The sequence below is a fragment of the Salvelinus alpinus genome, chromosome 9, assembly GCF_045679555.1.
Source record: "Salvelinus alpinus chromosome 9, SLU_Salpinus.1, whole genome shotgun sequence".
Lineage (NCBI taxonomy): Eukaryota > Metazoa > Chordata > Actinopteri > Salmoniformes > Salmonidae > Salvelinus > Salvelinus alpinus.
Genome location: NC_092094.1, coordinates 45,188,967 through 45,333,145, shown reverse-complemented (window position 1 = coordinate 45,333,145; position 144,179 = coordinate 45,188,967). Strand labels below are relative to the sequence as shown.

Genomic DNA, 144,179 nt, shown 5'->3' with positions numbered 1-144,179 from the left:
TCTCAAAAAATGGAAGGCAGTTAGCCTGGGTACCAGTCTCTTTAGCTAATCCACTCCCTGTACTCCATGTCGTCTGCCAAATACTTTTTGGCAATGACAAGGAGCGGCAAGGAGTGGAATGTTAGCTAAGGAGACTGGTACTCAGACTAGAAGGAAGTCAGGAGGAGGCAAGATCAGGTGGGACCATTCTAGCCAATGAGAGAGAGGAGAGATACATGTGGGAAAACAGCAGTGGTGGAAAAAGTACTAAAGTCTTATACTTGAGTAAAAGTAAAAGATACCTTAAAAGAAAATGACTCAAGTAAAAGTGAAAGTCACTCAGTAAAATACTACTAAGTCTAAAAGTATTTGGTTTTAAATATACTTAAGTATCAAAAGTAAATGTAGTTGCTAAAATATACCTAAGTATCAAAAGTAAATGTAGTTGCTAAAATATACCTAAGTATCAAAAGTAAAAGTACAAATAATTAAAAATTCCTTATATTAAGCAAACCAGACGGTACAATTCTCTTCTTTTTTATTTTATTTACGGATAGCCAGGGTCACACTCCAACACTCAGACATAATTTAAAAACAAAGCATTTGTGTTTAGTGAGTCTGCCAGATCAGATGCAGTAGGGATGATCATGGATGTTCTCTTGATAAGTGTGCGAACTGGACTATTTTCTGTCCTGCTAAGCATTCAATATGTAACGAGTACTTTTGGGTGTCAGGGGATGGAGGTATGGAGTAAAAAGTACAATATTTTCTTTAGGAATGTAGTGAAGTAGAAGTAAAAATTGTCAAAAAGATAAATAGTGAAGTACAGACACCCCAAAATAACTACTTAAGTAATACTTGAAAGTATTTGTACTTAAGTACTTTACACCACTGAACAACTCCAATATAAAGTGTTTTTTTCTCAAAGTTGCCGGGTTGTCACATGTCCTATTTATCAGTACACTCGTAACAACCTAAGCACTATGAAACGTCTATTCAATGAAATAAGCCACACGTAGGACATAAGGCATTACAATTTTTGTTAACCAAATTCGACACTCATTGACCTCCATACAAAAACTCCTCGGTTAGTGAGCAAAAAAAATAAAAAAATCCCCCAAAAAACACCACCTGCTGGAGAAGACAGATTTTGTTCCCAGTTACTGTATCCCTCTCGCTTCCTTTCTAGTTTGACGCACACATTTCAGTTAATTACTATAGTTCCCGCCTTAGGCCAATCAGTGTAATTTTGTAAATGCCGGATCTGTATGGCAAGATGCATCATTCACCCAAGTTCCTTCAAAATTGGGCCAGTGCTGTCTGAGATATCGTGTGTGACTAACGAACGGACGGACGAGCGGAGATTTCATCGTGGGGGACAACAAACCACACAACTTTATGCATAAGAACTACTTTTGACAATTTCCACAGAAAATTGTACAAAAACACATTTACTTGAACAGGGCAGAAGCAAAGTTTGGTAACAGAATGACGCCTTGTGCTGTTTGTGCCGTCATTCCGTTACCAAACTTTGCATCTGCCCTGTTCTTCAAGTAAATGTGTTTTTGTACAATATTCTGTGGAAATTGTTAAAAGTAGTCATTGTGCATGTAGTTGTATAGTTTGTTTACCTTTGCAATCATTGGTTTTTGTTTGACATACATTTTAAAGTGACAAATCTGTGTCTCAGAGTCACTGTTACCGTGGAATTGCCTGAATCTACCCCGTATGAATACCAAGAGAATGAAAGAGAAAGAATGAGGGAGAACCCAGAGGAACATGGACGGAGAAACTGCTGCCAGTTCTCAGCTAAAGTTCCAGCGTAAACCCTCTCTCTTGTTGAAGTTGAATGCTAATTCTGTGTAATAGGTGCATAAACACTCTTCACAAAATCAAAATGGGCTGAGTTTTGGTGTGTTTACCCTCTACTACATCCCTGTCCTGCGGGGTCTTGTAGTACCTTCTATTACATCCCTGTCCTGGGGGGGGGTCATAGAGAGGTGACGGTGGTCTTCTAGGGCTATTGTTTTAGTGGTGTTCGTGGACTCACCTGGGCAGCGGGCAGCGTCCACTCAGCCTCTCATCGTCCACGTAGCGCCTCAACACGTCCTGGGACCTCTTGAGGAGCACGGAGAGGGCCATGCGAGAGATGTAGCCCTCCTGGGGCGTGGACACCTTGTTGCTGAAGGAGAACTGGAGCAGCGTCTCAAAACACACCTTGGAGAACTCCTCCCGCATCCGCACGTCTATCTCTGCCTCTGTGGATGGTAGGAAAGACATGCTGAGAGGGGATGTAGTAGAACAGATCAGTGCTACACAGTAGAGCTCATCTTCTTATTTTCTTTAGGTGATGCTAGATATTTGCTATTGTTATTAATTAAAGAAAAATCTAATCCTGTTGCCAGCAGAATAAAAAGGCATTTGAAAAAAAAAAAGGAAAAAAAAGGTAATCTTCGGTGGGAAAATCACGAGGTATTGGGAATAAGAGTGGGTGTTTCTGACCCAGTGTTGTTTTCTTACCTGTGAATGAGGAGGACTGTGAGTGAATGGATCCTTTATTGAGCATGGTCATAATCTGACCAACAAAGTCTTTGGGGATAAAGTTGGCAAACGGTAAAATCTCTGTGCTGATCAGCTGCACCACCTACAGAACACACAGAGAGGACACAAACAGACCTCCGTGACGGGCAGGTAATAAAGGCAGTCATCTAATTCGAAAGGTTGTTTGAAGTGAAGTCAGGTTTCACCTCAACGTCAATGGCTTCATTCTTCTGGAACTCCTGGATGGACACATTGTCTGGAGGTGTGCTGTCAAACAACAGAAACAGAAATGCAGTGAATCAGCTACTGCTTTACTGCTAATCAAGCCCCATTCCTCCATGCATTGTCTATACTGAATCAATGACCGTTTCCAAAACTGAGGATTATGCAGGTGCATCAAAATGTCAGTCTGTCAGACTTGCTTTAAAGGCGCAATATGGAGAAATCACGCCACCATTTCCTGGTTGCTAAAATTATGTAGCGTTTGCCTAATTTCAGTTTATGTGACAAAACAAGCAAGTGTAGAGTATCATTGTACAATCTAAACCGCTGTGAAATATATTTTCAACATCCCAAAATATCGTATCTTCAGCTGTTTGAAGCTGGTGTACAACACCAATACTAAAACGACTCGGAAGCGGAAACTTAAGAATGGGAAGCATTGAAAGCAAGTCTGGTTTGTTCTATGAGAATAACAGATCTATAAACTTTCATTTCTATGTGAATTTGATCAGGTTGCCCAGAAAGCTACATACTGGACCTTTAAAAAAAAATCTTTGAATAAGAAAATACCAATACACAACACAAGCTTTTTAAAAGGTAAAAGGCAGTGCCTCATATATGAACTGCCTGAGAAAAGGGGGTACCTACCTTTTGGTGAAGAGGAAATCTTCGAAGGCGTTGGCCAGCTCTGGCCACATGGTTTCAAACATCCCAGAGGAGGCATGCTGGCGGGCCACGGGCAGCCCGATGGACAACACCTTGAGCAGGGATGACACGGCCAGCTTCCACGTGCTCTCTGACGGACACGCATACTTCAGGCCCAGGGGCATCCGCAGGGTCTATGGAGGATGGAGAGAAACGACGGGGTTAGAGCACAAATGGGAGTCTTCAATGTAGGGACTAGCCTGGTTGCCAGGTCTGTTGGTGCATTAGCCAACACCTAGCCTCGATTTCTAGGCTATGTCCTCAGGATCCAAGGAGAGAGCAGGTAGGGGGGGGGGGATTAAGATCACTAAGGTTAATATTTAGATGCAGTGTGATTGAATATGCTACACATTATCTCAGAGTCTCTATGACAAGAGGGGGAGGGGCGATGGTAACAATGGGAGTCTCCAACATATGGACATGACTGGTGCCAGATCTGCTAGTGCAGTTGAACAATTACACTGACAGACTCAGAGGAACACTGCGGGGGGGGGACAATTCCTGATGGTGTTGTGTGTGACTCAGTAATGACACAGAGACCTAGAGTGTAACATCAATCACAGACGCAACTAAACAACTGGAGCTGTTGAGGCATTGATGTTTTCTTTCTTTCTTTCTTTTTTTTTTTTACATGGAAAAATAAGTAACGCTACAGAAACAGACCGTCTTTGTGACAAACGGCTCCCTTTTTCCATACACAATGGGCTTCCCCAAGGTTTTATGGCTGTGACCTTTCTCAGGAGAGAGAGAGGAGGATGGGGGTTGGTTTGAACATATCCATAGGGAAACTCTTAATGAGTTCTTGGCAGAGTACTCTTCCAGTTTTGGGAAATGCTTTAATAAGAAGATACTGGAAGAGAGTGGTCAGATGGTCCCACACACATGCATCAGGCCTCAATGAGAAAGAACTTGGTATGCCATTGACCCACAGGAAACAGAGGAACACTTGACAGCTTTGTGAAGGGATGTTTCCCCACGACACAGAGCAGCTCGTTTATGACAGAAACACTAGTGACTGGAGTATGATGATGGGACTCCAATAGGAGATATAGAATATATTCAGAATGGTGTAGACATTTCACATTAGGGAGTAGCTCCACAACCACGACTAGGAGTTCCAGTTTCCGAGCTACTCCTTTTACATGAACACTTATAAACAAAGTAATACGTCTTGATGGTAATGTTGGAGACAGTACCTTGATGATGTTCTGAAGGACTTTCTCGTTGATGACAGCTTTGTGACAGGCTGTTTTGTGGTACTGGTCCACCACCACCTCCAAGGACCTTTCGGCAAAGGGCACGTAGTTTAAGGCAACCCATTCCGCCTGTAGAGAAAGACAGAGAAGGAACGAGAGAGCGAGAAAGAGAGAGTGGGATTAACTAAAGCTGAAAACATCCCTCTACGTAAATACTAAGAGGACCAAAGCACCATAAAACTTGAAATAGAAAAACATCTACAAAAATGGACGACACCCAAACACAGTCAGTAAGATAAGTGATATAAGGATGAGATTGACAGGTAGGTAGTAGGGACAGATGGAGACATAACCACTTGTTAGTGGCAGACAGAACAAAGACGGGTAGGTAACATGGAGTGTGTGATGTAGATGAGGCTTTTCACCCACTGCATGGTAAGACCTCATCTACTGTAGTAGCGATGGGACCATTGAGCAGTAGTACACAGCTGAATACAGTTGAGTAAGAGTACTAAAGGGGGCTGAAGAAGGGAGGTGGTAACTCACCGGTGCAAACAGTTGGATCTAAAGGTTGATCCAGATGGATAGTACGACACAAAAACAGAACAATGAGAAGATGAGAATTAACTTGTTTGCTGGTGCCTGGCGTTCTTATACCAACTTGTCGCCACTGTGGCAATCATGTTTGTTAATGGTTTGATTGAACAACAGACGGACTAAGTGACAGTATAAATGACTGACAGGTTAACTGACAGACTCTGAGCTTTTCCTTCCGAGTGAGTGCGTAGCGTAGCGTTAATTAGCATAGCTGATTCAGCCACCACCATGAAAACAAAACTCATCAATATAAAAAAGGAACTGGTACACCAGTTGACAGTATTTCTTTGTAGTCAGTATTTCTTTGTAAGTGTGAGTTATAAAACCACTGAGTAAGATCCTAGCTTTTTATTAAAGAATAGGTCAGCAACAGGCGGCCTGCGAGTATTTTTTTTGTACCCCCAAAGTTTTTTGTAAAAAAATCTATAATAATAATAATTTTAAAAAGTATTTGCCCCCCTTCTAAGCGAATGTTATCAGATATTCAACCAAAACGTAATATTAGATAAAGGGAACCTGAGCAGACAAATATCACAACAATTACATACTTTATTTCATAAACAAAGTTATGCAAACCCAATGCCCCTGTGTGAAAAGGTATTTGCCCCCTTACACTCAATAACTGGTTGTGCCACTTTTAGATGCAATGACTCCAACCAAACGCTTCCTGTAGTTCTTGATCAGTCTCTCACGTTGCTGTGGTGGAATTGTGGCCCACTCTTCCATGCAGAACTGCTGTAACTCAGCGACATCTTTGGGTTTTCAGGCATGAACTGCTCGTTTCAAGTCCTACCACAACATCTCAATTGGGAATAGGTCTGGACTTTGACCAGACCATTCCAAAATGTCAAATGTGTTGCTTTTTAGCCATTTTCATGTAGACTTGATTGTGTGTTTTTGATCATTGTCTTGCCGAATGACACAGCTACGCTTCAGCTCAAGGGCTGGCCTGACATTCTCCTGTAGAATTCTCTGATACAGAGCAGAATTCATGGTTCCTTCTATTAAGGCAATTTGTCCAGGTCCTGTGGCAGCAAAGCTTTCCCAAATCATCACACTACCACCACCATGCTTGACAGTTGGTATGAGGTTGTTACTGTGGAATGCAGTGTTTGGTTTTTGCCAGGCATAAATGGGACCCATGTCATCCAAAAAGTTATAATTTTGAATCATCTGTCCATAGAACATTCTTCCAAGAGTCTTGATGATCATCCAGGCAAACTTGAGTATAACTTTTTGGACGAAAATTCCTGGCAAAAACCAAACACCTCATACCAGCGGGAAAGCATGGTTGTGGGAATGTGATGGTTTGGGGAGGCTTTGCTGCCTCAGGACCTGGACAACTTGCCTTAATAGAAGGAACCATGAATTCTGCTCTGCACCAGAACATTTCTAAAGGAGAATGTCAGGCCATTTTTTGCTATTTGTAAAGTCAGGTTCCCTTAATCTAATATTTGGTTTTGGTTGAAGATCTGATAACATTCACTATCAAAAATACCCCCCCCCAAAAAAATTGGCAATATCAGAAACAGGGCAAATACATTTTCCTTGCACTGTGTATTCAGGATTTTAGTTCTTGGTCAAAAAAAGACTGTAAAATCAACAGGAATTCAGCTTAAAATGTGTTAATCAAAAACAGGAAGTATGAATCTAGTTGCCTAACCCTGTTATAAAGATCCCCTTCTGTTTTGAACTTAGTATGAACAAAGAAGGCATCACCAACTAGCCTACAAAAAAACAGGGGTTGTACGAGATAAGTGAATCAATAAAACGTAGACTTCATGGGGTCTCATTTGTCCTTCATTTTGAGAAAATGAAAGAATCATGAACTTGGTCTGTGACCTGCCGAAAACCGGAAAAAAGTAACCTAGCGGCCAGCGTGCTGCCGGCCCGAAGGGCCAGCGTGCTGCCGGCCCCAAGGGCCAGCGTGCTGCCGGCCCCAAGGGCCAGCGTGCTGCCGGCCCCAAGGGCCAGCGTGCTGCCGGCCCCAAGGGCCAGAGTGCTGCCGGCCCCAAGGGCCAGAGTGCTGCCGGCCCCAAGGGCCAGAGTGCTGCCGGCCCAAAGGGCCAGAGTGCTGCCGGCCCAAAGGGCCAGAGTGCTGCCGGCCCAAAGGGCCAGAGTGCTGCCGGCCCAAAGGGCCAGAGTGCTGCCGGCCCAAAGGGCTAGAGTGCTGCCGGCCCAAAGGGCTAGCGTGGCGTGCTGCCGGCCCGAAGGGCTAGAGTGCTGCCGGCCCGAAGTGCTAGCGTGCTGCCGGCCCGAAGGGCTAGCGTGCTGCCGGACCGAAGGGCTAGCGTGCTGCCGGACCGAAGGGCTAGCGTGCTGCCGGACCGAAGGGCTAGCGTGGCGTGCTGCCGGACCGAAGGGCTAGCGTGGCGTGCTGCCGGACCGAAGGGCTAGCGTGGCGTGCTGCCGGACCGAAGGGCTAGCGTGGCGTGCTGCCGGACCGAAGGGCTAGCGTGGCGTGCTGCCGGACCGAAGGGCTAGCGTGGCATGCTGCCGGCCCGAAGGGCTAGAGCGCTGCGCTGCCGGACCGAAGGGCTAGCGTGGCATGCTGCCGGACCGAAGGGCTAGCGTGGCATGCTGCCGGCCCGAAGGGCTAGAGCGCTGCGCTGCCGGACCGAAGGGCTAGCGTGGCGTGCTGCCGGACCGAAGGGCTAGCGTGGCGTGCTGCCGGACCGAAGGGCTAGAGCGCTGCGCTGCCGGACCGAAGGGCTAGAGCGCTGCGCTGCCGGACCGAAGGGCTAGAGCGCTGTGCTGCCGGACCGAAGGGCTAGCGTGGCATGCTGCCGGCCCGAAGGGCTAGAGCGCTGCGCTGCCGGACCGAAGGGCTAGCGTGGCGTGCTGCCGGACCGAAGGGCTAGCGTGCTGCCGGCCCGAAGGGCTAGCGTGGCATGCTGCCGGCCCGAAGGGCTAGAGCGCTGCGCTGCCGGACCGAAGGGCTAGCGTGGCGTGCTGCCGGACCGAAGGGCTAGCGTGGCGTGCTGCCGGACCGAAGGGCTAGCGTGGCGTGCTGCCGGACCGAAGGGCTCGCGTGAATGAGAGAGAAAGAAGAGGGATGATTTAGGGCTGCAGATGCGGTTTGAAAGACCCAGCTATGTGTCATGTGATTAGGACAATAGGGAAGGGAAGGGCACATGAGGACCAGAAAAAAAGCAACGGGAGGTGCTTCATGAACGTCAGAGAGGTGGAATGACCATGCTCAGAAAATCTGGAGAGAAACAGATGACTGGCATCGAAAAATATTAAACAACATTCCATTAAATGAAAATATCCGAGATATCTAGACAACGAGGGAGAAAGAGAGAACGCTTGAAAGAGAGCAGAAGACAAACATGCATACAAAGCGATCGAGAAAGACAACAGTAGAGAGAGAGAGAGAGAGAGATTGTGATTTGTTACCTGGTTGTATTTAGCGTTGGCCACATGTTTGGTTTCCAGCTTGCCGTACTGGGGGGGCTTGCAGGAGAACTCGACGAAGAGGAGCAGCTGTTCGAATATGGCCGGGTACATGACTTGCAGGCTCTCTGGGCCCACACAGATGGCCTGCAGAGGGAGAGACAGGAACCTTACTCACTACTGACCTCACTAGATCCAGGGCACCTCAGTCACTACTGACTCCCATCAGGGGATCATGTTAAACATGATCCCCACATTCGGATATCAGCCTCAATAGCACATATCAAGTGTAGGATAAAAATAAAAATTACCATGCTAGTTTCTATAACACAGAGGACAAAGACGAAACATCTACTCAAAAGGGAGCCTTCGAACTTTGAACAGTATGTGGATCAAACTACTAGCTAAATCAGCACCTGGAAAATGCCTTTGGCTGTTCATATTGTTCATTTGTACTTACAATGACGGCCTACCAGGGAACAGTGGGTTAACTGCCTTGTTCAACAACAGATTTTTACCTTGTCAGCTCGGGGATTCGATCCAGCAACCTTTCAGTTACTGGCCCAACACTAACCACTAGGCTACCTGCCACCCATATAACAACCCTTTATAAAAAAAAAAAAGTTATAACGTATCTGGTGTGGTAGCCCACCCACCTTCTGCAGCACGTCGAGTGCTGTGAGCACGGCCTCCTGCAGGCTGGTGAGGACAGCCTCGGTGTAGGAGGGCAGGATGAAGGGCGAGGCGTCACTGCTGATGGGTATGGACACGGCCCCGTGGAGGATCACCCCCAGCTTCCTCAGGTCCTCCATGCTGAAGCCAGTCTCGATGTGCTGGTAGAGGGCAGGGACGATCTGGACTAACGCTGTCAGGAAGGGCTGGCTGGGGACGAAGGAGGGTCTGTCTGTCCCCGTCCCGCCACTAGGGGGCCTCGTGCTGTCCGTGCCCGTCCGGTACCAGGTGTTCCACGCCGACCACCACAGAGCTGCGTCCTCCAGCGCTGACTCCTCCCCCTGGGGAGGGGCCTGGAGTTCGGCTCCATTGTAGCACGTCAGCCTCTCGAGCATCGAGTCGGAGCGCAGCAGGTGTCTGCCGGGTCCCGAGGCGCTGAGGGGGTCGATGAGGACAGGGGGGACGCACATCACGGCCAGGGCGAGGGCCTCGGTGGACATGGCGGAGTCCTTCACGGGCGTGCCGATCTGGAGGATCTCTTGGAAGGACTTGAGTGCGGCCAGGGAGACCTCGTTGTTCTTACTGAGGGCAGCAGATTGGATGTGGTCCAGCAGCACCTCCCACGCCTTGAAGAAGTCACCTGTGGAGTGGAGTGGACACACAATCAGATAAGAAGAGGTCATTGTTGGGCTCAATTTATTAAAAAGGTACCGTATTGACTGTATAGTATTAAAGGTATTGTATTGAAGATGCGTGGAGACGGGATAAATGTATTGACAGGAGTAGGAGTACCGTCCGTAGAGCACAAGATCTTTACCTTTGTCAACTGACTAGACTGACTGATGACTTTATGAGATCATATCTATATCTCAAAATCCTATTTTCCCTAACCCCTAATCCTAACCCTAACTCAAAAACCTAACCCTAATCCTAACCCTAGCAACTAACCCTAGCTCCTAAACATAACACTAATTCTAACCTTAACCCCCCTAGAAATATCATTTGACCTTGTGGGGACTAACAAAATGTCCCCACAAGAACAGTTAAACGCGATACCTAGCTGCTGCAGCAGGTATCTCCTGGTGTTGAAGATACGAGCCACCCCTGCCAGCGTCAGCACCCAGGTCTCCGCCCACTGTTTCTCAGCCGTGTCCCGTGAGTGGTGGATGAGGATGTTCCCGCCGCCTGACTCAATCTTCTCCTTGTCGGCCGTGGTGGAAGACTTCCTCACACAGTCCAGCAGGTGGAACAGCACCTGGTTTTACACAGACATAAAAAATGGAGTTGATGTGGACCGCCAGAGGGCAGATGGCCATTAAGGTGGGTATAAAGTACTAACTGCAGCACTTGATCACGTACGATCATTAAACTGATAGATCCCAAAAGTACAATTCCATGACAGACGAGGGCCAGTGACTGAACATTTGACTACCTTTTAGTACGCCACAGGAGTCTACAGCCATGCACCATTCAAGACTGACTTTGTCTATGATCATTGTGACTGGCTGAACTGAGTACCTTCCAGACGACGATGTGCCAGGTGGACTGCTGCAGCAGGGTGCCGTGGGCAGCGATGGTGGAGAACATGGTCTGACCAGCGCTCTTCCTGACGGCGGGCCGGGGGTCCACACACAGCTGGCCCAGCTTGGCGTACAGACACAGCCAAAGGCAGTCGAAGGGAGGGGCCGGGTGGAAGGGCCTGTTCAGGGGCTCGCCCTTCTCCTGAGCCTGCTTCTGCAGCGCAGTCTCCTCCCTCTCTAGATCCTGGGTGATGGCCTCGCCCCTCTGGAAGAAGTAGTCGGAGATGTTCCACTGTTGGGGAAAACGGGGAGAGAGAGAGGTTGATTAAATCACTAGTCACTTTCAAAGATCATGTTGAAATACTAGAAAAAGGAAATTATTTGAGGAGACGCAGCAGCAATTATAAGCTTTGTATAACCGCAGCAGTAATATGAACTAGAATGAAGTAAAAAGTCAATACAATAAGAGAATAGAAAACAATATATGCAATATGCTGCGGTTGTACCAGGAGTCCTATGGAGGTGAGGCTGATGTTAAGTTAGGGCTAGTGTTAGTCATGATGTGTTCAGTCTCACCAGGAGTCCCATGGAGGTGAGGCTGATGTTGAGTTAGGGCTAGTGTTAGTCATGATGTGTTCAGTCTCACCAGGAGTCCTATGGAGGTGAGGCTGATGTTAAGTTAGGGCTAGTGTTAGTCATGATGTGTTCAGTCTCACCAGGAGTCCCATGGAGGTGAGGCTGATGTTAAGTTAGGGCTAGTGTTAGTCATGATGTGTTCAGTCTCACCAGGAGTCCTATGGAGGTGAGGCTGATGTTAAGTTAGGGCTAGTGTTAGTCATGGTGTGTTCAGTCTCACCAGGAGTCCTATGGAGGTGAGGCTGATGTTGAGTTAGGGCTAGTGTTAGTCATGGTGTGTTCAGTCTCACCAGGAGTCCTATGGAGGTGAGGCTGATGTTGAGTTAGGGCTAGTGTTAGTCATGGTGTGTTCAGTCTCACCAGGAGTCCCATGTTAACTCGAAATGACACAACGACAAGGTTGCAGTTTAACAAAGTTTACTATACTATATGAACACACTACAAATAGCCATTACACTCAAGGCCAGGTCCATCAACGAACTATTTTCATGCGCAGGCGCACTCTTCCCTCAGTGATAGCCCCGTAATAACAGAAGTATAGGGATACTTAAAACATGAACTTAACAATCTCCCCCTTTTCTTTAAAGACAAATAAAACATCAACAACATAATTAAAGGTCCAAGTATTATTCAAGATCCCCATTACAAATGGGTTGTGTGACAGATTTTATTTGTATTACTCAAGCTGCCACTTTCCATTACTGAGAGCCTGTAGGAGCACAAGACTGGATGCTCCTTTTTTAGTCAGACAGTCAGCAAGCTGTTCCTTTGTGGTCGACCACAGAATCCGCTGGATTCTCTGTGCTTGAAGAAGTTCCTTGATGCTGCTAATCTCAAGACGAAGTCTTTTCTCTGTGACAGACTTGGTTGACTTCACAGCATCAACTAATGAGTAGTTGTCAGTGACACAAACTACAGGTAGAATGTGCCGTTCTGTCTCACCAGTGGTAAGCTCTGAGAACAGAGTTGCAAGAAAGATCGCATTGTCAATTCCATCCGCAAGAGCAAGGGTTTCTCCAGCAAGTCCGCTTCGGACAACCCTTCTGATCCTTTTTGACTGCCAACAGATAGGTGAGAATCTTCCTCCTTCACCCATTAACACGATTAGATGTCCACCTTGTGTGCCTCCATCTGTAAGGTTCCCTAGCGAAGCATCACTGAAGACGACTAGTTTCAAAGAGTCATCTTTTCCAACATGCTGAAACTTTAGTCACTTGTGATTTCAGTTTACCAACAACTTTGTTTGCCTCATGAATGGTTTGTACAGTGGCGTGTTTTGTGTTAGATGCCAAGTTGCAAACATCAAACATCACATCAGGACTACTCTGTCTAGCAACCCATAGAATTTGACCTATCTTCGACCTCAATTGATCAGCTTCAATTCCACATAGAGGGGAATTCCTTTGTACGGCTCTTGAAGAATCCATGTGGATGGGTTGAAGATTCTTGATATAGCTCTCCTGTTGCATCAGTATTGTTCCATCAACTGTAATAAACTCTATGCCAACATAACAAAAATGATCATGCTCTTCACGGCCGACCTGGAAAACAGCTTTGAGGTTTGGAATCACAGTTGTAGCAAAGGTCTGTGAGCCACCCCAGATAAAGTCATCAACATGACAGGCAAGTACTCCAGAACTTTTGGGAGTTCTTTAGCAGCCAGCTCCTCAAAACCTCTAGCCACTAGACGTGCTTTAGGCACTATTCCAGTTAAGGATTCTTTAAGGGTACACACCCACCTTGTTGAGACACATTTTTGACCAATGTCTTTGACTTCCTCAAACACTCAATTTTTTCTCCAATTACTGAGCTCATCTAGCTTAGCTGAGTCAAATGACACGTCCTTTGTTTCAAGTACATCATCATTTTGAATGTCATTCTGTTTTTCTCGATTTTCCATTGGTTCAATTCTGAGATTATCTACAAGTGACAGGTCAGCTGACCCTGTTGTACCAGAAAGTGTAGCTGGTTCAGAGTACTGCAAGTTGTACCAGTTCTGGTGTTTTCCTTTGGCTTTTCCTGCTCGTCCAATGACGGTTGCTGTGTGTGGAATACCACTTTCTCTGTCCATGTATTTAACAGTTTGTCCAGTTTTCAGATTGGAACAACCATGTTCTCTTAACACATGTGCCTGTTGTTACATTTACATTTAAGTCATTTAGCAGACGCTCTTATCCAGAGCGACTTACAAATTGGTGCATTCACCTTATGATATCCAGTGGAACAACCACTTTACAATAGTGCATCTAACTCTTTTAAGGGGGGGGGGGGGGTTAGAAGGATTACTTTATCCTAATCTAGGTGTTCCTTAAAGAGGTGGGGTTTCAGGTGTCTCCGGAAGGTGGTGATTGACTCCGCTGACCTGGCGTCGTGAGGGAGTTTGTTCCACCATTGGGGTGCCAGAGCAGCGAACAGTTTTGACTGGGCTGAGCGGGAACTGTACTTCCTCAGAGGTAGGGAGGCGAGCAGGCCGCCTTCCTTAAAAGCTTTCCAGACACACAACATGAATTGGGGACCACGGTCGAAAATGATGTCCTCCGAAAGGCCATAGTGCCGGAAGACCTTCTAGAAAAGTGCCTCAGCAACCTGGAGAGTGGTAGGTAGACCAGAGAGAGTGATAAAATGGCAGGATTTAGAGAATCTGTCAACAACAACCAGAATAGTGGTAAAACCCATCAGAAAAGGGGAGATCTGTTACAAAGTATATGGACAGATGTGGCCAAGGCCAATGAGGCACTGGAAGGGGAAGAACTTTCTCTGCTGGAGCGGGCAGGGGAGATTTGGATTGAGTACATACCAAACATGAGTTGACATAGTGGGTGACCATCAGGTGGACCATCAGTATTTATCGGAGAGGGATTGGATGGTGCGGGTGATACCTGGGTGTCCAGCAGCGATGGATGTGTGTGCCCAGGTCAACAGCTGATCTCTCACCCCCGTGAGTACTTATGTGCGCTCTGGGTTCCCTCTCCAGAGCCTGGCGGATGTCCACATCTACGCTAACAAAACACAGCGCCAACAAAACGGGAGGACCGATTGATGGGCTGGAGGACACTCACAGGATCCTCCACCGACGTGGAACCACAGGGTGCAGGAAAGCAAGTCCTCCGGCATCCTGGTCCTCAGGTGGTGATTCTCATCTTTGACCAGGAGATGGCGGGGTCATGAAATTAGAGCCACGGGAGGCCGAGGATAACTTTGTATACGGGTGTGGTGAGGGTGAGGGTAAGTGGTGCTAAACGTGTGTAGTTGTGCTGGATCCCAATGGTCGCAAATCCAGGGCTTGGATATGCCGTCCCGTCAGCAGGGAAATTATTGTATGATTGTGGCAACAATTGTTGAATGTTTTCCTCATTTGAACCCTCAACTGTATTACCTGCGGCATGGTTGAAGGTCTCTGCTCCATTTCCTGTGTCAGTTTCAGTGTCCATATCATTGGATGCGACATCTGGTAGATTTGTGTCTGTTACTGTGTCCTTTTTGTCATTTTCATTAGGAGACTGATTCTCAGCAACAGCCCCTCTATCTTGTTGATCATTTACTTTCCGCAATCTTGAGTGATGCACCCTGACAAAGATGCCTCCGTGTCTCACAAATATCACCACACCATCTTGGCCAATGACTACTCCCGGTCCTTTCCACTCTTGACAGTCAACTCGTTTGTAGTACACTCTGTTTCCAGTCTCGTACTTCTCATCGGTGGGTCGAAGCTGTTTCCGCAGAGCCCTGCGAATTCTTTCTGAGCACTCTGCTTCAGTGAACGCTTTTCTCGCTGCATGTAGTGCTGAAAGGTGCTGTCCCACCCATGCACTCCCACTGGTCCCTTCTAGTGCTGGTGGCTTGTCAACCAGTACTGAGGGAAGATTAAGGTTCTGCCCGAACACTAGTTGATATGGGCTGTAACCATGAACATTGTGCATTGAGTTTTTTGCCATCAAAGCCCAATCTAGGGCTGTGTTCCAGTCACATCCATTGTCTTGCTTCACTTTCAGCATGATCTCTGTGAGTGTTTGATTGTGTCTCTCCAGAAGTCCATTGCTCCATGGACTGTATGCAGCAGTTGTCTTTACTTCCATGTTGAAGTTCTCTGCCATTTCTCTTATTTCATTATTATTGAATTCTCCTCCATTGTCACTGTACAATTTCTGTGGCGGGCCATGCACACATATCCAGGAATGAATGAAGTGCTTGACGATTTCACTGGGTTTCTTTGTATTCACAATGCTTCCAGCACTAAAGCGTGTGAAGTGGTCGATTATGTGAAGGTACCACACACTTGGTCCTAACTCATGTGGATCTACAGCCACTGTTTCATTGTACATGGAAGCCAGTGGCAAACCAACAGCTGGTCTGGGCTTAGGTTTGCTGTATTTTTGACATGTCTCACAACTGTTAACTATCTGCTGTAGAATGGAAATACTCTCATCATCATTATTCCCTGCACTCCGGAGTAACTTCTGAAGTCTGTCAACTGTAGCATGTCCAAACTGTTTGTGAAGCTTTAACAATACTTTGTGTTTTTCTTTTGTGTTCATGTTCTCTGTGACTGTCAGAATCTCCATGTGCTTCGTGTCAGTCAGAATCTCATTTTTGCATGGACTCTGTGTGATGTCTTTGTCCAAAATGTTTACACAATAGTGGCCTGAGGTAGTAAGTTCAAGAGTCACTGGTTGTTTAAACATCACTGCCTTGTCATTTTTTTATGTCTAGTACAGCCTCTGCCTTCTTGAGTGAAGCTTTGCTTAATAGTAAGGGGATATCTGTAGGGACCACCTCTGTTTCAATGTGACACTTAGTCTGACCAATTTTTGCTGGTATCTTAACTCTCTTGGTAGAATGGACAATTCTCCCATCTCCAAATTTGAAAGCTCTGTTGCTTGGTGTGTCAATCATATTTTGTACTTCCTTCATATTTAGTTCACTGACATAGCTATCAAGCCATTTTTCACCACACACTGTCCGTGTGCATGCAGTATCAATCACAGCAGATGCTAAGGATTCAACTATAAAAACCTCAGTATCAGATTCATTTGAAAACAGTGTAATGTTACACTGCTCTACCTCTGTGTTTACATTTTCCTCTGTTATTTTAACTTGTTCATTTTTATGAGGACAGTCTTTAACCCAATGGTAAGTGCTTTGACAAATAGCACATTTCGATCTCCTTCCATATTTGTCCAGTGGATTTGTGCCGGGAAATTGCGCCCTCTTCTGGTTATCTTGAGAACGTGACTTTTTGGCGCCTTTTCTGTGCTGCTCGGTGTAATATGCTGCGTCACTCACTTGCATTCCATCTGTGATTGGCGCGACAGACGTCTTTTCACCAAATATTCTTTTTAGTGCCGACTTCATATTTGCAAAAGTCATCACAGTACAAGCAGTCAAAGCGAAACTGTTTCTCCCTACCATCTAGACGGGCAGTATCTAGTAACTTGAACGCTAACACTGCATCTGGGAGAACCATGTCGTACTTGCGCATCCTATTGTACCTCTGTTCGAAATCAATGATGTAGTCCGCCATTGCAACCGAAATATCTCTCGTAACACTGTCAAAGTTTGAATATGCCTCGTAGGCACGGTCTTTCTCTTCTTTAAGAAATACAGAATCCAGTGCTGTGATCAAAGTTCCCATACCGTCATCCTTGTTCAAATCCTCAACGGATATTTCCAGTGCTGTATCTCTCGCTCTTCCCTCGAGCGATAATACCACCGCAAGTGCTTGCTTTTTCGCGTCCAGATTAGTAACGCGTGTCCAGATTCCCAGTTCATTTTTCCAACTTTCGTACGACCTCTTCTCGTCGAAGTGAGGTGGCACATTGTAGTTAGAAACCATCCTCTGCTACCAATGTTAACTCGAAATGACACAACGACAAGGTTCCAGTTTAACAAAGTTTACTATACTATATGAACACACTACAAGTAGCCATTACACTCAAGGCCAGGTCCATCAACAAACTATTTTCATGCGCAGGCGCACTCTTCACTCAGTGATAGCCCCGTAATAACAGAAGTATAGGGATACTTAAAACATGAACTTAACATCCCATGGAGGTGAGGCTGATGTTGAGTTAGGGCTAGTGTTAGTCATGGTGTGTTCAGTCTCACCAGGAGTCCCATGGAGGGGAGGCTGATGTTGAGTTAGGGCTAGTGTTAGTCATGGTGTGTTCAGTCTCACCAGGAGTCCCATGGAGGTGAGGCTGATGTTGAGTTAGGGCTAGTGTTAGTCATGGTGTGTTCAGTCTCACCAGGAGTCCCATGGAGGTGAGGCTGATGTTGAGTTAGGGCTAGTGTTAGTCATGGTGTGTTCAGTCTCACCAGGAGTCCTATGGAGGTGAGGCTGATGTTAAGTTAGGGCTAGTGTTAGTCATGATGTGTTCAGTCTCACCAGGAGTCCTATGGAGGTGAGGCTGATGTTAAGTTAGGGCTAGTGTTAGTCATGATGTGTTCAGTCTCACCAGGAGTCCTATGGAGGTGAGGCTGATGTTAAGTTAGGGCTAGTGTTAGTCATGGTGTGTTCAGTCTCACCAGGAGTCCTATGGAGGTGAGGCTGATGTTGAGTTAGGGCTAGTGTTAGTCATGGTGTGTTCAGTCTCACCAGGAGTCCTATGGAGGTGAGGCTGATGTTGAGTTAGGGCTAGTGTTAGTCATGGTGTGTTCAGTCTCACCAGGAGTCCCATGGAGGTGAGGCTGATGTTGAGTTAGGGCTAGTGTTAGTCATGGTGTGTTCAGTCTCACCAGGAGTCCCATGGAGGTGAGGCTGATGTTAAGTTAGGGCTAGTGTTAGTCATGGTGTGTTCAGTCTCACCAGGAGTCCCATGGAGGTGAGGCTGATGTTAAGTTAGGGCTAGTGTTAGTCATGGTGTGTTCAGTCTCACCAGGAGTCCTATGGAGGTGAGGCTGATGTTGAGTTAGGGCTAGTGTTAGTCATGGTGTGTTCAGTCTCACCAGGAGTCCTATGGAGGGGGGGCTGATGTTGAGTTAGGGCTAGTGTTAGTCATGGTGTGTTCAGTCTCACCAGGAGTCCCATGGAGGTGAGGCTGATGTTGAGTTAGGGCTAGTGTTAGTCATGGTGTGTTCAGTCTCACCAGGAGTCCTATGGAGGTGAGGCTGATGTTGAGCTCCTGGTTCTGGAGACCGAAGCTGCCGGCTACGTCCACTACGATCTGGAGGCACATGCAAGGCATGGTGGGGAGGAAGTCAGTCACCACCAACTGCAGGCACTGGAAGGCTGTTCGGATCAACGACTCTCTAGGCGACAGGGGACAGACAGACACTTGTCAGACTCTGACATAAAACTGAGTGAATAGCCAACTGCTGAACAAGAGAGAAGATACAGCATGTTAAGATGAAATAGGTGTTAAGAAGGGCTACATCTCAGCTTTTAAATATGGACCACAGAGCTTTTCCCTCTGCATCATCCATCCCAGTCTTTCGCCCTCTCCCTTTTCAATGCTACCTCCCCCCCCCCCCCCCCTCTCCCTTCTCTCTCTCACCCCTGGTCGTTGCGGATGGCCCCTATGACCCCCAGCACTAAGGGCCAGCCTGGACCCAGACTGTCTCCCTGGCTCTGGAGGATCTGCAGCACGCTCTCCAGCTGCTTCTGACGGATGTCTGCATGGAGCACGTTGGACAGCTCCTTCAGAGGGTTCAACAGCAGGAGCTGCAGCCTCTGACAGAGGGGCAGTGAGAGAAAGAGACAGAGAGACAAAGACAAGGGACAGTGGGAGAGAGTAGGGAGTGGTTATAATACATAAACAACGACAAGCATACAAACCACTGCCTTAAGATAAACAATGTCGACTATGTGTGGGTGGGTTGGTATGGTGAAGCTGACTAATAGCAAGTCATCTTATCACCTTCCATTGTAACAGCCACCCGACCTTTAGATAGAATAGTGTACAGTAGTCCCTGTATTTGGGTTCTATGTGACTGGGTGAAGATGAGAGAGATGGGGTAGTAGCAGTACCTGGTTCTGTGCTAGAGGGGGGTTGTGCTTGTAGGCCAGGCCAGCTTTGATGAGGGCGGTAACAGCCTCAGCCCCCCACTCTCTCATCCTGGCGTTGGGGTGCTGGCAGACCTGCAGCAGGTAACATCATTGGGTAGGGCACACACACACACACGGGACGAGAGAGAGAGAGAGAGATCAGACACAGTACACACACAAGCATTGCAGAAGGAGGGGGAATGCGAGTGGAGAGGGGGGAGAAAGCGGGGGAGAGAGAAAAGAGAGCGATATTGATAGAGAGAGCAAGGGATCGGAGTCAGGGGCAGTTCAAACAGTATGCCCACCCGTTTCTCACAGCAGGTGGTTAAAACAGACTGTATGCCTGTGATTTTCTACTCGCACAACAGTGAAATCAGGTAATTCCATTTGACAGACACGTAATCATGAAAGCTCTGGTAAAAATCAGTCAGCTTTCGTTGCCTTGCATTGCTGCACATTTCACTATTCCCCTGGGCTGTTAGATACAGTGAATGAGATGCCACATCAGCACCCCCCTTCACAGCCCACAAGTGTCTGTGCTGTCTACTTGTTGGCCAACGTCAAACAAGTGTGTGACTGGCCTAGAAAGGCTGGCATATCATTAGCGATGATACGGTAAGATGCATTAAAATGTGCAGGTATCTGCATAGTATGCATACAAACAAAAACAGAGTTCCAGAAATGTAACTCATGTGTGCGAGGCCATTTTGATCAAACATTAACAGCGAAGCAAACAGAAATCTGTCGCAAGCTGCACATCGCAAACTCTCAGCTCCAACACCTTGATGCCAGGCGGAGAGACAGACGGGAATGAAAGAGAGAAAGAGAGAGAAAGCAAATGATTGGGAGGAGAGGTTTCCGAGCTTACCTTCTGCAAAAACAGACATGGGTTGCAAAAGAGAGGGAGATAGAGAAAAGACAACTTAAAAAGGAACCGTTCGTTTCAGACAAACACACACAGAACTGCCACAGATACAGATGCAGTCAAATATATTGGCACCCTTGCACTCCACAATGGAGTGCACAACGAATCAGAATGCTCCGTTTTCCCTTTTCAAAACTGGTTGAATGGCTATTTTCACCCTGTATACACCTGCAACTTACCACAGGAGAGATAAATTACACAGTAAACAAGAATCACTCATCTCCAACCAAATTAATTCACATTTTGAATAATTTAGTCCAGGCCTTTGACTTTGAAAAATTACAATTGCAGTTTATATATATTGTTCTTCTTGGTCTTGTGCGGTAGTAAATCAAACAAATACACAATTTTAACTTATTTTAGAAGAAACAGTGACTCGTGTAAGGGTGGCAATATATTGGACCGCATCTGTAAAGCTATAACTAAATAGGGGACAGATGCCACTCACAGCATTAGAAATGGAAGAGCCCCGACCATCATACGAGAGGGCTTGAAAAGTACGTACCGAAGGACATACAGCTACAGGCTACAGCATAGCCCTACCCAAAAAAACACTTCACTAACCTGGCCCTAGATCCGTTTGTGCTCTTTGTCAAGGCATGACAATTGCAGAAGGAGTTGGCAAGAGAACAGAAACAGACTTGCACATAGTCTACCAGTCTACCACTTCACTACCCTCTTCTTCCAAAGGTCTAATGTGGTCTTTAAATGGTTACTGTAAGACGTACCTCCAGCAGATGTCCAGTGAGGGGCCTCCACAGGATCTCTATACGATCCATGTTGACCAGGCCTGTCTCTAGCAGCTTGGCTACCGCAAATAGAGACGGCTCCTTGACACAGGACGACAACAGAACACAGGGGTGATCGGTTTGGTGGATATAAGTATTAAAACAATAAGGCCCAAGGAGGTATGGTATATGGCCAATATACCACCCGCCTGGATACATTTGGCATTTTAGTCATCATCTTAAGATGGCTAGCTGAGACAACCGCATATCACAGGCATAGTAACTGAAATCCTCAGTAAAGTAGCTATCAGCAGAGGCAGAGCTGGGAGGGGGGGGTCAAGTGTGAGTGTTAGTGTTAGTTCACAAAAGGCTGCATGCGAGCTTCGACTGGAAGCGAGTGGAGTGTGTGGAGGAGCGGGGTGACATGGGAGAACTTAGGAAGCTTGAACACCAGGTGTTGCGTTCTGGATAAATTGCAGGGGTTTGAAGGCACAAGCAGGGAGCCCAGCCAACAGCGAGTTGCAGTAGTCCAGACGGGAAATGCCAAGTGCCTGGATTAGGACCTGCGCCGTTTCCTGTGTGAGGTAGGGTCATACTCTACGGATGTTGTAGAGCATGGATACAGCCCTTAGCCGTGGTATATTGGCAATATACCACAAACCCCTGCCTTATTGCTATTATATACAGGTTACCAAAGTAATTAGAGCAGTAAAAATAAATGTTTAGTCATACCCGTGGTATACGGTCTGTTATACCACGGCTGTCAGCCAATCAGCACTCAGGGTTCGAACTACCCTGTTTATAAAGTGGTATACGGCCAATACACCACGGCTAAGCGCTGTAACCAGGCACTCCCTGTTGCGTCGTGCTTAAGAACAGCCCGTAGCCGTATACCACACCCCCTCGGGCCTTGTTGCTTAAATATACCACAGCTTCCAGCCAATCAAAATCCAGGACCCAAACTACCCGGTTTCTAATACACATTAAGTAACACAAGGCTCATGCAGAAGACAGAGAGGTCATACGTTGTCGCTCTGGCTACATCTACAATAATGAAGTACCTGTGAAGTAATTACCTTGTTAGTCCCATAGGCCATCTCCATAGCCTCCAGAGAGAGGGAGCACAGTGCGTTGATCAGGTGATGCAGTGACACGTCATCTAGGTACTGGGAGCTCTCAAAGAGTCTCGACAGGATGTTGGAGATGAAAGGCAGATCTGTCATCACAGCCGTGGTCAGCACCTGTAACACAGAGACAACACGGGGGAGTCAGAGAGCTGAACGGTGAAGCTGGTGGGCTGAAGAGCAGTAGCGTTGTTAGGAGTTGTTGCTAATTGATGCAGAGAATTTGACTCGTTGCAGCGTGACTGCGTAAGGCAGGGAGAAAGTCTTACCGTGCTGGGCCCCTCTACTGCACGACCAGGCTTCAGAGCACCTCCAACCCCAGGCTTCAGGCCTAGGATCCACACCAGGTGCTGGGAGAGGAGAGGGGGAGATAGATGGAGAACAGGAAGGGCATAAAAGGTGGTGAGAAAAGTCAAAGAGAGAGTGATTCACTCAGACCACTTTCGCTATACCATTAAAAAAAGAACTTGAAATATTTAGGCTGGTCAATAGCCGAAAAATACAGGAAATCCAGGCATGCCTATAACACACACTGGCACAGCTCTACAGTGTGTTTGTGTGGTGGGTACAGTATGGTGGTAGTGTACCTGCAGCGTGGCCAGCACCAGCTGCCAGGAGGTACCCAGTACTGCCCCGTGGCAGTGGGCCAGGTTCAACAGGGTCCGCATACACTGGATATTCTTAGCTGTCAGCTGAGTGAGAAAGAGGGAGAGGGAGAGAAAGAAAGAGAGAGAAACAGTTATATCCCACTACTGTATTATGTGAATGTCTAACATGTGCCCTCTAGTTGTGTTGTTGTAGTAATGTTGTGTAGAGGTCCCTTACCACCACAGTGCCTTGGGGCTGTACAGTGAGAGGCTGTCCCACAGCCACCACCTGCTGATGAGACTCACTGGAGGGACTGATGATCTGCACACTCTGGCCCTGAATAGAGTAGGCTGAGGAGAACACACACACACACATTTAGAGTATTCAACGAAAGCAATGATCACAAGGACTAAATCGTTTGGAGGTCAATCAATATATTTACTCCTTAGTTGAAATGAGTCTTGTTTTTTTTTCTCCTCACAATGTAGCTCAGACAGACACCCTGATGATAATAACACAATGAGTCATTTCCATTCATATACTAGAATGAGTGACTGAGACAAGCCAGCTACATGCTAGACTTGATTAATTAACTCCTAAGGCAAACACCCATCCTGCTGAAGCCAATTTGCGAGTTCTCTCACAGCAAATATGCAAAGTATGTGTGTGTGTGAGAGAGAGAAAGCATGTGTGTGTGTGTGTGTGTGTGTGTAAGTGTGAGAGAGAAAGGGCATGTTTGTGACTGTGTGAGAGAGTGTTTGTAACTGTCTGTGTATTCCCCCCCCCCCCCTACACATTCATCTTGGTGCTACTACACAGATGGAACAGGGAAACGCAGGAAGCGGCGCAGGTCCTAATCCAGGCACTTGTCATCTCCCGTCTGGATTACTGCAACTCGCTGTTGGCTGGGCTCCCTGCCTGTGCCATTAAACCCCTACAACTCATCCAGAACGCCGCAGCCCGTCTGGTGTTCAACTTTCCCAAGTTCTCTCACGTCACCCCGCTCCTCCGCTCTCTCCACTGGCTTCCAGTTGAAGCTCGCATCCGCTACAAGACCATGGTGCTTGCCTACGGAGCTGTGAGGGGAACGGCACCTCCGTACCTTCAGGCTCTGATCAGGCCCTACACCCAAACAAGGGCACTGCGTTCATCCACCTCTGGCCTGCTCGCCTCCCTACCTCTGAGGAAGTACAGTTCCCGCTCAGCCCAGTCAAAACTGTTCGCTGCTCTGGCACCCCAATGGTGGAACAAACTCCCTCACGACGCCAGGTCAGCGGAGTCAATCACCACCTTCCGGAGACACCTGAAACCCCACCTCTTTAAGGAATACCTAGGATAGGATAAAGTAATCCTTCTAACCCCCCCCCCCCTAAAAGAGTTAGATGCACTATTGTAAAGTGGTTGTTCCACTGGATATCATAAGGTGAATGCACCAATTTGTAAGTCGCTCTGGATAAGAGCGTCTGCTAAATGACTTAAATGTAATGTAAATGAAACAGTTGAGGCACAGCCAGGATTAATGATATACAGTGCCATCGGAAAGTATTCAGACCCATTGACTTTTTCCACATTTAGTTACATTGCAATCCTATTCTAAAATTGGTTCAATAGTTTTTTCCCCCTCATCAATACCCCATCATGACAAAGCAAAAACAGGTTTAGGCATTTTTGCAAATGCATTCAAATTAAAACTGAAATATCAAATTTACACAAGTATTCAGACCCTTTACTCAGTACTTTGTTTAAGCACCTTTGGCAGCGATTACAGCCTCCGGTTTTCTTGGGTATGACGCTACAAGCTTGGCACACCTGTATTTGGGGAGTTTCTCCTATTATTCGCTGCAGATCCTCTCAAGCTCTGTCAGGTTGCATGGGGAGCGCTGCTGCACAGCTATTTTCAGGTCTCTCCAGAGATGTTTGATCGGGTTCAAGTCCGGGCTCTGGCTGAGCCACTCAAGGACATTCAGAGATTTGTCCCGAAGCCACTCATGCGTTTTCTTGGCTGTGTACTTAGGGTTGTTGTCCTGTTGGAAGGTGAACCTTCACCCCAGTCTGAGGACCTGAGCGCTCTTAAGAAGGTTTTCATCAAGGATCTCTCTGTACTTTGCTCCTTTCATCTTTGCCTCGATACTGACTAGTTTTCCAGTCCCTGCCGCTGAAAAACATCCTCACAGCATGAGGCTGCCTCACCACCATGCTTCACCATAGGGATTGTGCCAGGTTTCCTCCAGACGCGACGCTTGGCCAAAGAGTTCCATCTTGGTTTCATCAGACCAGAGAATCTTGTTTCTAATGGTCTGAGAGTCCTTTAGGTGCCTTTTGGCAAACTCTACCATAAAGGCCTGATTGGTGTAGTGCAGCAGAGTTGGTTGTCCTAGAAGGTTCTCCCATCTCCACAGAGGAACTCTGGAGCTCTGTCAGAGTGACCATTGAGTTCTTGGTCACCTCCCTGACCAAGGCCCTTCACCCCCGATTGCAGTTTGGCCAGGCGGTCACCTCTAGGAAGAGTCTTGGTGGTTCTAAACTTCTTCCCTTTAAGAATGATGGAGGCCACTGTGTTCTTAGGGACCTTCAATGCTGCAGAAATGTTTTGGTACCCTTCCCCAGATCTATGCCTCAACACAATCCTGTCTCGGAGCTCTACAGACAATTCCTTCAACCCCATGGGTTGGTTTTTGCTCTGACATGCACTGTCAACTGTGGGACCTTATATAGACAGGTGTGTGCCTTTCCAAATCATGTCCAATCAATTGAACTTACCACAGGTGGACTCCAAGTTGTAGAAACATCTCAAGGATGATCAAAGGAAACAAGATGCACCGGAGCCCCATTTCGAAACTCATAGCAAAGGGTTTAAATACTTATGTAAATATTTTTTGGGGTTGTAATAGATTTGCAAACATTTCTAAAAACCTGTTTTCGCTTTGTCATTATGTGGTATTGTGTGTAGATTGCTGAATATTATTAGTTTTTTAAAATCAATTTTAGAATAAGGCTGTAACGTAACAAAATGTGGAAAAAGTCAAGGGGTCTGAATTACTTTCCGAAGGCACTGTATGTGGAGTATCACAGTGGTTAGTATGGAGATCACACAGTCAGGGCTCTAGAGCAGGGTTCCCCAACTGGCGGCCGCCGGGCCGTGGCTGAAGCCAGTTGATGATCCCTGCTCTTGAGCTTAACACTCACACATACAGTGCCTTGCAAAAGTATTCACCCCCTTTGTGTTTTTCCTATTTTGTTGCATTACAACCTGTAGTTTAAATAGATTTTGATTTTGATTTTATGTAATGGACATACACAAAATCGTCCAAATTGGTGAAGTGAAAAAAATAAACTTGTTTCAAAAAATTATTTAAAAAATAAAAAACGGAAAAGTGGTGCGTGCATATGTATTCACCCCCTTTGCTATGAAGCACCTAAATAAGATCTGGTGCAACCAATTGGTGCAACCAGAAGTCACATAATTAGTTAAAGAAAGTCCACCTGTATGCAATCTAAGTGTCACATGATCTCAGTATATATATATACACACACACACCTGTTCTGAAAGGCCCTAGAGTCTGCAACACCACTAAGCAAGGGACACCACCAAGCAAGCAGCACTATGAAGACCAAGGAGCTCTCCAAACAGGTCAGGGACAAAATTGTGGAGAAGTACAGATCAGGGTTGGGTTATACAAAAAGATCAGAAACTTTGAACATCCTACAGAGCACCATTAAATCTATTATTACAAAATAGAAAGAAATGGCACCACAACAAACCTGCCAAGAGAGGGCCGCCCACCAAAACTCACAAACCAGGCAAGGAGGGAATTAATCAGAGAGGCAACAAAGAGACCAAAGATAACCCTGAAGGAGCTGCAAAGCTCCACAGCTGAGATTGGGGTATCTGTCCATAGGACCACTTTAAGCCGTACACCCCACAGAGCGGGGCTTTACGGGAGAGTGGTCAGAAAAAAATAAGTTGTTTGATGTTTGCCAAAAGGCATGTGGGAGACTCCCCAAACCTATGGAAGAAGGTACTCTGGTCAGATGAGACTAAAATTGAGCTTTTTGTCCATCAAGGAAAACGCTAAGTCTGGCGCAAACCCAACACCTCTCATCACCCCGAGAACACCATGAAGCATGGTGGTGGCAGCATCATGCTGTGGGGATGCTTTTCATCGGCAGGGACTGGGAAACTGGTCAGCATTGATGGTATGATGGATGGCGCTAAATACAGGGAAATTCTTGAGGGAAACCTGTTTCAATCTTCCAGAGATTTGAGACTGGGACGGAGGTTCACCTTCCAGCAGGACAAGACCCTAAGCATACTGCTAAAACAACACTCGAGTGGTTTAAGGGGAAACATTTAAATGTCTTGGAATGGCCTAGTCAAAGCCCAAACCTCAATCCAATTGAGAATGTGTGGTATGACTTAAAGATTGCTGTACACCAGCGGAACCCATCCAACTTGAAGGAGCTGGAGCAATTTTGCCAAGAAGAATGGGCAAAAATTCCAGTGGCTAGATGTGCCAAGCTTATAGAGACAAACCCCAAGAGACTCGCAGCTGTAATTGCTGCAAAAGGTGGCTCTACAAAGTATTGACTTTGGGGGGATGAATTGTTATGCACACTCAAGTTCAGTGTTTTTGTCTCACAATAAAAAATATTTTGCGTCTTCAAAGGGGTAGGCATGTTGTGTAAATCAAATGATGCAAACCCCCCCCAAAACCTATTTTAATTCCAGGTTGTAAGGCAACAAAATAGGAAAAATGCCAAGGGGAGTGAACACTTTCGCAAGCCACTTTAAACACAGAGAGACTTGCTAATTAAGTGTACACATAAACAACTACCTACTGTTTTATCAAGTTCCTCAGAGGCACATATGTTTAATTATCACAGAGCTGATACCCTACTATATGTAGCAAAGCCATGAGAGAAGATAGCTATGAACGCACACAAAACATCCTCGGGGTACTGACCCTTGTTGTTGAGGTTGGTTGCGTTACTGCTTAGGACAGTCAGGGCATAGTGTGGGGGCAATGAGGCCTTGCAGATGGCTGTGATGAAGGCGTCGCGGGGTGTGACCAGGCCCAGACGACCACACAGAGACGCCATGGTCAGCTCCGCCTTCAGGATGCTCTCTGTCGCCGTCTCATCAGTACTGGAGGGGGACGAGACACACAGAGGGTTATGGGTTTGGAAAAATATTTTTTCTCAGAATACCGTTTCATCAACGGACATATTACACAACAACTTATGGTCTTGTAGCTTCAAGGAAAACTTTGGTTGCTGCTGAACTTAACACTGACCTTCAGTATCACCTGTCACACTTTCAAGTTACTTTGAGGGGATACTATACTGAACAAAAATATAAAACTCAGCATGTAATGGTTTGGTCCCATGTTTCATGAGCTGAAATAAAAGATCCCAGAAACGTTCCACACGCACAAAAAAATAATGTCTCTAAAATGTTGTGCACAAATTTGTTTACATCCCTGTTAGTGAGTATTTCTCTTTTCCCAAGATAATCCATCCACCTGACAGGTGTGTCATATCAAGAAGCTGATTAAACGGCATGATCATTACACAGGTGCACCTTGTGCTGGGGTCAATAAAAGGCCACTCTAAAATGTGCAGTTTTGTCACACAAGACAATGCCACAGATGTCTGTGGGAGCGTGCGATTGGCATGCTGACTGCAGGAATGTCCACCAAAGCTGTTGCCAGAGAATGTAATGTTAATTTCTCTACCATAAGCTGCCTCAAACATCGTTTTAGAGAATTTGGCAGTACGGTTAACCGGTCTCACAACTGCAGACCACGTGTAACCACGGCAGCCCAGGACCTCCACATCTGGCTTCTTCACCTGCAGGATCGTTTGAGACCAGTCACCCGGACAGCTGTTGAAACTGTGGATTTGCAAAACTAAAGAATGTCTGCACAAACTGTCAAAAACCGCATCAGGGAAGCTCATCTGCGTGCTTGTCGTACTCATCAGGGTCTTGACCTGACTGCAGTTTGGCATCTTAACCAACTTCAGTGGGCAAATGCTCACTTTCGATGGCCACTGACACGCTGGAGAAGTGTGCTCTTCACGGATTAATCCTGGTTTCAACTGCACCAGGCAGATAGCAGACGGCGGGTATGGCATCCTGTGGGCGTGTGGTTTGCTGATGTCAATGTTGTGAACACAGTGCCCTATGGTGGCGATGGGGTTATGGTATGGGCAGGCGTAAGCTACGGACACTGAACACAATTGCATTTTATTGATGGCAATTTGAAAGCAAAGACGGATCCTGAGGCCCATTGTCGTGCCATTCATCCGCCGCCATCACCTCATGTTTCAGCATGATAATGCACGGCCCCATGTCACAAGGATCTGTACACAATTCTGGGAAGTTGAAAATGTCCCAGTTCTTCCACGTCCTGCATGCTCACCAGACATGTCAACCATTGAGCACGTTTGGGATGCTCTGGATCAACGTGTACGACAGCGTGTTCCAGTTCCCGCCAAAATCCAGAATCTTAGCACAGCCATTGAAGAGGAGTGGAACAACATTCCACAGGCCACAATCAACAGCCTGATCAACTCTATAAAAAGGAGATGTGTTGCGCTGCATGAGGCAAATGGTCACACTAGATACTGACTGGTGTTCTGATCCACACCCCTACCTTTCTTCTTAAAGTATCTGTGACCAACAGATGCATATCTGTATTCCAAGTCATGTGAAATCCATAGATTAGGGCCTTATGAATTTATTATTTCAATTGACTCATTTCCTTATATGAACTCTAATCTTTGAAATTGTTGAATGTTAAGTTTATATTTTTGTTCAGTGTAAATAAATTGACTTGGAGGTGATCTATAAGAAGGGTTGTTACCTGGCGTCCAATAGGAGTGAGAGGGCAGCCAGTAGACCACACCAACACGCACTGACCATCTCCTCCCAGACCAGATGGGCCCCTGACAGAGAAACAGCAGTTAGCAACAGAGTGGACAAGAAATATACATTTCTACAGATATCTATATGTAAACGCTACATCAGAATGCTGGTTTTGAATAGGGATGATGACACGTACGCCACTGCAGTAAGCCTACATATATTAACGCCCTTAGGAACTGTAGGTATTGGATTGCCCACTAGAGGTCAATAGAATTGCAAGCTAGGGTTCGGCTCCTTGTGCGGTCCCAGAGAAGCGCCCCGGTCCTAGCACCCGACCCTCCCTCATCCTCCTCCCCCCTCTTCACCAGGCTCAGCTTGGGCGTTCTGGTCTGGGTTGGCCTCCCTGCGTACAGCCACCTCCTCCTCCTCCTTGGCCAGTTCTCTCTCTATCATGGAGGTGATGCCTCGGACCAGGTCCAGCAGGGCGCTGAAGGCCACAGACATGGCATAACCCTCTGGGATGGACGGGGGCTCCACTTTGTCCAACATCTCCAGACTGGGGCAGGGAAGAGGAAAGGGAAACGTATGATATGACACATTGTGTATGTGTGTTTGTTGTGTATGTGTGTGTCTACCCTACTCAGTTGTAAGAAATAGGGTGTATGTCCCAAGGAGCTACATGCAAACAGAAACAGTCATTCAGCTCCCACTAACAAACACACTCACTGGACTGCTGCAGGATCAGCTTTCCCTGGCCATGTGTTCATTACAGACACACGACAGCTGTGTTAAGACAATGTTGACTGACAACTCTCTGCCCTGCATCAACAAACAAACCAGCCAGTTTAATTCTCTAGTCTATCAAAACACCAGCATTGCTCAATCTCCTCATAATTACAGACAACAGATCACATTCCCTTCCTCCCGACCCATGCATAAAGGGAAAGGGGGATACCTAGTCAGTTGTACAACTGAACGCATTCAACGGAAATGCGTCCTCCGCATTTAACCCAACCCCTCTGACTCAGAGAGAGCAGAGTCAGGTCAACTAATCCACAGCTAAATCAACTCCTTCCTTCCCTCTAACAGGCACAGCGTGTGTCATGGGGTATCTGCTGTGTTTGTGTTCTCTCTGTTCCTGCCTCGGTCTCCGTTCCCTCACTCAAAGACAGCAGCTAGTTAGAGTCCAATAATGACAATATTTACAGGCCAACTGTCCTCCGGGGTGTCTAGGTTTTTGATAACGGCCGTAATTCCGTCCCCTGTGGTTTAAAATCAAACCGTTTCTCTCTGGTTCAACTATCTGTCTCCAATAGACTGTGTCCCTGTGTGTGATAATTGGATGGATGACTCAAACCTAGACAGACATAGCTAGATGTCTAGTGTGTGTGTGTGTGTGTGTGTGTGTATATATATAGTACTACTCACTAGGTAGCCTTGGCGCTGCCCTGCACACTGACGGTCATGAGAGGGATCCAGGTACCGCGGTACTCGAAGGCAGCCTGAGTGGTCAGACTCCCACCCTGACCTCCTGCTCCTGGACCACCCTGGGCAGCCGCCTGGGCCCCCGACCCACCTAGGGAGGGAGGGAGAGATTGAGGAACGGAAGGGGGGAGGGAAGGAAGGAAGGAAGCTGTCAGTATTGAGCTGGAACCAAAGCCTTCGCACCCTGCAGACCAGAAGCTTCCATATACTCATGAGTTGCCTAATCCTATCCTAGATATTCCTCTTCTTTACTTTCTTCCCAACTAAAGTCTCAAGCTGTAACACCAGTAAAGACAACATTAGCTCCTTCTCAGTGTGCTCAGTGTGGTCCTCACCAGCAGGGGCATTGGTGGCAGCAGGGTTGCCTGTATTGGGGACGATGAAGAGGGACTGGATGAAGGAGCCCAGGGCGTTAACGATGTCCCGGAACACCTTGGTGGAGTGCTGCTTCATGTCATAGGACTGGCAGAAAGACCTGGAGGGGGGAGAGAGAGGGTGTAGCGAAGGTTTCTTAAAAGATATAGAATATGGAGATTGTTGAGGTTGTGTGTGTTTGTGTGTGCGGTAAGGTTAGTGTCAGAGGCGTATGGTGAGGTCAGTGATGTGTGTGTGCTCCTCCTCTTCACCGTAGCAGGTGTGGCTGTACACACAGCCTGTGGACGGACTCCACAGCCACGGCTCTGAGCCACTGAGGCTTCTCTCCATCCAGGAACTTCACCAGCAGGGACAGAAAGATCTCACACTCCGTCACCTACAACACAGACAAACACACCTCCATCCTCAGATCCCCAAGACAACTATCCACATATGGAGGTCTCTACAATAAGAAGACAACAGGATTTGTGGAAAATTTGAATTTCAGTTAACCTCCTGAATTGACTGAAATCAAATGGAATTGACCCAAACTATAGTTCCTGCCTTGGCTCACACCACTAGACTGTAGTTGTGTTTGATGATTTAGGTACAGAGAACACAGTATTAGGTAGTAACTACTGTAACTGACTTTCACCAGTGGGCTGTAGACGTGTTTGATAACCCCTCGGGACTCACCAGTGGGCTGTAGACGTGTTTGATAACCCCTCGGGACTCACCAGTGGGCTGTAGACGTGTTTGGTAACCCCAGAAACTCACCAGTAGGCTGTAGACGTGTTTGATAACCCCAGAGACTCACCAGTAGGCTGTAGACGTGTTTGGTAACCCCAGAAACTCACCAGTAGGCTGTAGACGTGTTTGATAACCCCAGAGACTCACCAGTAGGCTGTAGACGTGTTTGGTAACCCCAGAGACTCACCAGTAGGCTGTAGACGTGTTTGGTAACCCCAGAGACTCACCAGTAGGCTGTAGACGTGTTTGGTAACCCCAGAGACTCACCAGTAGGCTGTAGACGTGTTTGGTAACCCCAGAGACTCACCAGTAGGCTGTAGACGTGTTTGGTAACCCCAGAGACTCACCAGTAGGCTGTAGACGTGTTTGGTAACCCCAGAGACTCACCAGTAGGCTGTAGACGTGTTTGATAACCCCAGAGACTCACCAGTAGGCTGTAGACGTGTTTGATAACCCCAGAGACTCACCAGTAGGCTGTAGACGTGTTTGATAACCCCAGAGACTCACCAGTAGGCTGTAGACGTGTTTGATAACCCCAGAGACTCACCAGTAGGCTGTAGACGTGTTTGATAACCCCAGAGACTCACCAGTAGGCTGTAGACGTGTTTGATAACCCCAGAGACTCACCAGTAGGCTGTAGACGTGTTTGATAACCCCAGAGACTCACCAGTAGGCTGTATAAGTGTTTGATAACCCCAGAGACTCACCAGTAGGCTGTAGAAGTGTTTGATGAGCACAGACACCACTCTGAGCAGCCTCATGCAGATGGGGAAGTAAGGTTTTTCTACAGGAGCAGGGGAGGCAGCGCCACTGCTGCCCTGGCGGAACTTGATGTTGGGGGAGAACAGCTTGATGACCAGCGGACAAACACGCTCCTTCAGCAGGAAGCTGAACTCCTGGTGCTATATAGGGGTCAGAGGGCAGAGGTTAAAGGTCAGAGGGCAGCGGGTGGTGTCAGCAGGAGGTGGGGGGGTCACAGTACAAATACAAGACACACACCTACAGTGAGATGACATAGTATTCTATTTCAATGCATATAATACTCAATTGTATTGCATTATATTGTACTATAATTTACTGTATCCTATTGTATTACGTTCTCACTGTCATACCTCTGGGGGCCCCATGTGCATGTCATCAATGTCTTTAAAATGTATTTAATAAATCCTTTTGACAGTAACCCTCCAAAAAGTAATTCCTAAACCTTTTTAATTCCCATATGTAGTGGGAAGCAGAGTTTTTCTTTAGGCACTGAAAAAGTGCCTCAGGCCTTGAACAAAAAAAAAAGTAACAGATTGAAAGTATAAGGGGATATCGGTGAACAAATGTCCGTGGTCAAGGCTACAACGGCGCCAGCGCAATGACTGGAGCTTCCTCAGGATTTCAAAAACGCATATCAGACCGAACAGCTTCTTAGGTAGTTCTTAGTAGAATTTAAGATCAGAAAACAATTTCTCCGTGGAAGCGACAGTTACAGGGATGGTAAAAACAGCTTGATTGCCGTAGCAACATCAGGGAAACTGGACAGAAGGAAGGGGTGCTTCAAATACAGCACTTCTGCAATGTCTTTAATTGAGCCTCTCATTCTCCTTAATTGCCAGCCTCAACATGTTACAGAAGGAGATTAACTGTACAGGAGGCTCTGAGGACAGATGGTCTGGATACAGGACAGCCAATAAATTGCCAGATGCAAACAGATAATCAGTTCTTGAGGTCATGAACAAAAAAAGCCGTTTGCGATTTCTTTCATACTGGTGAACCGGCATTTGAGTTGTGGTGTTGCAAATATCAACAGTCCCTTATCTCTTTTATATCCTGGCACGCATCATTCAAGACTACGTTTAAAATTGTGTGCAGCACAGTGGACATGTAATGCACAATATGTCTCAGGAAAGACTGTATGGGTTGGCAACACTCAGTATAGAACAGTCGGGCCCGCAGCCTGGACCTACAGGCCGTGGTGAAAACATTTACACAAAAGAAAGAGGACTCCAGGAGAACAAGGTAGTCGCTCAAGTTGGATTGAATTTGATTTAATTTACCTTGAATACTGCAGACCATTAGTGTAGGCTTTTAGCCAGCAAAACCTGCTGAGTTCAACAATAAAGTGTCTGAATTCATCCTCAAACCGACTACTTTTCCCCCCTCAATTTTAGGCTATTTAATATGTAATTTTTTGTAAAAGGTTTATAAATAGCAGATAAATACGGTATATAGCTATAGATAGTACACCGCATAACTAAACCATTTCCAGGAAGCTAGTGTTTTGAGCGTGAGCTGACTATTATTTGGCATTAATAGTTTTACCCACAACTTTCTATCCAAGCAGGGAGAGCGTGTGGATGGCTCATGTCATGCAGGTTCAGATAGCCTATACAGGACAGCTGTCCTGTATAGGCTATCACATTGGTAGCTGATTAGTGTGCTGTTGCATCGGAAATTTATTTTACAAATCTGCAATGTTTGAACTTCCAACTTCAATTACTAAATAATAAATAAGTAATTACAGTGGATTCGGAACGTATTCAGACCCATTCACTTTTTCCACATTTTGTTACATTACAGCCTCATTCTAAAATGCATTAAATAGTTGTTTCCCCCCTTCATAAATCTACAATCAATAACCCATAACGACGAAGCAAACAGGTTTTTTTTACAAAATAAAAAATAAATAAATATGACATTAACATAAGTATTCAGACCCTTTACTCAGTACTTTGTTGAAGCACCTTTGGCAGTGATTATAGCATCAAGTCTTTTTCAGTATAACGTTACAAGCTTAGCACACCTGTATTTGAGGAGTTTCTCCCATTCTTCTCTGCAGATCCTCTAAAGCTCTGTCAGGTCGGATGGGGAGCGTCGCTGCACAGCTATTTTCAGGTTTCTCCAGAGATGTTAGATCGGGTTCAATTCCGGGCTCTGGCTGTGTGCTGAGGGTCGTTGTCCTGTTGGAAGGTGAACCTTCGCCCCAATCTGAGGTTCTGAGCGCTCTGGAGCAGGTTTTTATTGAGAATCTCTGTACTTTGCTCCATTCATCTTTCCCTCAATCCTGACGAGTCTCCCAGTCCCTGCCGCTGAAAATCATCCACACAGGATGATGCTGCCACCACCATGCTTCACCGTAGGGATGATGCCAGGTTTCCTCCGGACGTGACACTTGGAATTCAGACCAAAGAGTTCAATCTTGGTTTCATCAGACCAGAGAAGCTTATTTCTCATAGTCTGAGAGTCCTTTAGGTGCCTCTTGGCAAACTACAAGCGCTGTCATGTGCCTTTTACTGATGAGTGGCATCCGTCTGGCTGGCATCCGTCTGTATCAAATTAAATGTTATGCTCCGAGTCTCAGATAGGGTTTTGCATAAGCAAAATGTAAGATATTCTTCAGTCATTTTTTTAATAATAATAGAAATACACCGGATAGTTGCAGTGAAATGTGTTGTTTTACAGGGTCAGCCATAGTAGTACGGCCCAAATTGAGAAAATTAGGGATAAGTGCCCTGCTCAAGGGCACATTGAAAGATCTTTCAACTTGTCGGCTCGGGTATTCAAACCAGCGACATCTCAGTTACTGTCCCAACACTATAAACGCTAGGCTACCTTTCGCCCTTAATATGGTGATTGATTTTTGAAGTACATGTTATATTGAATAGAAGATACTCTACTTGTTGTTTTACCAGTTATCAACATATTGCTCAAAGAAAAGAAAGCCCAGTGGTTATTTAGACTTTAGCTAATACGTGTTCTTCTCTTTGCTGCGGTATCATTTCGGTATAGAGTATCGTGATGCTAAACCTGGAATTGAAGTCAAAATTCTGGTATCGTGACCATGCAGAAACCTATTTTTCTAATGATTGGTCAGAATTGCAAGCCCTCGCTTGCGGAATTGTTGATTCTGCAATAACAAAATTGCGATTGCAAAAATCCTGTGTATTATGTTGTGTGTTTACCTGCAGGAAGACCCCAGGGAAGTCATTGAGGACTGACTCCAGGAGCTCCAGACCAAACATCCGGGTCATTTCTGTCATCCCCACCAGCCAGTAGGGGGCGTCAGCATTCACTAGCTGACATAGGTCCTGGATAGACACACACACGAACATAGGAATATAGACTTGCACATAGGACAGCTGGAGACAGCTACTAGCATTGCCTCTGTGATACAGTCTGTAAATCTAGGCTGTACATACACTACATGACCAAAAGTATGTGGACACCTGCTCGTCGAACATCTCATTCCAAATTCATGGGCATTAATATGGAGTTGGTCCACGCTTTGCTGCAATAGCAGACTCCACTCTTCTGGGAAGGCTTTCCATTAGATTTTGGAACATTGCTGACTAGCTTCCATTCAGCCACAAGAGCATTAGTGAGGTCGGGCACTGATGTTGGGCGATTAGGCCTGGCTCGCAGTGGGTATTCCAATTCATCCCAAAGGTGTTCGATGGGGTTGAGGTCAGGGCTCTGTGCTAGCCAATCAAGTTCTTCCACACCAATCTCAACAACCCATTTCTGCATGGAACTCGCTTTGTGCACGGGGGCATTGTTATGCTGAAACAGGAAAGGGCCTTCCCCAAACTGTTGCCACAAAGTTGCAGCACAGAATCGTCCAGAATGTCATTGTATGCTGTAGCGTTAAGATTTGTCCTAGCCAAAACCATGAAAAACAGCCCCAGATCATTATTCCTCCTCCACAAACTTCAGTTGGCACTATGCATTCGGGCAGGTAGCGTTCTCCTGGCATCCGATAAACCCAGATTCGTCCTTTAGACTACAAGATGGTGAAGCGTGATTCATCACTCCAGAGAACGCGTTTCCACTGCTCCAGAGTCCAAATGGCAGCGACCTTAACACCACTCCAGCCGAAACGCTTGACATTGCGCATGGTGTACAGATGCTCGGCCATGGAAACCCATTTCATGAAGCTCCCGACAAAGTTATTGTGCTGATGTTGCTTCCAGAGGCAGTTTGCAACTCAATAGTGAGTGTTGCAAACAGAGGACAGATGATTTTCACATGCTACACGCTTCAGTATTCGCAGGTCCCATTGTGTGAGCTTGTGTTGCCTACCACTTCGCGGCTGAGCCGTTGTTGTTCCTAGACGTTTCCACTTCACAATAACAGCACGTACAGTTGACTAGGACAGCTCTAGCAGGGCAGAAATTTGATGAACTGACTTGTTGGAAAGGTGGCATCCTATGATGGTGCCACGTTGAAAGTGACGGAGCTCTTCAGTAAGGCCATTCTACTGCCAATATTTGTCTACGGAGATTGCATGGCTGTGTGTTTGATCTTAGAAACCTCTCAGCAACGGGTGTGGCTGAAATAGCCAAAGCCAGTAATTTGATGGGGTCCCCACATACTTTTGTGTATAAAGACAACCTGGCTGTATTTCATTCCACAAAGTTGTTCCCTCCCTTCTCCTGTCCTCATTCATAGAGTAAACCCTATCTATACCCCCTCTTCTGATGGGCGAGAGGGTGCAGGTGGGGTACAGTGAGAGGTATGGAGGACTGTCTCCTGGAGGACATACCTGGAACAGCATGTAGGCGTCTTTAGCGCTGGGCCGCAGGGTGCTGACAGACCTCCGGTTCGTGTTACCCTGGACTGGAGGAGGCTGCTCCACGATGCCTGGAAGAGAGAGGGAGGTGAGGAGGAGGGGGGGAAAGAACACATGTGAGAGACAGTCATTGGACACAGCTGTGGATACAAGCCTGGAGGGATCAATCGCTCACAAGCAAACAAACAATCCACATACCATCAAATAACACACACTCAGAAAAGACCGATCCAACACCTACTACAAGAGGGAAAAGTCACTTAATTAAATAGTGATTCTCAATCCTAGCTCACATACTAAACCAAGTGGCAGAGTGGGAAGACAGCAGTGTGAAATCTGACAGGGCCAAACAAAAACTCATTATGTATTCATTGAACTCAGGCTTAAAATCACCGGATAAGCAGCTTTAGGCAATCTAAGGAGAAACTAACTCCCTTCCCTTACTCTGTGACAGGTTCAAAGTTAGAGGAGGAGGGTAGGAGAGAGAAAGTGTGATGCAGAATAGTGATGGACAGAAACGGTTCAGTCCTAGAATAACTCATTTCCCAATGATCCCTCCCGACCCTGACCTTTGAAGCGCTCGTCCTCGGCGACCATCCTCTCAAAGACCACGGTGACGACCTGTCTCACGGTGGCGGCGGCCGTGTTGTTGGTGATGTTGTCCTTGGTGAAGTGCAGGCGGAAACACAGCACGATGGCCTGGGAGGGACGAGGGGAGAGGAGACACAGGCTCTGTTACAATATTCAGCCTATGAAGCCCTGTACTGGGGAATACATTCTAAGTGGTATGTTAGTATGGGCAATTGAACGTAGACAGATTGACTAAGGCACACATCTGGATTCACATGCACGTGGAAACCAACTAGAACAGTACATGACTCCAAGGGCAAATATGAGACGTGTGTGGGACTAAGCATGGGAATATATGAAATGTCTGCAATGTGGGGGCAAATATTAACCTTCCGTAACATGAGGCAAGATACCCGTGTTTGTATGATATGTGACTGTGTACACGCATGACAACATTTGGCGTTTGTATATAGTGTGCAGTTTGGGGTACCTTGGAGAGTATTTCGTCATGTACTACAGTGTTGGTGGTGAGCAGCACTAGGACAGTCTGCAGCAGCTTCAGCTCCTCCAGCCCGTTCTCCATCAACTGCCACAGCATGTTAATGATGTTCCCTGCTGCAGCCTGATGAACACACACAGGCACACACACACAGACTTGTAGCCTACTTGTACATCAAGGAGGCAGTGACAGTCACGGTCACAATCAACTGGAATGTGACAGAACAGAGCAAGTGACAGCAGCACTAGAGCTCACAGACATGTACACACAGATCAACAAAGAATTAGACACAGACACACAGGGGAGCAGCCGACCGGACCAGCTCTGAATACATCAGGGTCAGCGAGGCACGTGCCTTCATTACACCAAACCCAGCAACTGTGGCACTCCAGAGCAGTGACTCACACATTTTCCCTGTGTCACATCCTGAGGTCAGAACAAACCAACAGAACTCGTACAAAACCAGTGGAACTGAGGGAAGTAGTCAGTTGAAGAAAATAAATAACCTGTCCTTCAAAAGTGGCAGCAAACGGGAACCATGACAGGTCATTTTCTTCCTAAGGCAAAACTGACACACGTTCACTCACTAAAACCAAGACATTTAATCAATACCGCAGGAGCTTCGTTCCTCTTCCCCGTGTCCGTGGTGGCAGGGGATGCAGGTGGGGGAGGGGTTTGGATGCATTGCTACTAACAGGGGGAGAGGGGTGCAGTGCTACTAGCGTTAGCACGATGACATGCTGGTCCCGTGTGGCTCAGTTGGTAGAGCATGGCGCTTGCAACGCCAGGGTTGTGGGTTCATTCCCCACGGGGGGACCAGGATGAATATGTATGAACTTTCCAATTTGTAAGTCGCTCTGGATAAGAGCGTCAGCTAAATGACTTAAATGTAAAATGTAAATGTAAATGCTAGCTGTTCCCATAGAGACTTGGGAGCCAACAACTATCCATTTAAAAGTGCGTCCTAGTAGTTAAGCCCTGGGCTTACAGACACACAGACAGTGATATATAGAGGGGAGGTGCTGGAGCGTGGCAGAAAGCCTCTTTTGAAAGGCTCCAGGCAGGGAGTCTGCTGATAGCATGTAAACACAGCCAGACAGGCATGGTGAACACAGTCAGTCACAGTCAGTCAGGCAGGGAGACAGTCAGGGTATTCTTATCCTAGCCGGCTAGCTGGTCGGTCAAGGTATCCCGGATAACACCAGGCAAGTCAAGGAAATTGGCCTCAATCGGAGAGGGAAGGGCCAGTCACAATAGCCTCGGTTCCATGTTGAGGTGTAGGTAGTGTTTTTACAGAGATGAGGCTTTGCACTGCAGTGTGAAGCAAAAAGCAGAAAACCCACCCTCTCAGTTAGAGTCGGTGGTATTTAAAGTTGTATAAGCCCAGGGTCAGAATAATGTGTTCGCCCTGCCCTGACTTCAAAATGTAGGCCTTCATCCAGACCAACGCACTGTTCAACGGGCTTAGAATGAAAACGTAGATGTCTTTTGTGTAGCAGCGACCATGCAGCAACAAGAGAGCACACCACCACTTTCAACGGTCCCGGCGTTTAGCACAGTGTGCATTGCGCTGGCCTTAAAAATATATGAGTCACAGCAGGTTTGACATCAGCTAGGACCATTTCCCTCCTAAATAATTCATTTCTGCCTTCTCAATCACCACAGTACATGCATTACACGCATTGATAACGCAATTCTAATGGATTATTAATCAAAGTGATTATAAAAGAGTTAGGGGCGAGCCTAAAACATCCCCTTAGTCTCCCACTGACATCAATGCATGACTAAGTGAAACATCGGAAGTTAGGATTAGCCCCATAGTGGTCCTGTGTTCCTCACCTCAGACACCACCTCGTGGGTCATGAGTCTCTGGACAGCAGCCAGACACAGCTGGGTGATCTTGGGCTCCTTGGTGCCACAGCCCATCAGGAACGGCTGGACCACCTCCGAGCTGTTCTCCTTCAGGGCTAAGGGGGAGACGATACACGGGCACAGTTCACACATCAAATCAGGCGTCTGTTGTAGAACACAACCACACCTAGGGCAACTCTTTTGGAATGCATCCTTCGCTTGTTTGAATTAGGTCTAATCACCAATCTGTACGTGGAGAACTGGTTCAGCAAAAACATCTCTCTCGCACAAACGTACACAAGGTATTTATGGGTGTCCCTTCCTCCTTCACTTACACGCCAAGATGTCGGTGTTCCTCGCGGCGATGGTCTTGATCTTGACGATCCCGGACTCGGCAGCCTATAGGAAAGCACAGACAAGAGGCCCATTAAGATTACATCTACTTATACGTTCCTTATGATGAGACCGCTGGCGATGCGTTACCACCTCCACTGTTATACCTGAGGTAGACATCTCCTAGTCCTTACTAATGATCCTCAGAGGAGAGGGCAGAGAACACAAGCGTGGCCAGAAACATTGATGTCTGGAAGCAGTTAACCTTGAGTAAGTCCCTTTACCTGAGAGGAGACAGAGGGAACCATAGTGATTTCTCTTTTGTGGAGCTGTACTGCCTGACATTTTTTATATATTTTTTAATTTTATTTAACGAAGCAAGTCAGTTAAGAACAAATTCTTATTCACAATGACGGCCTACACCGGCCAAACCCTAACAGCGCTGGGCCAATTGAGCGCCGCCCTATGGGACTCCCAATCTCAGCCGGTTGTGATACAGCCTGAAATCGAACCAGGGTCTGTAGCGACGCCTCTAGCACAGATGCTGCGCCACTCGGGAGCCCCGAAAGTGAGACGCTAAGGTGTGAGATAGGGAAGAGATGGAGGGGGGAGACGGAGAGAAGGGGAGGAGAAGAGCGACTGTGGGGAAGGGAGTGAGAAAGAGAAAGCAAGGGAGTGAAGGAAGGAGAGAGAAAAGGAGAGAGAGAGAGAGAGAGAGAGAGAGAGAGAGAGAGAGAGAGAGAGAGAGAAAGAGAGAGAGAGAGAGAGAGAAAAGGAGAGAGAGAGAGAGAGAGAGAGAGAGAGAGAGAGAGAGAGAGAGAGAGAGAGAGAGGAAAGGGAAGGAGAGAGAAGAGGGAAGGAGAGAGAGAGGAGAGGGAAGGAGAGAGAGGGAATGTATGCTGTGCTTTCAGCAGTCAACAGAGGCCTCTTTATCTCTCTACAGCAACTGCAGCTGTCAAGATATTCTCCCTCTCCAACGTCGCCCGCTCGTTCTCCTTCTCCGTCGCTCTTTTTCCGTGCTTCTCTTGCCTTGTTCTTTTCTTCCCATCGCTAAACCAACCACACCAGCAAGCAGATCATTAACAATTGCCTATGTACCGTGATACGGACTGGGCCTATAGCCTACATAAACATACGGTCAGTGTCCAATATGTCATAGGTTGACCCCACCACGAAAATGCCCTTTTCTGAAGAACACACCGATAAACCAAAAACTATTCACAGACTCCCTACATTTAATAATCAGAATTGAAATGAAGTCAAGTGCCACATTTGCCAGAAAGAAAAGTTTTGACATTGTTTCTTGGCAACTGCTCACAATTCTAGTCCCAAGTTAAATTGAAAAAATATATTGGATTGGTGTTCCAAGTGAAGACAAAACATCCTGTTATAGTCACTGCCTCTCTTCCATACTCAAACATGCAAAGCTTAAGCAAGGGTTTCGTTCAGGTAACGTGATCACAAAAGGCCTAGCTTGCGAACAGTGTGCAACGCCTCAGCATGTCATTCATCTGATATGAATAACGACACTAACCAGTCAACCCCTATTCATATGACGTTAAACCACTTAGGATAACAGAGCGTGAGAAACTATCTGACCGTGGCTGCTGTACTGTGCTACGCTGACCTCTCCTACCTTTTATACAGTAATATCACTTCCTATTTCATTTGAACTGCCACAAGGACGCACGGAAGAAGAATGGGATTCAACAGGACAGGACGCAACCTTTTGAAACTTTTGGTTACCAGGCAACAGGGCCTTAATACTTCAGAGGGTGGACTGAGCCAAACTGTGGAGAACTACAGGTCCGATCACCACGCCACACCGCCAATTAAAGTTAATCTGGAGAAATTAAAGTCTCCCTCATCTCCTTTGTTCTCAGTGTGGAGCGAGGCTGAGGGCTTTAACGGGGCAATAAAATAACACAGAACTTCCTCCAATATGCATTCCGATCCTTCTAGTGTAGCCACTTTTAAAGCTTGCCAAAACTGATATATAGATACCGATGCTACGATGTGAATGAAAATACAATTCAATTGGCTGTGGCTCATATTCAAAATGGGAAGCAGGCAGGCAGGTGACAGTTCCTTTGTTGAGAACATTAACTCTGCCACAAAAATGCTTAGGCCTCCACAAAAGGACAATAAAGTCCGCGTCGGAGGGGAAAAAGGGCCAACGGGTTCTTATTCTAGGTGTTGTTGATGGGGGGGGGGTAGATAAGCAGCGGTTGCGGAGCTGACACTTCCTCATCATGACGTTAGTCTTGTTATCTTGTTGGCAGGCGACAATGCTCGATTACAAAAAGTTATGACAATGAGGTTATAGCATAACATGCCTGGTTTAAAAATAAACTTGCTATGGGTTCTGCAATCCAGGCAAACAATGAACTGCCTCCCGCTGAAACCTTGTAGGAAGATCAAGGGCATCGAACCACACTGATTTCAACCAGTCACATAACTAAGCGAGTCAGAGAGCCTTGAATCAGAAGCAGATTGCTGGGATTTCAAAGGAGAGAGTAGGGTTGCAAAGTTACCCGTAATTGACCAAAATGACCGTAATCTTCAGTAATTTTGTTAGTTAACAGAAAATCTATGGCAATCTTTTGAAAAAGAAATCTACCATTTTGTAACTTAGCATCTGCACAGTTCAATTGTAAGATTTTCTGGGGAATTTGTTCAGTTCTATGGTTTGTTTAGACTTTGGTTTGAGCACTAGTCTCAGCACTATTCTGTTTACGTGGAATTGCCCCCAACTGAGCCCAAAAACTGCAAGCTGACAGTTTCAAACTTATTTCTGCAATTCACAGTGAAGAAGGGCGTTTGAAGCCACTGTGAAGTTCCATCCACAGTTTAAGCAGCTTGAGGGCAAATGGTGGGAGGACCAGGCCACACTGGTAGGCCCAACTTCACTAAATGTTTTTAGTGTTATTCATTAAGTTTTGCACCAGCCTGAAATCAAACTCATAATATTCGTCTAGGAATGGGCACGGTTATTTGAATACTCGAATATCCGAACAGATGTTAGTATTTGAATAATTGCGAGAGTATTCATTTTGCCATTTGATTTTTTTTTGTTGCCTACTTCAACAATGAAAAGGCTTTGTCGAAATTAAATTGTCGATGTGACATTGCTACACCGCGACATTTGAAATTCTTAATTCAATAAAACAACAAACTTTTGAATGTAGTTTTTATGACGTGCGCCCCATAAAAAAGCCACCGTAGCCTACACAGGTTACATGTGAATGTTGATATTGTCGGCCAATCAAAATGGCACCATGGGTAGCAAGCAACGTGGGAGATCTCTAATCAGCAGTGATGTTGTAGTAAAAATTAAAAAAAGTCGGTAAACTATAAACTCCAGTGGGCGATCAAGATAAGACGAACAGCCATCGATATAAACAAAAAAAAGTATGACATTTTTAATAATGTATCGTTTGCATTTTAATGTAGGTCTATACGGAAGATAGGCCATATGGAGATGCTCATATTGAAACATATCTTAGTTGTTTGGTATAGATTCTCTCAGGGGACCCCACATGGGAACGTTGGGGAAACATTGTACTAACCTCTCTCTGCTTGCTTCCTCTCGCTCTGTGTATTGCAGCATGCTTGCTTCCTCCTACATGTACACTACAGGACCAAAAATATGTGGACACCTGCTCGTCGACCATCTCATTCCAAAATCATGGGGATTAACACGGAGTTGGTCCCTCCTTTGCTGCTATAACAGCCTCCACTCTTCTGGGAAGGCTTTCCACTAGAAATTGGAACATTGCTGCGGGGACTTCTCCTGGCATCCGACAAACCCAGATTCATCCGTCGGACTGCCAGATGGTGAAGCGTGATTCATCACTCCAGAGAACGCGTTTCCACTGCTCCAGATTCCAATGGCGGAGAGCTTTACGCCACTCCAGCCGACGCTTGACATTGCGCATGGTGATCTTAGGCTTGGTGCGGCTGCTCGGCCATGGAAACCAATTTCATGAAGCTCCCGACAAACAGTTATTGTGCAGACGTTGCTTCCAGAGACAGTTTGGAACCGAGTGTTGCAACGGAGGACAGACAATTTTTACACGCTTCAGCACACGGCCGTCCTGTTCTGTGAGCTTGTGTTGCCTACCACTTCGCGGCTGAGCCATTGTTGCTTCTAGACGTTTCCACTTCACAATAACAGCACTTACAGTTGACCCGGGGCATCTCTAGCAGAGCAGAAATTTGATGAACTGACTTGTTGGAAAGGTGGCATCGTATGATGGTTCCACGTTGAAAGTCACTGAGCTCTTCAGTAAGGCCATTCTACTGCCAATGTTTGTCCACTGAGATTGTGTGGCTGTGTGCTTGATTTTATACACCTGTCAGAAACCGGTGTGGCTGAAATAACCAAATCCACTCCTTTGAAGGGTTGTTCACATACTTTTCTATGCAGTGTATTTCAGTCTGCCTCAGCATCACCAGTCTGCCACACCACTGTCTGTCTCACAAGTACTCTCTGTTAGCACATTTATGATGAGAACTCTTTTGCTCCTGCTGAGGTCAGGCTCCGTTTAACGCTACCTTCTTACGTCATCCTTCTAGCCAGGAAGCTAGCCAGTTAGCTGTTTGAGAGAGCGGTGAATGTCCTGCAAATACGGAGGGTGCAGGCGAACATAATGAGCAAACAACTGTTCATGATTCTACTCGTTCACAAAGAGGCAGGTGCGATTAGAACTCAGATCAAGAATATAAGCGTTCTGAGCTTTGGTCAATGCTGGGAACGCAAATTAACGCTAATTAACTAAATAAAAAGGTGATTAAACAGCGTTTACCCTCTACTACATCCCTGCTAATCAATGAAGTTAGATAAATGAGAAGAAATAGGCTGCAACAAAAAACCATCAAGTAGGCTGCTGGATTGCGCCACCTCAAAAAGCATAAGACTGCAGATTGTTCTGAAATTGTTTCTGTTGTTAGAAACAGATAAGATTAGCATTCCTGCAACATTATTTTGTTGAAATATAATTTGATCTCTGAGAAATGAAGCTAATTGATTGCACCCAAATTGGCCATTTTAATTTATATGATTCACATAATATTGAGTAAATATAGTACCCAACATCCGATTTGGACCAAACTTTCTTCTAACATTGAGTAATACATGAGGATTCCAAATAAGTGGTCAAAAGCCGTCCACGGATTGGCGTGGCGTCCCTGTGGGAGGGGGGGGTTCTTTGGATTACTAATGTATTACTCAAATCAGATGTTAAGTGCTATAATTATTTAATATAATATGAATAAATTAAAATGGCCAATTAGAGTGCAATCAATTAGCTTCATTTCTCAGAGAATGCTGAATTTACGTTAACTGTCATGGCTTGCTGAAATTACATGGAACAACCCTATTGGTTAATCTGAATGGAGTTGTAGACAAGGACGAGAAGTGCAGCAAAACAGTCTCAATTAGCCTAGGTAAGATAGCTAGCTAGCCATCTTAGCATCTTTACATCGATTTGATGCAGTCAAGACTGGCACAACTAGATGGCATGATAGATAACCTATGGCATCTACAAGTTTGTCAAACTAGCGCAAGTCTGTATGGCTACTCTCTCTCTCTACCATGTTAAACACATCGGCCCATGCCCATCCCCGCACTGCTGCAAGCAAGCAGAGTGGCACCTCTCTCCCAAGTTACGTAGGCTGCGCCCGCAAGCCAGTTCCTAAATATAAACTATTTTAATAGTGAAATATTTCAAATGCCCATCCCTACTTCCCTCCAAGAGCCGCATCATTAGCTCAGCCGCTCATAGATGGTCTCAGAGAGAGAAACACGCTGCAGATGTTAGCACTGGTTCTGCTGCTGTATAGCCTACATTGAAGGGGCTAATTCAATGAATCCAATAGTCTCACCATTTGTCAGTTCTTCTTAAAGTCCCAATGCAGTCAAAAACTAGATTGTGTGTTTTATATACATTTCTACACCACAAGGTTGGAATAATACTGTGAAATTATAATGCCCTTTTAGTGTAAGAGCTGTTTGAAGAGACTGCCTTAAATTTCAGCCAGTTTTGGCCTGCCTGGTGACATCACCAGACAGTAAATTACAAACTGAACTTCAAACTACAAAGTTCAGTTTCCCCACTCAGACCACTCCCAGACAGTCCTAGCAAAATTGTAGCTTGAGAAATTGCTCTTTGCTAAGAAGCTATTTTTGTTTCTTTTTGACTATTTTAATTGATTACGATCACAGTAAAACCCAGAAATTATTTGATATTGAGATGAAAACGGCTGCATTGGATCTTTAAGTTTCTACTCTTCTGCTTGTTATTTTGTCAGACTGTATGAAATCTTCGTGACAAATTCAGCCATACAGGCGGGGTGTAAAGGAGGTGCATGATCCGTTTCATTAATACTGCGCTATTCCTGGAGATGCCACGTTTCACAGACAGTCGCCAGACACTGCAGTGTACGGGCAATTCCGTGGGAAAGTCAACCTGAGCATCCACTAATAAGGTCCGTCATTTACGAATGGAACCCTGTTATAATTATCCTTAAGGTCTATATCAGAGGTGGGCAACTCCAGTCTTCGGGGGCCTGATTGGTGACACACTTTTGCCTCAGCCCCAACTAACACACCTGAATCCAATAATCCATTAATCATCATCTTCAATTTAGAAGGCAATTCGTTTAAATCAGCTGTGTTTGCTAGGGATGGGGAAAAAGTGACACCACTCCGGCCCCCAAGGACTGGAGTTCCTTATCCCTTGTCTAGGTTATATGTTGGAGTTATAGAGCAGGATGCCAAAACTCAAAAAATGCTTTTCGGACAATTTCATGGCTTTTAGAAAGGGCCCACAGAGATTGGTTTTCCACTCACAGCTGTTCACCAGTGTTAGATATGAACACTAAGGACTCTAGTCAAAACTGTGCCAGAGGAAGGCCCGCAGGATCATCAAGGACGCCACACACCCCAGCCACAATCTGTTCACTCCCGTACCAAATCGATAGACACAGATCTATCTACAAGCCATCAAACTGCTGAACACTTCAACTGGACTGACCACCTCCACTGCCTCTCCAAACCTTAGCACACAGAACCTAGACTCCTATTATGATGGCTAAATACTGCACAAGTTAAACACTTGCTCCTAATCCCCCCCTTCTACAAAACACGGAAATATTGGACTATAAATTGTGCCTTCCTGTATTATACTAAAATGATTATTATATTCTATCGAGCCATTTACTTTGTTCGTATTCTTATATTTTCTTATTGTTGTTGCATTATTGAGAAGGAACCTGCAAGCAAGCATTTCACTGGACAGTGTATACCATGTGTATCCCGTACATCCAACTAATAACAGATGATACGTGAAACTTTAAAAAATGATTTGTTAAGCAATACAGACCAAATTGAAGTGTCTTGACTCTTGTTTGCATGTTCTACAGTCCTGTAAAGGTAGACGGTGACTGGGACAGGCAATGTAGCATCCCAAATGAAAACAAATTCCAAATGACAACAAATGTGTTATGATAGATTTGGATCAAGACATCTTTAAGATTTGAATGTCTAACATCCATAAATGCAATTTTTGCGCTCTAAAGTAATAATGGAAATGACTATCTTTTCAAATGTATTGTTTTTGTGTTCAGCCAACCCTTTCCTTTTTATTTCACCTTTATTTACCCAGGTAGGCCAGTTGAGAACAACTCATTTACAACTGTAACCTGGCCAAGATAAAACACAGCAGTGCGACAAAAACAACACAGAGTTACACATAAACAAACGTACAGTCAATAACACAAAATAAACAAAAAATAGAAAGATCTATATACAGTGTGTGCAAATGTAGAAGAGTAGGGAGGTAGGCAATAAATAGGCCATGGAGGTGAAAATAATTACAATTTAGCATTAATACTGGAGTGATATATGTGCAGATGATGATGTGCAAGTAGAGATACTGGGGTGCAAAAGAGCAAGAGGTTAAGTAATAATATGGGGATGAGGTAGTTGGGTGTGCTATTTATAGATTGGCGCTGTACAGGTACAGTGATCGGTAAGCTGCTCTGACAGCTGATGTTTAAAGTTAGAGAGGGAGATATAAAACTTCAGCTTCAGAGATTTTTGCAATTCATTCCAGTCATTGGCTGCAGAGAACTGGCAGGAAAGGCGGCCAAAGGAAGTGTTGGCATTGGGGATGACCAGTGCAATATACCTGCTGGAGCGCGTGCTACGGGTGGGTGCTGCTATGGTGACCAGTGAGCTGAGATAAGGCGGGGCTTTACCTAGCAAAGACTTACAGATGGCCTGGAGCCAGTGGGTTTGGCGACAGATATGTAGTGAGGGCCAGCCAACGAGAGCATAGAGGTCGCAGTGGTGGGTAGTATATGGGGCTTTGGTGACAAAATGGATGGCACTGTGATAGCAAACTGTATGTAGGCTAAGTAGAGTGTTGGGGGCTATTTTGTAAATGACATCGCCGAAGTCAAGGATCGGTAGGATAGTCAGTTTTAAGAGGGTATGTTTGGCAGCATGAGTGAAGGAGGCTTTGTTTGCAAAATAGGAAGCCGATTCTAGAATTTATTTTGGATTGGAGATGCTTAATGTGAGTCTGGAAGGAGAGTTTACAGTCTAACCAGACACCTCGGTATTTGTAGTTGTCCACATATTCTAGGTCAGAACTGTCCAGACTAGTGATGCTAGTCGGGCGGGAGGGTGCGGGTAGCAATCGGTTGAAGAGCATGCACTTAGTTTTACTTGCATTTAAGAGCAGTTGGAGGCCACGGAAGGAGTGTTGTATGGCGTTGAAGCTCGTTTGGAGGTTTGTTAGCACAGTGTCCAAAGAAGGGCCAGATGTATACAGAATGGTGCCGTCTGAGTAGAGGTGGATCAGAGAATCACCAGCAGCAAGAGCGACATCATTGATATGCATTTATATATTTAGCTCCTTTGCACCACATTATTTTTATTTCTACTTTGCACATTCTTCCACTGCAAATCTATCATTCCAGTGTTTTACTTGCTATATTGTATTTACTTCGCCACCATGGCCTTTTTTTTTGCCTTTACCTCCCTTATCTCACCTCATATAGACTTTTTTTCTACTATATTATTGATTGTATGTTTGTTTTACTCCATGAGTAACTCTGTGTTGTTGTATGTGTCGAACTGCTTTGCTTTATCTTGGCCAGGTCGCAATTGTAAATGAGAACTTGTTCTCAACTTGCCTACCTGGTTAAATAAAGGTGAAATAAATAAAAAATATACACAGAGAAAAGAGTCGGCCCGAGAATTGAACCCTGTGGCACCCCCATAGAGACTGCCAGAGGTCCGGACAACAGGCCCTCCGATTTCACACACTGAACTCTGTCTGAGAAGTAGTTGGTGAACCAGGTGAGGCAGTCATTTGAGAAGCCAAGGCTATTGAGTCTGCCGATAACAATGTGGTGATTGACAGAGTCGAAAGCCTTGGCCAGGTCGATGAAGATGGCTGCACAGTATTTTCTTTTATCGATGGTCGTTAGGATATCGTTTAGGACCTTGAGCCTGGCTGAGGTGCACCCGTGACCAGCTCGGAAACTAGATTGCATAGTGGAGAAGGTGTGGTGGGATTCGAAATGTTCCGTGATCTGTTAATTAACTTGGCTTTTGAAGATTTTAGAAAGGCAGGGCAGGATGGATATAGGTCTTTAACAGTTTGGGTCTAAGGTGTCTCCCCCTTTGAAGAGGGGGATGACCGCAGCAGCTTTCCAATCTTTGGGGATTTCAGACGACACAAAAGAGAGGTTGAATAGGCTAGTAATAGGGGTTGCAACAATTTCGGCTGATCATTTTTAGAAAGAGAGGGTCCAGCTGATTTGTAGTGATCCAGATTTTGCAGCTCTTTCAGAACATCAGCTGATTGGGTTTGGGCAAGTTGCTGCAGGGGGTGCTGAGGTGTTGGCCGGGGTAGGGGTAGCCACGTGGAAAGCATGGCCAGCTGTGGAAAAATGCTTATTGAAATGATTGATTATTGTAGATTTATCGGTGGTTTTCTATCCTCAGTGCAGTGGGCAGCTGGGAGGGGGTGCTCTTATTCACCATGGACTTTACAGTTACCCAAAACCTTTTGGAATTAGTGCTACAGGAAGCAATATAGCTAGCCTTAGCTTTCCTAACTGACTGAGTATATTGGTTCCTGACTTCCCTGAAGAGTTACATATTGCTGGGGCTATTCGATGCTAATGCAGAACGCCACAGGATGGTTTTGTGCTGGTCAAGGGCAGTCAAGTCTGGGGTGAACCAAGGGCTATATCTGTTCTTAGTTCTACATTTTTTGAATGGGGCATGCTTATTTAAGATGGAGAGGGAAGCACTTTTGAAGAGCAACCGGACATCCTCTACTGACGAGATGAAGTCAATATCCTGCCAGGATACCCGGGCCAGGTCGGTTAGAAAGACCAGCTCTCTGAAGTGTTTTAGGGAGTGTTTGACAGTGATGAGGGGTGGTCGTTTGACAGCGGACCATTACGCACGCAGGCAATGAGGCAGTGATCGCTGAGATCCTGGTTGAAGCAGAGGTGTATTTAGAGGGCAAGCTGGTCAGGATATCTAAGAGGGTGCCCATGGTTACGGATTTAGGGTTGTACCTGGTAGGTCCCTTGATAATTTGTGTGAGATTGAGGGCATCTAGCTTAGATTGTAGGACGGCCGGGGTGTTAAGCATGTCCCAGTTTAGGTCACCTGACAGTACAAACTCTGAAGATAGATGGGGGGGGCGATCCATTCACATATGTTGTCCAGGGCACAGCTGGGGGCTGAAAGACGTCTATAACAAGCGGCAACGGTGAGACTTGTTTCTGGAAAGGTGGATTTTTAAAAGTAGAAGCACGAATTGTTTGGGCACAGACCTGGATAGTATGACAGAACTCTGCAGGCTAAATCCGCCCACTTTGGCAGTTCTATCTTGTCGGAAATGTTATAGTTGGGGATGGAAATTTCAGGATTTTTGGTGGCCTTCCTAAGCCAGGTTTCAGACACGGCTAGGACATCCGGGTTGGCGGAGTGTGCTAAAGCAGTGAATAAAACAAACATAGGGGGGAGGCTTCTAATGTTAACATGCATGAAAATGGCTCTCCATATTTTGACCTAAGACTTACAAACTCAGACTTCCACTAATATGTTCAGTCTCCCAAAAAGCATTTGCATTTCATGTACCAACCATAATGCATATTTTGTTTATCCATTCTGTGAGACATTAACGCTATGATTTTGCGTGCAAATGTAACATCCAAAACCCTGGAATCGCCCATAATGCATCAGGGAGCTGCTGTGTGTGTTGTCAGACTAAAGTGATCAGAGCACAACAAACAGAGAATCTCCCATGAGATTAGAAGGAAAGGAATTGAGCGTGAAGCTGTGATATAGAAAAATCTATGGGATTCTTCTCAGCCCTTTTAAAACACAGAAATACTGTAGAGAAAACAGCTGCTTGCAGCTTGTCAGCGGTAAATGAATGGGATAGGGGTGTGTGAGACTGGTCAAGGAGGTGTCTCGTACCTGGCTATCTGAGTGAAAAGATTAGAGTCAAGGGCACAACTGACATGCTCAGTTCCAATAGAAAGGTAAGATAATTCAGATATATTGATCAACATTTTAAAAGAAAGCCTACTTAGAAAGCCCAGCAAAGGTTAGATGTAGTATAACCAGATTCTAGCCAGGAAACAAAAGACAGAAATAGTAGGCTACCGTTACTGTAGAGGTATTTCCCCAAGAGCAGTAGCGAGTCTTTCACTCCCTTACACATGGTAAGGTCTGAAGAAAAACAAACAAAGCCAGGGAGAGTTACACCTGGCAGCCTGCTGCCTAGCACTGACTGACTCACCTCAGTCTAGAGTGGAGGCCCACAGGCCAACATAAAGGAGCAGTCATTTAAAATGTGGAGACAGCATTACTTCTCTGAGAGCTAGGCCTACACTGGCATGACATCATAAATGTGTTGTGGACTCCTAGTGGGATGACTAATACAAACATGACAATCAAGGCCTTGTTTATATCTAGATGAAAACATGTTGTCCTAAAGAGATTATATTACAGACCCTCAATCAGAATCTCCAAAGCAAGTGAAGACTGGCCATTAACAAGTTAATTTGATTATTTTAGGCTCACTCCTTTTACCTAAACATTTGAGTTCAAAGGAGAATGCAATTCCTGTCATATAGGCCAGGGCTTCAAACTGGGGTCTGCAGCAGGTCCGCGATTTTTGTTGGGATATTTTTACGAATATCGCTAGCTGCAACAGAATACGATTGTGAGTAACATTTTTATGTCTCTGCCTCCAGTATGTGTGTCCAGTATATAGACAGTTAAGAGGTAGTTTCATAAGCCATTGCTAACTAGCGTCAGCTCAATGACTGGAAGTCTACAGGAACAGTTAGCATGCTAGCTGTTCCTGTTCATCCGACTCTGGGGAAGTATTGGCTTCATTGTCAAAATCTCAAACTAAAATTATAGTCATTGGAGCTAATTGCAGGGTATTTCTGTATTGAAAATTATTAGACTGACCTTCTAAGGTGTAATTTTCAGAATGGAAACACAGTTTCAGTGTCAACTTAAACGAACAAAACCAGACAGAAAACATGCAAAAATTGCAGTTTTTTTTATAATACCATCTGAGAACTAACAATCAAATAAAAGCTAGATAGTCAGGGATAATAATATATATATATATATTTTTTTAACCGGGCATTCAGGGCACATGCACATTGATTTTGTAATACTATTTGAGCAGTGGAACACAGAATTAGCCATGGCAAAATGCGTAAAAGTGCAGGAAATCAGTTTTAAATATGTAAAATTGTCTCTCAGCTCCATACCAAACTGTGTAGAATTGCTGGAAATTAACTTAACTGCAAAATTCTCTCTCAGCTCAATGGATATTACCTATACCATAACCCCACCCATGGGGCACTCTTTTCACAACGTTGACATCAGCAAACCACTCCCCCACACAACGCCATCTGCCTGGTACAGTTGAAACCGGGTTTCATCTGTGTAGAGCACTCTTCTCCAGCATGCCAGTGGCCATCGAAGGCAAGCATTTGTCCACTGAAGTCAGTTATGACACCGAACTGCAGTCAGGTCAAGACCCTGTTGAAGATGACGAGCACGTAGATGAGCTTCCCTGAGACGGTTTCTGACAGTTTGTGCAGAAAATCTTCAGTTGGGCAAGCCCAGTTTCATCAGCTGTCCGGGTAGCTGGTCTCAGACGATCCCGCAGGTGAAGAAGCCTGATGTGGAGGTCCTGAGCTGGCGTGGTTACACATGGTTTGTGGTTGTGAGGCCGGTTAGATGCACTGCCAAATTCTCTAAAACAACGTTTGAGGCGATGGCTTATGGTAGAGAATTGAACCTTCAATTCTCTGGTAACAACTCTGGTGGACATTCCTGCAGTCAGCATGCCTATTGCACGCTCCCTCAAAACTTGAGATATCTGTAGCATTACGTTGTGACACAACTGCACATTTTTGAGTGGCCTTTTATTGTCTCCAGCACAAGGTGCACCTGTGTAATGATCATGCTGTTTAATCAGATTCTTGATAGGCAACACCTGTCAGGTGGACGGATTATCTTGGCAAAGGAGAAGTGTTCACCAACAGGGATGTAAACAAATTTGCACAGAAAATAAAAATAAGCTTTTTGTGTGTATGTAACTTTGATCTTTTATTTCAGCTCATGAAACATGGAATCACTTTACATGTTGCGTTTATATTTTTGTTCAGTATAATTTGCCACATGAAGTAGAGGACCATAATAGCGTTCATGTCAGTAGTTAAACCCGGAAGAGAAGTACTCTGCCATCAATCACAACGTTTTGGATGCAGTGGCAAATAAACATCCTCATTTTGTGAATCATTAAATATATGTTTAAAAATGTGATCTTGACAGACACAAAACAATGCACGTCCCATTATTGAATGTAAACTCATTATTTGACAACTGACAATATAGCCATGCTACCGATCAAGCCTAACGTCACACCGTGGCACAACATTCATGCAGCCGTCACAACTGAATATAATTCATCTGATACATGTCACGTCGCATCACTCGATGCACTTGATGACAACATCAGCAATTGCATCAAAATGTATCATCAGTGGTGAGGTGGCAAATTATCACAACACCACATAACACACAGAGTGAAACTGCGTGAAAACTATAGAGAGATTGCTAGCTAAAGTTAGCTAGACAGGCATATATATCTACCTCTTTGACTGGGGGGAATTTCTTCTTGCATTCCATGGACAGGGACCGCAGATCCGTCTGCATGTTCTCGAGTAATTTCTTCACCGCTTCGGGGGTACTGGTCGACATTTTGGATGATGTATTCGATCTAAATATCAAAAGCTTTAAATAATAAGGAATGCAAATGCAGTCCTATGATACTGGTCCCCGGCCTACTTATTCAGCTCATTCGAAAAAATAAAAACGCTGTGGACCTCCGCACAAGCGTCCATTGAACAATATTCCAGTGTTCTGCCTTGTCCTATCCGTCTGTATGTATAATCGAAGCGATGACACGGCATAAATTTATCTTCAACAAAAAGCCTAGACGTTAGTGTGATAGATTATCATCATTAGCACAATTCTAGCTACTAGTGCCATTTATATGGTTAATATGTCTCCGTTTCAGCCTTGGGTTTCACGGCTCCAGCCGTCACCATTGCAAGCACCGTTTCGATCCCACAATGCTTTGGTAGACATTGACACGTCACTTGTACTTCCGTAAACATGACCGGCTTCCAGCAAAATGATTACAGTGTCCCCTAGTGGAGTATTGTAAACAAATTGATGGGACGTCCAACTCTGAAGTCACCACATTGAAGTTTAAATGTAAAATGGTAAGGTTAGGATTAATGTTAAGGTACATTTTATGGTTATGGTTAGGGTTTAGGTATATGGACGTCCCAAGGATTCCGGGGAGCACTAACCTTTCTGTAGAGCAATGTACAGGTAACTGCCAAAATAATGGGAACACTTGAGTAAATGAGGGAAACAAATTATGTTGAAAGCAGGTGCTTCCACACAGGCGTGGTTCATTAGTTAATTAAGCAATTAACATCCATCACACTTAGGGTCATGTATAAAAACGCTGGTCTGGCCATTATTTTGGCTACCATGGCTATGCCACAATACGATGACAACGCCCCCATCCGCATGGCCTGAGTGCTCACTGAAAGGTTTGATGAGCATGACAATTAGGTAAACCATATGCCATGGCTGTCTCAGTCATTGGATCTCAAACCAACTGAACACTTAAGGTGATGTTCTGGGGAGGTGCCTGAGACGGTATTTTCCATCAGCATCAACAAAACACCAAATAATGGAATTTCTCGTGGAAGAATGGTGTCACATCCCTCCAGTAGACTTCCAGACACTTGTAGAATCTATGCCAAGGTGCATTGAAGCTGTTCTAGCTCGTGGTGGGTCAATGCCCTATTAGGACAGTTTATGTTGGTGTTTCTGTTAATTTGGCAGTTAGCCTAGTGGTTAGAGTGTTGGGCCAATAACTGAATGGTTGCTAGTTTGAATACTTGAGCAGACAAGGTATAAAATCTGTTGCTGTGCCTTGAGCAATCTACTTAATCCTAATTTGCTCCAGGGGTACCATAATGCAATGGTTGACCCTGTAAAAACAACACATTTCATTGCACCTATCTGGTGTATACCGAGTGGGGCTACCGACGTTAAGGCGAATCTGAAGATGGTGCTGGCTAAAGCTAAAACTGGTGAGTATAGAGATATTGTTATCCACGTCGGCACCAACGATGTTAGGATGAAACAGTCAGAGGTCACCAAGCGCAACATAGCTTCAGCGTGTAAATCAGCTAGAAAGACGTGTCGGCAACGACTAATTGTCTCTGGCCCCCTCCCAGTTAGGGGGAGTGATGAGCTCTACAGCAGTCTCACAACTCAATCGCTGGTTAAACTGTTTTCTGTCCCTCCCAAAAGATAGAATTTGTAGATAATTGGCCCTCTTTCTGGGACTCACCCACAAACAGGACCAGGCATGGCCTGTTGAGGAGTGACGGACTCCATCCTAGCTGGAGGGGTGCTCTCATCTTATCTACGAACATAGACAGGGCTCTAACTCTCCTAGCTCCACAATGAAATAGGGTGCAGGCCAGGCAGCAGGCTGTTAGCCATTCTGCCAGCTTAGTGGAGTCTGCCACTAGCACAGTCAGTGCCTAGAGCTAGGTTGGGCAAAACTAAACATGGCGGTGTTCGCCTTAGCAATCTCACTAGAATAAAGACCTCCTCCATTCCTGCCATTATTGAAAGAGATCGTGATATCTCACATCTCAAAATAGGGATACTTAATATTAGATCCCTCACTTCAAAGGCAGTTATAGTCAATGAACTAATCACTGATCATAATCTTGATGTGATTGGCCTGACTGAAACATGGCTTAAGCCTGATGAATTTACTGTGTTAAATGAGGCCTCACCTCCTGGTTACACTAGTGACCATATCCCCCGTGCATCCCGCGGAGGTGTTGCTAACGTTTACGATAGCAAATTTTACGATAGCAAATTTCAATTTACAAAATTTTCAATGTTTGTCTTTTGAGCTTCTAGTCATGAAATCTATGCAGCCTACTCAATCACTATTTATAGCTACTGTTTACAGGCCTCCTGGGCCATATACAGCGTTCCTCACCGAGTTCCCTGAATTCCTATCGGACCTTGTAGTCATAGCAGATAATATTCAAATTTTTGGGGACTTTAATATTCACATGGAAAAGTCCACAGACCCACTCCGAAAGGCTTTCGGAGCCATCATTGACTCAGTGGGTTTTGTCCAACATGTCTCTGGACCTACTCACTGCCACAGTCATACTCTGGACCTAGTTTTGTCCCATGGAATAAATGTTGTGGATCTTAATGTTTTTCCTCATAACCCTGGACTATCGGACCACCATTTTATTACGTTTGCAATTGCAACAAATAATCTGCTCAGATCCCAACCAAGGAGCATCAAAAGTCGTGCTATAAATTCTCAGACAACCAAAAGATTCCTCGATGCCCTTCTAGATGCCTACCCAAGGACGTCAGAGGACAAAAATCAGTTAACCACCTAACTGAGGAACTCAATTTAACCTTGCGCAATACCCTAGATGCAGTTGCACCCCTAAAAACTAAAAACATTTGTCATAAGAAACTAGCTCCCTGGTATACAGAAAATACCCGAGCTCTGAAGCAAGCTTCCAGAAAATTGGAACGGAAATGGCGCCACACCAAACTGGAAGTCTTCCGACTAGCTTGGAAAGACAGTACCGTGCAGTATCGAAGAGCCCTCACTGCTGCTCGATCATCCTATTTTTCCAACTTAATTGAGGAAAATAAGAACAATCCCCCCCAAAAAATTTGATACTGTCGCAAAGCTAACTAAAAAGCAACATTCCCCAAGAGAGGATGGCTTTCACTTCAGCAGTAATAAATTCATGAACTTCTTTGAGGAAAAGATCATGATCATTAGAAAGCAAATTACGGACTCCTCTTTAAATCTGCGTATTCTTCCAAAGCTCAGATGTCCTGAGTCTGCACAACTCTGCCAGGACCTAGGATCAAGGGAGACACAAGTGTTTTAGTACTATATCTCTTGACACAATGATGAAAATAATCGTGGCCTCTAAACCTTCAAGCTGCATACTGGACTCCATTCCAACTAAACTACTGAAAGAGCTGCTTCCTGTGCTTGGCCCTCCTATGTTGAACATAATAAACGGCTCTCCGGATGTGTACCAAACTCACTAGAAGTGGCAGTAATAAAGCCTCTCTTGAAAAAGCCAAACCTTGACCCAGAAAATATAAAAAACTATCGGCCTATATCGAATCTTCCATTCCTCTCAATTTTTTTTGAAAAAGCTGTTGCACAGCAACTCACTGCCTTCCTGAAGACAAACAATGTATACGAAATGCTTGTCTGGTTTTAGACCCCATCATAGCACTGAGACTGCACTTGTGAAGGTGGTAAATTACCTTTTAATGGCGTCAAACCGAGGCTCTGCATCTGTCCTTGTGCTCCTAGACCTTAGTGCTGCTTTTGATACCATTGATCACCACATTCTTTTGGAGAGATTGGAAACCCAAATTGGTCTACACGGACAAGTTCTGGCCTGGTTTAGTTCTTATCTGTCGGAAAGATATCAATTTGTCTCTGTGAATGGTTTGTCCTCTGACAAATCAACTGTACATTTCGGTGTTCCTCAAGGTTCCGTTTTAGGACCACTATTGTTTTCACTATATATTTTACCTCTTGGATGTCATTCGAAAACATAATGTTAACTTTCACTGCTATGCGGATGACACACAGCTGTACATTTCAATGAAACATGGTGAAGCCCCAAAATTGCCCTCGCTAGAAGCCTGTGATTCAGACATAAGGAAGGGATGGCTGCAAACGTTCTACTTTTAAACTCGGACAAAACAGAGATGCTTGTTCTAGGTCTCAAGAAACAAAGAGATCTTCTGTTGAATCTGACAATTAATCTTGATGGTTGTACATTCGTCTCAAATAAAACTGTGAAGGACCTCGGAGTTACTCTGGACCCTGATCTCTCTTTTGACGAACATATCAAGACTGTTTCAAGGACAGCTTCTTTCCATCTACGTAACATTGCAAAAATCATTAACTTTCTGTCCAGAAATGATGCAGAAAAATTCATCCATGCTTTTGTTACTTCTGGGTTAGACTACTGCAATGCTCTACTTTCCGGCTACCCGGATAAAGCACTAAATAAACTCCAGTTAGTGCTAAATGCGGCTGCTAGAATCCTGACTAGAACCCCAAAATGTGATCATATTACTCCAGTGCTAGCCTCCCTACACTGGCTTCCTGTTAAGGCAAGGGCTGATTTCAAGGTTTTACTGCTAACCTACAAAGCATTACATGGGCTTGCTCCTACCTATCTTTCCAATTTGGTCCTGCCGTACATACCTACATGTACACTACGGTCACAAGATGTAGGCCTCCTAATTGTCCCTAGAATTTCTAAGCAAACAGCTGGAGGCAGGGCTTTCTCCTATAGAGCTCCATTTTTATGAAATGGTCTGCCTACCCATGTGAGAGATGCAGACTCGGTCTCAACCTTTAAGTCTTTATTGAAGACTCATCTCTTCAGTAGGTCATATGATTGAGTGTAGTCTGGCTCAGGAGTGTGAAGGTGAACGGAAAGGCTCTGGAGCAACGAACCGCCCTGTCTCTGCCTGGCCGGTTCCCCTCTCTCCACTGGGATTCTCTGCCTCTAACCCTATTACAGGGGCTGAGTCACTGGCTTACTGGTGCCGTCCCTAGGAGGGGTGCATCACTTGAGTGGGTTGAGTTGCTGTTGAGTCGCTGACGTGCTCTTCCTGTCTGGGTTGGCGCCCCCCCCTTGGGTTGTGCCGTGGCGGAGATCTTTGTGGGCTATACTCGGCCTTGTCTCAGGAATGGTAAGTTGATGGTTGAATATATCCCTCTATTGGTGTGGGGGCTGTGCTTTGGCAAAGTGGGTGCGGTTATAGCCTGCCTGTTTGGCCCTGTCTGGGGGTATCATCGGATGGGGCCACAGTGTCTCCTGACCCCTCCTGTGTCAGCCTCCAGTATTTATACTGCAGTAGTTTATGTGTCGGGGGCTAGGGTCAGTCTGTTATATCTGGAGTACTTCTCCTGTCTTATCCGGTGTCCTGTGTGAATTTAAGTATGCTCTCTCTAATTCTCTCTTTCTTTCTTTCGGAGGACCTGAGCCCTAGGACCATGCCTCAGGACTACCTGGCATGATGACTCCTTGTTGTCCCCAGTCCACCTGGCCGTGCTGCTGCTCCAGTTTCAACTGTTCTGCCTGCGGCTATGGAACCCTGACCTGTTCACCGGACGTGCTACCTGTCCCAGACCTGCTGTTTTCAACTCTCTAGAGACAGCAGGAGCGGTAGAGATACTCTTAATGATCGGCTATGAAAAGTCAACTGACATTTACTCCTGAGGTGCTGACTTGTTGCACCCTCGACAACTACTGTGATTATTATTATTTGACCATGCTGGTCATTTATGACCAGGTTAAAGAAGGATTTTTAAGCCTTGAGATAGTTGAGACATGGATTGTGTGTGCCATTCAGAGGGTGAATGGGCAAGACAAAATATTTAAGTGCCTTTGAATGGTTCGAGTGTCCTGGGTTTTTCACACAACAGTTTCCTGTGCATATTAAGAATGGTCCACCACCCAAAGGACATCCAGCAAACTTAACACAACTGTGGGAAGCATTGGAGTCAACATGGGTCAGCATCCCTGTGGAACGCTTTCGAAACCTTGTAGAGTCCATGCCCCGACAAATTGAGGCTGATCTGAGGGCAAAAGGGGGTGCAATTCAATATTAGGAATGTGTTCCCTAATGTTTTGTACACTCAGTGTGTCAATAAAGCTTTTTTTTGTCAGTTACCTGTATTTGCTCAATAGTAAATACACACATATACTAAATATGTTACATTAGAGATTTTTTGGAGGAAAAAATAAAGGCATACAGCACACACATACCTCAATAGATTGATTTCTGTTGGTTATTGATGTACTCTGATGTTGATACTGTTACCATTTTCTGGCCATTAGAATGCATGAATGCATTCCCTCTCTCCCTCTCTCTTGCTGGGTTTTGGATGGAACAGTTTTCAAATATCTATTGTTGGGGGGGGAAAAATGACTTGATATGACATATTTATTTTTAAACTTTTAATACAAATATTTGTATTTTACAATGTCAGTTGTAATAATGCATGTGAACGATGTTCAGTTTTGCACTTGACTAGACATGGCCTTAGCAACACTGACAAACACATACTGGAGGTGTAAGAGCTTATACTGTTCAAAGTTGTTATTGTTCGCTAAGGAAAAGCAGATGATGAAATAAATTAATGAATAGACAATACAAGCAAATAAAGACTATCTAGCATTGTGTGGGTGAACATAAAAGGTATGAAACTCAAGTATGAAACTCAAGTTCTGGTCTGTCACCTCTAAACTGCTCACTATGGCGATATACTGTTGTACGGCACAATGATTTCCAATGCAAAATGTTGTACACATTTTTTGGGGGAACACAATCCATACTTCACTAGTTTTTAAACCATGTTTATCATGTGCTTTATCACATATTGGACATGGTATACAGCTTAAAAATATATATATGATTCTAAACCTTTTTTTTTTTTTAAGAATCAAGCCAAGGATGAGAGCAATGCAAATATCAATGTATTACATTTCAGAATAAAAACTGACATAAGACTATGATTAAAATGCTAATACACAATGATTATATCTCCAAGTAAGCTTTTGAATCAAATGCAATGCATTTACAGTAAGTCTGACAAGCCCAGGCTAGCATAACCTACTATTCAGTCTCCTACAGGTTACTACAATAGAAACAGACACTTGCACTTCAGGTGGGCTTCAGATATCTTTTTGACACAAGTTTTGTGACATAAATCTGGATATTAAACTGTACAGGTTGTGTACATTTCAGCACATGCACATAACATATTTGAATCTGAAGTCACAGTGTTCGTATGAGAAATTGTTAAAGGTCCTTTTTATAACAATATCAAGTCCTTTCAAGGTAACAATGAAGTACCATACAATGATTGTTTTCAATTAAGATGGTCAAAAAGAAACAAAAATAGCTTCTTAGCAAAGAGCAATTTTTCAAGCAATACTTTTTCTTGGACTGTCTGGGAGTGGTCTGAGCGGGGAGAGGAAAACTGAAAACTAGCTGTTATTGGCAGAGTGGTTTGGAACTCTTTCATATTGGTCTATTAACTAGACTGGCGATGTCAACAAAACAGGCTGAAATTCTAGGTGGTCTTTCAAACAGCTCTTACACTAAAAAGGCATTATAAGCATTTTCACAATTTCACAGTATTATTCCAACCTCATAGTGTGGAAATGTATATAAAACACAGAGAATCTAGTTTTTCACTGCACTGGGCATTTAAATGATGTATTACTTATTGTAACCACAATGACATGAGGCTTTTAGTTGGCATATGCCTATCTGATTCCTCCATTTGTCCTGTAAAAATGTTGTCAGTTAAGGTTTAGCACATTCAGGTAAATTAACAAACATATTGATTAGAATGATGTATTACATTCAACTCATATGACTGCAGCGAGTTCGACATAATGCACTAAAAAAGAATACTTAATCATAGCAAATTGTGTACACATATGCCGAGAGATGTCCATGAATAAAGGAAAATAAAAGATGCTTCCTTAGAAAGCAGGTGTAATCATCAGACAAACATTCTCAAGTCTCAACCACAATGGACATATAACAAATCACTGAATCACACCATTTCAATGTCTGCTCAACTTTAGCCATTGGTGAAAGAAATCAGCAAAACACAGCTAAAGTTCCTGGTTGATAAGGCAACAGTGGGAGAGAGAAGTGGAGAGACCGACTCTCCCATGGATGGAAGTGTAGATGGCGGAGAGCCAGTAGCATTGAGTGTGTAAACATGAGAGTGTACACGATTTAACAACAGGACAGCATCTGAAGCAGTAGTCTGTACTGTCTCTGAGAGACCTTGCAGGAGAGAAAGAGCTAAGGCACAGCAGCACCAGTGTCACTGCATCCGTGCTCATTTGGCCGCAGTTGTGCAGTTATGAGGTATCGTTGAGGAGAGGTCTGGGACGGGGCCGAGACAGAGGCCATGTCAAAGGAATGGACATGGGACCTCAGAAGGTCTGGGTCCACGTTCCCAGCTCTAGCAGTTGGACTCCTTCTCGTTGACGGGGAAGTAGCCTTCCTTGGTGGGAGGGCGTCTCTGACGGAGGCTGTCCCCATCGCCAGGAAAGATGGCCAGCAGCTTCTCCTGCTCCTTCTTGGTTTTAGGTAAGTCAGTGGACGGTGTGGTCAGGATTGTAAAGCGCTACAGAACAACAGAGGAAATAGACAACAACTATTATAGATGCTTTATTGTCACACACCGGAAAGGTGCAGGACATGATTGGTTTGTTATATTGGTTTGTATTGATTTCTAAGTTACAGTAGCTTAAGCCATGACATGAGACAATAGCAAACAGAGGGGAAAGTCAGTGGGGTTAAGGGGTGAAACAGTGGGTGGTGTGTGTGACTTACCTCTTTCAGGGTGCCTTCCACAGAACACATTTTGATGACCACCCAGAGGGGAACACAGAGCATGGAGGACAGGGCCAGGAGCCAGCCCAGGCAGTAGCCCCACCAAGGGTACACATACTCATTGTTGTACTTCAGAGGGGTGTACTTGATCAGGGAGAAGGCAAAGGTACCCTGCAGAGGCAAATAAATGCAATCAGTTGTGTCTCCTTGACAGTCACTGGTTGCTACGTCCTAGGTTGAGTCAAAAACATTTTTTTTTGCATTGATTTAAAAACAACAATACTGACTTGCTTTCATTTGGGTCTTATCCTCCCTTTGAACCTTTCCCACTTTCTACAAAATCTCTGTGAATTTGATTAGTCTAGCTGTGCAATGTCAGATGCGTTTTCAATAGTAACCACCAGTGGGCACCCCTCAGTCAAAAGACATAACAGGGTTTAGTTCAGAAAAAAATGACTCACTAAGCAGGTAGCAGGAGTGAAGAACATCCAGCAGTATTTGATAATAGGTCCGGGACGGTAGCCAATCATGTCCTCAATGTTGTCATAGAAACGGTCAGCACCTACAGGAACAGCGGGGAAAGAGAAGAAGAATGAGGCAGGAGTCCGCAGCGGACAGATAATCATTAAAGTTTCAAGTTTTATTAGTCTTATGTACGGGATACACATGGTATACACTGAGTATACCAAACATTACACCTTACTAATATTGAGTTGCACCCCCCGCACTTTTGCCTTCAGAACAGCCTCAATTCGTCAGGGCATGGACTCTACAAGGTGTTGAAAGCGTTCCACAGGGATGCTGGTCCATGTTAACTCAGTTGTGTCAAGTTGGCTGGATGTTCTTTGGGTGGTGGTCCATTCTTGATGCACACAGGAAACTGCTGAGCATGAAAAACCCAGCAGCGTTCCAGTTCTTGACACAAACCGATACGCCTGGCACATACTACCATACCCCGTTCAAAGGCACTTATTAAATATGTTGTCTGCGCCCATTCACCCTCTGAGTGGCCAACAAACACAATCCATGTTTCAATTGTCTCAAGGCTTAAAAATCCTTCTTTAATCTACACTGATTGAAGTGGATTTAACAAGTGACATAAATAAGGGATCATAGCTTTCACCTGGATTCACCTAGTCAGTCTGTCATGGAAAGAGCAGGCGTTCCTAATGTTCTGTATACTCAGTGTACACATCCAACGAAATGCTTACTTGCAGGTTCCTTCGACATCGCAATAAGAAATAAGATAAGAATACGAACATAAAGGAAATGGTTCAGTAGAATCAATTTTTTTTAAATGGTATAATACAGGTAGGCACAATTTATAGTCCAATATTTACACGTGTTTTAGGGAAGTGGGAATTTGGGTGCAAGGGTTTATATTGTGCAGTAATCACAATAGAAGTCTGGTAGCAACAGTTGTGATGTGTGTAGAATTAATTTATATATATATGTGTGTGTGTGCGTGTGTGTGCATGTTTGTGTGTGTGTGTGCATGTTTGTGGATGTGTGTATGTCTGTGTGGGTGTGTGCGTGAGTGAGTGAGTGAGTGAGTGAGTGCATGCACTGTAAACCCCAAGGCATTTTTTACTCAAATACTTCTAGTAAGTTGAACCACAAGTAAATGAAAAGTCATTATTACTTAAAATGCTTATGTGGTACTGACTCAAAACTAAATAAGTCACATCAACTCAATTTAAAGTTATGATAACAAATGTACTTTTTTTCCCAGCATGCTCTGCTGCAGGTAATTAAAACATATATTTTTTTTATATCTGTGTTTTTGCTTGTGCATTGAATGATTCTAAACTAATAATTCTAAAGTAACCCAATCATTTAGCTAGATTGTCTTGTACCTTTTACTGAAATGGTTGTTCCAGTTTTGGCCTAGGTAGTCTCCGTCCACTGTTCCTAACACTGGCAGTCATTATGAATGCAGATTGCGGGTGACAAAAAAATAAAAACTGTTGGATATCCTAAATCTGTCTGGATTCCAATAGGAATTATACATCATTTTGCAAGTCAGCATAATGTGGATTGCAAAATTCTGGTACATTATCCAGAAATTACAGTTGGAAGATTCCTGGAAATCCTTCAACCAGGATTTTTTTGAAAATCTGGGAATTTTGGGAAAAGTTACTGAAATTTTGCAACCCCACTTGCAGGCCTGATGTGGCCTGTAAACCATGAGTTTCAGGCCACTGTATTAGGGTAAAGCTAGACCTCAATATAAGGCCTTATGTGTCACACCCTGGCCTTAGTATTCTTTGTTTTCTTTATTATTTTAGTTAGGTCAGGGTGTGACATGGGGAATGTATGTGTTTTTGTAGTGTCTAGGGTGGTTGTATGGTTTAGGGGGTTAAATAGAGTAGATGGGTTTGTGTTTAATATAGGTGTCTAGCTGTGTCTATGGTTGCCTGAATGGTTCTCAATCAGAGACAGATGTCATTAATTGTCTCTGATTGGGAGCCATATTTAAGGCAGCCATAGGCACTAGGTTAATGTGGGTAATTGTCTATGTTGTACGTTTGTAGCCTGTGTGTGCACTTACGTTATTAGCTTCACGATTCGTTTGTTGTTTTGTTTCAGTTTGTTATAGTGTTTGTTGTGTGTTTTTTTCCCCTTTCTCTACAATAAAAGAGAATGTATTTTGCACACGCTGCGCCTTAGTCCACTTTCTCTCAGCAAGACGATCGTGACATTATGAGACACTGTATGTAATGTACACTGAGTATATCAAACATTAGGAGCACCTTCCTAGTATTGAGTTGCAAAAAGCAGGTGTTCTTAATGTTTAGTATGTTTGGGTGTATTGTGATAAAGAGTTTAATTATAATGATAATATTTGCCTAGGAACTCACTTGGTGGAGGCCACCGGTCTGAAAATAAACTAATTCTGCAACCATATCTCTGTCACTAACAAATGCAGTTATGGGTGATAACTGTACAATTCACTCGAAAAGGCAATGCACCCTGGGAAATGATATTGGAGGCATGGCTTAGATGGGGCGCTGCTCAACATTTTCAAACTGGCACAACTCAAATCTTGACCCCCTACAGGGTCACAGTGACTATCGGTTTGAGTAACGGCTACAAAATCACTAAGTAACTGTACCGAGATATATGGAGTGCAACAGGTTTCCTCCAAGGTTTTGAGTAACGACAGCACATTAAGGTTTACAGTGTGTGCGCTAAGGTGCAGAGAATCAAAGCAGGTGGTCAGTCCAGTTCAAGTGTTCTGCAGTTTGATGGACAGTAGATAGAAAGTGTCTCTGAGCCTGTTGGTATCAGACCTCATGCTCCGATATCGTCTGCCTGATGGTAAGGGACAGAACAGCTCGTGGTTGGGGTGTGTGGTGTCCTTGATGATGCTGCGGGCCTTCCTCAGGCACCGTTTCGGTACACAATACTAATTTGTAACAGCTAACTGTTCGCTAAAAGTAGTATCAATCTCATAAAAAAAATATATAATTCAAAGCGGTCTAATAATATCACATTCAGCCAGTTGTTCCTCTCCCAGAGGCCCTTTCACTTCCATTAACAGCAGACTACTGCTGGAGGGCAGAGGATGGCTCAATGAAAATACCCCCTTTGTCATGTTAATGTGCCCCTCAATGCATTCCCACATAACTTGGCTAAACACTCACCATAAATCCAAGCAATGCAAACAGTCTCAAAGACAGCCACAAAGAGCAGGCACGTCCCGCTGGCAGCATAGTAGTCAAAGAGTTGGAAGACGTACATGCCTCCCTGGAGAGAGAAATGTGTTACGGCAGGGCAGCTAGGGACACGTTTTTCTATTTCATCGTCCCATGCCACCTCCAAGGCCACATGTAGAACAACATGTAGACTATGTGTTACGCCTCGATCACGCCGACAGCGTCGTTGCGTTTTGGTCCACCAGAAGTACATTCATTTCCAATGGATCGCTGCGTTTGCCTTGCAGCCTTGCATTGCAGAGGCAGTTGCGGTGTGATTTATCAAACGTACTCGTCAAACTGTGTGCGCAGACGGACGGCTTGACAGAAACGGTAGCAGAAGGTGAATGTTGAACTTTTGCTGCACACATATCCAGATGATTGCTGCATACCATTTTGCGCAACAACACTGTTGGTGTGATTGAGGCGTTAGAGAGGCTAAACATCATGCATAGAATAAAGGTTCCCAATTTGAGTATGTGGCTCTTTTTCTTAGCAACTTTCAGTTCACGTGACAATGTGACATTCTCCATCTGTAGCTCAGTTGGTAGTGCATGGCACTTGGAATGCCAAGGCAGTGGGTTAGATTCCCATCGTCCACCCATATGTAAAATGTATGCACAAATGACTGTCACTTTGGATAAAATATTCTGCTAAATGGCGTATGTTACAAGAAACAAATCCCTAAATGAAAACCTTTGGGATTTCATTCTTGCTGCATATTCCAACTCCTCCTGAGACACCCGTGGAGAGTTGGGGTCAGAGCCAGGGTCAGCCATTTTACCAGCGTCCATGAACCAATCGGGGTCCTGGGTGGCATTTTAGGCTGTGACCTACCTCTGTCAGCATGATGAGACCCATGAGGAAGGAGACAACGGCCACCGCCAAGATGAAGAGCTCTCTGCGGTTCTTACGGCGAAAAGTTTTAGGGTACATGTCCACCATGGCCGTCACAAGACTCTCCACACACACAAACTACAGCAGTGGAGAGAACAGAAGGGATGCTGTGTCACTGATTTAAAAAACACCACCGTGGACATTGTTAGAGCAGTGTTTACAAGCATATTGTGTGTGTGTGTCAGAAAGAGAGTTAGTGAGTAAGAGAGAGAGAGAGAGTAAGAGAGAGTGAGTGAACGAGAGAAAGAGAAAACGAGAGTGAGCAAGAGAGAGAGAGAGGAGACAGAGTGCTACTCTAGCCTCACCTGGCTGTCCAGACCCAAAAAGACGATCATGATGAAGAAGAAACAGGCCCAGAGAGGAGAGAAGGGCATCATAGACACTGCACGGGGGTAGGCTATGAAGGCCAGACCAGGACCTGGTACAGAAAGGGTTAATACAGGTTTACAACAGGTCATTACAGAATTGTCATCAAGGGAGCAGGACTTTGGATCCACATTGCAACAATGTCTTTCACCCGATTGTATTGTGAAACTACTAGGTTATCTTTGGATTCTCTGAACATTGAAAGTTAACTTTAAAGATGAACATGTCATTATCATGGAAAAGCCATTACAGCACAGGTTCATAAAGTGTTTTTCTCTTGAACAGTGTGCGAAATGTACTGTACAGTCAATAGCTTCTTAAGTGGTGTGCAGCGTTTCTACTAATTCACATACCAAAATGTATTGCTCAAATGTACGTAAGTACGTCAAATAAAATACACGTTGAATTATGAAAAATGATGACCATTTCCCCAATGATGAACTGTCAAGAAAGGTCTGTGTGTCTGTTAAAAATGACTACCAACCAGATTCTGCCACCTCTGAGATGGGCACGTTCTGCTCGTAAGACATGAAGCCCAGGATGGAGAAGATGGCAAAGCCTGCCACAAAGCTGGTCCCACTGTTCAGGAAGCATAGCGCCAAGCAATCTCTGTAACCCCAGAGAAGCAGTCATCAGCCAGGCATAGATACCAGCCATAACAGATATACTGTATGCATGTCACAGTAAGAATGAACAACTTCAAAGATAAATCAATACCATATTGTGAAACAGATACTGTACAAAATACAGATAAAGATACAGAACAAATGCTTCTGACCACCTGTTATTACCTTACTAGGTTATTATTAGGGTGTAAAACAGAACAAATCACGTATCAGTCTTAGATGGTTATGCCATGGATCATTTAGCTATTTGATTTAGAATATTAGAATCCCTGTAGGTATGCCCCAAAAATATTTACAAATTATTTGATACCCTTTTTTATTTAATTGAAATGCATTGAATAGCACATTTATAAATGGCAAAATGTACAGTAAAAAAATAAATCACAAGGAATAAGGTTTTGAAGTGGGGGCGGGACGCAAAAATATACTTACATACACTACTGGTCAAAGGTTTTAGAACACCTACTCTATCAAGGGTTTTTCTTTATTTTTACTATTTCAGGAACTCCTTCAAGACTGTTGGAAAAGCATTCCAGGTGAAGCTGGTTGAGAGAATGCAAAGAGTGGTCAAAGCTGTCATCAAGGCAAAGCGTGGCTATATGAAGAAGAATCTCAAATATAAAGTATATATTGATTTGTTTAACACTTTTTTAGTTACTACATGATTCCAAATGTGTTATTTCATAGTGTTGATGTCTTCACTATTATTCTACAATGTAATAAATAGTACAAATAAAGAAAAACCCTTGAATGAGTAGGTGTCATAAAACTTGTGACCGGTAGTGTACTTCCATATTTTTTTAAAAACCGGTACCAAGTTACCTTCAGGCGAGTCACATGACACTTGTGGGGGTAGTAGAACAACAAGAACAAAACACGTTTGTTTTCCTGAGAGTCTAGTGGGGTCATGTTAGTTTGTAGCCCAAACGGTTTGGATGCTACAGACAGAAGTTGGCACATAGTGTACTGTACCAACTTCAGATGAGTCCCATGGGGCTTGTGGGGGTCATAGAGCAAAACGGAGAACACCATCGTGTCCGTTTGGACGCTACAGACGTTTTCGTGAGAAGACCAATTTTCGGGATGTCTCCTGGTCTGACAAACAGCATTGTAGCTCTGTCAATTTCCAGCAAAGATTCGGAAAGCCGACATAGGTGGATGAGGTGGATTGAGACGCAGCTGATATCGCTAGCTTAAATAAACAGATTTTTATGGGGATTTTTTTATTATATTAATTAGATTCACGCATGGGTGCGTCAATCAACTCTAGGGGGTTTAAGATAGAGATACATCTGCTTATTGTTGGCTGTCAGTCATTTCTGACTAGGGTAAGTAGGTGTAGGTGTAAGCATGTGTTCTGAGGTGAGCCCTGACCTGTAGCAGTTGTTATTGTACTTGTTGTAGCTTCCAAGAGCAGTCAGACACCCCAGACAGATGGCATAGGAGAAGAAGATCTGAGTCCCTGCATCCATCCATACCTAGAAAGAAGAGGGATAAACCATACCAATGCCTTTTCATTTGCTGGCAGAAACCATGGCCTTGCTCCTGGCTAATACCTTTATTTCTCTGAAGCACGTCACTTTAGTCAAAGACAGCTATAAACCCCTTCCGGTGAGACATTTGGTGTGTACATATGACCTACACCTTCCTCATTCTGTGGTAAAACCTGTCACCCCATTTCTCGTCACTTATGTGACCACCCACCATGGCCACCCCCCAGTATGCTGGCTCTCCATCGCTGTGGCTCCCCAGCGCCAAGTGTGCTACTTTTCCACCACAGACTCTGTGAACAACCAACACAACACAGTTCCAATTTGAATTAGGGTGCCCTTTGTTCTCCCTATTCACCAAAGTCGTGCTCAAGCACTGAGGGCACGTTTCAGTCAGCTGCCTAGCAGCCAGGAATACTTCTGTCTGTGTCCCAAATGGCACCCTATTGCCCATGCAATGCACTACTTTTGACCAGGGCCTATAGGGCTCTGGTCAAAAGTATTGCACTTTATAGAGTGTGTGTTGCCATTGGGACACAGCCTTTGATTAAGCTAGTCCAGTGCAAAGACACAAGCGTAGGCCCCAGCCACTAAGGCAGACGTTCCCATCATACAGACAGCTTGTCTCTTCCTTCAACACAGGGTTATATTCATCCATAGAAGACCCCTGTGGATTGAAGAGGTCACTCCTTTGGTTAATGGGTGGTTGTGGTTGTGAAATGTCTCTCTATCTATCTCTCGCTCTCTCTCTCTCTAGGTAAGTTAATTAAGAACAAATTCTTATTTACAATAACGTCAGGGAGTGAGCGCAACACGTATATAACACACAAATAGGTTAAGCAACATCATCCAAACAAACAGTCGAAAAATACAAAAAAATCACGGTCAGTAAAACTCTCTCTCTCTCTCTCTCTCTCATAACCAGATGAGAACTAGCCTAGGAGCTGTGCTTGCTGACCACATTCCTCATGCCGGTGTTCATGAGGCATTTATCACCCGTCCACTCTTCAAATATTCATAGGGACTGCCAACTTTACAGATTCAGTAATTCTCTGGCTCAGCATTAGTTTGAGAGACAACGTCCTCCTGGTTTTTCCAATGTCATGTTCTTCTCACGATCAGACATGTTTTCATTTGTTAATGATCAATCTCGATAATCTTGATAACAGTATTGGTGATATTGAGTTAGTTCTCTGAAAATGCTAAGCACAGCATAACAATCACTTCAACAGCTCAACTAATGAAATGAATAATTAAGTGTTCAAGTTCTACTGTATGTGGCCACACATATTGTCATCATAAACTAGGGACAAGAGGTGTGACTGTGAGAGGGGTTTTATTGCTGACAGGCAGAGGTCAGAGGAACACTGGGTAAGTCAGTCTATAGGGTTATTGTGTCAAGCTGTTGGGTTTTCCACTTCCCACAGTGATGGTGTGTGTGTGTGTGTGTGTGTGTGTGTGTGTGTGTGTGTGTGTGTGTGTGTGTGTGTGTGTGTGTGTGTGTGTGTGTGTGTGTGTGTGTGTGTGTGTGTGTGTGTGTGTGTGTGTGTGTGTGTGTGTGTGTGTGTGTGTGTGTGTGTGTGTGTGTGCACGTGCGTGTGTGTGTGCACGTGCGTGTGTGTGGACAGTACATGTACCTGTGGATCTGACAGGCGGCTCAGGTCTGGGTAGAGGTAGAACTTGATTCCTATGAAGGCTCCAGGCAGGGTGACCCCTCTGATGAGCAGGATAGACAGCATGATGTAGGGGAAGGTAGCTGTGAAATATACCACCTGAGGGGGATGGAATGGGAAAGGGAAAGGGGGATACCTAGTCAGTTGTCCAACTGAATGAATTCAACTGAAATGTGTCTTCCGCATTTAACCCAACCCCTCTGACTCAGAGAGGTGCAGGGGGCTGCCTTAATCGACATCCACGTCATCGGCGCCCGGGGAACAGTGGTTAACTGCCTTGCTCAGGGGCAGAATGACGGATTTGTACCTTGTCAGCTCGGGGATTCGATCCAGCAACCTTCCGGTTACATGCTGCTACAGTATGTACAGTACAGGACAATACAGCACCAAGGGTCACATATGGGTTAACCAAGGGTCTATTAATAACAAAAAGCAAAAGAGTCAATGAATGGTCTCTAGTCATCTCAGCTATCACGTTAACTGCCAGAATTCAAAAGGACCACATATCCAGAGTACTTGGCTGTCCAAAGGTGTGAAGCAACATTGCGTAAATGCATAGAAATGTCCTGAAAAAGTGACCTGACTGACCAGGAACAACTCTTGGTCATATTCATTGCCATAGACTCTGATATGGACTGTTTCAAATCTAAGAGACTATCCTGTAAGAAACCCTTTCCATATAACTTCGCTGTTAAGTGGAACAAACTACCACAACAACTTAAAGCTATGCCGACCAGAACTTATTTTTAAAAGTATGTCAAAAGCTGGCTGATGACCGAACCATAGACCCATTTTCATGTCTGTATCTACAGTATGTAATGTATCAAAGTCTGCATCTATGTAATGTATTGCACCATGCACTTTAAGGGTCCACAATGGAAATAAGTCATTGACTTTATTGTGTAATCTCTGTCAAGTTTTCCAAACTTTGCATTTTTGTAAAATCAATCAATGAAGTGCCCAGAGGTTCTTCCTGGTCAAAAACTGCATTAGGGAGGCTCACAGAGAGAGGATGTAGAATAGAGCCCTTTACCTTTCCAGTGGACTTGACTCCCTTCCAGATACAGAAGTAGACTAGTACCCAGGCTATTGCCAGACACAGCACCAGGTCCCAGTTGAGAGATCCTATATGATCTATGCCAGAGGAGATACGCAGAACCCTCCGTCTACACACACATGCACGCACGCCGGTGCACACACACACCAACACACACACACACAAATATGAGATGACTGTCAGTGTGATCATTATTTAGACATGAATATCTAACATGAACACTAAGCTCTGATATTACAGCAATAGTAATGTTGAAGCTTGTTAACTATTTACATTAGGGGGGCATATCATGTATAGTATTTCTCAGGACGTCACACAGCCCTCCAATTCAGCCTCAAGCCAGCCTGTTTTCGTATTCAGCAGTGCTACACTAGTTGGCAAGACAACGGCCATTTGGCTGAGGAATAAACAGTAGGCCAACCAATCTCCTTAAGGAGATGGAGAAACAATAGACTCTAAGCAGCACTTACTCCCAGAACTCAATGACAGGAGACGTGGCGTTCAGACGTGGCTGATTGAAAGAGCCATTCCTCCTCTGGAACTCCATGCAGGAATCTGAGAACAGAGATGCATAACAAGTTCACACACACGTTTACTGAGGACACCGGCTATGGTTTTTCTAGGTAACCCAACTCTATTGTAACGTTACGTAAGGCTACATGAGACATCAAGTAGTCAGGGATGTTTCTGTGTATGGTGGCATTTTGGACTTTTCCTTATTCAATCTTGTTCCGAGGGCAACTCTGTCTCGAGGGCAGAAACACTTTGAATGTTTAGGCAAATACGATCACTTAAGTTGAAGTAATCCGAATTGGTTAGGGTTGGTTTAGGGGTTGAGTAACATTCGAACCAGCAACTTTGCCTGTGAGCTTTCATCATACCAATCACATTAGTTCTGCCTTTAGGCAGAGCTTCAACGAGATTGAATAAGGAAAAGTCCACTGAGTGTATGGTGGATCTCTGACCTGTGTTCCATGTGTTGTTGCAGGAGGCCCAGGGCAGGTCCCAGGTGAAGGAGTAGGACAGGTAGAAGATGGCCCAGGCCAGGACGATGATGTAATAGAAGTTCAACAGAGCGACAATGACTTGTGTGGCATAGCCCACTCCTGCAGCAAGGACAAAGGGGAGCATTGTGTCATGGCTCCACCTGTCACCAGAGGGCGGCAGAAACCGTCCTAGAGACATTAATGACACTCAGGTTTGTTCAATTTACTCATTATGATTTCCCTGTTAAAATAGGTGTTTTCTGTTGTCCTTTGTAGAACCGTGAATTGTTTCCTGAGTGTGGTTGTTTCCTGAGTGTGGTTGTTTCCTGAGTGTGGTTGTTTCCTGAGTGTGGTTGTTTCCTGAGTGTGGTTGTTTCCTGAGTGTGGTTGTTTCCTGAGTGAGGTTGTTTCCTGAGTGAGTTTTTGAGACTTAGTGTTTGTTGGTTTCGCCCAATTGTGCTGTGATCCTGTTGCTACCGTTTCTCAGTAAAGTATTATGTTTATCCTTACCCACTGATTCCTCGTCTGGTCTCTTCTCTGCACCTGGGTCCAACTTTTTTTATATGTAACTAGGCAAGTCAGTTAAGAACAAGTTCTTATTTACAATGACAGCCTACCCCGGCCAAACCCAGACGATGCTGGGCCAATTGTGTGCCGCCCAATGGGACTCCCAGTCATGGCTGGATGTAATACAGCCTGGATCCGAACCAGGAACTGTAGTGATGCCTCTTGCACTGAGATGCATTGCCTTAGACTGCTGCGCCACTCGGGAACCTTACCACATCACACATTGTGGTTAGCTATGATAATGCCTTTTAATGCCACCATTTCTCACCCGGTAGCCTATCTGGCTCATGTGTAAAGGTCTACAGTCATTGTCCTTATTGGGGGCCAATTGAATGACTGAAGCGTTGGATACTTGGAAGTCTGGAAGTCTGCCAGTGTTGTTGGCATGCCAACCGTAACATCAACCTCCTGCTACTATCCTACAGTACATACTGGGAGACACGCATGCACAAAAACACACACTTACTGTAGATCATTCTCAGAATTCCTTCTCTTATTCTATATAGTAAGCAGACATGCCCGGGTGTAGCTACCTTGAAAGGCATTCCTATACAGTGCACACTAAACAAAATGAAGTTCTAAACAGTATGTGAGAGGAGGATCACCTTCAAACAGTGGAGTGATCTTCCTCCAGCAGGTAATGCCTCCCTCGCTGGTGAACTGTCCCAGGGCTGTCTCCAGGAAGAACACTGGTATCCCACAGGTGAACAGGAAGATGAGGTAGGGGATGAAGAAAGCACCTGTTTGATAGAGGGGGGAAGGAGAGAAGTTAACAAGGTGTTGTCGCATGTGTTAGAACTCCACTGTGATATGAGGTCAGGTGACATAACCAAACAACAAGGACGCAGCATTTCAAGGCTGGACACTAGAATGGTAGTGTTCCAAAGGTACTTATAAATGATACCTTGATTTGTGCAATTTTTTAAAGTCAGCATCCGACATATCCATCGCTGGGTGGAATATCCAAATAATGTTAAAATGTTTATCACATTTTTCAGAAAATGTCAAGTTTGCAGTTATCTTCCCGCTAACCAAGCTAGCTAGCTAATTATGAAATTTTCCAAATTTATTAGAATTGGTAGCTAGACATATAGGCCTACTCACTGGCAAAAACTGGTTGAATCAACATTGTTTCCACGTCAATTCAACCCCACAATTCTATGTGATGACATTGAATCAACGTGGAAAAAAAGTTAAAAAGTCAGCAATGTAAGGGAATGTCATTTTCTTTTACCCAACTTTTTACCTAAATCCAATGGCAAGGTGACATTTTGTATGATTTCGAGGTGAATTATCGTCAGTTGACATCTCAACCAAATGTAAATCAAAACTAGACGTTGAACTGACATCTGTGCAGAGTGGGTATGCATCAATACCTTTTTTCTGATGAAATGATAAAGTATCTTCACCTTAAAGGTCTAGAGACATACAAACTATCAAGTAATGTACAAACTATTAAGAAACTCAGAACTACTTTGTGCACTTGAGAACAGTTGCTCCAGAGAAGGAACAAAGACAACCTTAGTCATCAGCAGAACTTTGACCTGGGCAAGCCCCCGACCAGCTTGACATCAGAGTATCACATACCATAGCCCACCCAACAATACAGTAGGACAGCCAGTAAGTATTTATCCCTAATTCCACAACATATTGGCATATAACATTTTTTTTTACGTAAAAGAGCAATTCCAAAGTATTCAGCCTGTTGAAAAACGTGTTTTAATTAGTGTCTCCATAATGTTGTTGGATATAACAAATTCAATTAAATTAGTGTTGACCTTTTGACTTCTCTCATCTTGCCAATCCAAACAGGAGTGTGTTGTTTGCTACTATTGGACTTCATGTTTAACATGTTTTGAGTGTTGTCTTGGCAGGCAGCACAGAAACATAAATACATATCAATCTAAAAATAGCAATTGTTACCCACAATCTATTAGGAGGATTTATTGCTGAACAACTATTTACATACCTCCAAATGAGCACTTTTGAGGTTTTACGTCACTACTCATCCTTTAACAGATTCCATGCCCTTCATAATTCTTTATAGCGTTAAAGCACAATGTACTCAAAGGCTCCAGTGCCATTTAGGTTTATAACAACAGGCTTTGGGTCAGTTAACATCAATATAGTAGCTAAAATTATAATACATCTACAATATGAACTGTCACTGTTGTTCCTGATCAATAGTACTGAAGTAGTACTCAATTATGTACCAATAATATGAACAAAATGAGGTGACATGTTGTCACTGAGCACTGTGATGTTAACACCCACCTCCTCCGTTCTTGTAGCACAGGTAAGGGAAGCGCCACACATTGCCCAGTCCTATGATCTCCCCGGCAACAGAAAGGACAAACTCCACCTTGTTTCCCCACTGGCCCCTCTCCTTCATCTTCTCATCGCTCTGCGGCACAATGTCCAGCGGCCGACTGTGGTCATTGGAGGGGTCCATCTTAGGCAGGCTCTCCATGTCGCCTGAGGAAGCAACATGTTAAAGTGAGTGGAGGAGAGGATAGACACCGGGAGAGTAACACTATTGTACATCATTATATAGGCTAACCCCACAGCCTAAAGTCTTGCATTGACTGTGTAGTTATTGTGAGCAGGGGAGGGGTTTCTGTGTATCTTTATCACACCACTCCCAGATCAACTGGCTTGTCATAAAGTAAACACAACTTCACAGTCCCTAAGCCTCCCTGGGGACAATCTCCTGGAAATGAGGAATAGGGAGAGAAAAAGGTATTTGAACGTGGCTCAAGAACATGGGGCTTATAGGGGGCATTGTATGGACTCAAACTATAAGTTATGGAGACTCCTAAGACAACAGCATGGAATACTAAAAACAAAGGCTGTGCATGCATCCCCTTTGAATGTTTGGAACAAAGGTCAAGCAGCAAGAGGTGTGAGACAGGGACGAATTCCAAGACTTTCTGTAGTTCTCACGGGGGATTTACGGCAGGCACGAAAGTGTCAAACATGAAGTGGTGGGAAAAGTACCCATTTGTCATACTTGAGTAAAAGATACCTTAATAGAAAATGACTCAAGTGAAAGTCACCCAATAAAATACTAATTGAGTAAAAGTATTTTTGTTTTAAATATACTTAAGTAACAAAAGTAAAAGTAAAAGTACAAATCATTTCGAATTCCTTATATTAATCATAGCCAGGGACACACTCCAACACTCAGACAGTCCACCAGATCAGAGGCAGTAGAGATGACCAGGGATGTTCTCTTGATATGTGAGTGAATTCAACCATTTTCCTGTCCTGTTAAGCATTCAAAATGCTTTTGAGTGTCAGCAAAAATGTATGGAGTAAAAAGTACATTATCTTCTTGTAGTGGAGTAAAAGTTGTAAATAGCAAAGTAAAGTATAGATACCCCAAAAAACGACATAAGTAGTACTTTAAAGTATTTTTACTTAAGTACTTTACACCAGTGCAAAACATGCATAGTCACATTGACATGTCATATATGCCACTCTGTCTCTCCCTGAGACATGGGTCCACGGCTGTACGAGCTGGACAACTCGTAGCCGGCCAAAGTTCAGGGCCAGTGATGCTGAAAGAGTTTCTCTCTGTACAGGAAACAGGCAGCTCACTGACCGTGCTCACTGCTGTCATGTCTCATTAACAAGGCCTCTTGCTGCCCTCTCTCTTGCTTTCTCTCTCCCGGTTTCTCTTTCACTCTCTCTCTCTCTCCCTTTCTGTCTCTTCTTCCCCCTCTCTCACTCTTTCTCTCTCCCCCCTCGCTCTTTTCCTCTTTCTTTCTATCTCGCTATGCCACTCTATCTCTCTCTCTGCCGCCCTTCTCTCTGCCTCTCTCCACTTTGGCTAGTCCAGTGGCCCCTCCTGTCACAGATCAAACCAAACAAATTCATGTTGAGTTTAGGTCTGCAACAACAGGAGAGATGGCTACCCCGCTGTGCCAGAAGCCTTGAGAATGTGCTCTCAGCTCAGCCTCTCGCTGGCAGAGCAGGGTGGGGTTGATGGGATGGAGGGGAGAGAGCAAACATTTTCTGAGCCTGGGCCAAATTGTGGCCAGCGGTAAAAATCCCTTGTTTTCAGAAGGTGTTTGGTGGGAATGAAGGCTTGGCATCATAAAGGACTGGAGACCCTTATTGGCCAGGGCTTCTTTGTGCTGCTCTGAAGGAGAGCAGAGCTCCAGGCTGCCAGGAAGCCTGATCACACTTTACGTTGGTTTTCACAGGCTCAGTGTGGGCCAAGGTGGCAGTGTGAGCCACAAGCGAAATTCCTTCACACTGAGATCTCTCCAGACTCCAGTCCAGGGGAGCAGTCCACACTTATTTTTAACTAGGTGAGAATAAACATTTGCCACATTATTTGTAACAGGACGGGACAGAAATAGCCAATTTGCAGATAGATGTTTACAGAGAAGCTAGGGGAAGTGTGGGCTGTGAGAAATGAAGACCAAGACTGAGGAGGACTGAGCATGCCAAGCCTCAAGCCAAGCCACTGGGCCAGCGTTCACGTCTCTCATAAAGGCCTGCACTATAACAGACTCACTGACTGACTACAGCGGGTAGTCTACTGGATAACACTCTTTCTGTCACCATACTGATGGAAAGGCACAAAGCTGCTTTCCACCCATTAGTCATCACTTTGATGATCAAAACACAACACAATATAGCGAAACGATGTTAGGGTTTCGTCATGGTTTATGTTTAGGAAACAGTTAGTTATTTCAATCATAGATAGACCATAGATGGAGGAAGGACTTCATATTTCAGGAAAAACTACAACTTTAAAGTGTTATGTCACTAATAATCAAAACCCTTAAGTAGAGTCCGATCGATATATTGTTTCACCAATATATCGATATGGGACAATAATTCCACGATATTCGACAAATATATTGTTTCTGCTTTATTATTATGGTTAGGAGGCTAAAACACTAGGTTACCACAGGATAGCGACATGTCGCCTTCTCAGCAAAACCTCTCACAAACCTAGCCTGGGTCCAAATCTGCATGTGCTTCCGAAAAGGGAATACAGCTGTGAAGTAGCACAGAGCCATGAAGGAATGACTGCTCAGCTGCAGTGTTTTTCTCGTTTATCGTCTAAGGAATGAGCGTTACACCGAAGCCTGTACTCTGGAGCGGGATCGTGGAGGGAGGTGGAGGGAGGTTGGAGGTGGTGAGTCCGTCATGGTCTGTGTCACAGCATCATCGGACTGAGCTTGTTGTCATTGCAGGCAATCTCAGCGCTGTGCGTTACAGGGAAGACATCCTCCTCCCTCATGTGGTACCCTTCCTGCAGGCTCATCCTGACATGACCCTCCAGCATGACAATGCCACCAGCCATACTGCTCGTTCTGTGCGTGATTTCCTGCAAGACAGGGATGTCAGTGTTCTGCCAAGGCCAGCGAAGAGCCCGGATCTCAATCCCATTCAGCACGTCTGGGACCTGATGGATCGGAGGGTGAGGGCTAGGGCCATTCCCCCCTAGAAATGTCCGGGAACTTGCAGGTGCCTTGGTAGAAGAGTGGGGTAACATCTCACAGCAAGAACTGGCAAATCTGGTGCAGTCCATGAGGAGGAGATGCACTGCAATACTTAATGCAGCTGGTGGCCACACCAGATACTGACTGTTACTTTTGACCCCCCCCCCCCTTTGTTCAGGGACACATTATTCAATTTCTGTTAGTCACATGTCTGTGGAACTTGTTCAGTTTATATCTCAGTTGTTGAATCTTGTTATGTTCATACAAATATTTACACATGTTAAGTTTGCTGAAAAAAAAAGCAGTTGACAGTGAGAGGATGTTTCTTTTTTTGCTGAGTTTATATGCCTAAATTGGTTTTAGGTGGTTTGAACAACCAGTTCATATACACTGAGTATACAAGATGTTAAGAACAGCTGCTCTTTCCATGACATAGAATGACCAGGTGAATCCAGGTAAAAGCTATAATCCCTTATTGTAGAAAAGGCTCATGGAGTTGGTGGAAGAATCCTTTAATTCATGGCCACTTGCTCAGCTGGGCCAGGGGCGCTTTAATTAGGTCAGGTGGAAATGTCCGACAGATCTCAACTCCATAAAAGGAGGAAATTGCCATCGCCCGATCTCACTGCTTTCTCTTCCTTAACTCCGGCTAATCCAGAAGTTCTGTGCGTCCATGAATCCAACCTGTTACTTTTCATCTGAACCTGTCATCTGAACTATCTGTTGCGATCGGGAGAGCAGGCCATGAGTTATTGTTTATAGTTATTACCGCGGAGCACGGCTTTGAGGGCACGCTTCAAACCTATTGTGTAATGTAAATGGTCAATGATCACGGCCCTGCAGATCATCACAGGCCAATTATGCCATCGATATATGGTTAATATGTAATGAAATGACATGTACATATGAAGACAAGCTTGAAAGGGTGAAATATGAAACGTCATTGTTTGCTGAACTGATCAATTCTGATATCAGAGTGACGGGGTTTATAGATTGAATAACCGATCACTGTTTGAATTATTTGTATTATTATTCTCATGATTATGATAAATAGTTACGAGCCTAAATGACTCAAGGATGATTCCTATTGACTTCTTAATGAACTGGATTGCTGAATTCCCTAATTATGTTAATAATGAATGATTGTTATGATTTGATCTTTGTGATTATGAATTTGATTGGATACATGTTATTCTGTTTCCTTTGATATGCAGCACAGACAGACTACTCAGTAAATATACCACTTTATGGTTAAAGGAATTCCTGCCTCAGTCTCATCCATTCCTCTGTCACCTGACACGTGACCACCTGTTCACCTTCACTGTCAGTCATCCTACCTGTCCAGCTACCCACACAGATTCCACTAATCTTTCACTTATTGGTGTCACTTGTTGAATCCACTTCAATCAGTGTAGATGAAGGGGAGGAGACAGGTTAAAGAAGGATGTTTAAGCCTTGAGACAACTAAGACATGGATTGTGTATGTGTGCCATTCAGAGGGTGAATGGGCAAGACAAAAGATTTAAGTGCCTTTGAACGGGGTATGGTAGTAGGTGCCAGGCGCACCGGTTAGTGTCAAGAACTGCAACGCTTCTGGGTTTTTCACGCTCAACAGTTTCCCGTGTGTATCAACAAAAGTCCACCACCCAAAGGACATCCAGCTAACTTGACACAACTGTGGGAAGCATTGGAGTCAACATAGGCCAGCATCTCTGTGGAACGCTTTCAACGCCTTGTAGAGTCCATGGCGTGACCATTTGAGGCTGTTTTGAGGGCAAAAGGTGGGGGGGTGCAACTCAACATTAGGAAGCTATTCCTAATATTTGGTCTGCTCACTGTATTTAACAAAGTCATGACATTGCCGATGCTTGTTTATTAGGAGACCTCATAACATAATAATACTCAGTCAATCAGTGAAAGACTCGCTGACAGACGACAGACTGTAAAGTCTCCAAACATCAGGTTTATGCACATGTTAACTTTTAATGTTTGTACAGTGGAAAATGCCAAACATGATCACAGTTACCTGGCATACAGTATTCTAACATGCTGGAGTAATGTAGCACTTTCAGATGACCTGGCAGGTGTATTGGATTTCAATGCTGCATCCCATTACCAAACCCATTTAAAATGATAAAAAAGTTGCATGATTTAATATTTGATCACATTATTCAACAAATCTGTCTGGAATTATTAAACTTTTTATGTAAGACTTTCCACTGTATGATGGTGATACTGTACATCAATGTTCTCTATTCTCCAATATCTGAGTACCATTGTTGGTTCGCGATAAGTTAAGTCAATACTAAAAGTACCAGTCAAAAGTGGACATACCTACTCATTCAAGGGTTTTTCTTTATTTGGACAATTTTCTATATTGTAGAATAATAGTGAAGACATCAAACTATGAAATAACACATATGGAATCATGTAGTAACCAAAAAAGTGTTAAACAAATCAAAATACATTTTAGATTCTTCAAAGTAGCCAACCTTTGACTTGATGTGCTGCATCAGATGACCTGGCTTCCACAATTACCCGACCTCAACCAAATTGAGATGGTTTGGGATGAGTTGGACCGCAGAGTGAAGGAAAAGCAGCTCTTTCAAGATTGTTGGAAAGCATTCCAGGTGAAGCTGGTTGAGAGAATGCCAAGAGTCTGCAAAGCTGTCATCAAGGCAAAGGGTGGCTACTTTGAAGAATCTCAAATATAAAGTATATATTGATTTCTTTAACACTTTTTGGGTTGCTACATGATTCCAAATGTGTTATTTCATAGTTTTGATGTCTTCACTATTATTCTACAATGTAGAAAATAGTACAAATAAAGAAAAACCCTGGAATGAGTAGGTGTGTCCATACTTTGACTGGTACTGTAGATCTGTGTGAAACCCCACCATATTGAATGTGATCAAAATGTACTGTCAAGGCACAAGTTCCTGGATCAGTTGAGGACACAACCAAGTGAAAACCACCAGTGAAAATGTAAACTATTAAATTGATTTCCAACACAGGATCAGGTCTGCTAGAAGGGCCCTGTATCATAGAGCAAAAAAGCAGAATGTTTTAAGAACCAGAAAATCAAGAACCAAATTCAAAACTATTACTAAAAATATTACTGTACTGAATCTTTTTGTGTGCCCATAACTCTGTCCGTCTGACAGAACAAAACAATAATATTGTAGATCGGTCCCATTTTCCAGAAGAGTGCAGCAGCTTAGGATGGGCAACATACAGAGAATAACTTCCCCTGTGGCTCTGACTGCATCTATTGTGGTAACACATTACATATGGATGATCTCACTGTATTCCTGTTGAGTAATTATGCAGTTACTCTAGCCACAATATTATATCAACAATATTGTTGCTAAGCTACATTTACTAAGCTACAATACAGTAGCTTAATACTTATCTTGTAATTACATGATGGATTTGGGGGATGGTCCCGCTTTAAAATAACTACTAACTTATAAATGCTTTATATAGCACATAGTCTTCATAAGCATGGCATAAACCCAAACTATCTGTAAGCTTGTCATACGGTGTAAAGGGTGTTTAAAGGGTGACATAACATCTCATTGTGTAGGGTGCATTGCCAAATAAGACACAACCCAATTTAAATGGAACTCTAAAGACAAAAGAGCAAGGTAAATCATGGATGCCTCCAAAGTTATTAATTAGCCACGGTTAACCAGGTCAGTAGGGGTTGTTAATAACCATCCCTATACAGTAACACATTTTATTTGAAATGGTTTAGATGTTTAATGCATTTGAATGTGGTCATCAAGAGAAGAGCTGTCAACCTTCACTTCATAGAGTATGTCCATGACTTGAATATCTTGAAGACTGGACACGTTCCATGGACAATAGCTCTACTCAATAGGGTAGACATCTAGACTATTCCCAACGTCAGCTGCAGTTTTCAACATTGTACAATCAGAAAAACGCCAAGTAATTTGTCACCAAATGCCCTAATAAGGAAGCATCACCAAACCAGATGAGATATCTTCATAAAGACAAACCAAGCATGAAGCAGAGCCAACATCTAGGATTCCACAATACTCACAGAATATTCATTTAACTTAACCATTCAACAAACTTATTTTTAGAAGAGCCAAACTCATGCCAACCTTAAATAAAAAGCAGGAAATATGTCACTGTAATTGTGCCTAATGCTTTCATCAGTACAGATGCATGGGAAAGTAAGCATTTTCTTCACCCAGTGGTACTCACCTTTCATAGTAAAGACAGTCTGATGGTTCGAATGTTTAGCCAGATATTGGCCTGTTGGTGTCTAGGTTTTACTATATAACGTGCATGGAGGGGCGGGGGATCTCGGAAACTCCAAACTTTAGTTCAGCCTTCAATGAGCTTCTCGTTTACTTTGCTCTGCACCCTCTTCTATCCCCCCTCCTTTGGTCCCATTCAGAAACCCCCACACACTCTCTCTCTCTCACACACACACCCACACGCTCCATGCAGCACACTAGAGGTCTGTGCCGTCTCAGTGTGGTGGGCCGATTGCATAACCTTCGACACACATTCTCACAGGGTCTCTCTTTCAGCCTATACACTCTATACCTATACACTAGAAATGAGGGTACAGTATCGTTCCCTGGGGTACAAAAATATCAAAATACACATAATGTACCTCCAGAGGTACACATAATGATCTCACATGGTACTGTTCGATACCTTTTAGGGTACATACAGAGTATAATGGTAAATGTTTGTACCCCATATTTTGAATATAAAGGTACAATCACACTCACTTACAAAAAATGGGTACAATGTGAAGGTACATTTCTGTTTCCCAGGGAACAAACTAATTTAGTGTATCCTCAATATACTTAAGAATACCCAACATAAAGTGCAATTAGGATTTTTTTGCCACCTGAAGGGAACTAATGGCGTTGTCACTGAGGTGGTACCCGAAAAATGATCATCATAATATCATATATGCTCTACTGCAGGTTGATTAATGAATGTGTTTTTGCATATACATTGATTGAATTATTGATTGATTAATCTTATGCTACACAAAGATAAATAATATACATTTCTCAACTCATCCAATCAGTTAGTTTGATTTTTTACACCCTTTACTGAAATGGTTGTTCCAGTTTAGACCTTTACAGGCTTTGTGAAGGCAGGTTGTGGGTGAATAAAAATTCAAACTGTTGGATATCCTACCTCTGGCTGGAATACAATAGGAATAATTACAAATCACTTTGCAAGCCAGCATAATGTGACTTGCAGGCAGGGTTGCACATTTCTTGTAACGTACACAAACATACCGGGCTTTCCAGAAATCCCGGTTGGAAAAGTCCAGGAAACCGGAGAGAATAAGCAGGAATGCCTTCCAGCAGGATTTTTTGAAAATCTGTGAATTTAACAAGCCTACTTGCAGGCCTGATGTGCCCTGTAACCTGTGAATTTCAGGATGTTGTATTAGCGTAAATCTAGACCTCATATTAAGCCTTAAGAAATATTTTATATATTTTATAATTTCATTCTAATGATAAAATGATGTATGCCCAGAACTCATTTGATGAAGACCACAGAATGAACATGAACAAACTAAAGAAAATGTCTCCGTCACTAACAAATACGGTCATGGGTGGTAACTCTTCGATGCACTCGAAAAGGCAAGGCACACTGGGAAATTATATCGGAGGCATGGCTTAGTGGGAGAGTGGCTTTCAGATTGTTATTTCAAATCAAATCAAATTGTATTTGTCACATACACATGGTTAGCAGATGTTAATGCGAGTGTAGCGAAATGCTTGTGCTTCCAGTTCCGACAATGCAGTAATAACCAACGAGTAATCTAGCCTATCAATTCCACAACTACTACCTTATACACACACATGTAAAGGGATAAAGAATATGTACATAAAGATATATGAATGAGTGATGGTACAGAACGGCATAGGCAAGATGCAGTAGATGGTATCGAGTACAGTATAAACATATGAGATGAGTAATGTAGGGTATGTAAACATAAAAGTGCATAGTTTAAAGTGGCTAGTGATACATGTATTACATAAAGATGGCAAGATGCAGTAGATGATAGAGTACAGTATATACATATACATTATATTAAGTGGCATTGTTTAAAGTGGCTAGTGATACATTTTTGATCAATTTCCATCAATTTCCATTATTAAAGTGAGCTGGAGTTGAGTCAGTATGTTGGCAGCAGCCACTCAATGTTAGTAGTGGCTGTTTAACAGTCTGATGGCCTTGAGATAGAAGCTGTTTTTCAGTCTCTCGGTCTCTGCTTTGATACACCTGTACTGACCTCGCCTTCTGGATGATAGCGGGGTGAACAGGCAGTGACTCGGGTGGTTGTTGTCCTTGATGATCTTTATGGCCTTCCTGTGACATCGGGTGGTGTAAGTGTCCTGGAGGGCAGGTAGTTTGCCCCTCAGTGATGCGTTGTGCAGACCTCACTACCCTCTGGAGAGCCTTCCGGTTGTGGGCGGAGCAGTTGCCGTACCAGGCGGTGATGCAGCCCGACAGGATGCTCTCCATGTCAGGTTTTGGCCAAGACTGTTCGGGTTTTGGTCACTAGATGTCCCCATTGCACCTTTTTTGTACCTTTTGTTTTTTCTTGCTCTAATTATTGTTTGCACCTGTGGGTCGTTCCCTTGTTAGTATTTAAACCCTGTGTGTTCCTCAGTTCCTTGCTCAGTGTTTGTAAGTTAGCACCCAGCCCCAGCCCAAGCCTTGTTTTATACAGATATTTATCTTGTTGGATTTTCCAGAGGTTCTCTGGTTTAGTTCTTGTGTATTATTTGAGTAGTCTTTTGAGGTTTGTTTTTCCCTGCTGTTTTTTACCACTTTGTGGAGTTTCTTTTGTATTTTGGAGGATTTCCATTTTGTGCCTCTTGGCTTTATTTTTGGACATTGTGGATTTAGTTTCTTTGCCTTTAATTAAACCACCATCTCTAGTACTGCTGTGTCTGCCTCATCTTCTGGGTTCTGACGATTATTAGTGACTGTTTCTCGCACCGGGTCCTGACACTCCATTGTGCATCTGTAGAAGTGGCCACCGTTTAGTGGAAGTGTTGTACCAGTTTAACTGGTCTATGGTGGAGGTACATTTTTGTCACTGTGGTTGTAATGTATAAAGGCAAAAAAGCACGCTGCATATGGGAGGGCATATCCCGCTCAGCACAGTCAAAGCCTGTCTTTGTCCTGGCACCCAATTGGTGGAACCAGCTTCCCCTGAAGCTAGGACAGCAGAGTCCCTGCCCAACTTCTGAAAGCATATAAAACCCTACCTCTTCAAAGATTATTTTAAATAATCCCCCTCTTCACCTTGACCCCCCACCCCAAAAGATGTTTTACAAAAAAAAAGAAATCTGAACCAACACTGCCCCCCCCCCCCTTCTAGCTCTGACTTTGCTGATAACCACTTTATAGAGAAAAGTGTACTTACTAAGCCTGTGATACAGTGCATAAAAACTCAGTACTTTGTTGAAGCACTTTTGGCAGCGATTACAGACTTGAGTCTTCTTGGCACACCTGCATTTGGGGAGTTTCTCCCATTCTTCTCTGCAGATCCTCTCAAGCTCTGTCAGGTTGGATGGGGAGCGTGGCTGCACAGTTATTTTCAGGTCTCTCCAGAGATGTTCGATTGGGTTCAAGGCCCTGACTGGGCCACTCAAGGACATTCAGAGACCTGTCCCGAAGCCACTGGCTGTGTGCTTAGGGTCATTGTCCTGCTGGAAGGTGAACCTTCGCCCCAGTCTAGAGCACTCTGGAGCAGGTTTTCATCAAGGATCTCTCTGTACTTTGCTCCATTCATCTTTGCCTCGATCCTGACTAATCTCCCAGTCCCTGCCGCTGAGAAACATCCCCACAGCATGATGCTGCCACCACCATGCTTCATCTTAGGGATGGTGCCAGGTTTCCTCCAGACGTGACGCTTGGCATTCAGGCCAAAGAGTTCAATCTTGGTTTCATCAGACCAGAGAACCTTGTTTCTCATGGTCTGAGAGTCATTTAGGTGCCTTGTGGCAAACTCCAAGCGGGCTGTGCTTTTTACTGAGGAGTGGCTTCTGTCGGGCCACTCTACCATAAATGCCTGATTGTTGGGGTGCTGCAGAGATGGTTGTCCTTCTGGAAGTTTCTCCCATCTCCACAGAGGAACTCTGGAACTTTGTCAGAGTGACCATCGAGTTCTTGGTCACCTCCCTGACCAAGGCCCTTCTCCCCCGATTGCTCAGTTTGGCCGGGCAGCCATCTCTAGGAAGAGTCTTGGTGGTTCCAAACTTCTTTCATTTAAGAATAATGGAGGCCACGGTGTTCTTGTGGACCTTCAATGCTGCAGAATTCAATGCTTCAATGCTGCAGAGATCTATGGACAATTCTTTCGACCTCATGGCTCGGTTTTTGCTCTGACATGCATTGTCAACTGTGGGACCTTATATAGACAGGTGTGTGCCTTTCAAAATCATGTCCAATGGTAGACTCCAATCAAGTTGTAGAAACATCTCAAGGATGATCAATGGAAACAGGATGCACCTGAGCTCAATTTCGAGTCTCATAGCAAAAGGGCTGAATACTTATGTAAATAAGGTTTTTCTGTTTTTAATTTTTTAATACATTTGCAAACATTTTGAAAATCCTTTTTTGTTTTGTCATTATAGGGTATTCTGTGTTGATTGATGAGGAAACATTTTATTTAATATATTTTAGAATAAGGCTGTAATGTAACAAAATGTGAGTCTGAATACTTTCCGATGGCACTGTTTGTGGTTGTCCCACCTAGCTATCTTAAGATGAATGCACTAACTGTAAATCGCTCTGGATAAGAGCGTCTGCTAAATGACTAAAATGTGAATGTAAATGTACCTGTGGAGAAAGCTACTATCTGGGGTACAATTATGTACCTATTAGAAAAAGTACAAAGGAGGCCCTTACAGGGTACCACCTCAGTGACAAGCAGTTGTACCCGTTTAGTAACAAATGTAAACCTTTTTTTTCTGAGAGTGTAGAGAGAGTGTAGAGAGAGTGTAGAGAGAGAGAGAGTGAGTGAGTGATCTAACTATATATACTGAACAAAAATAGAACGGAACATGTAACAATTTAAAAGATATTACTAAGTTACAGTTCATTGAAATAAATGAATTAGGCCCTAATCTATGGATTTCACATGACTGGGCAGGCTGCTTTTTTTTACAGACAGAAATACTCCTCAGTTTCATCAGCTGTCCAGTTGGCTGGTCTCAGATGTTCCCGCAGGTGAAAAGCCGGATGTGGCCGGATAAGCCGGATAAGACAAAACATGTTTTATTATGTGTGTGTGTGTGTGTGTGTGTGTGCTTGAGAGAGTTATGATACATGGAGGGAATTATTGGCTAGTTTGGTTCATCAGGCTGACACCCAGTCCTCTTATTGAGGGATGATGTGGTTTTGGCAACGTGAAGATAAGAATTCCGGAGTATGGTGTCTGTTAGGAACTGGACTACGTGAGGTGCCACATTGGGGAAGGTGAAGGTTATTGCAGTGTCTCGTGTTATATACTGATGGATGGATTTCAGAATTAACCTGGAAGAATCCATTGAAGGGTTTATGGAAACTGTCTGAGAGGTATGAGTTTTTGTAGATGAAAATGCATAATTGGCGTACATTAATGTCATAAATAGACAAGATATTGGGTTTCTTAAACAAAGGTGCAGATGGAGCCAGTTAATTAGAGGAGGTGGCTAGTCTAGCAAATGTATTTTGTATGATGAGTAATTGTGTAGGTAGGAGGCATATGTACTGGAATAACAAATGTCCCATTATCAACCCTGTGACACACCACAGGACATCTTGGCCCTGGTAGATGCACAGCCGTTTGCATGAACAAATTGTTCTCTATCATAAACAACCAATTATACTGTATTTTTAATCATGAAAACGGTAATCAAGGAAAGGGAGATATCTGGTCAGTTGTACAACTGATTGCATTCAACTGAAATGTGTCTTTCACATTTAATCCAACCTCTCTGAATCAGTGAGTGTCATGAGGCGCAAGTGCGCGAGACGATGGTGACAGGTGTGCGGGATAATCAGCAGCCTGATGACCTAGAGGCCGGAGAGGGAGTATATATGACAGTTGGTAAGGGCTGTAAAGTTGCAAAAGAGACATTTCTGTGGGGTAGTTTTTATGAAAACCATATTGGTGTTCATATAGACTACAGTGTTAATTTAAATGTTTCGACATTCTCTTATACACCAATTTTGGGGGGATTTTAGAAAAACATGGTAGTACAGATATTGAGTGATAATTTGTAAAAGATCTTGGATCCCCAGATTTATAGAGGTTGATCATTTTGGAAAATGTTTTAATCTTTAGGAACAATACCAGTTTGCATAGATTTGGTGAAGATATACGTTAGAGGCTCAGTAATCGAGGAAGACACTGATTTCACCAAAGAGGCATCAATCTCATCATGACCTGCTGCTGATATCATTAAGTTTCCAGTTACCTCCATCACCTCCATTACATCTGGAAGATCAAACTGAAAGAAAATGTCCCTTAATGTAATCCAAGGGATTTCTAGCAGTTTTCTAAATTTTCTTTGACAGAGAGTAACACACATTCGCAAAAAATGTATTCAATTCACATTGAATAACATCACGTTCACTATAGGTCTTATTTTCAACAATACATTGAGATGGGATAGTTGTAGATGCCTTTTTCTTATTCAACAGTTGATTGAGGATTTTCCCAGTTGCCATCATATTATTTAAGGATTCTTGGAATTTGTGAGTAAAATATATTTTGGGGGATATGTGAAGCAGATTAATAAATGTGTTCTTACACTGAATATTAATTTATCCAGCAACAGCTCTGGTGGACATTCCTGCAGTTAGCGTGCCAGTTGCACGCCCCCTCAAAACTTGAGACATCTGTGGCATCTGTGTTGTGTGACAAACTGCACATTTTAGAGTGGTCTTTTATTGGCCCCAGCACAAGGTGCACCTGTGTAATGATCATGCTGTTTAATCTGCTTCTTGATATGCCACACCTGTTAGGTGGATGGATTATCTTGGCAAAAGAGAAATACTCACTAACAGGGATGAAAAACAAATTTGCGCATAACATTTTAGAGACATAATTTTTTTGTGCTTATGGAACGTTTCTGGGATCTTTAATTTCAGCTCATGAAACATGGGAGCAACACTTTACATGTGGCTTTTATATTTTTGTTCAGTATAGATACAGTACAGACCGACATTTCTGTACATATGTTGGATCTTAATTTGACCACCCTGTTGCAGGTAGTTAACATGTGTAGTGTATTTGAGGTTTAAAAAGTATTCTGAAGTTAATTTTCCCTTACAAAAAATGTATCAACCCCTACAAAAATGTCCATGAATTATAATTCACATAATAATTAACATTCCCTGTTGCTACAGGTTATTTTCCTGCTGTAGAAAACTGGCTCAAATTAAGATCCTACATGTGTAGCCACACTTACGCACGCGTGCGCTCTCTCTCTCTCTCTCTCACACACACACACACACACACACACACACACACACACACACACACACACACACACACACACACACACACACACACACACACACACACACACACACACACACACACACACACCAAAGAGCCCCATCCCATCCCATATTCCTTCAGTCAAGTGAGATTTCTAAGCTGTCTGCACTGACTGATTGTAATTAAAACATCACTCCTGCTTAGTGAAGCCCCTGCTCCCAAACACATCCCTGATTCAGCTCCCAGAAAATAGTCTTTATTCCCCCGACCGGATCCCTTCCTCACAGGCCCAGCACACCATTCACAACATTTTCCCACCGCAGGGGGCTAGAGTGGCCCAGTTCAGAGCATTTGTTTGAAAGTCGTGGGTCTTAACAATCTAGAAGCCTTTTCTGAGGCTGATGTGTTTTGGTCTTTTGTGCTTTGCAGGTTATTTTGGGGTCAGTGTGTTTTTTCCTTTCTTTCTACCCCCATTTTCGTTTTCCTTTTCAAATTGTATTATTATTCTAGTCAAAGACATAGAAGTTTGCTTTCCCACAACCTGTAGTTGTTTGACTTTGTTGTACTTGTTGTATTCAGGGTCTTGCAGTGACCGTAAATTAGAGATACAGATTGGCTTTGTCAGATAGCTATCTATCAATGTGGAACCAACAAATGATCTATCCGCATAATATATTTTACTGTACTTCTTTACTACGTCTATTCTAATGATCACTCACAGTGCTTTACACTGTATTCCACCACCAAACTGCTTCTAGTTCATAATGTATGCATAGAGATTATTGACCTGTATATAATTTGCAACAGAACTGACTAACAGACAGAACTGAATAGTAGACAGTCTATAGCTCTGTACAGAAGACAGCAAGGACAGCAACTTACATAACCAATACTGTTGTCTATGAAATTGTGTTTACCCGATACAACAACCCATTTAACCTGCCAAAAGGGTGGGATAATGTTTCATCAGTAGTTGTAACCTTTGGCAGAGTTCTCCTAATGCCTGCTTCTTGTAGTAGTTTGACATTGGATCTTTCATCTTCTCATTTCACTGTGTGCTGGGTCACCATGCCTCAGTCCTTATACAAGGACCTAGTGAGCTTCTTCAAGTTTGTATTGGCGGATTGCAACCCACTGACAGATGCATACACCGCCACCTACTGTACTGGAGTGTGAAGCCAGTCACAACCTACCAGTATATTCTCCTAGCTAACCCTGAATTTCTAATAAAATAAAATCATTCCCTACAAATCTCACGACTCCCATCACCCCCGCCCAAAATAACCTGTTAATTAAACAACCTCTCCCTTACTACATCAATCATTTCACAAAACAATAATACACGTTCAACCGTTTCCTGTACCATACCGCCATTACACATCCCAGTACCATTCAATCCTGTATGCCCTAACCCCATCCTATACAACGTCACTTCCTCCCGTCGGTTCCCATTATATGACACTATTTCCCGTACAGATTTGAACTAATAATCCCAACAGGATACATCTATAAGTACAGTTGAGAGGATTGTTGGTTTGACCATGGGTATGCCCAGATTGATCAAATAGAATGACCATCCCACTGGGCACATACGTCAGTTCAACAGTTTAATAACTTATTTACATTTAATTGAGTTGTAAACTAATGTGAATTCAACATGAAATCAACAAATATTTGAACCATGTCATTGGAATTAGATTAAAAGTGGGGTAAAAAAAAAAAAGAATGATATTGAAATTCCTTTCAACGGCATCACATTAAATATTTTGGTTGAAATGACGTGGAAAAAATGTTGATTCAACCACTTTGTGCTTAACGGGATAATATCAAATACTCCATCCACTACCTCAAGTGTATATGTCACGGCCGTCGTAAGGAGGAGACCAAGGCACAGCATGCGTACAATCTATTTATTTAAATGAATGAACACTGAACAAACTAAACAAAATGACCCGTGAAGCAATACAATTGAGTGCTGAACAGGCAACTACACATAGACAAGAACCCACGAAACCAAAAAGGAGGTTGGCAACCTAAATAGGATCCCCAATCAAAGACAACGATAAACAGCTGCCTCTGATTGGGAACCAATTCAGGCCACCATAGACCTACAATTACCTAGACTTACAAAACCCCTAGATCTACAAAAACTCTAGACAAAACAAGCATACCCACCCTCGTCACACCCTGACCTAACCAAAATAATAAAGAAAACATAGATAACTAAGGTCAGGGCGTGACAGTATATGATCAGTACAATTTTGTTTTAAAGGTCGACTTAGACATGATAAAGGAGTCAAGACAATGTTCGATGTACAAAATTAAAGCAAAACAACTGCTTCAGGTCACCATAGTTCAGTCGTTCAGTGCTGTTTGCCAGTAAAGCTTAATTCAATTTGCCCGCACATTCCATTCTTTAAAATATGTGTCAAGACCTTAATTGTCACACTTGGTGAAAAAAGCACAAAGAGAAAAAGGTGCCAACAACATTTCCTTTCAGTTTCCTGCTGTTCTTCACTGTACTGCGACAGGTTGCTGATCAGAGTGTGGATGCATCCCAAATGACAACCTATTCCCTTTGTAGTGCACTACTTTTGACAAGGGCCCATAGGACTCCAATAGGGCTCTGGTCAAAAGTAGTGAATAGGCTGCTAATTAGGACTCACCCTGTGTCTGTCTGTCAGGCTGAAGACGCTGCCCTGTCTTTCCTTATTACAATCAGCCTGTCTTGTTCATAACAACCATGCTGTTCATTAGGAGGTTTAAGCATGCAGATCGAGGTCTCCTGTTGTGAGGGCAGGTCGTTTGGGCCTGAACTGTGGTCTGACTGAGACACAGTGGGAAGGTTTGTCCATAAATATTCCCATAGTGCTTTATCTTAATTGGACCAATGCGTTGCACTAAGAGGCCATGATGACACATCTAAATGGTTGATGGATGTAAAGTCAGTGGTTGAAAAGCATGTAGTATTATCATGAGTACTCCACACATTTAAAACAATTGGAAATTCAGTGGCTCAGCTGGGCATTGAGGAATATGTAAAACTATGTCAAGTATGGGGACATGTATTACAGAGATATAAACTGAGTTTACAAGACATTAGGAACAACCTCTTAATATTGAGTTGCACCCCTTTTTGCCCCTCAGAACAGCCTCAATTTGTTGGATGTATGCTTCTACACCTGCATTGCTTGCTGTTTGGGGTTTAAGGCTGGGTTTCTGTACAGCACTTCGAGATATTAGCTGATGTACGAAGGGCTATATAAAATAAACTTGATTTGATTTGATATGGACTCTACAAGGTGTCGAAAGCGTCCCACAGGGATTCTGGCCCGTGTTGACTCCAATGCTTCCAACAGTTGTGTCAAGTTGGCTGGATGCCCTTTGGGTGGTGGATGATTCTTGATACACACGGGAAACTGTTGAGTGTGAAAAACCCAGCAGCGTTGCAGTTCTTGACACACTCAAACCAGCGCACCTGGCACCTACTACCAAAGGCACTGACATATTTTGTCTTGCCCATTCACCTTCTGAATGGCACGCATACGCAATCCATGTCTCAATTGTCTCAAGGCTTCAAAATCCTTCTTTAATCTGTCTTCTCCCCTTCATCTACACTGATTGAAGTGGATTTAACAAGTCACATCATTAAGGGATCATAGCCTTCACCTGGTCAGTCTATGTCATATAAAGAGCAGGTGTTCCTAATGTTTTGTACACTCAGTATAATAGGACATTCTTTTCTATTGAATTGTTGTTTCTACCCTATAGGTTAGTGTGTCAGATAAACATTGATTGGTTAGGGTTAGTGGTTAGGTAACCTGGCCTGAGTGCCTGTCTGTTTCTACTCGCTTGCCAACTACTTGTCACACTAGACCAGAGTTCCCACTTAGAAGTCAGCTTGACGTGCATTTATTGATCGATAAACAAACACTAGGAGCAGGAATGTCTTAACAGTGTTATGAGACTATTGTTACATATCAGAATACTTCAGCATATTTGGGATACTTCAGCAGTCTCCGGTTATTATACTTTTAAAAATGTGTTAAATACAACTAAGGTGCAATAGGGATTGATTTCTCAACAAAAAAAAATTGTGTCAACTGGTCAATGGTTTTCATTCATTGTCAAGTAGAGCCCCCTAGTGGTCTTTTGATGAGGGGTACTGCCTCACAAAATGACAGAATTAACCCAAAGAAATGTAGGCTACTACAGTATGGTTCCACACAAAGAAATGAAACATGTTCAGTGAATTTGTCAAGGGTACAGGAATACATGGAGTTATATTGCCAGGCTTAATATTCATCCAGAAATGGGTATTCAGGATGGTCACTCCACCTGTGGGAAAAAGAAAAACACACTGTATCAACACCTAAATATAAAAACTGACTCAATATTGTAGCTACTAAAGTGCAATACTTACATTAAAAGCTCCACAAAACGGATGTCTTTGTTCAGTCCTTCAATTGCTTTCATTTCATCCTCAGTGAGTGAAAAGTCAAATATCTATAACAAAGTACAAAAGGGGGGTATAACTGAAATAGGTCACCATGGAGTGTACAAAACATTAGGAACAGCTTCCTCATATTGAGTTGCACCCCCTTTTGCCCTCAGAATAGCCTCAATTTGTCAGGGCATGGACTCTACAAGGTGTCGAAAGCGTTCCACAGGGATGCTGGTCAATGTTGACTCCAATGTTTCCCACAGTTGTGTCAAGTTGGCCGGATGTCCTTTGGTTGGTGGACCATTCTTAATACACAAGGGAAACTTTTGAGCGTGGCACCTACTACCATACCCCGTTCAAAGGGACTTCAAAGTGGATTTAAAAAGGGATTAAGGGACCATAGCTTTCACCTTGATTCACCTGGTCAGTCCATGTCATGGAAAGAGCAGGCGTTCCTAATGTTTTGTACACTCAGTGTATATTAGTGGTTGTTGACTATGTTTAATTCAGTTGAACCTGAAAGTTGTCCTTGATCCTGTGAGCGCTGAAGCTTTTGGGGATGACCACCACTCCTCTCTGGACATTGAATCGCAGGGCCACCTGAGCACTGTTCTTTCTGTACTTCTTTGCTATGGAGACCAGGACCTCATCCTCCAACAAAGGAGGGCATTTCAGGTTCACCCAGGAGGCGTCCCTTGAAGTGCCTAAGGGGCTGTAGCCTACGATCACAATGTTATTCTGACGGCAGTACTCAAGCAGCTTGGGCTGAGTGAAGTATGGATGGCACTCGACCTGTATTGAAAATATATATAGCACTTATTAGTTATGTGCACAAATCTCAAATGAGGTTTTGCAAATGTAATTGCATAAGCATCTCAGCATTGAAAGAGAGTTTGCCCCACCTGGTTGGACACAGGTCTGTGTTTGAGGCCAGGCTTTCTCAGTAGAAGCTCCAGCTGTCTCCTGTTGAAGTTGGAGACTCCCAGAGATTTGACCAGCCCTGCATCTTTGCAGGCCTCTAAAGCCTGTTGGAAGAGAGGAGACTTTAAAATATGTCCTTCATACTGATTTACCAGAATGAGAGAGACATACCCCAGAGAAAAACACAACACAAATTCTAGAGACTGGAGAACTTTGGAAAGAGGTTGACTGACTATTTATGGCGTTGTCCTTGACACAGAGATTAGAGCCAAGGCCATTGCAATTGAATTTATATTTGTGCCCAGAATATTTACTCTGGGTTTTGTATATAGGCTAGTGCCTATGCTGTTATAATACTCTGTAGTACATTGTTTTTCTTATATTGTTCATTATAACCACCCCATAAGTATGCTGATAGTTGAGATTCCTTCAGCTATTCTAAACACAATTGATTCTGATAATGAGACGATGTTGCAGTTGGCTATGGGCCGGGAAGACAGAACTCACCTCCCATGTTGCACATAGGTCTGTCTCATGGTAAATATACCGCCCATCCTCATATTTAGGATAAAACTCTACACCAGGCTGAAATTGAGATACCGTGATTAGAATGAATGACACATTTGAAACATTTTGAGTTGACTTAAAAATAGTTCATGATAACTTTTTAGAATTGGTCTTTTACATTGGCCTTGAAGTGGTGGGTGCAATTTCAAACTGACGTCTGTAGACTACAGTAGTTACAATCTGTTAACCTTGAATGCAGTGGGCATCTCGATGATGTATAGATCCACATAGTCCAGTTTCAGGGCCTTCAGTGTCCTCTCTAAGGCAGGCCTGACGAGCTCTGGGGGGTGGAAGGTGTTCCATAGCTGAGACAGGTAGAAGGAGATTGCTATGACCAACCGCTCTTAGCCTGTCAGACCTGGGTTCAAATACTATTTGATATCATTTCAAATACTTTAGCGTTGCTTGATTGCAATAGAACCAATGGAAAAGACCCCAAAATACAAAACAAATACAAAAGGTATGTAGTCTTTGTCCAGTTTGTCCAGTTTATCACCTATTCCTGGACAAAAATGCACTTTCAATTGGGAATCTTCATTGAACATGCTTCTAGTTCTGAATCAAGGACTAGGCATCTGTGCCAGTGTAACCGACCCTTAAAATAAAGGCCTACTATGGTTCTGTGATAGAAAGTTAAGTGATGTTGAAGTGTGTAAATCAACCAGCAATAAAACAACTTCACCTTTCCACAGTAAAAGATGTCTTCTCTTTTGACGGTTCCATCCTCAATTTTATCTCTTATGGCTTGGCCTACTTCGTGCTCATTGAAATACACCAAAGCCCCATCAAAGTGTCTGTACCCCACATCTATTGCATGCTTCACACTGTTTAACGCTGTGCCTCTGGGTGTCTGTCAAAAAACAGAGTTAAGAGAGTGAACTTACATGAAAGAAATAAGTCAATTTATTTCTTAAACTTAGAGACATTAGTAAGGCCTACTTAGTTTTTTACTAGTTAATGTTTAACCAGTCAATCACAGCACTAAACATGGACTTTGTGCTCATATGCACATGGACTCATTTGATCTTTGAACGCTTTCTAGTTCTAGTCAAAACGCTTTCTAGTTTACAGGTGGTTGACCTCGTCCCCAGGCTAAACGTGTCTGGGACTGAGATTAACAGGTGGCCTGCCTGTCAGTGAAAAATCCTAATTATGTTATCCAAATCAGACTGTCAGGTATACTCTTGAAACATGTGAAATTCAAATATTGCTATTCTTGAATACTCCACCAACAATGTAATGTGAAGTTTTTGTGCAGGAGTACATTTTGTCAAATCTTTTTTCCCACATGCACCTGGTGTTCAAACTGCTATTAAAAAAAAAAAAGGTTTCCCTTACCGTTCGTGGGTCTCCATAAGTCCCCAGTCCAAATAGGGGAATCCGGTTCCCATCACTGAGGGGAACACTGTGTTTCTCAGCAGTCAAGTTCATCTCTGAGTCTGTCTGGACTATGGGAGAAGTGAGGCTATGGCTTCTTTATGTAATAAACTTAATGGCTAATGTATTACTGAGCTACCTTTGATCCAGAGTGCAAAATTACCCGTCCAGCGGACAGTGCTCTGCTCTCTGTGTCACAGTACAAAATGTGGTCACGACTTCTACCGAAGTCGGGTCCCTCTCCTTGTTCGGGCAGCGTTCGACGTTACCGACACGTTACCGACGCATTACAAATGGACCAGAAAACCCAGGGCAGATGGACTGCCCCCTCTCATTGAAGCCATAAAGTTCAAGGCCGACTAGGGTAGTACAGGATGATGTTTTCAGAAAGCAGGATCCCCAATTATAGTGATATATTCAACGTTTTTTCTTTATTTGTACTATTTTCTACATTGTAGAATAATAGTAGACATCAAAACTATGAAATAATACATTTGGAATCAAAAAATATTCTTCAAAGTAGCCACCCTTTGCCTTGATGACAGCTTTGCACACTTTTGGCATTCTCTGAACCAGCTTCATGAGGTAGTCACCTGGAATGCATTTCAATTAACAGGTGTGCCTTGTTAAAATTAATTTGTGGAATTTCTTTCCTTCTTAATGCGTTTGAGCCAATCAGTTGTGAAAAGGTAGGAGTGGTATACAGAAGATGGTCTTTTACCAAATAGGGCTAAGTCCATATTATGGCAAGAAAAGCTCAAATAAGGAAAGAGTATCGACAGTCCATCATTACTTTAAGACATGAAGGTCAGTCAATCCGTGATGAAACTGGCTCTCATCATCACAGGAAAGGACCATCACAGGAAAGGAACACCCAGAGTTACCTCTGCTGCAGAGGATAAGTTCATCAGAGTTACCAGCCTCAGAAATTGCAGCACAAATAAATGCTTCACAGAGTTCAAGTAACACACATCTCAACATAAACTGTTCAGAGGAGACTGCGTGAATCAGGCCTTCATGGTCAAATTGCTGCAAATAGAAGGACAACAATAATAAGAAGAGGCTTGCCTGGGCCAAGAAACACGAGCAATGGACATTAGACCAGTGGAAATCTGTCCTTTGGTTTGATGAGTCCAAATTTGAGATTTTGGTTCCAACCGCTGTGTCTTTGTGAGACGCAGAGTAGGTGAACAGATGATCTCCGCATGTGTGGTTCCCACCGTGAAGCATGGAGGAGGAGGTGTTAAGTGTGCAGGGGTGCTTGTTGGTGACACTATCTGTGGTATTTAGAATTCAAGGCACACTTAACCAGCATGGCTACCACAGCATTCTGCAGCGATACGCCATCCCATCTGGTTTGCGTTTAGTGGGACTATCATTTGTTTTTCAACAGGACAATGACAACTCACACCTCCAGGCTGTGTAAGGGCTATTTTACCAAGAAGGAGAGTGATTGAGTGCTGCATCAGAAGACCTGGCCTCCGCAATCACCCGACCTCAACCCAATTGAGATGATTTGGGATGAGTTGGACCACAGAGTGAAGGAAAAGCAGCCAATAAGTGCTCAGCATATGTGGGAACTCCTTCAAGGCTGTTGGAAAGGCTTTCCAGGTGAAGCTGGTTGAGAGAATGCCAAGATTATGCAAAGCTCTCATCAAGGCAAAGGATGGCTACTTTGAAGATTCTCAAATATAAAATATATTTTGATTTGTTTAACACTTTTTATTTTTGTTACTACATTTTTCCATATGTGTTATTTCATAGTTTTGATGTCTTCACTATTATTCTAGAAAATAGTAAAAATAAAGAAAACCCTTGAATAAGTAGGTGTGCCCAAACCTTTGACTGGTACTGTGTATATACTGTATATATATATGTATATATGTATGTGTGTGTGTATATATATATGTGTGTGTGTGTGTATTGCACCAGATGTATGTCCTTAAACTAGTTATAAAAAATGTGCATACTGAAGAAATTAGAAGGATAATTTAGTTGCTACGGTAGCCTGCAGTACCTTGAGGCCGTGTCTGAAATCTGTCTTGCCTACTACTAAAAATACTAATGTGCACTAATAGTATTACATACTATTTAGAATGTACTGTTTATTAAAAACCTTTGCAGAAAGCAACAAATATCAAGATAGCCCTTCTACTCATCCATACCAAGAAGGTATCATCTAATGCGCATTTTTATATTCTGATTATCAGCTGTTCTCAACCACAAAAGATGATTCCCTTCCTCATTAGTGTGCAGCGAATTCTACTTGATAAAAAGACTAAATGAGTATGACATCTTAGCATTTAAGGCATACTCAATTTTCTAAATACATACACTTCTCCTTAATGCAACCGCTGTGTCAGATTTCAAAAAAGCTTTACGGAAAAAGCAAACCATGCAATAATCTGAGTACAGCTTTCAGACAACAAAGCAGCCCAAAAGATATCTGCCATATTGGGTAGTCAACATTAGTCATAAATAGCATTATAAATATTCACTTACCTTTGATGATCTTCATCAGAATGCACTCCCAGGAATCCCAGTTCCACATTAAATGTTTGATTTGTTCGATAATGTCCAATGTCCAAAGAGCTACTTTTGTTAGCACGTTTGGTAAACAAATCCAAAGTCATGAAGCGCGTTCCCTAGTTGCAGACGAAATGTCAAAAAGTTCCGTTACTGTCCGTAGAAACATGTCAAACGATGTATTGAATCAATCTTTAGGATGTTTTTAACATAAAACTTTAATAATATTCCAACCGGAGAATTCCTTTGTCTTCAAAAAAGCAAAGGAACGCAGCTACCTCTCATGTGAAATGCGCATGACCAGCGCCTGACTGCTGGCAGACCTCTGACTCATTCCTCTCTCATTCGGTCCCACTTCACAGTAGAATCCTCAAACAAGTTTCTAAAGACGGTTGACATCTAGTGGAAGCCTTAGGAAGTGCAACATAACCAATATCCCACTGTGTATTCAATATAAGGGCTTGGTTGAAAATCGACCAACCTCAGATTTCCCACTTCCTGTTTGGATTTCTTCTCAGGTTTTTGCCTGCCATATGAGTTCTGTTATACTCACAGACATTATTCAAACAGTTTTAGAAACTTCAGAGTGTTTTCTATCCAATACTAATAATAATATGCATATATTAGCAACTGGGACTGAGGAGCAGGCAGTTTACTCTGGGCACCTCTGGGCATCTTTCATCTAAGCTACTCAATACTGCCCCTGCAGCCATAAGAAGTTAAAGCTGCCACTTGAGAATCTGGTCAATCTAATGGATCATTTGTGCTAATATCCAGAGCTTCAAATGCAACATTGAGTCTTTACATAGGAATGAATGATGTGACATCATTGACAGCCTTGTCCATAGAGTCAATGTAGGGGTGATGTTACATGTTTCTACATTTTAGTAATTTAGCAGACACTCTTATCCAGAGTGATATACAAGAGAAATTAGGGTTAAGTGCCTTGCTCAAGGGCACATTAACAGATTTTTCACCTAGTCTGCTCAGGGATTTGAACCAGCAACCTTTCGGTTACAGGCCCAACGCTCGTGTTCCAAGCTCGTAGTTCACTTTTGATTATTTATTTGAACTAAAAATAAAATTTTACACTTTAGGGTTTAGATTCACTCAATATTATTATTATTCATATAATTTTTGTTTGAATTATTGAGGTCAACATCTGAATGTGTATTTTAATAGGATTGCTGTCACAGGACCATCCCTATGACCAAAATAAAAACAAAAGACCCTCCCCATAATGAACAGCCCCTAAATTAATTACATTTAAAACAGTGAACATTTCCCTCCCATCACAGCGCTTTACTGCACCTTACCTCACCCATCTCAGATACCGCAGCTTGCATGCCGAGGAGCAGGCTGGGAAAAATATACAAGCGGCACTCGCCTAGAAACGCTAGCCTTGCCGTCATGTGGGTGCTAACAAGCTAGCAAGCAAGCTAGGTAGTGCTACAGTAGGTATCAACAGCCATTGTCAGCCAATCCAGTAGGTGACCGCAGCTGTGCTGCAGCAAGGCAAATTGGTGCTGTGATGTCGTTGCGGCAACGGCAAAAACACCCTCTAGTGACTTCTAGCGACAAATCAAGAAGCTAATATAGCGGATCTCAATGAAAAATTGTTGGCAACACTGGTCCCCCTGTACACTTCACTTCCCTTCATTGGCTTGTTTTTAAAATGTATGGACAGCCAGGGGCACACTCACACACTCATTATTTACAAAAGATTCATTTGTGTTTAGTGAGTCCACCAGGGCAGAGGCAGTAGGGATGACCACGTGTTCTCTTGATATGTGCTTGAATTTGACAATTTTCCTGTCCTGCTAAGCATTCAAAATGTAACTAGAACTTTTGGTTGTCAGGGAAAATGTATGAACTAAAAAGTACAATATTTTCTTTAGGAATGTAGTGAAGTAAAAGTAAAAGTTGTCAAATATAAATAGTAAAGTAAAGATACCCCAAAAATCTACTTAAGAAGTACTTTCAAGTATTTTAAATTAAGTACTTTACACCACTGGGAATAGGTATAAATATGAACACTCGAACAAAAACAACAAAACGACAAACGAACAGTTCTGCAAGGTGCAACAAACACTAAACAGAAAATAACCACCCACAACTAAAAGTGGGAAAACAGGCTACCTAAGTATGGTTCTCAATCAGAGACGATAGACAGCTGCCTCTGATTGGGAACCATACCAGGCCTTAACATAGAAATACAAAACCTAGACATACAAACATAGAATGCCCACCCACATCACACCCTGACCAAACAAAAAATAGAAACATACAAAGCAATCTACGGTCAGGGCGTGACAATAGGCATCTGGATCAAATTAATTTCATTCAAACATGCTGTTGTGCAGCTCAGGTGTATAACCTGCAAACAGTCATAGAAAAAGCTCATATATTCGTTGTGTGTCTGCAAACATAGACATTTTATGGAGAAAAAAACATTTTCCTTCATAAATCTACACACAATACCCCATAATGACATCACAATACCTCGTAATAAAGCAAAAATTGGTTTGTAGAATTTTTTGCTGATTTATTACAAATAAAAAACTGAAATCACATTTACATAAGTATTCATACCCTTTACTCAGTACTTTGTTAAAGCACCTTTGACAGCGATTACAGCCTCAAGTCTTTTTGGGTATGATGCTACAAGCTTGGCACACCTGTATTTGTGGAGTTTCTCCCATTCTTCTCTGCAGAGCCCATCAAGCTCTGTCAGGTTGGATGGGGAGCATCGCTGCACAGCTGTTTTCAAGTCTCTCCAGAGATGTTAGATCAGGTTCAAGTCCGGGCTCTGGTTGGGTCACTCAAGGACATTCAGAGACTCATTCCGAAGCCACTCCTGAATTGTCTTGGCTGTGTGCTTAGGGTCGTTGTCCTGTTGGACGGTGTACCTTCGCTCCAGTCTGAGGCATTTCATCAAGGATCTCTCTGTACTTTGCTCCGTTCATGTAGCGTCATACGCAAGAAGACTCAAGGCTGTAATCACTACCAAATGTGCTTCAACAAAGTACTGAGTCTGAATACCTGTGTAAAATATGATTTTTCAGATTTTTTAATACATTAAAGAAATATATAAAATCTGTTTTTGCTCTGTCGTTAAGGGATATTGTGTGTAGATTGATGAGAGAAAAAAACAATTTAATCAATTTAAAATAAGGCTGTAACGTAACAAAATGTGGAAAAAGTCAAGGGGTCTGAATACTTTCCGAATGCATTGTACAAAATACCGATTTACGATGTATTTGACACATAATTGGTCTAGCCAAGGGGTGTCAAACTCATTCCATGGAGGGCCTAGAGTCTGCAGGTTTTTTAGTTTTTCCTATCATTTAAGACCTAGACAACCAGGTGAGGGGAGTTCTTTACTAATTAGTGACCTTAATTCATCAATGAAGTACAAGGGATGAGCGAAAACCCGCAGACTCTCGGCCCTCCGTGGAATGAGTTTAACACGTGGTCTAGCCTATACACAAAAACTAAACAAATTATAGTCATCACCTTTGAGTGTGGATTGTATTTGTAACGTTCGTTCTCCTCCTCGTCTGAGGAGGAGCAAGGATCGGACCAATATGCAGCGAGGTATGAAGACATAATGATTTATTTAAAGAAAAAACGAACACGAAGCACACTTGATAAATACAAAAACAACAAAACGACGTTAACAGACCTGAACTTGAGAAAATAAAACAATGAACGCACGAACAGGAAAGAACGAACGAAACGAAACAGTACCGTGTGGTGCAACAAACACAGACACAGCAACAATCACCCACAAACAAACAGTGAGAACAGCCTACCTTAATATGGTTCTCAATTAGAGGAAACGTAAAACACCTGCCCCTAATTGAGAACCATATCAGGCTAATACATTGAACCCAACATAGAAACACATAACATAGAATGCCCACCCAGCTCACGTCCTGACCATACTAAACAAAGACAAAATAAAGGAAATAAGGTCAGGAACGTGACAGTATTATTATGCATACTGGATGGACTGGTTACCTTTATGCTACGCTCTAAACATTCTATCCATGAGTCTGGGAGAGAACGTATAGGCCTAGGTGATGGTTCATTGTTTGTGCAGGGCGGCTTACAATTTTAGTGAATTTGTATTTGACTTTGAATAGCCTAGTAATAGTAGGGCATTTTTTAAACATTTTCATAATGAATAGGCTGACACGTTACCCGTAGCTACGGAATATCTCACCACCATTCCATCTCCTCCCTTTCCTTCATTTCTTTCTGGAGCACGCAGAGATAGGGGTTGCCAACAGTTTAATTAAATATGTTTTGTTGTGAAAACATGTTACTATCGATGTTCACGGACAGACTTCGTTTGGTTTCCCAAATTAAGCACTTTATAGCTGCAGGAACTTGGTTCAAACAGTGCTTGAACCGAAGTAGCCTACTAGGCATGAAAAACGAACTGGCGGGAAAGCGGCCTCCATTCGCTATTCGAGTGCATAAGGATGACATTTATTTGTTTCCCTGCTCCTGTTTCTGCCCATTTGATAATGGAAACCAATTTGACATATTAGTAAAGAAAGTATTAAATTGAGAATAGTTTGATGGGTGAAAATACGATCACTTGATGAGAGAACAGCATGTGCAGATTAGATTGCAAGATTATCTGCTTGTCCACAATGACACTTTCTCTGATTTGTCTTTTCTGTCTGCATTCTGTCTCCGCCCCCTTTTGTGATAGCACAGTCTCATTATCCTTAGCATCTGTACTCACATACATGTCGGACATTTGCACTTCAAATCATTCACATTGTGCGGCTATCTGTCACGTTCATCATATGAATCGGACCAAGGTGCAGCGTGGTATGCGTACATTCTTCTTTATTAAAGAAAGAACACTGAACAAACTAACAAAACAACAAAACGAACAAAACGTGAAGCTATATGAAATAGTGCAGACAGGCAACTAAACATAGAATAAGAACCCACAAACACCAAAGGGAAATGGCTACCTAAATATGATCCCCAATCAGAGACAAAGACAAACAGCTGCCTCTGATTGGGAACCATATCAGGCCACCATAAACATACAAATACCTAGACCTACAAAACCCTAGACATACAAAAACCCTAGACAATACAAAACCCCTAGACAATACAAAAACTAGCGTATCCACCCTAGTCACACTCTGACCTAACCAAAATATAAAGAAAACAGTGTCACGCCCTGACCTGAGATATCTCTATCTCAAGTGACCCCGCTAATGTTAGCCCCTCCTCTAATAGTTTTCTGCGCACATTTCCTGTATTACACTTGCTCAGTATGGCATCTCTAATCTGATTGTACTCATCTCCTGCAGTCACAGTCTAAGACGAGTAACAAATTGCTTAACTGTCTTACCAGTTTTCAGTGTCAGTTGCTGTGCGAATGCTGTGTTCACCTGTGGCACGAAGTATGCATTTAACGCAGCCCAATCAAATCAAATTTTATTGGTCACATAAACGTGTTTAGCAGATGTTATTGCGGGTGTAGCGAAATGTTTGTGTTTCTAGCTCCGACACTGCAGTAATATCTAACAATTTACCCAACACTCACAAATCTAAGTAAAGGAATGGAATTTAGAATATATAAATACTGTATGTAGACGAGCAATGTCAGAGCGGCATATACTAAGATGCAGTAGAATAGAATACAGTATAAACATATTAGATGAGTAATTCCAAATATGTAAACATTATTAAAATGACTAGTGTTCCATTTATTAAAGTGGCCAGTGATTTCAAGTCTATGTACAGTGATGCTAGTGATGGCTATTTAACAGTCTGATGGGCTTGAGATAGAAGCTGTTTTTCAGTCTCTCGGTCCCAGCTTTGATGCACCTGTACTGACCTAGCCTTCTGGATGATAGCGGGGTGAACAGGAAGTGGCTCAGATGGTTGTTGTCCTTGAGGATCTTTTTGGCCTTCTTGTGACATTGTGTGCTGTAGGTGTCCCGGAGGGCAGGTAGTTGTGCGTTGTGTAGACCGCACCACCCTCTGGAGAGCCCTGTGATTGTGGGTGGTGAAGCTGCCATACGAAGCGGTGATACAGCCCGACAGGATGCTCTCAATTGTGCATCTGTAAAGGTTTGTGAGTGTTTTAGATGGCAAGCCAAATTTCTTCAGCCTCCTGAGGTTGAAGAGGCGTTGTTGCACCTTCTTCACCACACTGTCTGTGTGGGTGGACAATATCAGTTTGTCAATGATGTGTACACCGATGAACTTGAAGTTTTCCACCTTCTCCACTGCTGTTCGGTCGATGTGGATAGGGGCGTGCTCCCTTTTCTGTTTCCTGAAGTCCACAATCAGCTACTTTGTTTCGTTGACTTTGAGTGAGAGATCATTTTCCTGGCATCACACTCCCAGAGCCTTCACCTCCTCCTTGTAGGCTGTCTTGTCATTGTTGGTAATCAAGCCTACTACTGTTGTGTCATCTTCAAACTTGATGATTGAGTTGGAGCTGTGTGTGGCCATGCAGTCATGGGTGAACAGGGAGTACAGGAGGGGACTGAGCACGCACCCTTGTGGGTTCCCAGTGTTAAGGATCAGCGAAGTGGGGGTGTTTTTTCAAACCTTCACCACCTGGGGATGGCCTGTCAGGAAGTCCAGTACCCAGTGGCACAGGGTAGGGTTCAGACCCAGGGCCTCAAGCTTAATGATGTGCTTGGAGGGTAGCATGGTGTTGAATGTTGAGCTATAGTCAATGAACAGCATTTTTACATAGGTATTCCTCTTGTCCAGATGGGATAGTGCAGTGTGATGGTGATTGCATCATCTGGATCTTTTAGGGCGGTAAGCAAATTGAAGTGGGTCTAGGGTGACAGGTAAGGTGGAGGTGATATGATCCTTGACCAGTCTCTCATAGCACTTCATGATGACAGAAGTGAGTGCTATGGGGTGATAGTTGTTTAGTTCAGCTACCTTTGCTTTCTTGGGTACAGGAACAATGGTGGCCATCTTGAAGCATTTGGGGACAGCAGACTGGGGTAGGGAGAGATTGAATATGTCCATAAACACACCAGCCAACTGGTCTGCACATGCTCTGAGGACGCGTCTAGGGATGTCGTCTGGGCCGGCAGCCTTGCGAGGATTAACACGCTTAAATGTCTTACTCACGTCGGCCACGGAGAAGGAGAGCCCACAGTCCTTGGTAGTGGGCCGCGTCGGTGGCACTGTATTATCCTCAAAGCGGGTGAATAAGGTGTTTTGCTTGTCCGGAAGCAAGACGTCGGTGTCCGCGACGTGGCTGGTTTTCCTTTTGTAGTCCATGATTGTCTGTAGACCCTGCCGCATACAGCTCGTGTCTGAGCCGTTGAATTACAAATCCACTTTGTCTCTATACTGACGATTGCCTGTTTGATTGCCTTGCGGAGAGAATAACTACACTGTTTGTATTCTGCCATATTCCCAGTCACCTTGCCATGGTTAAATGCGGTGGTTCGCGCTTTCAGTTTTGCGCGAATGCTCCAATCTATCCCCAGTTTCTGGTTAGGATAGGTTTTAATAGTCAGTGGGTACAACTCCTATACACTTCCTGATCAACTCAGTCACCGTATCAGCCACAGCCCTGACGTAGTCCGTTTGTTCTCCAGTGTCTGCGAATGTGGAGAAAATGTCCTGCACATCTGTCCCGGCATGACGTAGAAGCAAAGCTCTCCTCCATTGTTTTGTAACTGCATCAATGTCACTGTATAGTATTAATCCTTTACCTACCGCAAACAGCTCAAACGTCATCAACCACCTGGTCCAGCGTGGACCTAGCGTAGCAGGCTCACCGTAGCAGTCAAATTTCAGATTTCAGATTTAACTGTCGTTTTCAACATTATCCTCATCGTCGTTGTTACAACTTGTCCTATGTTAGGATATTATACTGAATTGAATCAACCAGTAAACATCAACATGTCTTTACTCCATGACTGTCGTTGTAACGACCTCGCATTCTTTACTGACGTGGTGACGTCCTATATCAATCAGTATGTCGCATCAACACACGACAATATTCAGTGTGCGAAATTAGGGTATTTATATCCTATTATTGTAGGCTTTACTAGTCTCCCTATTATAATTCTATTGTACACTACTTCCAACATTCCCATTGACGAACTGAATGTGGCAACTTTTGGAATGAATCTAAGCACTGTTGTTTTCATTTGTGCCTAAAGGCTCTTCAACCCTATTTTAGGTAGGATTCATGAATACTTCCCTAAACATAAATTATGTGTAAAATCAGAGCGTTTTTAAATCTACCCATGTGTTCTGAAATGGAGACAAATATGCGTATGTTTTGATGGCTATCTGTCCTGAATCTCCATGTTCTGAACACATTCTCTGTAGGCTACATTCTAGTCTTGTGCCGATCAAATAAAAATTTAAGGAACACAGTATTTAAACGGAATGAAATGAACAGAAAAACGAATTGAACAAAACCTTCAGGATTAAATTAGTCAGCCACCCAGTGGGTGTGTATTCTGGGATTGAAGTTCAGTGTACGCAAGGGAGCAACACCCTCAGAGCTTGCTACGCACCTGCATAAGGTACGTCTGAATACCAACTACTGAGAAGTTCTAAAATCAAAATGTGTAAAAAAGGCAATGATTTCCTATGTATTGTGAGCGGACCAAGTAATTGGGCGTCACTCTAAAGCGGGAAGGTGGAACAAACGAGTCAGGAGTAGGTTTTCTTGATTGAACAAAGTTCTATATTGAGGACATTTGGTCAACACAAACACTCCAACAGAATCAATGAAACTCTCCAAAGGAAAAAACATATATCTTCTTCTCCAGAGCAAAACAGGAACACAATACGATTGTCTTTAAACTACCACAAAAAGTCACGACATTGTCACCGTCTTAATGGTTCTTCCTAGATAGCTCCTCTGTCTCGGTGGCCATCTTCCAGAGATAGTTCCCCCTTCTTGCTGGTTCCATACTCTCTCTTATAGGGGAAGGAGAATATCTCATTAGTAGTGTCAGCTGTGCTTAATTGCCTCTGGTTCACTTGTCTCCCATGCCTTGTTGGGCTACCATCCGTGAGCCCAGCCTGCCCTCTGGTGGTCCTTCCACAGTATTTACTGGCCCCTATGAGTACAGAGATCAGCCTGCAAATGTTTTGATTGGCATGTGCACTGCAGTCATGACTTTACCCTGAAAGGATTGTTGAAATCCCACAGATTGTGACTTCTCCATTTATTTTCTATCCCCTAAAGAGCCTGAATAAGGATCAAGAAAGCGGTCTGAAGAAGCAGAAGGAGGATATTGGCTGTCCAGACACCTGGATCACGTGATCAACTTCACAAAATGGGCAACAGCTAGGAATGGCACACAGCTTTCCTGTACTGCAAACGTTTGGTCAGGCCCCCTTCCCGGACTCTCCCTCAGCCTTTAGCCCTACAGGCTTCCCCTATCCCTAAAGCCTGACAGGAGCCCATGTTCTAAAGCCTATATGAAATGCAGAACACATGGATTGTGTTTTCTCAGTTTCAAAAAAGTATTAATAACATCCCTTCTGTCGCAGATTTAGTTTCAGATCAGAAACCTCCTGTGGGCTGAATGCAATACCTTGTTTGTACCGCAGAGCACCTTGCATTTCCAGTGTCGTTCAGGTTTCTGGGCCTCAAATGTCGATCTGGATAAGTGATAAAGCACAACGAGAGAGGCTACACTGAAATCGTACAATTCTATTTCATTTTGAAATTAAACTTGGAGTGTTTTATGTTGGGGGGGATGTGCAGACAGGTAACAATAGTAGAAGTAGTTGTTCTTGTAGTGGTAGTAAATTAGTAGTTGCAGTGTGCACTGGTGTTGGTGGTGTTGGTGGTAGTAGTAGTATAGTGATAAATTAGTAATAGTGGATGTGTTTGGTATGACACAGTCTGTTCTTGAAATAAAAGATGGCTACTAGGTCTGTGTGTTAGCTCTTCTGTTATGCTTGTTATGGTAAAGCGGTCTCTCTCTTCCTGTTCCCTCAGGTCACCAGCTGCGCAGCTTCCAGGGCATCCCTCATCAACTCCCACATCCTGGGCAGGGACCCTCAGGCTCCCCCAACAGCCTGCCCCCAGGCCTCTCCTAGCCCCAGACCTGCTTGGCCACCCACAACCACAACACCATGGCTCGGCTCCAGATGCAGGTGGAGAAACTAACCCAGCAGCCCCACTGGTAGTCCCAGCCCCTACCCTGGGCCTGGTATCAGAGAATGCGGCTCCAGAGACCCCCTCCAGGGGGGCTCTCCCTCGCAGAGTCCCCCCCCCCCCCCATGCCCCAGCAGAGCCAGAGGTTCATGGCCCCCCCTGCAAACCATCAAACCGTCCAACCAGCACCCTGGGTATCTGCCCCAGGTGAAAGAGAACATGTTTGCGTGTGTGTGTGTGTATGCGTCAGTTTGAATGACAGGGATAATTAACAGGCGTTGACAGTGGATGATGCCGTCGCAAATGCAGCAGAGAACCTTCAAATCCAGGCCAATTTATACCTTGACTTGTCAAGATCAGTTTGAATCATAACGTACCATTATTAATAAAAAATACATAAAAAAGGGACTTAATCTCCAATTGCAGCTTCTCACATGTGATAGAGAACAGACCCAAAGCCTCCAGAGATGATGATAGATATGTCTGGTCTACAGTGTTTAGTCTGGGGCTGAGGCTGTTTTATTCTAGCTCTGAAATACAGGCAGATCAAGAGGACAATCCACTGGCCTGGTGATTTCAGACAGGAGTTGCTGGCTGATGTGCCATATGGCTGATGTGAACAAGCTGTTGAAGTGGAGCCTTGAAGCACTGTTCTTTATAACAGAGCCACTTTATAGATCATTAATACACTAGGCCTTGTGTTTGTCTTTATAACGTGTTATCACTGGTTTGTATTATATATATAAATATGTGTGTGTGTCAGGAGGGAATGGTTGTGGTAAACTATTTTACTTCAGAGCAATGTCAAGTTTCATTATTTCATGAGTACATTTCTGACAAAACAGTGTGTCTCGTCTTCAGTTAAAACCCTTTTTGTGATATTGTCCATGGAACTCAAAATTCCAGTTTCAATACATTTTTCATACCTTGCCCAAAGTAAAGACAGAGGAACTCTAGATCAATGTCTTAGTGAAACTGTTCCCCATTGACTGTTGCACCTGCAGGCTTGGGCCTAGACCAAACAAATGAGACTGTTTCAAAACAAAGTGCTTAAGCAAAGTGTTCTGGAACATTCAAAGTGGCCTGTTTGTGTTCCGTCTTCTGTTCTGCTTTGTGTTGTGAAAGCCAGTGGCTACTATCCCAGACATAACCAATCACAGATTGACAACGTACCATTTAATCTGTCTGTTACCACCACAGACTCCTAAAATAACCTCTCCCTCAACATCGACAAAATGAAGGAGCTGATTGTGGACTACAGGAAAGAACAAAGAGAACACGCCCCCATCCGCATCGAAGGGGCTGACGTGGTGAGGAAGGCGCAACAGCTCGAGAGCATCCTGTCGGGTAGTATCTCCGCCTAGTACGGCAACTGCACCGCCTACACCCGCAGAGCTCTCCCAGAAGGTGGTGCGGTAAGCCCAACGCATCACTGGGGGTACACTGCCTGCCCTCCAGGACATCTACAGCACTCAGTGTCACAGGAAGGCCAAGAAGATCATCAAGGACCTCAGCCACCTGAGCCACGGGCCTGTTCACCCTGCTACTATCTAGCAGGTGGAGACAGTACAGGTGCATCAAAGCTGGGACAGAGAGAATGAAATACAGCTTCTATCTCAAGGCCATCAGACTGTTAAATAGTCATCTCTACCCTGCACCTTAGTCACTGTCACTAGCTGGCTACCACCCGGTACTCTACCCTGCACCTTAGAGACTGCTGTCCTATGTACATAGTCATTGAACATTGGTCATTTTAATACTTTTCCACTCTGTTAATTGTTCTTAAATCGTTTCTGTAGTTTGGAAGAGAAGAGATTAGCATTCCTGCAACATTATTCTGTAGAAATTTAATTTGATCTCTGAAATGTTTTACTAATTGATTGCTCACCTTATATGTACATACTTTATTCTCAAAATAGCTCATCCTGTATAACTTCTGCTGTACATTCCTTTTTCCTACTTATATACAGTGGGGCAAAAAAGTATTTAGTCAGCCACCAATTGTGCAAGTTCTCCCACTTAAAAAGATGAGAGAGGCCTGTAATTTTCACCATAGGTACACTTCAACTATGACAGACAAAATGAGAGAAAAAAATCCAGAAGATCACATTGTAGGATTTTTTATGAATTTATTTGCAAATTATGGTGGAAAATAAACTTTTGTTATTGACCAAATACTTATCTCAATACTTTGTTATATACCCTTTGTTGGCAATGACAGAGGTCAAACGTTTTCTGTAAGTTTTCACACACTGTTGCTGGTATTTTGGCCCATTCCTCCATGAGGATCTCCTCTAGAGCAGTGATGTTTTGGGGCTGTTGCTGGGCAACACGGACTTTCAACTCCCTCCAAAGATTTTCTATGGGGTTGAGATCTGGAGACTGGCTAGGCCACTCCAGGACCTTGAAATGCTTCTTACGAAGCCACTCCTTCGTTGCCCGGGCAGTGTGTTTGGGATCATTGTCATGCTGAAAGACCCAGCCACGTTTCATCTTCAATGCCCTTGCTGATGGAAGGAGGTTTTCACTCAAAATCTCACAATACATGGCCCCATTCATTCTTTCCTTTACACGGATCAGTCGTCCTGGTCCCTTTGCAGAAAAACAGCCCCAAAGCATGATGTTTCCACCCCATGCTTCACAGTAGGTATGGTGTTCTTTGGATGCAACTCAGCATTCTTTGTCCTCCAAACACGACGAGTTGAGTTTTTACCAAAAAGTTATATTTTGGTTTCATCTGACCATATGACATTCTCCCAATCTTCTTCTGGATCATCCAAATGCTCTCCAGCACACTTCAGACGGGCCTGGACATGTCCTGGCATAAGCACGGGGACACGTCTGGCACTGCAGGATTTGAGTCCCTGGCGGCGTAGTGTGTTACTGATGGTAGGCTTTGTTACTTTGGTCCCAGCTCTCTGCAGGTCATTCACTAGGTCCCCCCCGTGTGGTTCTGGGATTTTTGCTCACCGTTCTTGTGATCATTTTGACCCCACGGGGTGAGATCTTGCGTGGAGCCCCAGATCGAGGGAGATTATCAGTGGTCTTGTATGTCTTCCATTTCCTAATAATTGCTCCCACAGTTGATTTCTTCAAACCAAGCTGCTTACCTATTGCAGATTCAGTCTTCCCAGCCTGGTGTAGGTCTACAATTTTGTTTCTGGTGTCCTTTGACAGCTCTTTGGTCTTGGCCATAGTGGAGTTTGGAGTGTGACTGTTTGAGGTTGTGGACAGGTGTCTTTTATACTGATAACAAGTTCAAACAGGTGCCATTAATACAGGTAACGAATGGAGGACAGAGGAGCCTCTTAAAGAAGAAGTTACAGGTCTGTGAGAGCCAGAAATCTTGCTTGTTTGTAGGTGACCAAATACTTATTTTCCACCATAATTTGCAAATAAATTCATAAAAAATCCTACAATGTGATTTTCTGGATTTTTTCTTCTCATTTTGTCTGTCATAGTTGAAGTGTACCTATGATGAAAATTACAGGCCTCTCTCATCTTTTTAAGTGGGAGAACTTGCACAATTGGTGGCTGACTAAATACTTTATTGCCCCACTGTATTGTCCATACTGTCTATATACATCACGTATTGATATCCCGGACTCTGTCATTCCTCGTTCTGATATTGCTCATTCTGATCATTCTTAATCTCTTGTGTCTTATTTTTTCTTTGCTATTTTACTAGGGATTATTTGTGTATTAGTATTGTACTGTTAGACATTTACTACACTGCTGGAGCTAGAAACAAAAGCATTTTGCTGCACCTGCTTTAACATCTGCTTATCTGTGTACGTGACATTTTTTTTTTTTTTTAAGAGACATGACATTGATGCCATTGCTCTGTCTGACTCTGTCTCCAAATGTCTCTCTTTGGATTTATTAAACATCTTAAACTCCAACCATCTGCCTCCTGTGTCTGCATTTGGGTATCGCCTAGTGTCATGATACGCATTCAACCCAATGCCTGACTTCTCCCACAATGCACCACTGCCAAGCAACGGCAGCCTTGGCTATCCTCACTCACAACAGCAGCAGGTACATATTTGCACTTAAGTATACCAGCCCCCCTTCACTTTACAATGGAGCAGAATGTTCTGTTTTCTATTTTTTCAAAGCTGGTTGAATGTTTTTTTTTTTTTAACCCATCTGCAACTCGCCGCAGGTGAGAGAATTTACACAGTAAATGAGAATCACCTGTCTCCAACCTAATTAATTTAGTCCAGGCCAATTGCTGACTTTGATGTAAAACATGTTTGTTTCCCTTTTTTTGTGGTCCTGTGCAGTTATAAATCAAACAAATACATCTATGAACACCAAGGTATTTTTTTTTTCAATTTCAACTTATTTTAGAAGTAGTGAATCATGCAAGGCGGTTGTTATATTTGAGCACCACTGTAGCTACATTTAATGTTTCCACGTATCAGTTTGTAACATTTTGTTTTAAAGGATCAATGTTTTAAAGGATTGTAAGCAGTTGAATTGAATCTTTAGATAGAGTCTGCATATCGGAACAAGAACCCTGGAAACCTTATCCAGACAATAAGACCCAACTTCCCTCAGACCCTACCAGTTACCCTCCCATACAGAACTGCTATGTATTGGTGTTGCCTACTATATTAGTACACAACACAATTAAAGAACCAATACAATCATTCTTGTTTATATGACATATGAGAAATACAGTTTATCTTCCTTTAACACAAGGACAACAACATGCACAGGTACTAACTGCAATATCCTATAGCTTATTTCTCTCAAGTTTGTGCACAAATTTGTGAGTATTTTATCCTTTGACAAGATAATACATCTACCTGACAGGTGTGCCATATCAAGAAGCTGATCATTACACAGGTGCACCTTGTGCGGGGTACAATAAAAGGCCACTCTAAAATGTGTCACAAAACACAATGCCACAGATGTCTAAAGTTTTAAGGGAGCGTGCAATTGGCATGCTGACTGCAGGAATGCCCACCAGAGCTGTTTCCAGACAATTGAATGTTAATTATTCTACCGTAAGCCGCCTCCAACGTCTTTTCTAGAGAATTTGGCAGTACGTCTCTGTAATGTGTCTGTATCTAGAGTATGTACAGTACCAGTCAAAAGTTTGGACACACCTACTCATTCAAGGGTTTTAATTTATTTTTACTAGTTCTTACATCGTACAATTATAGTAAAGACATCAGAACTATGAAATAACACAAATGGAATCATATAGTAACCAAAAAACTGTTAAATAAATCAAAATATATTTCATATTTGAGATTCTTTAAAGTAGCCGCCCTTTGCCTTGATGAAAGCTTTGCAGACTTGGCATTCTCTCAACCAGTTTCATGAGGTAGTCACCTAGAATACATTTCAATTTGTCAAAAGTTGATTTGTGAAATTTCTTTCCTTTCAACGCGTTTAAGCCAATCAGTTGTGTTGTGACAAGATAGGGGTGGTACACAGAAGATGGTATTTTACCAAATAGGGCTAAGTCCATATTATGGCAAGAACAGTTCAAATAAAGAAATAATGGACTGTAGTTAATTAAGACATGTTTTATTTATTTATTTATTTAACTAGGCAAGTCAGTTAAGAACAAATTCTTATTTCACAATGATGGCCTAACCTGGCCAAACCCTTCCTTAATCCGGACGACGCTGGGCCAATTGTACGCCGCCCTATGGAACTCCTGATCACAGCCGGTTGTGATTCAGCCTGGGATTGAACCAGGGTCTGTAGTGACACCTCTAGCACTGAGATGCAGTGCCTTAAACTGCTGCGCCACTCGGGAGCCCTTTAATGAAGGTCAGTCAACCTGGAAAATTTCATGAACTTTGAAAGATTCTTTAAGTGCAGTCACAAAAAACATCAAGCTCTATGATGAAACTGGCTCTCATGAGGACCTCAACAGGAAAGGAAGACCCAGAGTTACCTCTACTGCATAGGATAAGTTCATTAGAGTTAACTGCACCTCTCAGGTGCCTTTTTAAATACTTATTAAGCCTAGTCCTGGACTAAAAAGCAAGCTCAATGGAGAATCTCCATATAAAATGATTTTAGTCCAGGACTAGGCTTAATCTGTGTCTGGGAAATCTCCCCTCAAGGTTTAATAGTAAGTAGTTGATATTTGCATTAGACCAAGATCTGATTCCATTGCAATGTGCAGTGCTCCGCTGTCTTACCTGTAGATCATGGCACCTCAGAATGTCAACCAAAGCGTCAGTAGTTCTTCCAGTCTTCGATGCCCTCTGTCTATACAAGGTCATCAACCGAGGGGTGTGACGGTAAATCTCAGCATCGAAGATGTTTGTCAGGTTCTTGTTTGTAATTTGCTGGAAATCTGCATACACCTACATTTGGAATAGACAGACAACAAATGACAGTATTTAGAAGCTATTACAAGTTCTGAAAACAGTATCATCATTTAATTCAGTATAACTAATATATTAAAGCAGGTCAAATTTGTGTAAAAACAGCGTTGGAATTTTACCTGCGACTCCATGCGCAGAACAGACCAGAGATCAAGGAACTCCTTTACAGGTGGAGTGTTGGTGACTATCTTGAATCTTGAATTTGAAGCTGTTTTTCCATCCATTCCACCCAGTGTCAGATCCTGCCTCTTTCCGACAGGGGTGTTTCGTAACAAGAGCTTCAGCTGCCTTTCCTATCTCTGTCATTTGGGTAAGCCTTGAAACTATACACAGTAGTAGCAACTTTCTCTAAGATGACATGTTTTTGGTCAACCAAAGATATTTTCCATTCAAAGGCAGCATTTCCTTCTCTAAGCTTCAACTCTACCTCTAATGCAAAAGTAGGTACGGGGCAAACGTCTGGCGGCCACCTACCGAGGAGCCCTGGGGAAGACAAATCTGAAACTATTTCTGTGTCAGCTGTAGAACTTCTATATCCTTCTTTCACCAAAAGGTGCACTGTTGTCTTTTGTGGCAACTCCTCAATGTCCATCAAGCAGGTAAGTTGTCCATCAAAGTCAGTGTCTTCATACTGCAAGCGGAAGTCGTAGTCAAACTCGAACTTGGCCTTCAAAATATTTATCAGGTCATCAACAGATGCTGGATGGAGGCTGAGGTTTCTATTCCTTGTATGGTTAGCATCAACAACACTAAGTATCATGGCTTGAGGAGCTTCAGCTGCCATTGCTGAGGAAGAATACAACATTGAGAGGTTGCACTTGGAATATCAAAACAATACAAATGTTAACACTAGGTACATAATGGCGTCATTCAAAAAATAATGACTCACTATAACATATTCAACTCTGTCTCACTCGAACGAACCTCTTGGTGTCAACAGCAGCTGGCCATCAATGATTTATGCAAAAAAGGTGACAGTGTCATTGAGCTCAGATTGCAATTGGACAGACAGACTAACTTGTGTAGATGATAGCTCGTAGTGTGAAGGATGGTTTTGTTCTCTTTTTAACAAAAATATATGCCTTATAGAAATAGGACATGTTAATCACAAAACATAGCGTGACTGCAGAAAAGCTGTTGTTAATCTAGGGTGTCGACTGTGCAAACCACAAGGTTGAGACAAGATGGAAAAATGCTGAATAACAAGAAAACAGGAACTGAGGAATGTGTAGGAAAAATGCTGAATAACAAGAAAACAGGAACTGAGGAATGTGTAGAAACCGACAACTCAGCTCAATCTTCACAAACACCATTCTGGACATCTGAATCCTGAGTGCTGTGGGGCTGGGACCAGCCTGGGCACCACCGATAGGCTAGCAAGTTTAAACCACGCTAAGCCTCTACTGTGACAGGCCAACTCTAAAGTTGGAACTACCTCTGTCACAGTATAAAAGAAGATGTCTGTACTATTTCAGTCAGTTCTCTGCTTTACCCTGCGTGGTGATACAGTGAACCCGTATATACGAAAATTGCATTTACCATTTATCACTTGTGTTAAATAAATATAATTAAAGTATATTCGGTGATTCTGAATCACATTTTATCCTGATACCAGATTCGATTGACGCAACCCTTTACAGTAGGAACAAAGATGTTCTACATACAGTGGGGCAAAAAAGTATTTAGTCAGCCACCAATTGTGCAGGTTCTCCCACTTAAAAAGACAAGAGAGGCCTGTAATGTTCATCATAGGTACACTTCAACTATGACAGACAAAATGAGAAAAAAAAATCCAGAAAATCACATTGTAGGATTTTTAATGAATTTATATGCAAATTATGGTGGAAAATAAGTATTTGGTCACCTACAAACAAGCACGATTTCTGGCACTCACAGACCTGTAACTTTTTCTTTAAGAGGCTCCTCTGTCCTCCACTCGTTACCTGTATTAATGGCACCTGTTTGAACTTGTTATCAGTATAAAAGACACCTGTCCACAACCTCAAACAGTCACACTCCAAACTCCACTATGGCCAAGACCAAAGAGCTGTCAAAGGACACCAGAAACAAAATTGTAGACCTACACCAGGCTGGGAAGACTGAATCTGCAATAGGTAAGCAGCTTGGTTTGAAGAAATCAACTGTGGGAGCAATTATTAGGAAATGGAAGACATACAAGACCACTGATAATCTCCCTCGATCTGGGGCTCCACGCAAGATCTCACCCCGTGGGGTCAAAATTATCACAAGAACGGTGAGCAAAAATCCCAGAACCACACGGGGGGACCTAGTGAATGACCTGCAGAGAGCTGGGACCAAAGTAACAAAGCCTACCATCAGCAAGGGCATTGAAGATGAAACGTGGCTGGGTCTTTCAGCATGACAATGATCCCAAACACACCGCCCGGGTAACGAAGGAGTGGCTTCGTAAGAAGCATTTCAAGGTCCTGGAGTGGCCTAGCCAGTCTCCAGATCTCAACCCCATAGAAAATCTTTGGAGGGAGTTGAAAGTCCGTGTTGCCCAGCAACAGCCCCAAAACATCATTGCTCTAGAGGAGATCTGCATGGAGGAATGGGCCAAAATACCAGCAACAGTATGTGAAAACCTTGTGAAGACTTACAGAAAACGTTTGACCTCTGTCATTGCCAACAAAGGGTATATAACAAAGTATTGAGATAAACTTTTGTTATTGACCAAATACTTATTTTCCACCATAATTTGCAAATAAATTCATTAAAAATCCTACAATGTGATTTTCTGGATTTTCTTTTCTCATTTTGTCTGTCATAGTTGAAGTGTACCTATGATGAAAATTACAGGCCTCTCTCATCTTTTTAAGTGGGAGAACTTGCACAATTGGTGGCTGACTAAATACTTTTTTGCCCCACTGTACCATGACTCAGTGACTGCAGAGAAAATATATCTGAGCCATTTTGCAGAACTAAGGAAGCCCCCCACTGACTCCAACCGAAGAAAACATGCCAGAGGCATTGTCTTTGCCATTAATAGTGACATTCGATGTAGTTTAGACTGTTGCTAGTCATCTGTCCCGCAATGTGTACTTGAGCTACTTCTGGTAGCGTTGAAACTAGGATAGAGTTAACATTAGATGTTTGGGTCAGTGGTGTAAAAAATGAATTTAAGCAAAATGATAAGCCATCGTGTACTGGTGTCTGGTTGCCAATGTCTTTCAAAATGTTCTTAAAATTCTGTGTGCCGCGTACAACCCTTTTGAAGAAACAATGTTTGCCCTCAAACCGCATGGTCCAGAGGTGCACCAAGTGCCCAAAAGACTTAATAAGGTTGGGATAGTGCTCGACATAGTGATATTTAGGGCGAAGTCTATACTCATGGAAGAACTCTTTAAGAATTTTAAATTTTAAATTTTTCACCTTTATTTAACCAGGTAGGCTAGTTGAGAACAAGTTCTCATTTACAACTGCGACCTGGCCAAGATAAAGCAAAGCAGTGCGACACAAACAACAACACAGAGTTACACATGGAATAAACAAACATACAGTCGATAATACAATAGAAAAAGTCTATATACAGTGTGTGCAACTGAGGTAGGATAAGGGAGGTAAGGTAATAAATAGGCACTAGTGGTGAAATAATTACAATATAGCAATTAAACTCTGGAGTGATGAATGTGCAAGTAGAGATACTAGGGTGCAAAGGAGCAAAATAATTAAAATAACAGTTTGGAGATGAGGTAGTTGGATGGGTTATTTACAGATGGGCTATTTACAGATGGACTATGTACAGGTGCAGTGATCTGTGAGCTGCTCTGACAGCTGGTGCTTAAAGCTAGTGAGGGAGATATGAGTCTCCAGATTCAGTGATTTTTGCAGTTCGTTCCAGTCATTGGCAGCGGAGAACTGGAAGGAAAGGCGGCTGAAGGAAGAATTGGCTTTGGGGGTGACCAGTGAAATATACCTGCTGGAGCGCGTGCTACTGGTGGGTGCTGCTATGGTGACCAGTGAGCTGAGATAAGGCGGGGCTTTACCTAGCAAAGACTTATAGATGACCTGGAGCCAGTGAGTTTGGCGACGAATATGAAGCGAGGGCCAGCCAACGAGAGCATACAGGTCGCAGTGGTGGGTAGTATAAGGGGCTTTGGTGACAAAACGGATGGCACTGTGATAGACTGCATCCAATTTGCTGGATGGTCAGTTTTACGAGGGTATGTTTGGCAGCATGAGTGAAGTATGCGTTGATGCGAAATAGAAAGCCGATTCTAGATTTTATTTTGTATTGGAGATGCTTAATGTGAGTCTGGAAGGAGAGTTTACAGTCTAACCAAACACCTCGGTATTTGTAGTTGTCCACATATTCTAAGTCAGAACCGTCCAGAGCGGTGATGCTGGACGGGCGGGCAGGTGTGGGCAGCGATCGGTTGAAGAGCTTACATTTAGTTTTACTTGCATTTAAGAGCAGTTGGAGGCCACGGAAGGAGAGTTGTATGGCATTGAAGCTCGTCTGGAGGTTAGTTTACACAGTGTCCAAAGAAGGGCCAGGACAGAGAAAAGAGTCGGCCCAAGGATTGAACCCTTTGGCACCCCCATAGAGACTGCCAGAGGTCCGGACAACAGGCCCTCCGATTTGACAGACTGAACTCTGTCTGAGAAGTAGTTGGTGAACCAGGCGAGGCAGTCATTTGAGAAACCAAGGCTGTTGAGTCTGCCGATAAGAATGTGATGATTGACAGAGTCAAAAGCCTTGGCCAGGTCGATGAATACAGCTGCACAGTATTGTCTCTTATCGATGGCGGTTATGATATCGTTTAGGACCTTGAGCGTGGCTGAGGTGCACCTATGACCACCTCGGAAACCAGATTGCGTAGCTGAGAAGGTACGGTGGGATTCGAAATTGTCGGTGATCTGTTTGTTAACTTGGCTTTCGAAGACCTTAGAAGGCTTACCTCCACTGTCTGTGGTCATTAATTTTACACTGCAAATACTCAATGGTCTCATCTATAAATGCTGGACACAATACCAATTCTACCACTTCTTTCAAGTCCATCAAAACTGCCCATGAACCATCAACCTCTGGGACTTCACTGCCCACTAACAATGGAAGTATTCTGAGTAGAGTGGCATTCTCATGTCCATTACTCCCTATTGTCCCTTTAGATGTGAATGTCTTGGGAATGGGCTGTGGTCTATCAACTTTGTCTGTGTGCTGATATGAGAACACTGCTATTTTCCTGTTTAAATAATCGAAAGTAAAGTACTTAAGGCAAATCATCTCTTTAAGGCAAAGAGACAGCTCAACAAGCACAAAAGATCTGGTGGAAAAGTGATAAATTGGAAATACTGCAGTGACTCACGCAGCACACAATCTGCTTTCACACCAAACTGACTGCTCAGAGTAACACTTTGCATAACATTTTGTACATTAATGTCATGGTTGGCTTTAGTTCTCAGGCTAAACTCTCCTTCTCTGACTTCATTGGACTGAAACTGTTTGTTGCTGGCCATACAGAATCTACAAACAAAGTATATAAGACTCTAGAAACCCTCCCAGTCCATGGGCAGCAAGATTGTCAGCCGAAATACAAAAGAGGGTTCCCTTGACATTCTGACCAATGGATTCAATGAAAACGCCATCTTGTTCAAGAGAACGAATGTCATGTAATAATGGTACAAGTACAGCAGCGCAACTATACTTTTGGAGGTCTGTCACTTTACACAGTATGGCAAGCTGTATAGTGTGTAAGGCTGTTCAATATTTACTGGGTAGATTGGCTAGGACACAGTATACTGCTGATAGTTTGGGAATTTTTCTGGATGTGTCAAGTGGGTTAGCGGTTTCTAGATCATCAATATAAAACTGCATTTAAAAAAATAAAAAAGCTAAATTTTGTTTCAGCTGATTCCTCAATTCACCAGTGTCATCATTGCCTGAAGCATCATCTGTTTCTGTGCTCTGGCTGGTATATTCTTCGTATAAGTCATCTGAGCTAGTGGCAGTTTGTCAGTTTGTAGACAATGTCATTACTAAAATCTGACCCAACACTCACTTGGTGTGTCCTACTGTTGTGTGAATTAGATGACGAGTACACATTTGTGCGGTAATCACAACTATTAAATGGGCATGCCACCATCTCATGCTTCTTTAAATGTCCCCTAAAGTGACTGAAGAGTACAGATTCAAAGAAAGGTTGCTTGAATGTACTGTGGCAGACCAGGGGGGTTTGATCAAGACCTTTACACAGATCAGACACAGACAGTGTGATACCTCAGTTTCAAGAGTGTTTATTTATAACAATAAAGAAAAAAAGTTATCTTCCGGGTTACTGCCTTCTGGGCTCCGGGGAATGGTGTCTCCTCTGGGGTAGAAAACCGATCCCCTCAGTTCTAGCAATTCGTCTGGGCCGTCTGTCCGGTTGCATCCTCTCACTACCTCCAACCCCTCCGTGTGCTGCCCTCCTGGCAGCTTTATGGGCCCTGTACGGCTGGTGAGCAATCAACCCCTTGATTACTCACCAGCCTCAATCAGCCCCAATTAGTCCTGGCGGAGGACCTGTCGAGACCTTGCATGTTCAGCAGAGGGAGCCACCACCGTGTGATGTATGCTCTGTCACCAGGCCTTGACGAGTCTCCCCTTGGTGGCTTGTCCGCAGTACACCCCCCCCCCCCCCCCCCTTAGCTCTGTTGGGGAGGGGGCGGTCGTCAGTGCGATGTATGTCTCCCTTCTCGATAGGGCATCGCGTTCCCATGCTTTGCCCCTGAACTGTGCACAACAGAAAAAGATAAGTGTTGAAGTGACAAGAACGACCTGGTGACTCTGATCATTGGTCTGTGACAGGGTGAAGTGGGTGCCCAACAGGTAATATTTAAGAGTGTCTAGCGCCCACTTCACTGCTAGACACTCTTTCTCGACAATCGAGTACTTATTTCCTTGTGGTATCAACTTCCGGCTTATGTGCATGATGGGGTGTTCCTCCCCATCGTGTACATGAAACGTGTACGTATCTCAGGCATCCGTCTGCACCAGCATTGGTATATGGAAATCGGGAGTCACGAGAGTCAGATAGGAGAACAGGGCTTCCTGGGAGGCTATAGCCGCAAAGTTGGGGATAAACCAGCTATAGTATCCCGCCAGCCCCAGGAAGGACTTGACTTGTGTCTCGGTGTGGAGAATGGGCCAGTCACGAACCGCCTGGACCTTCCTCTCCTGGTGTAACGGTCGTCATATGAAAAAGGTGTGGATCAAAACTAGAGGTCGACCGATTATGATTTTTCAACGCTGATACCGATACCGATTATTGGAGGACAAAAAAAGCCGATACCGATTAATCGGCCGATTAAATAAATATATAAAAAAATATGTATTTATATATATATCATACACACATGATTTTGAAATGCCACATGTGTGCCTTTGAACATGGACGTATATGATGTCAGACGTAATCAAGGTCAAACTTGATATATTGACTGGCACACATCTGTCATCAGAAGTCTTGTTTACACAAACTGTCCGATACATTTAATCAGAATAAATAAATCCCAGTCTCACGAAATCAAAAGCGAGTTAGGTGCATGTTATTGGAACCTAAAAAAGTTGTTACTACAATGTTTTGACATATATTATGTTTACAGAACTTAATCAAATGATTGAATAATACTGTTCGGGTTTACAGTGCATGTAGGCTACTTTACTGCATAAATGGAAACCTGGTTAATGTCAAGCCATTTGAGGATGCTGGAGTTATATTTTGGACTCGTGTGCACGCCTACAGGAGACTTTTGAAGTAGCCTAATCAGATTAAAACATTATGACTGGTTGTGTTTATGCCACATATGAAAGGTAATACTTTTAAAAAAAGAAGTTGAATGAAAAATATTTAGGCTATAATGAAGCGTTAGGTTCTAGGTGCACAAGGAATAGCCGCTTGGATTGGAGCAAGACTTTAACTTTCCTGAATAACTGGGCCTGCCTGGAGGGAGCATGCTGAATGTGGCCACATTATTGTAGGACGACTTGGAAGAATGATGGTCTGAAGCAGACAGCGAGTTCAGTATCTAATCAAATATAATATGTCATATACACATATTTAGCAGATGTTATTCCGGGTGTAGTGTTTTTACATCTTGATTGGAGTCCACCTGTGGTAAATTCAGTTGATTGGACATGATTTGGAAAGGCACACACCTGTCTATATAAGGTCCCACAGTTGACAGTGCATGTCATAGAAAATAACCAAGCCGTGAGGTTGAAGGAATAGTCTGTAGAGCTCTGAGACAGGATTTTGTCGAGGCACAGATCTGGGGAAGGGTTACAACACATTTCTGCCACATTGAAGGTCCCCGAGAACACAGTGGCCTCCATCATTCCTAAATGGAAGAACTTTGGAACCACCAAGACTCTTCCTAGAGCTGACAGAGCTCTGTGGAGATGGGAAAACCTTCCAGAAGGACAACCATCTCTGCAGCACTCCACCAATCAGGCCTTTATGGTAGAGTGGTCCGAAGGAAGCATCTCCTCAGTAAAAAGGCACATGACAAGGTTCTCTGGTCTTATGAAACCAAGATTGAACTATTTGGCCTGAATGCCAAGCATCACGTCTGGAGGAAACCTGGCAACATCCCTACGGTGAAGCATGATGGCAGCGTCATGCTGTGGGGATGTTTTTCAGTGGCAGGGACTTAAAGACTAGTCAGGATTGAGGCAAAGATGAACAGAGCAAAGTACAGAGATCCTTGATTAAAAACCTGCTCCAGTGCGCTCAGAACCTCAGACTGGGGCAAAGGTTCACCTTACAACAGGACAACGACCCTACGCACACAGCCAAGACAACGCAGGAGTGGATTTGGGACAAGTCTCTGAATGTCCTTGAGTGGCCGAGCCAGAGGCCGGACTTGAACTCGATCGAACATTTCTGGAGAGACCTAAAAATAGCTGTGCAGCAGCGCTCCCCATCCAACCTGACAGAGCTTGAGAGGATCTACAGAGAATAATGGGAGAAACTCCCCCAAAAAGATTTGAGGCTGTAATTGCTGCCAAAGGTGCCTCAACAAAGTACTACAGTGGCTCTCGAAAGTATTCACCCCCCTTGGCATTTTTCCTTTTTTTGCTTTGCAACATGGATTTAAAATAGATTTTTGGGGGGTTTGTGTCATTTGATTTACACAACATGCCTACCACTTTGAAGATGCAAATTCTTTTTTATTGTGAAACAAACAAGAAATAAGACAAAAGACAAAAAGCGTGCATAACTATTCATCCCCCCCCAAAGTCAATACTTTGTAGAGCCACCTTTCTCAGCAATTACAGCTGCAAGTCTCTTGGGGTATGTCTCTATAAGCTTGGCACATCTAGCCACTGGGATTTTTGCCCAATCTTCAAGGCAAAACTCCTCCAACTCCTTCAAATTGGATGGGTTCCGCAATCTTTAAGTCATACCACAGATTCTCAATTGGATTGAGGTATGGGCTTTGACTAGGCCATTCCAAGACATTTAAATGTTTCCCCTTAAACCACTCGAGTGTTGCTTTAGCAGTATTCTTAGGGTCAGGTGAATCTTCGTCACAGTCTCAAATCTCTGGAAGACTGGAACAGGTTTCCCTCAAGAATTTCCCTGTATTTAGCGCCATCCATCATTCCTTCAATTCTGATCAGTTTCCCAGTCCCTGCAGATGAAAAACATCCCCACAGCATGGTGCTGCCACCACCGTGCTTCACTGTGGGGATGGTGTTCTCGCGGTGATGAGAGGTTTTGGGTTTGCACCAGACATAGCGTTTTCCTTGATGGCCAAAAAGTTAAATTTTTGTCTCATCTGACCAGAGTACCTTCTTCCAAATGTTTGGGGAGTCTCCCACATGCCTTATGGCAAACACCAAACGTGTTTGCTTTTTTTTTTTTTAAGCAATGGCTTTTTTCTGGCCACTCTTAGGTAAAGCCCAGCTCTGGAGTGTATGTCTTAAAGTGGTCCTATGGACAGATACTCCAATATCCACTGTGGAGCTTCGCAGCTCCTTCAGGGTTATCTTTGGTCTCTTTGTTTCCTCTCTGATTAATGTCCTCCTTGCCTGGTCCGTGAGTTTTGGTGAGCGGCCCTCTCTTGGCAGGTTTGTTGTGGTGCCATATTCTTTACATTTTTTTATAATGGATTTACTGGTGCTCTGTGGGATGTTCAAAGTTTCTGATATATTTTTAGAACCTAACCCTGATGTGTACTTCGTCCCTGACCTGTTTGGAGAGATCCTTGATCTTTGTGGTGTGGGGCCTTTCAGAACAGGTGTGTATATATATACTGGGATCATGTGACATCATGTGACACTTAGATTGCACACAGGTGGATTTTATTTAACTAATTATGTGACTTCTGAAGGTAATTGGTTGCATCAGATCTTATTTAGGGGCTTCATAGCAAAGGGGGTGAATATATATGCACACTACTTTTCAATTTTTTTAGAATTTTAGAATTTTTTCAAACATGTAATTTTCATTTCCCTTCACCATTTTGGACTATTTTGTGTATGTCCATTACATGAAAACCAAATAAAAATCCATTTAAATTACAGGTTGTAATGCAACAAAATAGGAAAAACGCCAAGGGGGATGAATAATTTTGCAAGGCACTGTAATTAAAGGGTCTGAACTTATGTCAATGTATTATTTTTGTTTAAATTTGAATATATTTGCTAAAATTTCTAAAACCTGTTTTTGATTTGTCATTATTAGGTATTGTGTGTAGATTGATGAGGGAAGAAAAACAATTTTGTCAATTTTAGAATAAAGCTGTAATGTAACGAATTTCAAGGAGTCTGCATACCCTGTTTGTGTGTATATATATGATGGGCAGAATATCTGTAGAACACATAGGATAGAATGTATATATACACATAGCAATAGCTGAATAGGATGTCATTGATTAGAATGCAGTATTTTTTATTTTACTAGGCAAGTCAGTTAAGAACACATTCTTATTTTCAATGACAGCCTAGGGATAGTGCGTTAACTGCCTTGTTCAGGGGTGGGAATTACAGATTTATCTTGTCAGCTCGGGGATTCGATCTTGCAACCTTTCGGTTACAAGTCCAACACTCTAACCACTAGGCTACCTGCCACCCCGGCTACCTTCCTTATATACATATGAAATGAGTAAAACAATATGTAAACATTATTAAAGTGACCAGTGTTCCATTATTAAAATGACCAGTGATTCCATGTCTATGTACATAGGGCAGCAGCCTCTAAGGTGCAGGGTTGAGTAACTGGGTGGTAGCCAGCTAGTGACAGTGACTAAGTTCAGAGCAGGGTGCTGGGTGGAGGCTGGCTAGTGATAGTTATTTAACAGTCTGATGGCCTTGAGATAGAAGCTGTTTTTCAGTCTCTCGGTCCCAGCTTTGATGCATCTGTACTGACTTCCCTTCTGGATGATAGCGGGTGAACAGACCGTGGCTTGGGTGGTTGATGTCCTTGATTATCTTTTGGCCATCCTGTGACATCGGGGGCTGTAAAAATACAGCCAGCTACTGTGCCTTTATACTGTTAGACTATACTGACCTGTGGTATAGTAAGACGTTAGCACATGGAAAAGCGTAGTGCATAAAGGAAGTACCAAAACACCTTGATATAGAGGGGGGAGCATGCAAGCAGATGTGGACATGTGGCTAGGATGGAAGAAAATACATAGTAAAACCTGCAAAAGAGCAAATGTTAACCCGGAAAGAAAGCGCATTACCCTACCCTGTGCCCCCCCCAAAAAAGCACAAAGCAAAGTAAATGCAAAATAAAAAGTTTGAGAACCCTGCCCTGTTTTGGACCCTCCCCCCAGTAAATTGCAATCTGGCCCTAAGATAATATCATGTTACCATTGGTGCATTAAAATGAGAGTTAAGGTGATACACCTTGACCCATTAATAATGAATCTAAATGTTTGACATCGGGGTAGGGACCAGTAACTTTATGATCAAACTTCATCAATGTAGAAGCAACAGTAAATGTTCATACTTTGGTCATCATACCTTAACCTGGTTTCCTTCCAATTTCATGATAAACATGATTTTGCCTGTTTGTGACCTTTAAAACCTTCACCATAGTAGTGCAAGATGTTGGTGATAAAATGTGAATTCTTGGATATCCTCCCTCTGGCTAGATTCCGATGGGAATTACTACTAATCAATTTTGCTGGACCCCAGGAAGAGTAGCTGCTGAGTAGCAGCAGCTAATGTGTATCCATAATAAATGCAAATCACTTCACAAACCAGCATATTGTGACTTGCAGGTCTGATATGACCCATGAGCCAGGATTTTCCGACCACACCGTTGAGGCTAACCAAATGCCTTATGAAAGGTATAATATGTGGTCATAAAGGGTTTACTTTTAATTGAACACATTCACTTAGGCAGTCACTTGGTGAATTCTTCAGGAATATAAGTTGTTGAATGCAACAACCATGTCTTTGTGAATAACAAACAGTCGTGTGGGAATCTCTCACATTCACTCGAAAGGCATGCTGTGAAATATGCAAATACAGCTGTACACCCTACAGTGTTAAAACAGCACCCCCAGGTTTTAGTGTTTAAAACCTTAACACCTTGTGCTGAATAAACATGTTCTGGTGTTTACAATCTAAGCACTGTGACATGTTTTCATTTAAATTCCAAATGCCTTGACTTGTTTAAAAAGTGTTGCAGAAAAGTGTTTAGTTATGTGATCAGATCCTAAACACTTGGTTTTGCAGTGTATGATGAGAAACATTTGAGAGAAACACTTTTTGTTGTTTTTCAAATCGTGATAACCTCTGTATTTTGCTGTAGATAATGCCAGAGAATCAGGAGACCATAAAGACGCCTATAAATCTGTCCATTGTGAAGAGCAAGCTGGAGTCCAGGCAGAGCCCCTGCTACAAGAGCCCCGCTGAGTTAGTCTCAGACATCCGACTCATCTTCAGGAACTGTGCAGAATTCACTCAGATAGACATACAGCACTAACTTGCCCCAGAAAAGTCCTCTTGCCTAAGGTTACACGAACATGCAAATTGCTCTGTTATTGTGTGTGGACAAACTGTTTTACAGTGTTTCTGTCTTTTACATTTTAGTCTTAGCAGATGCTCTTATCCAGAGTGACTTACAGTCAATGCATTCAACTATGTTAAAAAAAGACATACATCTGTCCTCTCGTCTCTCCCGTGTCAGGCTGACACTGAGTTTGCCACTGCAGGGAGAAACCAGGAAAGGTTCTTTTGAGGAGCAGCTAAAGAGCCTATGCCCTAAATGAATGTTTCCAGAGGTCAAGTCTGAGGTCATCAGTCCTGTGACCCTTCCGATCTCCCCTCCCCCTCACACAGTCCATGATGAGGGATGCTCCCATCATGCAAAGTGTTAGAGCAGATGCTCTGAGACCCAGGATGTGTATTTTCCTACTCCTGCTCCGCTAAACTCACCAAAGGGTCCGTCAAAAACACTCCCAGTACTAGCCTATACTAGTAATTAATTTCATCCTACGAGAAAGTCAGATTTTGTTAGATGTGCTAAAATACTCTGTCCATGTTCTGTGATTGAATAGTTTTCCACAATAGAACTGTGAAGCAGGGTACCAAAACGAATTCCTCCTACTATACCCGGACGCTACTGGATTAGACTGGTTTACATGAATTATGTAGTAATACACTGTAGCTTTGACTAAAGACCCTGAGTATCAAATGAAAACAAAGAAACAGAAAGTGTTAGATAATCCAGCAGCCTGTGTGGATCTGGTTCTTGTAACAGGGTTTGTGTATCTTCTGGGGAGTAAAAACAGTGACAATGTTAATCCAGTTTAAGCCAGTAAAGTGAAAACAGGTCAAAGGAATCAAACCAGCCTGAGAAAATCTAAGATATTTATGTTTTTATTGCAAGACTGCATGAGGTATTAGTTTTATAAACTTGTCAGCTGTGCAAGGTCTATTTGTTCAGGCCTACGGTACACTCTTAGAAAAAAAGGTGCTAAGTAGAACCAGCTAGGGTTCTTCAGTTTGTCCCCATAGGTAGAACCCTTTATGTAGGGTTCTTCATGGATCCCTCTATTAAGGGCTATACCAAGAACCCTTTTAACTTTGAAAGGTTCTTTCTAGAACCCTCTATGAACGCTTCCACCAGCCTTATTAACATTTAAAAATACTATTTTTATGACAATACATTAAGGACACATGCTTATTGCATGACATACTGTAGACTGACCAGGTGATGTCACTTCAATCAGTGTAGATGAAGGGGAGGAGAGAGGTTAATTAAGGATTTTTAAGCCTTGAGACAATTGAGACATGGATTGTGTATGTGTGCCATTCCGAGGGTGAATGGGCAAGACAAAATATTTAAGTGCCTTTGAACGGGGTATGGTAGTAGGTGCCAAGCGCACCAATTTGTGTCAAGGACTGCAACACTGCTGGGTTTTCACGCTCAACAGTTTCAAGAACTGTCTGTATCAAGAATTGTCCAACTCAATATTAAGAAGGTGTCCTTAATGTTTTGTACACTCAGTGCATATCATAAGGCCTTTCTTTGAGGGACTGGTTATATTTTGGAATACACAGTGGTGTTAAGACATTTCTGGTTGAAAGGCTACATTAGGACTGCAAGTCACATTATGCTGGCTTGCAAAGTGAGGTGTAATTCCAATTGGAGTCCAGCCAGAGTGAGAATATCCAACAATTGGAACTTTTAATCACCTGCAACCTGCATTCAAAATGACTGCCATGGTAGGGAAGATTGATTAGTGAGGCTACCTAAATAATCCAAACTGGAACAACCATCTCAGTAACGAGTGCAATAGGTCCATCTATGAGTGTTAAGTTAATGTAACTCCTGAATCAACACTATAAATATTACACTGAAAAATCAGCACTAGGTAAAACTGGCTAATTTGCTGTGTAACATACAGTGCACAGCTGGTTCACTTATTCCCTTTTATTCTCCTACTCTCAGCTTAATAACATCACAAAAATACTCATTTGAAAGAGAGAGATCATGGCAAAGATATCAACTATGCCAGCACTATGTAAAATGATTAAGAGAATACCAGATAAATGCATAAATAAATATAGATGCAGTTAAAACATTCTCACACTTTTTACATTTATCAGAGAACTCAAACTCCTGATGTGAAGTTATTGTTATGTCAATTGTCAATGAGCCATTCAATATCATTTATTTATTTCGATTTTACATTGTTGTCGTGATTTTTATGCAGTTTATATAAATACTTACGAGAATCATTGATATTGTTCATTCATTTGACCTAATTTAAGCCAGGCATATCAAGATTCAACAATATGTCTTTTATTTCTCATGTATTCCCAAATGACCTCTCATTTGCCGTTTTCTTGTGACTTCATACCATAGCTACTTCTGAAAACCAAAATGTTTTATTCATAAGAAATACTTGTTTACAGGGTCAATTAATGTATGTCTAATATCTTCATCTTACTTCATGATTCTTATGGGTTAAACGTGGGATACAGGCAGCATTTACCGTAAGGCACGTTTTTTGTTTAATGGGGTGAAAGAAATGTAATAATTGGTGATGAATGGGTCTATTTAAGTTTTAATAGTTTAATAAAGGGATAACAGCTCATCCTCTGTAAGTGTTATACCGTAGTAATGAATTATGGCATGGGGCCCCAAAGGTCAGGCCCAGATACAGTACAGTACATGTTAGTGGCCCACTGCTGGGTGACATAGAGAGGACAAGACAAGTCGGGTTGTGCTTCAAAAGGACTGCAGGGTGTGTGTGTGTGTGTGTGTGTGTGTGTGTGTGTGTGTGTGTGTGTGTGTGTGTGTGTGTGTGTGTGTGTGTGTGTGTGTGTGTGTGTGTGTGTGTGTGTGTGTGTGTGTGTGTGTGTGTGTGTGTGTGTGTGTGTGTGTGTGTGTGTGTGTGTGAGAAAGTGGTGTGGACAGTTTGGAGAAAGGGTAGCCCTCAGATCTTCCTGGGGCTTAGGTTTGAGTCTAGTCCTCATCACAGGACACCCTTATAAGGTCATAGCTGTACACTGGTCCTGTGTTCCAACTCCCCCCCCTCCACATTAAACCAGAGAGGAGATAAGACAATGATATATACCAGCAGTATAAGTGTTGCCTTCTGGTTGTTCTCTAAAGATGAAGTGAGTTTGTGCTCTCCTTTCTTTTGATGCCACAGCCAAGTGATGTGAATGATGAGGTAGTCTGCGGAAACGTGATATACTTTTATTGTGTAACAGTAAACATGTCTCTGCATTTCGCCACTAATGTTCCTAAGACAAGTGTTTAGATGCAATTGTTTTACAAGGTGAATACAGAACTGGTGTCTTTTTCACAAAAAAGGTTTCTAGGACACTTAGTTTAAACTTGTAATGCAGCTCTCCTCCTTTCAGCAAGGGTACAGAGAAACTTTATTGTAACTAACCGTAGCAGTACAGTAGAGTCCCATACAGTAGAGCGGTTTGCTAGTATTAGCCATCCATGGCTACTTGGAGATGTTTCTAGAGGGGCTGTGTGATGTGATGGTGGTGGTGGTCGGGTGAGGGGGACACACACATGGCTCTGATTAGATTATCGTTTACTCTTGGCTCTGTCACCATGCATGCCGAAAGCCAGAGGGCTGATTGAGTTTGAAGAGGGCCTTTGTTTGGTATAAAAGGTTTATCCTGCCATTCAGCTATTATTTATCTTCTTGCCAATCTTGGCACATGGCAGAGAGAGTGTAGGGTCTGTGTGTGTGTCTGTGTGTGTACGGTGTGTGTGTGTACTGTGTGGACATGTTTAACTATTCTTTCCGGGACCAGAAGTCCCTACAAGAATAGTAAACAAACAAAAATTTGACCAACTGGGGACATTTTGTTAGTCCCCACAAGGTCAAATGCTATTACTATGGAGTTTAGGGTTAAGGTTAGAATTAGTGTTAGGGTTAGAATTATGTTAAGGGTTAGGGTTAGGCATTAGGGTTAGTTTTAGGGTTAGGGTTAAGGTTAGGTTTTTGGGTTAGGGTTAGGTTTAGGGTTAGGGATTAGGCAAAATAGGATTTTGAATGGGACTGAATTGTGTGTCCCCACAAGGTTAGCTGTAGAAGACTGTGTGTGTGTGCACAGTGTGTGTATGTCGTTTTCAAAGGGATGTCTGATTGTGTCCTAAACAGTTTGAGAAACCTGATGAGTGGTTAATAAAGTGCCCACTCTGATTCCCGGCAATACTTTGGGTATGGAAAGGAACACAGAGAATAGAGTTCCGCTGAAGCCCTGAACAGGCTGCAGGAAACCTTTCCAGTTGAAAGAGAGCCCAGTGCCCTGAGGAGAGGCAGATAAAACAGACAAGCACACTATGCTACATACAGTGATGCCCAAGACCAGCTTATCATAAGTTGAGATAATATTATATCCCCCTCCCCACAATACAATCTAGACTCTATTGTCCCCAAGTAACTGTTCTTCAATGTGATGCATGGACACTGAATAGACAATATAAAAGAGGAAATATAGCATGTAAGTCAATTGTCAATAATTGTTCTATGGATGTGTGTGCGAGAGGGTGTAAGTGGGTGTATGTGTGTAAACCCGTGGTAAAATGAATACGAGTTCTGGACAGATTAGGAAAGGATGTTGAATCATTATTATTCCATGTTTGTCTTTACAACTAAGAGTTAATGGTGGTTATTGGTGAGAATGGAGAGGGGCTGTATCTGGGGGATTGGGATGGGGTGACTGGTAGAGCATCAGACACTTTTCTGAGGTGTGCGTGGGGCCTCCACTCATCCCATTTTAGTCTCTTGGAGGACCCACTCACCCCAAGTAGACAGTCACAGCCACTTTACTTTAATTGATACTGTAATACAAACCAACCACAATATTTAAGAAGCAGCCTTTCTTGAAATGTATGTACAATTTCTGTATAAAGTATCCACAGTTTTTTTTGGTACATTAGGAGAGGAGTCTGAGCTAAAAAGCCATAGAGCCTCAGGTATAAAGACATACTTTGCTTAATGTTTTTTAAAATGTTTTTTTTGTGTGTTTTTTGTTAAATGTCTGCTCAGCCCATATGCTCTACAGTATATATGTAAGGGACAGTACCAGTCAAACGTTTGGACACACCAACTCATTCAAGGGTTTTTATTTATTTTTTATTATTTTCCACATTGTATAATAATAGTGAAGACATCAACACCATGAAATAACACATATCGAATAATGTAGTAACCCAAAAAGTGTTAAACAAATCAAAACATATATTTTATATTTGAGATTCTTCAAAGTAGCCACCCTTTGCCTTGATGACAGCTTTGCACATTCTTGGCATTCTCTCAACCAGCTTCACCTGGAATGCTTCTCCAACAGTCTTGAAAGAGTTCCCACATATGCTGAGCACTTGTTGGCTGCTTTTCCTTCACTCTGCGGTCCAACTCATCCCAAACCATCTCAATTGGGTTGAGGTCGGGTGCTTGTGGAGGCCAGGTCATCGGATGCAGCACTCCATCACTATCTTTGGTCAAATAGCCCTTACACAGCCTGGAGGTGTGTTTTGGGTCATTGTCCTGTTGAAAAACAAATGATAGTCCCATTAAGCGCAAACCAGATGGGATGGCATATCGCTGCAGAATGCTGTGGTAGCCATGCTGGTTAAGTGTGCCTTGAATTCTAAATTAATCACCAACAGTGTCACCAGCAAAGCACCCACACAACATCACACCTCCTACTCCATGCTTCACAGTAAGAACCACACATCCAGAGATCATCCATTCACCTACTCTGCGTCTCACAAAGACACGGCGGTTGGAACCAAAAATCGCAAATTCGGACTCATCAGACCAAAGGACAGATTTTCACCGGTCTGATGTCCATTGCTCGTGTTTCTTGGCCCAAGCAAGTCTCTTCTTCTGATGCAGACAATTACATTGATGGAAACAACAATCTATCCGCAATATTAAAGCTGATCCACCCCCTAAAAAAAAGACAGCCTCTTCTTCTTATTGGTGTCCTTTAGTAGTGGTTTCTTTGCAGCAATTTGACCATGAACACCTGATTCACGCAGTCTCCTCTGAACAGTTGATGTTGAGATCTGTCTGTTACTTGAACTCTGAAGCATTTATTTGGGCTGCAATTTCTGAGGCTGATAAATCCAATGAACTTATCCTCTGCAGCAGAGGTAACTCTGGGTCTTCCTTTCCTGTGGTGGTCCTCATGAAAGCCAGTTTCATCATGGCGCTTGATGGTTTTTGCGACGGCACTTGTATGAACTTTCAAAGTTCTTGAAATTTTCCGTATTGACTGACCTTCATTAAAGTAACGATGGACAGTTTTTTCTCCTTGCTTATTTGAGCTGTTCTTGCCATAATATGGACTTGGTTTTTTACCAAATAGGGCTATCTTCTGTATACCACCCCTACCTTGTCACAACACAACTGATTGGCTCAAACGTATTAAGAAGGAAAGTAATTGCTCAAATTAACTTTTAACAAGGCACACCTGTTAAGTGAAATGCATTCCAGGTGATTACCTCATGAAGCTGGTTGAGAGAATGCCAAGAACGTGCAAAGCTGTCATCAAGGCAAAGGGTGGCTACTTTGAAGAATCTCAAATAGAAAATATACTTTGATTTGTTTAACACTTTTTTGGTTACTACTGTATATGATTCCATGGGTGTTATTTAATAGTTTTGATGTTTTCACTATTATGCTACAATGTAGAAAATTTTACAAAAATAAATAAAAACCCTGGAATGAGTAGGTGTGTCCAAACGTTTGACTGGTACTGTATACAACAACTATGTATAGTGTTTATACTATGATCCATGTCTGCTGAAATGTTTTACATGGTTCTTCAATTACCTCAATTGAATAAGGCTTTAACATAACAAAATGTGGAAAAACGTCAAGGGGTCTGAATACTTTGCGAATGCACTGTGTATATATATATACAGTGGGGAGAACAAGTATTTGATACACTGCCGATTTTGCAGGTTTTCCTACTTACAAAGCATGTAGAGGTCTGTAATTTTTATCATAGATACACTTCAACTGTGAGAGACGGAATCTGTAACAAAAATCCAGAAAATTACATTGTATGATTTTTAAGTAATTAATTTGCATTTTATTGCATGACATAAGTATTTGATACATCAGAAAAGCAGTACTTAATATTTGGTACAGAAACCTTTGTTTGCAATTACAGAGATCATACGTTTCCTGTAGTTCTTGACCAGGTTTGCACACACTGCAGCAGGGATTTTGGCCCACTCCTCCCTACAGACCTTCTCCAGATCCTTCAGGTTTCGGGGCTGTCGCTGGGCAATACGGACTTTCAGCTCCCTCCAAAGATTTTCTATTGGGTTCAGGTCTGGAGACTGGCTAGGCCACTCCAGGACCTTGAGATGCTTCTTACGGAGCCACTCCTTAGTTGCCCTGGCTGTGTGTTTCGGGTCGTTGTCATGCTGGAAGACCCAGCCACGACCCATCTTCAATGCTCTTACTGAGGGAAGGAGGTTGTTGGCCAAGATCTCTGGATACATGGCCCCATCCATCCTCCCCTCAAGACGGTGCAGTCGTCCTGTCCCCTTTGCAGAAAAGCATCCCCAAAGAATGATGTTTCCACCTCCATGCTTCACGGTTGGGATGGTGTTCTTGGGGTTGTACTCATCCTTCTTCTTCCTCCAAACATGGCGAGTGGAGTTTAGACCAAAAAGCTCTATTTTTGTCTCATCAGACCACATGACCTTCTCCCATTCCTCCTCTGGATCATCCAGATGGTCCTTGGCAAACTTCAGATGGGCCTGGATATGCGCTGGCTTGAGCAGGGGCACCTTGCGTGCGCTGCAGGATTTTAATCCATGGCGGCGTAGTGTGTTTCTAATGGTTTTCTTTGAGACTGTGGTCCCAGCTCTCTTCAGGTCATTGACCAGGTCCTGCCGTGTAGTTCTGGGCTGATCCCTCACCTTCCTCATGATCATTGATGCCCCACGAGGTGAGATCTTGCATGGAGCCCCAGACCGAGGGTGATTGACCGTCATCTTGAACTTCTTCCATTTTCTAATAATTGCGCTAACAGTTGTTGCCTTCTCACCAAGCTGCTTGCCTATTGTCCTGTAGCCCATCCCAGCCTTGTGCAGGTCTACCATTTTATCCCTGATGTCCTTACACAGCTCTCTGGTCTTGGCCATTGTGGAGAGGTTGGAGTCTGTTTGATTGAGTGTGTGGACAGGTGTCTTTTATACAGGTAACGAGTTCAAACAGGTGCAGTTAATACAGGTAATGAGTGAAGAACAGGAGGGCTTCTTAAAGAAAAACTAACAGGTCTGTGAGAGCCGGAATTCTTACTGGTTGGTAGGTGATCAAATACTTATGTCATGCAATAAAATGCAAATTAATTACTTAAAAATCATACAATGTGATTTTCTGGATTTTTGTTTTAGATTCCGTCTCTCACAGTTGAAGTGTACCTATGATAAAAATTACAGACCTCTACATGCTTTGTAAGTAGGAAAACCTGCAAAATCGGCAGTGTATCAAATACTTGTTCTCCCCACTGTATATAAATATAAGGAATGGATGGATGGCTTTCTCATAATTCTATTGAACATTTGGAACAAAGTAGCCCCCTTATTTACACAAATGACAACACACATGCCACTCAATTCAGTACTTCCTAGTTCCATATATCAAACAGTTATTTCAGTTATATTAAAACCAGGAAAATCTGGAGAGTCCCCTGCTGATTATAGACACATAAGTTTCATAAAGCAATAGAATGGCAAAAGTCTTACCAGACTTGATACATATCAATCAAACATGGTTTATTAAAAATAGACACAAACAAATACAAAAACATGTTTAAGTTTAATACAATATGCAAAAAAACAAGATCTAGATTTATCAATAATGGTTGTTGATGCCGAAAAGGCTTTCAACTGTCTTGAATGGCCTTTTCTATTTAAAACTTTGTAAGCTTTCAACTCTCCAAATAATACATTTAATAAAAATATTGTATAAATGTCATAAAGTTAAAATATAAACAAATAATACCCTTATCTGATGAAATTGCTTTAGAAATAGGCACAAGACAGGGATGTCCCCTCTTCCCCCTCCTGTTTGCACTGGCAATTGAACCGCTTTCAGAAAGAATTTGACTGGACCCAAAAGCAACAGGTATCAGTATTGGTAAACATTAATATAAACTAAACTTATTTGCAGATGATATCCTGTTAAACTTGGCCAATATTGAAAACTCAATGCTCCCTTTGCTAAAAATATTTTCAGAATACTCTAAAACCTCAGGTTATACAATGAACGTGGAAAAAACTAAATTATGGAAATCAAAAAAAGAATAGCTCATGATCTACATCAAACCTTTAAGTGGACCACACAAAATATTACATACTTAGGATGCTTAATAAGTGACAACAAACATCAAATATATAATGAATTTAATTCCATTTCTCAACAATATCAAAGCAGATGTAATTAAATTGAATAATCTTACCATAAATCTTACAGATAGAATAAACCTATTTAAAATGGTATGGCTGCCGAAGTTTTAGTATTTATTTTTGGTAATACCAATTACCCCACCAAAGACATTATTTCAAAAAGTATACTCGGTTATAACAGCTTTTCCCCGTGATATATAGTTCAACGCACTAAATAAATGTTATGATTCCACCTGTCATCAGAGGGCGGCACAGACCATCCTAGAGATATTAACAACACTTAGGTGTGTCCGATTTACTCATTATAATTTCCCTGTTAAAAGAGGTGGGTTTTCTGTTGTCCTTTGCAGAAGTGTGAATTGTTTATTGTGTGCGGTCGTTTCCTGAGTTAGTTTTCGAGACTTAGTGTTTGTTGGTTTTTCAAGTGTACTGTGATCCTGTGGCTACCGTTTCTCAGTAAAGTTTTGTGTTTAGCCTTAACCACTGATTCCTCATCTGGTCTCTTCTCTGCACCTGGGTCCAACCTTACCACGTCACAAGAAGAACAATGTGTACATATTGAAGATGGGAATGCTCATCCCCAGAATCTTTTCATGGGTTTATTTTCAAAGGATAAAGCTAAGAACATGAACATTTTCATTGTTAAGTACACTAACAATATTGAAAAATATGAAATGTATTCTACAAGAACAAATATCACTCCCTAAAAACACAACCGTATGGAGCAATTCTTGGATAGCTTTTCAGAAATTGTTCCACATGGAAAACTAAAGGCATAGAAACCATACATTTCTTGGTAACGGTAAATATATGTATTTCCATGACAGAATTAAAAAGTAATTTTGTACTGACCAATGTAGATAGTTTCAAATACATGCAACATAAAAGTTACATATCACACAATTTTTTGATTTTGACATCAGAGCAACCTTGAGGGAATCTTATTTGAGTCAAAAAAGGATGTTTATATGAAAGGGAACACATACAAAACCTTGAAGAGAGCATATTCAACTAACAATTTCAACCAAACATTTTTTAAACTATTGGGACCAATACTTAGTATAAAGAACTGATGTTGGCACACGATGGAGGGAAAGTTGGAGCATAACTACCAAATTACAGTTAACGAAAATGTATGCTTAATCCAGTATAAACTAATGTATAGAATGTATTATACAAGAAACAAAACTCACTAATTCCGTAGCACAACGGCAGAGTCATGTCTCAATTGCAAAACCAATAATGACTCCATAATCCATGCTTTCTAGGAACATGATAAAGTCTGGAAGTTGTGGGCAGAGCTAGAAAGTTGGTTGTCAGAAGGATTACAATGTAGAATTACTTTGAATCCATCTGTCTGCATATTTCAAGACATGGCAAATGGGCTGGACGATTCTCTTCTCACCACTCCTCTTGAAGAAAAGTATTCTAAAAACGTGTAAGTCAATCCGCCATCATTGACACAATGGCAAAATCAAATGATTTATTATATACATCTCAACAAATCATTTATGTATGGACCTCGCCTTGTGCAAGGGGGCATTGTCACGCTGAAACAGGAAAGGGCCTACCCCAAACTGTTGCCACAAAGTTGGAATCACAGAATCGTCTAGAATGTCATTGTATGCCGTAGGATAAGATTTCCCTTCACTGGAGCTAAGGGGACTAGCCAGAACCATGAAATACAGCCCCAGACCATTATTCCTCCTCCACCAAACTTTACAGTTGGCACTATGCATTGGGGCAGGTAGCGTTCTCCTGGCATCTGCCAAACCCAGATTCATCCATCAGACTGCCAGATGGTGAAGGGTGATTCATCACTCCAGAGAACGGATTTCCACTGCTCCGGAGTCCAATGGGGGCGAGCTTTACACCACTCCAAGTGACGCATAGAATTGCGTATGGTGATCTTAGGCTTGTTTTTGCGACTGTTCGGCCATGGAAACTCATTTCATGAAGCTCACGGCGAACAGTTCTTGTGCAGACGTTGCTTCCAGAGGCACTTTGGGACTTGGTAGTGAGTGTTGCAACCAAGGACAGATGATTTTTAAGCGCTACGTGCTTCAGCACTCGGCGGACCCGTTCTGTGAGCATGTGTGGACTACCACTTCACGGCTGAGTCTTTGTTGCTCCTAGACGTTTCCACTTCACAATAACAGCACTTAGAATTTACCGTGGCAGCTCTAGCAGTGCAGAAATTTTACGAAACTGACTTGTCGGAAAGGTGGCATCCTATGACGATCACTGAGTCCCTGAGCACCTCAGTAAGGTCCTTCTACTGCCACTGTTTGTCAATGGAGATTGCATGGCTGTGTGCTCGATTTTATACACCAGTCAGCAAGCTGAAATAGCCGAATCCACTCATTTGAAGGGGTGTCCACATACTTTTGTATATAGTGTAACTATTGAACGTGCATGGGCTACGGAGAGAGTCAAAATGGTAGTTTTAGGCCATGTGGAAAAAGTGATGGGTCGCTGGAGATGGGTGTGTGCTAGTGGGTCTGGGCAGGTGGGATGTAGTTGATATTTGTAGGATGTTGTCCTTTGTATGTTTTGTATTGTTTATAAAAGGTAAAATATATATATATTTTGTTTAAATACAGTGCCGATGGCAAGCTGTCCACAGGCATTTTGGGATAAATTAAATAATTAGTCATCCATAAATGTGTGATGAACACAGACTCATAAAAAGCCTCTATCGCAATTAACTTGTATGATCTTTAGCTTTTAAACAAATCAACCAACCTTTTAAAATGCATGATTTACCTTAAGCCAATTGGCAACCTATGCTATTGAGGTAAACACTTTTGTGCAACACCTGGCTGTTATCGATCAGCACCTTGATTAGACCGCCAACATCCTTGTGTTTTGATACACCAGAAGTACCTTCATTTCCAATTGATCACTGGGT

At 43.2% G+C, this 144,179-nt stretch overlaps 3 protein-coding genes and 1 pseudogene across 4 annotated transcripts in view; 1 reads left to right on the top strand and 3 right to left on the bottom strand.

Moving 5' to 3' along the window:
- The window catches only part of LOC139530185 (protein MON2 homolog), a 57,902-nt gene extending 2,106 nt beyond the window's left edge, over positions 1-55,796 (bottom strand). Inside the window, exons 1-32 of one of the 2 annotated variants that reach the window (XM_071326357.1) lie at positions 55,302-55,796; positions 41,080-41,143; positions 40,733-40,860; positions 38,885-39,016; positions 38,394-38,523; positions 37,798-37,895; positions 36,218-36,343; positions 32,978-33,172; positions 31,793-31,917; positions 31,502-31,641; positions 31,110-31,257; positions 30,047-30,237; positions 29,680-29,761; positions 27,778-27,959; positions 23,051-23,163; positions 22,813-22,917; positions 22,495-22,575; positions 22,178-22,342; positions 21,102-21,203; positions 19,431-19,541; positions 18,958-19,133; positions 18,550-18,712; positions 10,827-11,120; positions 10,365-10,563; positions 9,293-9,948; positions 8,640-8,783; positions 5,190-5,207; positions 4,644-4,772; positions 3,391-3,581; positions 2,727-2,787; positions 2,500-2,623; positions 2,030-2,237 (exon numbers count right to left, since the gene is read on the bottom strand). In XM_071326357.1, coding sequence (XP_071182458.1) covers positions 2,030-2,237; positions 2,500-2,623; positions 2,727-2,787; positions 3,391-3,581; positions 4,644-4,772; positions 5,190-5,207; positions 8,640-8,783; positions 9,293-9,948; positions 10,365-10,563; positions 10,827-11,120; positions 18,550-18,712; positions 18,958-19,133; positions 19,431-19,541; positions 21,102-21,203; positions 22,178-22,342; positions 22,495-22,575; positions 22,813-22,917; positions 23,051-23,163; positions 27,778-27,959; positions 29,680-29,761; positions 30,047-30,237; positions 31,110-31,257; positions 31,502-31,641; positions 31,793-31,917; positions 32,978-33,172; positions 36,218-36,343; positions 37,798-37,895; positions 38,394-38,523; positions 38,885-39,016; positions 40,733-40,860; positions 41,080-41,143; positions 55,302-55,409 — 4,889 coding nt within the window. In that variant the 5' untranslated portion in view covers positions 55,410-55,796. The remainder of the gene's footprint in view (positions 1-2,029; positions 2,238-2,499; positions 2,624-2,726; positions 2,788-3,390; positions 3,582-4,643; positions 4,773-5,189; positions 5,208-8,639; positions 8,784-9,292; positions 9,949-10,364; positions 10,564-10,826; positions 11,121-18,549; positions 18,713-18,957; positions 19,134-19,430; positions 19,542-21,101; positions 21,204-22,177; positions 22,343-22,494; positions 22,576-22,812; positions 22,918-23,050; positions 23,164-27,777; positions 27,960-29,679; positions 29,762-30,046; positions 30,238-31,109; positions 31,258-31,501; positions 31,642-31,792; positions 31,918-32,977; positions 33,173-36,217; positions 36,344-37,797; positions 37,896-38,393; positions 38,524-38,884; positions 39,017-40,732; positions 40,861-41,079; positions 41,144-55,301) is intronic. The other variant, XM_071326358.1, reaches the window with a different exon arrangement.
- A 5,990-nt stretch (positions 55,797-61,786) lies between these two features.
- On the bottom strand, positions 61,787-85,422 carry LOC139530184 (sodium- and chloride-dependent GABA transporter 2-like). Its single transcript, XM_071326356.1, has 15 exons — positions 85,261-85,422; positions 77,840-78,040; positions 76,171-76,305; positions 74,978-75,118; positions 74,483-74,567; positions 73,989-74,121; positions 72,920-73,054; positions 71,167-71,270; positions 69,651-69,775; positions 69,106-69,218; positions 68,741-68,878; positions 67,853-67,955; positions 64,667-64,767; positions 64,206-64,376; positions 61,787-63,996 (listed from the first exon to the last, which is right to left on the bottom strand). The coding sequence occupies exons 1-15, from the start codon at positions 85,265-85,267 to the stop codon at positions 63,832-63,834; spliced, it is 1,857 nt and encodes a 618-aa protein (XP_071182457.1). The 5' UTR covers positions 85,268-85,422; the 3' UTR covers positions 61,787-63,831.
- Positions 85,423-96,438: 11,016 nt separating this feature from the next.
- LOC139530183 (aldo-keto reductase family 1 member D1-like) lies at positions 96,439-100,065 on the bottom strand. The gene is made up of 8 exons (XM_071326355.1): positions 99,813-100,065; positions 99,157-99,324; positions 98,663-98,779; positions 98,415-98,492; positions 97,889-98,011; positions 97,503-97,778; positions 96,966-97,048; positions 96,439-96,880 (listed from the first exon to the last, which is right to left on the bottom strand). Exons 1-8 carry the CDS (start codon positions 99,903-99,905, stop codon positions 96,838-96,840), a joined length of 981 nt encoding a protein of 326 aa, XP_071182456.1. The 5' UTR covers positions 99,906-100,065; the 3' UTR covers positions 96,439-96,837.
- Positions 100,066-100,673: 608 nt separating this feature from the next.
- Positions 100,674-131,836, top strand: LOC139530956 (transcription intermediary factor 1-alpha-like; annotated as a pseudogene).
- Positions 131,837-144,179: the final 12,343 nt, after the last annotated feature.

Excerpts from the sequence above, each read along its gene's own strand:
- LOC139530184 (XM_071326356.1), bottom strand. Across the intron at positions 69,776-71,166 it reads TACAATAACAACTGCTACAG|AGATTGCTTGGCGCTATGCT; the intron begins GTCAGGGCTCAC and ends CTGGGGTTACAG. Across the intron at positions 64,768-67,852 it reads TTGCATTGCTTGGATTTATG|GTGCTGACCGTTTCTATGAC; the intron begins GTGAGTGTTTAG and ends CTGTTCCTGTAG.
- LOC139530183 (XM_071326355.1), bottom strand. The coding sequence starts at position 99,905 with ATGAACTTGACTGCTGAGAAACACAGTGTTCCCCTCAGTGATGGGAAC. Across the intron at positions 99,325-99,812 it reads CTTATGGAGACCCACGAACG|ACACCCAGAGGCACAGCGTT; the intron begins GTAAGGGAAACC and ends GTTTTTTGACAG. Across the intron at positions 96,881-96,965 it reads CGTTTTGTGGAGCTTTTAAT|GTGGAGTGACCATCCTGAAT; the intron begins GTAAGTATTGCA and ends TTTTTCCCACAG.